The 143,605-nt window shown below is 39.9% G+C and overlaps 9 protein-coding genes, 6 non-coding genes and 1 pseudogene across 18 annotated transcripts in view; 12 read left to right on the top strand and 4 right to left on the bottom strand.

Moving 5' to 3' along the window:
• unc13bb (unc-13 homolog Bb (C. elegans)) overlaps positions 1–4,791 on the top strand; it is a 107,837-nt gene extending 103,046 nt beyond the window's left edge. For both annotated transcript variants that reach the window (XM_067398135.1, XM_067398134.1), the window contains 3 exons: positions 218–310; positions 398–557; positions 2,302–4,791. In XM_067398135.1, the coding sequence (XP_067254236.1) occupies positions 218–310; positions 398–557; positions 2,302–2,587 (539 nt within the window). In that variant the 3' untranslated portion in view covers positions 2,588–4,791. The remainder of the gene's footprint in view (positions 1–217; positions 311–397; positions 558–2,301) is intronic.
• A 3,876-nt stretch (positions 4,792–8,667) lies between these two features.
• LOC137028838 (phospholipid-transporting ATPase ID-like) lies at positions 8,668–27,898 on the top strand. 2 transcript variants are annotated; one of them, XM_067398131.1, is made up of 29 exons: positions 8,753–8,773; positions 10,107–10,168; positions 11,249–11,326; positions 11,424–11,479; positions 12,732–12,845; positions 12,970–13,068; positions 13,171–13,232; positions 13,343–13,415; positions 14,454–14,524; positions 14,620–14,702; positions 14,958–15,116; positions 18,590–18,678; positions 18,766–18,959; positions 19,658–19,866; positions 19,952–19,995; positions 20,145–20,310; positions 22,428–22,616; positions 22,712–22,827; positions 22,905–23,069; positions 23,218–23,329; positions 23,470–23,575; positions 23,772–23,913; positions 24,040–24,223; positions 24,423–24,646; positions 25,209–25,292; positions 25,386–25,631; positions 26,066–26,204; positions 26,293–26,423; positions 27,014–27,898. In XM_067398131.1, exons 3-29 carry the CDS (start codon positions 11,272–11,274, stop codon positions 27,266–27,268), a joined length of 3,567 nt encoding a protein of 1,188 aa, XP_067254232.1. In that variant the 5' UTR covers positions 8,753–8,773; positions 10,107–10,168; positions 11,249–11,271; the 3' UTR covers positions 27,269–27,898. The 2 variants fall into 2 exon arrangements, with proteins under 2 accessions (XP_067254231.1, XP_067254232.1); XM_067398130.1 differs by lacking the exon at positions 10,107–10,168 and having other exon boundaries at positions 8,668–8,773.
• Positions 27,899–29,994: 2,096 nt separating this feature from the next.
• Positions 29,995–35,253, top strand: LOC137028397 (AP-4 complex accessory subunit RUSC2-like; annotated as a pseudogene).
• Positions 35,254–37,339: 2,086 nt separating this feature from the next.
• Positions 37,340–43,010, bottom strand: LOC137028839 (ciliary microtubule inner protein 2B-like). Its single transcript, XM_067398132.1, has 6 exons — positions 42,946–43,010; positions 38,304–38,527; positions 38,065–38,219; positions 37,840–37,972; positions 37,542–37,754; positions 37,340–37,443 (listed from the first exon to the last, which is right to left on the bottom strand). Exons 1-6 carry the CDS (start codon positions 43,008–43,010, stop codon positions 37,340–37,342), a joined length of 894 nt encoding a protein of 297 aa, XP_067254233.1.
• A 14,976-nt stretch (positions 43,011–57,986) lies between these two features.
• On the top strand, positions 57,987–59,908 carry LOC137028396 (phospholipid-transporting ATPase ID-like). The gene is made up of 3 exons (XM_067397153.1): positions 57,987–58,019; positions 59,015–59,174; positions 59,517–59,908. The coding sequence occupies exons 1-3, from the start codon at positions 57,987–57,989 to the stop codon at positions 59,837–59,839; spliced, it is 516 nt and encodes a 171-aa protein (XP_067253254.1). The 3' UTR covers positions 59,840–59,908.
• A 3,973-nt stretch (positions 59,909–63,881) lies between these two features.
• Positions 63,882–70,909, top strand: LOC137028395 (AP-4 complex accessory subunit RUSC2-like). Its single transcript, XM_067397152.1, has 10 exons — positions 63,882–65,373; positions 65,613–66,051; positions 66,145–66,335; positions 66,654–66,885; positions 67,160–67,282; positions 68,053–68,129; positions 68,356–68,530; positions 68,634–68,736; positions 68,813–68,859; positions 70,207–70,909. Exons 1-10 carry the CDS (start codon positions 64,186–64,188, stop codon positions 70,899–70,901), a joined length of 3,270 nt encoding a protein of 1,089 aa, XP_067253253.1. The 5' UTR covers positions 63,882–64,185; the 3' UTR covers positions 70,902–70,909.
• A 1,183-nt stretch (positions 70,910–72,092) lies between these two features.
• Positions 72,093–73,666, bottom strand: cimip2b (ciliary microtubule inner protein 2B). The gene is made up of 5 exons (XM_067397151.1): positions 73,429–73,666; positions 73,190–73,344; positions 72,619–72,751; positions 72,316–72,528; positions 72,093–72,228 (listed from the first exon to the last, which is right to left on the bottom strand). Exons 1-5 carry the CDS (start codon positions 73,664–73,666, stop codon positions 72,125–72,127), a joined length of 843 nt encoding a protein of 280 aa, XP_067253252.1. The 3' UTR covers positions 72,093–72,124.
• Positions 73,667–86,929: 13,263 nt separating this feature from the next.
• si:dkey-106l3.7 (uncharacterized) lies at positions 86,930–90,540 on the top strand. 2 transcript variants are annotated; one of them, XM_067395630.1, is made up of 6 exons: positions 86,930–86,980; positions 87,184–87,345; positions 87,546–87,705; positions 87,824–87,894; positions 88,413–88,513; positions 88,652–90,540. In XM_067395630.1, the coding sequence occupies exons 2-6, from the start codon at positions 87,256–87,258 to the stop codon at positions 88,719–88,721; spliced, it is 492 nt and encodes a 163-aa protein (XP_067251731.1). In that variant the 5' UTR covers positions 86,930–86,980; positions 87,184–87,255; the 3' UTR covers positions 88,722–90,540. The 2 variants fall into 2 exon arrangements, with proteins under 2 accessions (XP_067251731.1, XP_067251730.1); XM_067395629.1 differs by having other exon boundaries at positions 86,948–86,980; positions 87,181–87,345.
• A 200-nt stretch (positions 90,541–90,740) lies between these two features.
• Positions 90,741–115,507, bottom strand: rnf208 (ring finger protein 208). The gene is made up of 2 exons (XM_067395628.1): positions 114,880–115,507; positions 90,741–92,982 (listed from the first exon to the last, which is right to left on the bottom strand). Exon 2 carries the CDS (start codon positions 91,951–91,953, stop codon positions 91,168–91,170), a length of 786 nt encoding a protein of 261 aa, XP_067251729.1. The 5' UTR covers positions 91,954–92,982; positions 114,880–115,507; the 3' UTR covers positions 90,741–91,167.
• On the top strand, positions 109,313–109,445 carry LOC137029772 (U8 small nucleolar RNA). The gene has a single exon (XR_010896335.1). It is a non-coding gene; the product is annotated as a U8 small nucleolar RNA (small nucleolar RNA).
• On the top strand, positions 109,814–109,946 carry LOC137029767 (U8 small nucleolar RNA). The gene has a single exon (XR_010896331.1). It is a non-coding gene; the product is annotated as a U8 small nucleolar RNA (small nucleolar RNA).
• On the top strand, positions 110,324–110,456 carry LOC137029771 (U8 small nucleolar RNA). The gene has a single exon (XR_010896334.1). It is a non-coding gene; the product is annotated as a U8 small nucleolar RNA (small nucleolar RNA).
• On the top strand, positions 110,986–111,118 carry LOC137029766 (U8 small nucleolar RNA). Its single transcript, XR_010896330.1, has one exon. It is a non-coding gene; the product is annotated as a U8 small nucleolar RNA (small nucleolar RNA).
• Positions 111,778–111,910, top strand: LOC137029768 (U8 small nucleolar RNA). The gene has a single exon (XR_010896332.1). It is a non-coding gene; the product is annotated as a U8 small nucleolar RNA (small nucleolar RNA).
• Positions 112,322–112,441, top strand: LOC137029773 (U8 small nucleolar RNA). Its single transcript, XR_010896336.1, has one exon. It is a non-coding gene; the product is annotated as a U8 small nucleolar RNA (small nucleolar RNA).
• A 9,338-nt stretch (positions 115,508–124,845) lies between the features above and the next one.
• slc5a1 (solute carrier family 5 member 1) lies at positions 124,846–138,137 on the bottom strand. The gene is made up of 15 exons (XM_067398129.1): positions 137,883–138,137; positions 137,087–137,158; positions 136,184–136,288; positions 135,378–135,437; positions 135,141–135,245; positions 134,357–134,462; positions 131,380–131,460; positions 131,075–131,286; positions 129,003–129,138; positions 128,199–128,306; positions 127,944–128,094; positions 127,673–127,841; positions 127,283–127,498; positions 126,110–126,215; positions 124,846–125,813 (listed from the first exon to the last, which is right to left on the bottom strand). The coding sequence occupies exons 1-15, from the start codon at positions 138,015–138,017 to the stop codon at positions 125,599–125,601; spliced, it is 1,977 nt and encodes a 658-aa protein (XP_067254230.1). The 5' UTR covers positions 138,018–138,137; the 3' UTR covers positions 124,846–125,598.
• Positions 138,138–143,605: the final 5,468 nt, after the last annotated feature.

The following is a 143,605-nucleotide window of genomic DNA, read 5'->3' as shown; positions in this document are numbered from 1 at the left end:
AGTGAGCTAAACCTGACAACATCTCCTTTTGGGGACATTCGAGGGCTTCCTCATTTGTAAAAACAATGTAAATAAAGTTTTATTATTATTATTATGAAATTGCAGAAAGCTTGCTTTCTTTCTTTCTGGTTAGGTTATAGTATTTATAACTTGCTCAATTTAAAAACAAGTCTATTGATTGTCCCCATTTAGATTAAGTAAATATATCTGTGTTTAGGCTCAGGAGTTGATAAACCAGTAGGGGAAGTATCCATACAGATTGACCTCTTCACTCACCCGGGCACAGGAGAGCATAAAGTTACAGTTAAAGGTATGTCTTACTGCATTTGTATTGCTTTTAAGTGAGCTTTGTCTATTCCACAAGTGTATTTTCTGAGTTGCATTTCTCTTTATCTAGTTGTGGCTGCAAACGATCTGAAGTGGCAGACATCTGGGATGTTTCGGCCGTTTGTGGAGGTCACCATGATTGGTCCTCACCTCAGCGACAAGAAGCGCAGGTTCACCACCAAATCAAAGAACAACAGCTGGGCGCCCAAATTTAACGAGACCTTCCATTTGTGAGTGCAATACCTAGTCATTCAGGACAAATTAGATTAATGAACAACAGTACATTAAACGATGCATGAGGAATCAGATGAGATTACAAAATGGATGCATCTCTCTCTTTCACAATTATTGAAAGAGAGAAAATGATGATGGTATACACAAAATTGCCAAAGCATCAATACAATAAAACTCCTGATGGTTGAAAAGGCCTGACAGATAGATGTTACTAAGTGGTGGATGGATGGATGGATGGATGGATGGGCAGATGGATTTCTAGATAGAAGGATATTTAGATATATGATTCCTAGATAGATGGATTTCTAGAGGATAGATGGATTTCTGGATAGAAGGATATCTAGATAGATGGATTTCTAGAGGATGGATGGGTGGATAGATGGATTCCTAGATAGATGGATTTCTAGAGGATTGATGGATGGATGGATGGATGGATGGATGGATGGGTGGATAAAAGGATATCTACATAGATGGATTTCTAGAGGATGGATGGAAGGATTTCTGTATAGATGGATTTCTGGATAGATGGATTTTTAGAGGATAGATGGATGGATGGGTGGATGGGTGGATGGTGGATAGAAGGATAGAAGGATATCTACATAGATGGATTTCTAGAGGATAGATGGATTTCTGGATAGATGGATTCCTAGATAGATGGATTTCTAGAGGATGGATGTGTGGATGGATGGGTGGATAGAAGGATATCTACATAGATGGATTTCTAGAGGATGGATGGATGGATGGGTGGATGGTGGATAGATGGATAGAAGGATATCTACATAGATGGATTTCTAGAGGATAGATGGATTTCTGGATAGATGGATTCCTAGATAGATGGATTTCTAGAGGATGGATGTGTGGATGGATGGGTGGATAGAAGGATATCTACATAGATGGATTTCTAGAGGATGGATGGATGGATGGGTGGATGGTGGATAGATGGATAGAAGGATATCTACATAGATGGATTTCTAGAGGATAGATGGATTTCTGGATAGATGGATTCCTAGATAGATGGATTTCTAGAGGATGGATGTGTGGATGGATGGGTGGATAGAAGGATATCTACATAGATGGATTTCTAGAGGATGGATGGATGGATGGATGGGTGGATAGATGGATTTCTAGAGGATGGATGGATGGATGGATGGATGGATGGATAGAAGGATATCTACATAGATGGATGGATGGGTGGATGGATGGATGGATGGGTGGATAGATGGATTTATGGATTTCTAGAGGATAGATGGATAGATGGATGGATGGATGGATGGGTGGATAGTTGGATTTCTGGATAGATGGATTCCTAGATAGATGGATTTCTAGAGGATGGATGGATGGATGGATGGATGGATAGAAGGATATCTAGATAGATGGATTTCTAGAGGATGGGTGGGTGGGTGGGTGGGTGGATGGATGGATGGATGGGTGGATAGAAGGATATCTAGATAGATGGATTTCTAGAGGATGGGTGGGTGGGTGGGTGGGTGGATGGATGGATGGATGGGTGGATAGAAGGATATCTAGATAGATGGATTTCTAGAGGATGGGTGGGTGGGTGGATAGATGGATTCCTAGATGGATTGATTTCTGATAGATAGATGGATGGATGGATAGATAGAAAATGGATGGATGGGTGTATAGATAGACAGATAGGTAGATTAGATGAATGGATGGATATATACAGATAGATGGGTAGTTGTCAGTACTAGTAAATAAAGAATCCCCCTCTCTTTGCAGTATTCTCGGAAACGAGGATGGCCCGGAGTGTTACGAGCTGCAGGTTTGTGTGAAGGACTACTGCTTTGGCCGTGCGGACCGCGTGGTCGGTATCGCCGTCATACAGTTGCGTGATGTCGCACCGAGGGCCAGCTGCGCCTGCTGGTGTCCACTGGGCCCACGGATACACATTGATGACACGGGCCTCACTGTCATGCGCATCCTCTCCCAGCGCTCAGGTGACGAGGTGGCCAAAGAGTTTGTGAAACTCAAGTCCGAGACCCGCTCGGCCGAAGAGGGGAGGTGAGGACGTTCTGACAGCCAAAGGCAATCTGAAACTCTTTTAGTTGTTGAATGGATAAACAAAGGCTGGATTCAACACTGTCACCTTTCTGTGTCCACACCAATGTTTTTGCTGCCCACTGACACCCACTTCTGTCCAAAAGAGAAGGGCTTTCAGCAGCCATGTGACATTTTATAAAGAGCACCGTTAGTCTAAAAATGAATGTGGAGTCATCCTGATAAAAACAATCAACAATTATTTTTTTTCATATGTTAATATACAATGAAACACACTCACACACCAAGCCACTGACAAACTAGCAAAGGACTATTCAGGGTAGGTGCCATATTTTATAAATAACGAGACTGTGATGGATAGACGTACAGGACTGGGTTGTATTGTGCCTCAGTTTTGCCTAATTAGGTGTTTTTTTGCATTCGATATTTTTTAGAAATATGTTTTTGGGTGAATCTCATAAAAACAGACCACATTTCCTTGAAATATACAATTAAATATAATATAAAAATAAGAAAATGCTAAATAATTTCACTGCTTTTGGGTGATGCTTTCACTTTATGATTCAGCCATTTTCAATGTTTCATTAACTCAATAACAGTAAACCGTACACAACAGTAAAACCAGGCATGTCTCCCTCGAAAACATTTTGTTTGCAAGAAAAAATATTGCATCTATCCCTGACTTAAAGTCCTATGAGCATTCAGAATGTTTGAATCTGAGATTTGACCTCCGACCATTAGATGGCGCTGTGAGTGTGTCGGGTCATCAGTTTGTAAAATTCAGAGATTCCACATCTATTCATGCACTTTTTCTCTGTAACCCCTTTTTGCCATGTGTTTATTGCCTTATTTTGTTAATGCTGTGAATGTGTCAGGTTGAAATGTAATGATTATGATTGTTATGAATGTTGTGGCTCCTGAGACAGAGTGTGTTACTTTCCTAGGGGCCAGATCTCATTCACTTGGTGTTGTGGCGTGGTTCGTTGCATGAATAAGAATAAGTAATCAGAACTGACAAGTCCAAAAAAAAGTGTTTGTAGAGAGACACCATGTACATTTCACATCATTTCCAAGTCAGCTCGCACGTGACACGTCCGTCAGCCGAAAGTGTGCCTTTCTTACAGGCTTTGCGGCCGCTCAGAAGATGGATGACCTGTTTGCACCTCAGCCCACAAGTCTTCTGCCTCTTATGGTCACCATTCATTTCAAAGTGAGCGGTACTTCAGCCATTGTCTATGACCAGTACGTGGCAGCAATAATCAAGTTCACATTTACACATTATTATTATTTATTTATTTTATTTTTTTGTCCATCGAAGGACAATGCAGCATAATCGGACAGTATTGAAGCTTAAATGTGTGAATGCTTTAATGGGGTGTCGTGTAATACTTTTCAATACTTTATATTTATATAGTGGAATGAGAGAGAGGGAAAGTCAACAAATATCAGATCAAGCTCAAATATGATCACTGATCAATTAAAGATAATAGTGAGTTTTGTTTGTTTTAATTTCAAAGCGGCCTTACTTTATTTGTTATGATATTTTCTATTTAAATGATTTTAACTTCTGTTTTTTTTTTCCTTTTAAGTAAAGATGATTCTTTTCTTCTGTGAAGTCTTGTTGTTACTCCGTTTCTTTGTTTTGTTTGATTTGTTTTCTTTATTTGTTCATTTGAGGAATTTTGTACTGTGTTGTGCTTTGTTTTTCCAGAAATGACTCAAACTGCAAAAACAAACAGGAAAAAGATAGTAACACTAAATGTGTCCCTTCGTTTGTTGCCTGTGCAAAAAGTCTCACCTTGTTAATCCAAATTTCAATGTAAAAATTATTGTATTTTTCACAAGCACTGCCAATATGTAAAATGTATGTTAATGTTAATATTGCCAATCATTATTGTGACTGTTTAACCTGTTACTTATTTCTGTACATTTCTCACTTCTAACTCTGTGTCACTTTATATACTGTTACTGTTTAGGCCAGCAGTGTTTGGACTGCATTTTAGAAGAGAACTGTCACTCTTTGTAATATACACATTCCTTGTGCCAACTTGTGGAAGTTCTCACCTTTTTTTAAACTCTTGAAACAATACTGACAATTATCACTGACATGTTTGGGACATAATGAGTTTACTCACATTTTTGAAGTTCTATAGGTATTGTACACAGTCACTGACAAGGAAAAATGTGTTATTAAAATGTTTGTGTGCACACTCCAACAAATGACTTTATGTATAAAGTATCTTAAACTAATATTTGCTTGATGTCATTTATGTAAAGGAAAAAATTGTGTGATGAGCCGTTTATTTATTTGCTTAGTTAAATGATTATTCACTGAAAATTGTCATTCGCTTTCACTCTCAAATTTGAGTATGTGGAAGTTAGACCTGCACAATATTGAAATTTTTTTTACGTTGCGACATTTTATTCTGTGAGATATATATATATATATAAAATTGTGATTTGAAAACCATTTCACCAGATGACTTTAATAGCTCTATTTGGAAAGAATTAATCATTCTAGAATGATGGGTGATTTTGTAGGGCAATTAATCTGCATAGACAATAATAGACAAATTACAAGCATAGGAAAAAAAAAAAAAAAAAAAACATACAAATTAAATAAATGGTGCTTTTTGTTTTTCAAGTCTTAAGGTACAGAAATTAAATAATCAAATGTAAAATAACTTAACTGTATAGCCTTCACTGTATAAATTATATAAATATAATTGATCTTTGTTACAAAAGATTTTGATTTTCTCTTTGTATTTTGTTTATTGACATTAATGACACAGCAGGAATATTAGGCTGCTGTCACTTTAAGACCAAATACATCCAATATAAGTGAAAGTGATGTGTAGCCAAGTATGGTGTCCCATGCTCGGAATTTGAGCTTCATCCATCCAAGTGCACACATATACACACACACCCCCCCACAAAAACCGTCAACACACCCGGAGCAGTGGGTAGCCATTTTTTGCTGCGGCTCCCAGGGAGTGATTGGGGGTTTGGTGCCTTGCTCGAGGGCACCTCAGTTGTGGGTAATAAGAGTGAAAAAGATCACTGTTCATTCAGTCCCCCCACCTACATTTCCTGCTGGTACTGAGACTCGAATCCGTGACCTTTGGGTTACAAGTCTGATTCTAACCATTAAGCCACAACTGCCCCCTAAACAATATATACATATATATGACATGTATCCATTTTCTTTATCAATTGTTTACATTCACATAAGCCATAAGCAAATGTGTTTATAAGGATACTCACCGAGATGGGCGCTATGACATAATTTTGCGCGTATGTGTCCGTTCAAGCACAAATAGACGGGGAAGAGAATGGAATTCGTTGATGGCGTGCTGTCTGTGCTGCTCTTTGTGCGCGCACAGAAAACAGCACTTGAGTTCTGAATTGAGTTCTCTTTTATGTTGTCTTGTGCTCGAATGGTTTAAAATCGCTTGAATATTTATACTTGACGGCACATCCTGCGATGTGACAATCACGGATGCGCACATTGCAATATCAGTGCTAAAACAATATATTGTACAGCCCTAGTGGAAATGCAATCAGAACTACTGCAAAAACAAAAAAATTAAAATGACTGTCACCCAGACATGTCAAATGACTTAAGAAGACTTACAATATAGTGAACAAATACTAATGAACTTTTATGTTGTTTTTTTTCTCCCTTTTTGTCCCCATTTCCCTTTATTATGGAAAAGAACAGCATGAACATCCTGCCTAACTGAGTGAACTATTCCTTTCAGTCTCAAACTATATAGGTTGAAGCTGTGCCCTAGTGGTTTGCGCACATGCCGACGCATTGAGCAATAGTGCTCATGTAGAAAATTTGTGTTTTAATCCGGCTTGCAACATTTCCTGTTCCTCTGCCCTGTCTTTGTAATCTGTATCAATAAAAGAGGTCAGCCCTTTCTTGCATATCTTCAGCTGACATTTGATATAGTATGCCATAAACATGAGGATGATCTGTTTTGTAGTGTTTTGATAATCTCTACCAATAGGAAAGAGATCTATGTAATGTACAGTGGGTACAGAAAGTATTCAGACCCCCTTAAATTTTTCACTCTTTGTTATATTCCAGCCATTTGCTAAAATCATTTAAGTTCATTTTTTTCCCTCATTAATGTACACACAGCACCCCATATTGACAGAAAAACACAGAATTGTTGACATTTTTGCAGATTTATTAAAAAAGAAAAACTGAAATATCACATGGTCCTAAGTATTCAGACCCTTTGCTGTGACACACATATATTTAACTCAGGTGCTGTCCATTTCTTCTGATCATCCTTGAGATGGTTCTACACCTTCATTTGAGTCCAGCTGTGTTTGATTATACTGATTGTACTTGATTAGGAAAGCCACACACCTGTCTATATAAGACCTTACAGCTCACAGTGCATGTCAGAGCAAATGAGAATCATGAGGTCAAAGGAACAAGGCACAGATCTGGCCAAGGTTACAAAAAAAATTCTGCTGCACTTAAGGTTCCTAAGAGCACAGTGACCTCCACAATCCTTAAATGGAAGACGTTTGGGATGACCAGAACCCTACCTAGAGCTGGCCGTCCGGCCAAACTGAGCTATCGGGGGAGAAGAGCCTTGGTGAGAGAGGTAAAGAAGAACCCAAAGATCACTGTGGCTGAGCTCCAGAGATGCAGTCAGGAGATGGGAGAAAGTTGTAGAAAGTCAACCATCACTGCAGCCCTCCACCAGTCGGGGCTTTATGGCAGAGTGGCCCGACGGAAGCCTCTCCACAGTGCAAGACACATGAAAGCCCACATGGAGTTTGCCAAGATGGTGAGAAATAAGATTCTCTGGTCTGATGAGACCAAGATAGAACTTTTTGGTCTTAATTCTAAGCGGTATGTGTGGAGAAAACCAGGCACTGCTCATCACCTGTCCAATATAGTCCCAACAGTGAAGCATGGTGGTGGCAGCATCATGCTGTGGGGGTGTTATTCAGCTGCAGGGACAGGACGACTGGTTGCAATCGAGGGAAAGATGAATGCGGCCAAGTACAGGGATATCCTGGATGAAAACCTTCTCCAGAGTGCTCAGGACCTCAGACTGGGCCGGAGGTTTACCTTCCAACAAGACAAAGACCCTAAGCACACAGCTAAAATAACGAAGAGTGGCTTCACAACAACTCTGTGACTGTTCTTGAATGGCCCAGCCAGAGCCCTGACTTAAACCCAACTGAGCATCTCTGGAGAGACCTAAAAATGGCTGTCCACCAATGTTTACCATCCAACCTGACAGAACTGGAGAGGATCTGCAAGGAGGAATGGCAGAGGATCCCCAAATCCAGGTGTGAAAAACTTGTTGCATCTTTCCCAAAAAGACTCATGGCTGTATTAGATCAAAAGGGTGCTTCTACTAAATACTGAGCAAAGGGTCTGAATACTTAGGACCATGTGATATTTCAGTTTTTCTTTTATAATAAATTTGCAAGAATGTCAACAATTCTGTGTTTTTCTGTCAATATGGGGTGCTGTGTGTACATTAATGAGGAAAAAAAATGAACTTAAATGATTTTAGCAAATGGCTGCAATATAACAAAGAGTGAAAAATTTAAGGGGGTCTGAATACTTTCTGTACCCACTGTATGTCAGTTGTTTGTATTTTACAGCAATTCGATTAAATAGAACAATTGTCTTCTCTTGAGCAATACAATTAGTTTCTTCTAGGTACGCCTGCCCAATTTTGAGCTAAACTACGTAAATAAGATTGGAAGGTTTTTCATTATATGACGCTAGACGGTTTAGTGACTAGCCCACGTCTCTCCCTCATCCAGCTGTTTTACCAGCTTCCCTCTTCCAGCCTAGCAGAGTCCAAAGATCATCCACTGTTTGCTTTCCGTCTGTCCCTGGACATGCTATGCTGTAAAATCCCTCTGTTTCCTTCAAGCATGCGCAATCGACCAATCATTAACCCTTTCCATAGGACACAACTGCAGCCGTTGGCTCCATCCAGCCCTAGCTGGAAACCTCTTCCTGACGTCAGGTTACACCCTTAACTTTCACCTGTACTCTAAGTAGGAACCTGATTTGCAGTTGCATTATGGGAACTGTAGTGAGGTTCTGCATGTCCTTTTCCACGCATGTTTATGGGGTGGTGGTTTACTCTGAAACTTTGCTGTTTCTCTAGGGATCCTGGATGGCAGACGTGTGACTCAGGTATGACACCTTCAGCTGGTGCAGCTTTATCATTTTATACATGTTTAGTGAGTTTTTGAGGGGGTATGTTGATCTTGTAAGGTTTTTTTTTTTTTTAAAGCGGAAGGTTTTTCACTCATAAAGAACAGTAAGTTACTTATTTACAATAGCTAAAGGCAATTGCAGTGCAGTGTGCTTTGTTTAAAAATACTGAACATTATAACAAGTATGTGACAAACAGAATATATCTGTGTCAGTATATATACATAGAGAAGAATGTAGATTTGTCAAAAGCGAAGAGATAAGGTGGTGAGTTTTAAGTTGTGCGTTTAAGGGTGTGTAATTTTCCTTGTTGACTCTTGAATATAGATGGTGACGGGTCGAGTGTTTTCCTGGTGTCGAGGGGAAACCGGTCTCTAGACCGACGCCATTTACCGCCAACATTAGTTATGGTCATTGAACTTTTACTTGTCAATGTCTCACTCGTGTCACACTGATAGAATATAACTATTATGTTGTTTTAGATGTTGTTTTAGATGATTTAGAACCTAAAAAAGGCCTTCAAAAAGTCCTTTTTTAACTTAGTAATTTAATAATGTAGCCTTCAAATGTATCATTAGGGTGGATATTATATATCAAAATATTAAGCAAATGATTTTATCTCAAGTCTGTTGGTTTATTAACATATCACAAATGATACAGGCTCACATACCCTCCATAATGCCAGAAACATCAACACTTTTTATGTTAATGTTATAGCAGCCACAGCTTCAAGTTTTTAATAATAAATGTAACAACATAATAATAATAATAATGTAATAATGGGGAACTTTATATTGCAGTGTCATTATTTTCTAATGTTAGCATTTAATTTGATCATATGCATTAGGAAAGTTGACATTTTTGAGAACTTGTGTTTGAAAAGACTGATGCTATTATGTTAATATTAATATTATAATATATATATTAATGCTGTTAATATATTTTGCCTGGAAATAAGTGATTTCACTTTTAAACACAGCGATTCTTTACGTGGGTGTTGGCAATGTGTTGACTTTTGAGCGATCCCAGCTTAAGATGGGCCATGATAAAATTAGATTAGATAAAGAGTGAGATGAAGGTATGAGAGTTTGGTCTAATGTTCAGGGTTGTGAGTGGCCGTATACAACACTTTTCGCTGGTTTCACAAGGGTCAGTTTTATTGTGGATGGTGAAAGAACTCATTTTAGATACAATATAGCCTTTTTAAGATACAGTATTTTCATGTAATTTCTTATTTTTGACATGTAGATAAAAATATGATCATCTAGAGGCATCTAATAGTAATTACAATAATTATTTTTCCTTATTTAAGATCGAGCTGAATGTCTCAGTGTTATATGAGCAAATGCTTACATCTATGGAAATGGCTGTCAGGTAAATAATATGAGATCAGGAAGCACGGCTACATGTGTGTGTAAATACATGCTCCTATCATCAATAACCTGTGCTGATAAGACAAGAGCTGTAAAATACAATGAACTTTCTGCCAGTTTATCATTAACCACACTATCAGAAAGATATCATAATGCATTACAATGAGACTCTATCCAACCTGCCGTTTGTCGGATTTTAATGTAGGTTTTGTTGGAAGAGCTGTAATGTAAAATGGCCTCAACTGAACTGTAAGACTAATGAACCTGAATTATTACAGAAAACTCCTATAGACTGTTACATGTAAATATGGTCGCATTTATTTAGTTTCAGGGGATTTATCTTTTTACTTGAATGAGGGATTTTTTTTTTTTTTTTTTTGTCTTTAAATCATATAAAATTGTAATTTATCAGTGACAAATCATTTATAATATCCATCCGTGACCCTACATACCAAGCAGTTGGATAGATGGATCATTTTTAATAATAACAATAAATTAAATAATTCAAATAATTTCTCAATTCAAACAATTATCAGACTGTTACCTATTAAATCAAATGGTGGCACTTTACAATAAGGTACCATTAGTTAATGCATTAACTAACAATAAACAATACATTTGTTACCATATTTATTAATGTTAGTTCATTTTTCATTGTTAGTTCATGTTAGCTCCGGTCCATTAAAGAATATTAACAGACACAACTTTTGGTTTTAATTTGTAAACGCTGAAATTAACTAAGATTAATAAATGCTTCAGTCGTATTTTTAATTGTTAGTTCATGTTAAATAGAACCTTACTGCAAAATGTTACCAATCAAATTCAACAAAATCAAAGATCATAACACAATAGATCATAGTACAGTACAGTACAGTACTATGCATTGTACACAACTGACCGGCCCCTATTTGAGATTATACAGCTCTTTATTCTATACTAGAAGATCCTGAAGCAATTTCAAGTTTTTTAGTTTTTCTCGTGTTTAATGTTTTTAAGAACTATTTAATTTAATTTAATTTAGTTTTGTTTTATTACTTTATTTTTTGATATGTGTTTTCATGGTTTGTTTCCTCTTTATCAGCGTGATGATTTGATCACAGAAACATGGGCTCCCTGCTGTCTGCTTGTGGAATTAACGTGAAGAAAAAGAAAGTAGAAGGTATAACAGCTACACTGCACACACAATTTGAAGCTTGAAACAAAACTTTCTAGTTCCATGATGTTTTAAATAATGCTTCTTTTTTTTTTTCCCTCAGAGGAGAGGCATTTGCGAGCTAATGACAGGGAATTCAATCTGTCTTTTAAGTATGCGGTGAGTAGGAATGTATTTGCTTGTTTTAATGTGCCCTTATTATGCTATTTTAAAGGTTCGTATTTTTTCCTACAATAGGTTTACATGTATCCAAGGTAAAAAAAAAAAAATGTTGAATGGTCAATGCACAATTGAATGGTCAGATGGCTATGTCTGTTGTGAATGGTCTACTCTGCTTTGATTGGGAAGATGGCCCAGTCTATTCTGATTGGTCTACTCTGCTCTGATTGGTCAGTTGACCCAGGTTGCATTCAGCCCCGACAAAACGTTGCAAAACATTTTTTAAACAGAAACAGTATTGATATTTTTTGATATTGCAGTGCAATAGTTGCAACTAAGGTCATTCTTTTTGTTCTTTTTGAAGAATTTTCAGAGCCTGGTATAATACTGCAAAATACATTCAATGTTACAGTCACTGACCTTACCGTCCAGAATAAAAGAGAAAAAATATAAACAACTTCATCATCATGTTGATATGCTATATTTTTACTATAAAACTCTTACGACAAACATGTCTTATAAGATCTTCAATTGTTGCGTATACTGAGCTGCAGCGGACACATTTGTAAACGACTTTACTTGGACCCATTGTGCGAGCTGTCTCTTTAATACAGCGTTGTTCATATACATGTTGCTGCTGATTAGGCTGACAACTTATCTCAAACATCATTAAACACCGTTTCCAGGAAACATGTCGTTCAATTTGGAAACCTTATAACGTTGCGCACCGGTTTGAGCTTGAACGTGCCCCCAGTCTGCTATAATTGCTCCACTCTGCTCTGATTGGTCAGTTGGCTCAGTCTGTTGTGATTGGTCTACCGCTTACAACCTTTATCTTTTATGCTGCATTCATGCCACCTGATATATACTGGAATCTTGAGATGACAACACATGAAGTTATATTCGTTGAATATACTGTTCATGTCCTTTGACTGGGCATTATGCATTTCTATGGTACCACTATCAACGGCTAAATGAATCTACAGCGGTCAGGTGGTACAGTGGACGCTTTCAGAAAACTCCCAGCTTACAAGCTGTAATTACGAACTCTATGAGGACATGGACACTTTTTACGAGCCAGAATCTCGTAGTTTGGAATTACGATATGGCGTGAACGCACCTTTACATTCACAAACATCTATATTGCACACTACATGAAAGCTAATAACTGAAAAAAAAAAATAATAGGAGCACTTTAAAAACATTTCAATTTTTGAAGCCTTGTGAGCAGTTCTTATGTGTGTCCTTACAGAACAATGCCATCAAGACCTCCAAGTACAACGTCTTCACCTTCCTCCCTCTCAATCTGTTTGAGCAGTTTCAGAGACTGGCCAATGCCTACTTTGTTTTTCTTCTCATCTTACAGGTAACTAGATTACCATATTATTATCTTAAAACTGTGCTCTGAAAACACAAAAGCATTTAAAAAAAAAAAAGTTCTATGAAATGAGAGGAATTCTAACAGACTTCATCATGTTTGTGTTGTACAGCTGATTCCTCAAATCTCGTCACTGTCCTGGTTCACTACTGTAGTTCCTCTGCTGCTGGTGCTGTCTATAACTCTAGCCAAAGATCTCTCTGATGACATTGTAAGTCTACTTCCTGCCCGTGCCCAATACAGACAATAATGTGACTGTCCCTTCATATGGTCTCTCTGTTACCTTGTGTTTTATGTTCACCCTACAACACAGACCAGACACAAGAACGACAATCATGTGAACAACAGAAAAGTGGAAGTGCTTATTGATGGAGAGTAAGTGTTCAACCTCTGTGTATATGATGTTAATTTTATCATAGTTTTTTCCCAAATGTTTTTTTCCAAAATTAATTTGGAAGTGAATTAACTGTCATGTTCTCAAACAGGTTGAAAAGTGAAAAATGGATGAATGTTCAAGTGGGCGACATTGTCAAGTTGGAAAACAATGAGTTTGTCACGGTAAGTTTATAGTTTGGTAACACTTTATTTTACAGGGGCGTAGTTACATGTTACTACATGTACTTACTATAGTAATAACAGTAAATGATGCATAATTATAAGTAACTAACCCTAAACCAAACTCTAACCCTAACTGTAACTCTATAGTAAGTACATATAGTTAATTAATAGTAATCAGTACTTATTTGAATAATTACAATGTAACTACGGCACTGTAAAATAAAATGTAAACTCTAGTTTTGACATTAAAAGCTACAATTTATTTATTTTAATACATAATACACAACTAGCTGGTGATGTAGCCAAAACAGTGTTGTTATTGTTAACTATACAACTATTAAAAGCGTTTTCTTTGAAATAAACCTGAAACAAAATAAAATATGTACTGCAATATTAGATGAAAAACTTAAAGGTTAAACTTAAAAAACTAAAACAAAATTGGGAAATATTCCTTTGGCAGCTAACAAGTTAAATTCAATTTCTAAAACTATAAATAAAAATGACAAAAGCACAGCGGGAAACCCTTGAAGTGCCTTTTTGTACTAACAACAGTTAGGGTAAAAGATAAAATTCAGTATACATCTTATTAATGATGCATGCTTATAGGTGCACAGATGAGCCCAGAATATGAACGCAATGCACTAAATGGTTCAGCTTTTTCTAATGGTTTTCTATGGAAAAACACTTAATGTGAATCTATGTTGTGTTTATATTATGGGTTCATCTATTTGCCTGTACGTAGTATAGATCATCAATTATGTGTATATTGAATTTGGTCTTTAAATATCATTTAAATATTTAAATGTCTTTCAACATTAGTACTTAGTACAAACCTAGTAAAAATGACTGGCAGGCAATGGAGGAAAGCCTTGTTTTGCCCTCCAGGTGGGTGTTTCTATAAAGTTGTGATGTCACATGAAAACTATGAATTGCCAACATTTGTCCAGTGCAAAAGAAAATGATTAATTATTTTATAAGTCATTACAACTTTAAAAAAAAATGAACTGTATTTATTTTTATTTTTTTTCTGTGTTCTAGGCTGATCTGTTGTTGCTCTCTAGTAGTGAACCTCTCAACCTCATCTACATTGAGACGGCTGAGCTGGACGGGTCAGTAACTGAGCATGTGCATGTAAACATGGACTTCATCTGTAATAACTGTGTACCAGAGCCATCATCAGTCTCTCTTTTCTTATGCCTCACAGAGAGACAAACCTGAAGGTGAAACAAGCTTTGACAATCACAGGAGACCTGGGCAATGACATCCAGAGACTAGCAGCATTCAATGGTGTGTGACACATGCTCATAATGTAACTGCATGATATCAGCTTGCTAGGCATTGCTAAATTGTTTCTAAGGTGTTCTGAGTGGTTGCTAGGACATTGTTAAAATTGAATTGTAAAAAAGCATGCCTACTGTTTAGAATAAAATTTGTGTTTATAAATTCAGAGCTCTACATTTGTATTCAGGATAACTTACTATATTTAGACAAAATTTGTCCCTGTTTGGTGTCTGTATATTAATTTTATACTGTATGTCTCAGGTGAGGTGCGCTGTGAGCCTCCAAACAACCGTCTGGATAAGTTCACAGGAACTCTGACGGTGGGAGGAGAGACGTTATCTCTGGATAATGACAGGATTCTGCTCAGAGGATGTACTCTCAGAAACACAGAGTGGTGCTTCGGCCTGGTGGTGTTTGGAGGTGCGGAATCATACTGAAAATGGGCATATTAGGGCCAGTTCACAAAGAATGCGTTTTTGCTGTTAATAACATGAGACGCAGGTCAGTGGAATGAAAAAAAACGCAAGGTCTAGAAACGCGTTTTTAAAAATTTTAACTCATTTTAAAGGGTTAGTTCACCCAAAAATGAAAATTCTGTCATTTATCACTTACCTTCATGCCGTTCCACATGCGTAAGACCTTCGTTAATCTTCAGAACACAAATTAAGATATTTTAGTTGAAATCCGATGTCTCCGTGAGGCCTGCATAGGGAGCAATGACATTTCCTCTCTCAAGATCCATAAAGGTACTAAAAACATATTTAAATCAGTTCATGTGAGTACAATGGTTCAATATTAATATTATAAATCGACGAGAATGTTTTTGGTGCGCCAAAAAAACAAAATAACGATTATTTAGTGATGGCCGATTTCAAAACACTGCTTCAGGAAGATTCGGAGCGTTATGAATCAGCATATCGAATCATGATTCGGATCGCGTGTCAAACTGCCAACGGCTGAAATCATATGACTTTGGCACTCCGAACAGCTGATTCTACACGCTGATTCATTATGCTCCAATGCTTCCTGAAGCAGTGTTTTGATATCGGCCATCACTATATAAGCCAGTATTTTGTTTTTTTTGCCGCACCAAAAATATTCTCGTCGCTTTATAATATTAATATTGAATATTCAAACGGCTGAAATCATATGACTTTGGCACTCCGAACAGCTGATTCTACACGCTGATTCATTATGCTCCAATGCTTCCTGAAGCAGTGTTTTGATATCGGCCATCACTATATAAGCCAGTATTTTGCTTTTTTTGCCGCACCAAAAATATTCTCGTCGCTTTATAATATTAATATTGAATATTCAAACGGCTGAAATCACGTGACTTTGGCACTCCGAACAGCTGATTCGACACGCTGATTCATTATGCTCCAATGCTTCCTGAAGCAGTGTTTTGATATCGCCCATCACTATATAAGCCATTATTTTTTTATTTTTTTATTTTTTTTGGCGCACCAAAAATATTCTCGTCGCTTTATAATATTAAAGGGGGGGTTACATGTTTTTTTTTCTAGGCTTGATTGTGTTTTGGGGGCACAGTTTAACATGTCTTAATGCTTTGTTTTTTTTAAAATGCTGTATTTTTCATATATTTTATCTTAATTCTACACCTCTGTTTCCACTGTCATATGAACGGCTCGTTTGACTTCCTGCTTCTATGAAGCCACTCCCTCCGACATACGCAATGTGCTCAGATTGGTTAGCAGATTGGTAACTGGCCCAGTCTGTCGTGATTCGCTGAAGCGTCCGGAGACGCCACGCCCCTTACCATTCGTAGTTACGCTTAGGTGGAAAGTAAATAATAGCGCCTATATTGCTGTATCAAATTGAGCCGAATCAGACCCAGATGAAGAGGAAAAAGTAGAACCTCTGCAATCGCGGCTTTTGAAGGATGTTTATGAATGGTATTTCATTTAGTATTTGTGTCAAAGTGTTTAGATAAGCTGTCACTGCTGTTTGTTAGCTTTCAATATAACTTACAGTTTTATCCTGATTAAAGCTTTCCTGTAGTAAATACATGCCTGAGTAGTCGCATTTTTGTAAAGGTAGCGTTTAATTTATAGCATGAACAACTGTTTGTCTATGAACATAGAAGTTTGTTGGTGTTTGTTGCACTAGAATTTAGCTAACTGGCTAGCAGAAATGAGTTGCTCTTTGTATATGACCTAGATGCATTAAAAATAGCAACAGAACTATAACATTACATTTAAAAGACAAACAATAAAACGTACTTACAGTTTGGGGCTGATAAACAGCAGCTTCTGCTTTTAAAGTGGGAACTGCTTCATCTTTCAGTAAAAGTCTTTGTGTAAATCCAGCATTAAACTCGTGTAGATTCAGGACGCTGTCTTCAGCGCCGCATCCAGTGTAGAAAATATCACAGATTATAATGGGTTCTATATCTTTTGACGCGTCGCGTCGCGGAGCTCGCGTTCGGTGTAAACAACTCTTCCGCTTTCATTATGCTGCGCCACATGGCCTCGCCCACTTTGTTGCGTGTTCCCGGGGGCAGTGTTTATGTTAATAGCAAGGGTTTATGATGTCACCAACCCAGGAAGAAGCTCGTTGTAGTCCAAACCGCCCGTTTTTGTAGGCATTAAACTGCCATAACTTTAAAAGACAATATCTCCGTGTGCATTTTACTTTCAGCGCTGTAACTTTGCAGATACTGTTTATGCACAAGCAGCAACATTACACACTAACTAAAGTTAAAAAAGTGAAATCGCATGCACCCCTTTAATATTGAACCACTGTACTCACATGAACTGATTTAGATTTGTTTTTAGTACCTTTATGGATCTTGAGAGAGGAAATGTCATTGCTCCCTATGCAGGCCTCACGGAGCCATCGTATTTCAACTAAAATATCTTAATTTGTGTTCCAAAGATTAACGAAGGTCTCACGGGTGTGGAACGGCATGAGGGGAAGTAATAAATGACAGAATTTTCATTTTTTGGTGAACTAACCCTTTAAATTGAGCGCCACATTTTTAGAATGTATTCTTATATTCAAAGGGCCAGTTTTACTAAACAGTGCAAATTAGCATGAGTAAATGACCACAATCCCATAAAAGTGCAGATGGGAGTGGAAAGTTCTGCGGGTGATCTATAGAAAATGCACAAATTTAAGAACACAGACGCAGAAGCTCATTTCCATTATGACCAATGCAATCTACTAAAAGCAACGATAATGTCTTCCTCTAGCATTCCAAATAAATGTTCTCCCTTGTGCTCCCTTGTCCTACCATGTGCTGCTCTCTCTAAAAAAAAATGCTGGGTTAAAAACAACCTGAGTTGGGTTGAAAATGGATAAATGGGTTCATTTTAAGCCAGCCATATAGGAATTTTTAAACAATAGTTGGGTTAAATAAAACTGCCCAGCACAATGGGCAAACATTTAACCCAACTACTAGGTCAAAACAACCCAATCGCTGGGTTTGTACATTTTCAACCCAACCTGGTTTGTTTTTGACCTAGCATTTTTTAGAGTGTGTTCTGTTCTCTGCACTGCCTCCTCCTACAGCAACTATCATAGCATTCCAAGCACAAAATGGTTGAAGATATGCTTTTTTGGGGGTTTTAAATAATGGTGCAAATACCAGTAATTGACTATGCAAACCTTAAATCACGTTGCGAGATTTATTTAAATACTCTCCTCCTAAGAAATCTGCATCTAAAAAGGAAACTCCTGCAAATCCATTAAGGTCAGCCACATGTCCGTGCCTTTTCATTTCTAAATTTTCACCACGTGTCTTTAGTAAATCCCGACTGTAGTTTTTAAACACCAAAACTGGGTTTGCACTGGAGCAAGCTGTTAGTAAATCTGGCTCAAAATTTCTCGGATTATAATATAGTTTAACAGCTCTGTCCAAATCTGGCTAGGTCCTGACACTAAACTCATGCAGAACTCTGGCAAATCCATCTTCAAGAGAACCAGCATTGATCACCTCATGAATGTCCTGGTGATATTTGTGAGTAGATTTGTGTAAATATCTTTAGAAATATTTTGTTTTGTGTTTGTGATGTTTCATTTCAAATCCTGTCCATTTGTTTGTTAGATTTTTGGTTTTCTGGCCTTCATGTGCACCATCTTGTCCATTGGGAATGCCATTTGGGAATACCAGGAAGGGAATTCCTTCATTGCCTTCCTTCCCAGGGCTGATGGGGCGAATGCATCTCTCTCAGCCTTTCTCACCTTCTGGTCCTACGTCATCATCCTCAACACTGTAGTGCCCATCTCTCTCTATGTCAGGTCAGAAGTTATATTAACTTATATTAAACCAGATCTTATATTAAATCAGATCTGGTTATTTGCATGCATATTACATATCTTCAATACATAGAGTTTAAAACATCTGCATATATTATGTTATAATGCATTTCATTATAATGACAGACAGTGAGGTCAAAACGTCTGAGACAAACCTGGGATTTTATTATTGTTATTTTTTATATGTATTTTTGCTAAGTTTTAAACAATTTTAACAAAACAAGTTATGATGCAAAATGAAGAAATACCAAATTCATCAATAAAATGATAAAAATTCAGGTAAATATTTTAGTTAAACCTTAATTATGCTGATAATATATTTTATAATGAAAGAAAATTGTTTGAAATTCTAAAAAATGCAAGTCACTTTATATTAGGTCACCTTAACTACTCTGTACTTAACCATTTGATACAATATACTTATCATGTACTTACATGTTGGTGCATTTATACTTTCATTTAAAGTACTTGCATTTAGTTATCATTTATAGTTACACTGTTAACTTTATCCCCTATAATCCTAACCCTAACCTTACTTCTAAACCTAACCATATCTTATACTTGTTAGGAGTGAATGTGGGAATTTTCCTGTTAGTATTTAATGTTAGTACATAATAGTTAAGGTCACCTTATATGAAGTGTGATCAGAATGCTATTGATCTTTTTTCCCTTGTCAATAGTGTCGAGATCCTTCGTCTAGGCAACAGCTATTTCATTGATTGGGACCGTAAAATGTACCATGTCAAGAGTGACACACCAGCCCAGGCCAGGACAACCACTCTCAATGAGGAGCTGGGTCAGATCAAATATATCTTCTCTGATAAGACAGGAACCTTGACCCAGAACATCATGACCTTCAACAGGTGCTCCATCAATGGAAAATCATATGGTAAGAGCTCAAAGAGCTGTCACATTGAATGTAACAATTTTAACTACAAGGTATACACTAATTCACCTGTTTTTACGTTCCTCAGGTGAGGTTGTGGACTTTGCCGGGCAGAGGGTTGAAGTCACTGAGGTTAGTGGTTACAAAATTGACAATATATTTCTCATAAATATTCACTTGAGTAAAAATTTATTTTATTGACTCCCCTAAGAATTACTTAAAAAAAGAAAAACAACACTTTTTTCCTTACTCATTGTTTCCATATTCTTCCCCATTTATAGAAGACAGAGAAGGTCGATTTCTCCTGGAACTCTCTTGCCGACCCTAAGTTCTCTTTCCATGACCATAAGCTGGTGGAAGCGGTGAAGTTGGGCTCTCCAGGGGTCCAATCCTTCTTCCGTCTGCTGGCGCTCTGCCATACTGTCATGCCTGAGGAAAAAACAGAAGGTGAGTGCCACCTAGTGCATGCTCTACAACACTGTTAGCTATTCACAATGGATTCTCAACACATCTATACACAGATTGCACTCTATCTATCTATCTATCTATCTATCTATCTATCTATCTATCTATCTATCTATCTATCTATCTATCTATCTATCTATCTATCTATCTATCTATCTATCTATCTATCTATCTATCTATCTATCTATCTATCTATCTATCTATCTATCTATCTATCTTCATAGAACAAAATTATAAACGCAACACACTTGTTTTTACCCCCATTTTTCATTACTGAACTCAAAGATCTAAGACTTTTTCTATGTACACAAAAGGCCTATTTCTCTCAAATATTGTTCTCAAATCTGTCTAAATCTGTTAGTCTCCATTGCTGAGATAATCCATCCACCTCACAGGTGTGGCATATCAAAATGCTGATTATTGCACAGGTGTGCCTTAGGTGTGCCACAATAAAAGGCCACTCTAAAATGTGCAGTTTTATCACACAGCACAATGCCACAGATGTTGCAAGTTTTGAAGGAGCGTGCAATTGGCATGCTGACTGCAGGAATGTCCACCAGAGCTGTTGCCCATGAATTGAATGTTCATTTCTGTACCATAAGCCATCTCCAAAGGCGTTTCAGAGAATTTGGCAGTACATCCAACCGGCTGCACAACCACAGACCACGTGTAACCACACCAGTCCAGGACCTCCACATCCAGCATCTTCACCTCCAAGATCGTCTGAGACCAGCCACCTGGACAGCTGCTGCAACAATCGGTTTGCATAACCAAAGACTTTCTGCACAAACTGTCAGAAATCGTCTCAGGGAAGCTCATCTGCATTGTCGTTGTCCTCATCAGGGTCTTGACCTGACTGCAGTTCATCATCGTAACCGACCTGAGTGGGCAAATGCTCACATTCGATGCCGTCTGGCACTTTGTATAGGTGTTGTCTTCATGGATGAATCCCGGTTTTCACTGTACAGGGCCTATGGCAGACAGTGTGTATGGCGTTGTGTGGGTGCGCGGTTTACTGATGTCAACATTGTGGATTGAGTGGCCCGTGGTGGTGGTGGTGGGGTTATGGTATGGGAAGGTGTATGTTATGGACAACGAACACAGGTGCATTTTATTGATGGCATTTTGAATGCACAGAGATACCATGACGAGATCCTGAGGCCCATTGTTGTGCCATTCATCCATGACCATCACCTCTTGTTGCAACATGATAATGCACGGCCCCATGTTGCAAGGATCTGTACAGAATTCCTGGAAGACATGTCACCCATTAAACATGTTTGGGATGCTCTGGATCAGTGTATACAACAGCGTGTTCCAATTCCTGCCAATATCCAGCAACTTCGCACAGCCATTGATGAGGAGTGGCCACAATCAACAACCTGATCAACTCTATGCGAAGGAGATGTGTTGCACTGTGTGAGGCACATGGTGGTCACACCAGATACTGACCGGAACCCCCCAATACAGTAAAATTTTATAGTGGCCTTTTATTGTGGCCAACTTAAGGCAAACCTGTGCAATAATCATGCTGTCTAATCAGCATCTTGATATGCCACACCTGTGAGGTGGATGGATTATCTCAGCAAAGAAGTGCTCACTTACACAGATTTAGACAGACTCTATCTATCTATCTATCTATCTATCTATCTATCTATCTATCTATCTATCTATCTATCTATCTATCTATCTATCTATCTATCTATCTATCTATCTATCTATCTATCTATCTATCTATCTATCTATCTATCTATCTATCTATCTATCTATCTATCTATCTATCTCTCTCTCTCTCTCTCTCTCAAATTGAGACCAGAATGTACACTTTAGTTTAGGATCCATTTCTCACTATTAAAGTTTCTTATTAGCATAAAACATATTACAGGGATATATGCTGTTTATTAGTACTTACAAAGCAAATATGAATGCCTTATTCTGCATGACCATATTCTACATCTTTTAATCCTACCCAGTTCCTAAACTTAACTACCTTACTAACTTACTAAGCAGTTTATTGAGGCAAAAGTCATAGTTATTAGTCAGAAATGGACCCTATTCGAATCTATATAAAGACATCTGAACACTATCTTTCTCCACAGGAGAGCTATTTTACCAGGCTCAGTCTCCAGATGAGGGGGCTCTGGTCACTGCAGCAAGGAATTTTGGCTTTGTATTTCGTTCTCGTACCCCAGAGACCATCTCTGTGGTGGAGATGGGAGTTCCCACCACCTACAAGCTACTGGCAGTGCTGGATTTCAACAACGTCCGCAAGAGGATGTCTGTTATTGGTGAGACCATAAGCTGAATTAAGCAGTACAGTAAAAAATTCTGAATTACAACAATCTCCAGTACAATATTGTCAAGTATATGTGCGTTCCTTCAGTTCGTAATCCAGAGGGCAAACTGACACTTTACTGTAAGGGAGCTGACACAATTATCTTCGAGAGGCTGCATCCATCGTCTACCAAACTCATGGAGGTCACCACAGAACACCTTAACGTGAGTTACCTTTGTGTTTCCATGAGACTGTGTCAATGTCTGTGTGAGTTTCTCATGTTTGACTAACACAATCCCAGGAATATGCTGGAGAGGGTCTGAGGACACTGGCTTTGGCCTATAAGGACTTAGATGAAGACAAGTTTGAGGAATGGAGAGAGCGACATCATGAGGCCAGCACAGCACTGGATGACCGCGAGGCGAAACTGGATGCTATTTATGAAGAGATCGAGAAGGATTTACTGGTAAAATCATCAATCCATCACACAGAATGCTAAAGCGTTGCTATGGTGTTTGCTTCTCTAGATGTTCCTCATTCAATGTAAGCCATTGGGATTTCTCTTATTTCCGAGTATTTATTTTTATGTAAAGTTTGTTTATGTGTGCGTTCAGCTCCTTGGTGCTTCTGCAGTTGAGGATAAACTTCAAGATGGAGTGCCTCAGACCATTGAGCAACTTGCCAAAGCTGACATCAAAATCTGGGTGTTGACAGGAGACAAACAGGGTGAGTTCACTCATTCATTTACCACAAATTGAGCTTTTAATGAACTTTCTCAAAAGACCAGCTTATGCCATGCTGGTTTGATGCTGGTCTAGTTGATATTTCCAGCCACTCATTATGCAAATCATTACAATGTCCCACAGAGACGGCTGAGAACATTGGTTACTCTTGTAATATGCTTCGAGAGGATATGAAAGAGATCTTCATAGTGGCTGCCAACACAGCAGAGGAAGTGCGAGAGGAGCTTGTGTAAGTTTCTCTATCTCTAAACCAGGGATCTCCAGTCTTGCTCCTGGAGGGCCACTGTCATACAAAGTTTGTTGAGGCGAGTCTGAGCTAAGCTCTGCAGGACAGTGGTTCTTCACGACCAAGTTTGGACACCCTTGCTCTGAACCACTTCAAATGGATCACATTTGAAATTAAGTGATCCATACTCTGTGTTCAGGAATGCCAGGAAAAAGATGTCACCAGAATCAGGAGATGATCCACCCATTCAGAAGAGTAGACTTCTGGGTAGAAAATCTCAGGTGGTGGAAGACGAGAAGGTCGATGGGGAATATGGACTGGTAATTAATGGCCACAGTCTGGTAAGAGAAATCTAACCTTGGTTTATTAATCGAAAAGAGGATCCATTCCTCATAAGCTCTTCAATAAAACGCAACAATTGTAGGAAACTCTTTTAATCATTGTGTCTCCCAATATTCTGTGCCCAGGCATTTGCTCTGCAGAAGGACATGCAGTTGGAACTCTTGAGGACTGCATGTATGTGCCAAGCGGTCATCTGTTGCAGGGTCACTCCTCTTCAGAAAGCTCAAGTGGTGGAACTTGTCAAGAAGAACAAGAAAGCAGTGACGCTAGCTATTGGAGATGGAGCCAATGACGTCAGCATGATCAAAAGTGAGTGTTTCTCGCAAAGAGAGATCTGGGAAGAGATCTGGGAAGAGTAAGATTATATGCACTTATAAGAACCAACGGATCAGTGACAAAACTGGGAAATTTACGACATAAACAGTATATGTGTAAACTTAAGACAAGTATGCTAAATCACTTACAATCACTTACTTGTCTGTTTAAAAACTCCTCATGACTTCTATAGCTGCCCATATTGGCGTTGGCATTAGTGGGCAAGAAGGCATGCAGGCGGTTCTCTCCAGTGACTTCTCCTTCGCCCAGTTCCGTTACCTCCAGCGCCTCCTGTTGGTACACGGCCGCTGGTCCTATCTGCGCATGTGTAAGTTCCTGTGCTACTTCTTCTACAAGAACTTCACTTTCACCTTCGTTCACTTCTGGTATGGCTTCTTCTGCGGCTTCTCTGCACAGGTGAGATGGAAATATCTGAAATCATATTTGTCATATGTCATAATAACTGTGCCGAAATGTACACCTATCTACCATTAGTTCCAAAATTTACTGATTTTTAGTGAATGTTGAGTTTAATTTCAGTTCAGCAATTCTGTGTACTGTATTTGATATCATTAATTATATACTGTACAGTCCAAGTGGAATGCTTATATTTACATTTACATTCTAATTTAAAACAAATTTAATTAAATTTTAAATTAAATTACATTAACATTTATTTTAAATTTACATTTTTAAAACTTTTTTTTTGTTTAGTAATTGTTCATTTAAAAATGTTTTAAAAATAATTATAAATTATACATTATCATATTACATATTTATAAAATTATTCATATAATAATTATATATTTTTAAGAATTAATTATAATATAAATGAAAAATTTTAATTATCAGCAAAACAATTTGAGTGAAAATGTGAATAAAAAAAATAATTCCATGAATTTCAGAATGTTTTAGCATAAACTCTACAAATTACCCAGCAGTTTGTTCCTAATTTCTGTGTGTTCTGCTCTCTCTACAGACTGTGTACGATGAGTGGTTCATTACGATCTACAACCTGATGTATACGGCTTTACCTGTTATTGGACTCAGTCTCTTTGATCAAGTATGTCATCATATATCAATATGGATTACCCTGGATTAGCATGCTACAGTGTTATGAAAGTAAATTCATTCATGAATATGTGTGCATGTGCAGGACGTAAATGACCGCTGGAGTTTCCAGTACCCCCAGCTGTACGCTCCGGGACAGCTGAACCAGTATTTCAGTAAGATGGCCTTTGCGAGGATCCTGCTGCACAGCTGCTACAGCTCACTCATCCTCTTCTTCGTCCCTTGGGCAGCCATGTGCGACACTGTCAGAGATGATGGCAAAGACATTGCAGATTATCAGTCATTTGCCCTGCTGGCGCAGACCTGCCTGCTCATTGCTGTCAGTGTGCAGGTAAATTCTCATTCAACACTATACTAAATAAATAAATAAATTGCACAACAGTTATTAACGCATATTCATGTCTTATACTCCAAAAATTCAGTTCATATTGGATACGTACTGTATAGTGACCACAAAATTATTTGGACATATTTGGCAACCTAATACTTACTTTTTGTAAAATGTTTTATTAGAAAAATGTGTTTTGTATTTCATACATTTATTACTGTAGCTTGAGTGTCAAATAGTGTTTAGGTCACTGTACTGTATACACTACTGTCAAAAGTTTTGGGTCGATATGATTTTTAAATGTTTTTGAAAGAGTTCTCCATTGCTTAACCAGGTTTAATTTTTTAAAATTAAAAATAAAATAAAAATTTGTGAAATAAGAATAATGTAAAATAATGTACTCATGCACACAAACACCATGTTTATGTGTGTTTAAGCTGGGTTTGGACACCTACTATTGGACAGCAGTGAATCAGTTCTTCCTGTGGGGCAGTCTGTCTGTGTATTTTGCCGTCACCTTTACCATGTACAGCAACGGCATGTACTTGATCTTCACATCCTCTTTTCCTTTCATTGGTGAGTGTCCATCCATTCCTAACCACATCTGCTCATTCTGCTATTTATGTGTGTTTTAAACGGCTCCAAATGACTCCATCTTTCTCAGGCACTGCAAGAAACTCCCTAAACCAGCCGAACGTATGGCTGACCATCTTACTGACCACCATATTGTGCTCATTGCCTGTGGTGGCGAAACGGTTCCTCTTCATCCAACTCAAACCCACTATCAACGACAAGGTGGGTGATTCAACCAGTTCCTTCAGTAATACAATTTCTTTCAGTAATAAAATTTATCAGTGTTGTTGTACTCGATACCATAGTGTGAGACCATATTTTCATGGGCTCTGAAACATTTAGACCCTCCTCTGGTCTCGGTCTTGACAACAACATTGCAATATATGAACCTAAGAGACACAAAATTGAATTGGTTTTTCCATAAGAATATCGTGTGATGGCCCTTGATTGGCATCACTCACTCCTTTTACTACTTTTACTGTTTAAAGTAGTTCTGTTCCAAAAGCACATTCAAAATCTCTCAGGCAATGCGTCAGTACTGAACAGGATGACAATGTGAGATCTTCCTGCCTTTTATGAGTAGAACGCATGTGTAGAATGAGTCAGAGCTGTGGGATGCAGTGCCGCGGCTGCTTCACGCTGAGGTGTAATGTGAAGGTTATTTCTGGAATCCATGATCGGTGGGGTCATAATCTAATGAGCAGGAATCATTCATAAACATCATTTGAGTCTCATTCTTTTTCCTTCTTCCTGCTTCTTCATCCACTCACTGTTTACTGTATATTTTCTTATATCTTTCTTCCATTCTACAGGTGCGACATAAAGTCAGACAGGCCAAAGCTGTCCCTCTGCCACCTCCTCGCAAATTCCCCCGGAGACGAATCAGCACACGGCGATCCGGTTATGCTTTCTCTCATGCCCGTGGTTATGGAGACCTTGTCACCTCTGGACGCTTCTTGCGTATTCCAGTTAAGACCAGACCACCTCTTTTCCCCCACAGTGAGACGCCGGTGGCTGACAGTACACCCCAGACATATCGAATATTCGAGGAGGCTCAGAGCCCCTAAAGGCCCTTATTCTATTGTATATTCACTTGTGAGGACTTACTGTCAAGCTTCAGCATTGGTAATATTGCGTAATAAAGTATTCTTAGCTGGGCTTAAAAATATTTCACATAGAAATAAGTGAGATGAAGTGAGCCTGTGAAGCTTTGAATAAGTAAGATGCTGTTTTTAGCTGTGATTAGTAGCTGAAAATCATGTCATAGAACTTGAAGTTTCTTAACGTTGTATTAACAACACATACGCACACATAAACACTTCAAATTGCCCACATGGTTCCTATTAAGACCAGAGGACATAAAATATTAATTTTAGGACATTAGAACTGTGCACACATAAAGAGGCCAAGAGATTATTCAAGAAGTGCTTTTAATTGTGTATGACAATTTTGTGTTGTATGTTTTGTATGTTTCTTTTTTGTTGTTTTTTTTTTTTGTCAATTAATATTTGAAATGGTCTCCAAAATGCATTGATTTAATATTCTACTTTATCATGTTTTGTACAAAGATGCAAATGTGCCTTGATTAGTGATATACAATAAACTTAAAAAAAAAAAAAATCCTTTTGTATTTTAATGTATTTGTCTGATTTTGCCCTTTGTTTTATTTACCAAGAAACAGTTAAAATCTATTTTATATTGTAGTAATAAATGTACAGTACTGAGCTCAATGCATTTGTGGAACAGAATATTTTAAGCAATTCATTAAAATTCATTGATCATTCTCCTTAAAATTAAGTTTTTAACTACTATGTAATAACATTGCATCATTACATAAAATGTGCTTATTGTGTACATACATGTTTTTACATTGAACTAAATGCATGTATAATTACAGCTATAATTAATGTCTTTAATTACATCTATACTTAAACTGCTGACACTTCCCTTACACCTTAACCCACCCCAAACCTACTCATACCACTAAACCTGTCCTAAACTTATATCCCACCTCAATAGCAGCAAAAGTGTTTTTGTTGTTCGTTGTATTTTCTTATAACGAAAAATGTGTCTATTTTTTTGAACAAATATGAGCTTTTCCCCAATGTGTTGTCATCAAAGGCAAGAGTCTTTCAACTCATTACTAGAGGGACGTAGGGGTGGATGAGATCAACCAAAAACAGATGATTATTGTAGCAGCCAATTTTTCCTGTAATAGTTCAAAGATCCTGTATAATACAGCTCCTTCATGTTAAAGATTATTAAAAGACAAAATTATTAAGATTATAAAATATTAAAAGATTGGTTCACCCGAAATTAATGTTTCAAGATTCATAACTCCGGTCGCAGAAGATAACAGCTCAATGGATAGGAAGATTATCAATAAATAATGACCTGTTCCTCAAATTTGCTCCTTCATTTTATTTATTTATTAATAAATAAATGACAGAATTTCTTTTCTAGAAATATTCCTTTAAGCTTCTCGAAAGAAATGGACTTTCTAACATTATATTTTCTATATGAGAGATCTGATTAATTTCATTCAGGATCTCAATTTTCTGTTCCAAGTCTTCTATGAGTCAGTGTTCAATATACTGAGTATACAAAAGTAGCACGTTAGCAAAATGACATTTTTTTTTTTTTGTCCTAATTTGAAAAAAAAAATAAAAGAAATCATGAATCAAGTTAATTAATGCTGTTTTTTTTAAATCTTAACAGGCTATTTTAAGGGTTAGTCAGTATGATTCATAATGAGAAATGTATATACTATGTCTTCATTTAGTGTTTAATGTATGTTTGTGTTCGGATTTAACATAATTGTGGGGTCTAGCCAAGGTTCCTGTGAGGAAACCATATAAACATAATAAATAATGTTTTAATTACATCTCAAAATTTCTGTGATGATAAGATTTGGAGTTAGGGGATAGAAAATAAAAGGAGCATAAAAACAACTGAACTTAATAGATTGTCCTTACAAAAACACAATAAACAAACATGCACATGTTTTTGCATTTGTGTTTCTGACTGCTCTGGGATATTTTATAATAATGAAGTTACCATAATTACAAGTAGTCTCATTTCAAGACTTCTATGGTTAATGAGAAGCACCCATCAAATGTGTGTGATTTATTGGTTTATACTGAAAAGTGGATTTAAGCTTGGTAAAGTATGGAATCATGATTTATGTGAAAGAATTATTATAGCTAATCCACTAAATGCTTATTTTATCCTTTAGATTTTTGCTTGAAAGCACTGAAAATGCAGACATCTGAGGTTACAAGAGATTCCTCTGAGCTTTGCATTCACTCTGTTTGTCACTTAACCAGCCTGCTATGCAAAGACTGATGCTTTAAAGTGCTGGTGCTTAGAAAATGGATGTCTCCCCAAAGTCAGGAGAAACTCTGATTATGAGCCACATCCATGGCCACTGTTGTGGCAAAAATCAACTCCGACTCTACTGCATAAGAGACAAACACGTCCAATTGTCTTTAAAGCTTTTATTTCTTGCAAGAAAGGTCAGACAGGTCATACAGAAACACAAGTAGCTGCAGAGTGTAAGACCAAGAACGAAAGCTTCTCCTCACTTTTATATCTCTAACCTCCAAGGCCAAAGCCTCTGTCCTTTTACCATATTTGGAACATCCCTTAGTGGCTGTAACTTTCCACACATTGTTAGCACAGACATGTTTTAAACATACATCTTGCAGTTCCCCATACCATATCTTGCTCTTTCTATTTCCAACATCTATGTTAACACTATGTTAAACATTACCACTTAAGGCAACATCATATCATGTTCCATAAGCATCATATTTCACAAGAATACAGGTAAAAAGCATATGAAAATTTAAAATTTCCACAACACCACTCTGTTGGGTGGTACCTATATAACCCGGTACAGACATCTAGGCAGCCACGCTCTCAGAATTTAACCCACAGTATATCCCTATCTGAGAGAGGAGATCTGCCGAGGGAAGCACTTGACTATGGCAGTCTAAGCCAGACAAGGAAGTCAAGTTCAACAGAAACAGCAGAAAAGAAGGTGACTGAAAATTCTAGAGGATATGAATCGTTCCCAGTGCTTTGTGTTTTGTCAGAGAACTCTCCATTATCCAGTCCTCAACTGAATGAAGAGCCATCCCATTGCAGAGGTAATCCCAGATGGCAAAATCTTTTCATCCCTGAATCAGAAGTGAATGAGGATGAAGAGGATGAGGACTCGGATGGAGACAACTTGCATAAGTACCATGAGGGGTCATCCCTTCAACTACAAGGAAATGTGACTCAGTGTAATATGAATCCTTTTAGCCAAGCCAAAGAAAACAAAGAACAAGGGAGGGAGCATGAAACATGTTGCAGGGATTGTGGCGATAGCAAAGGAACCCCTGTTTTAATGGAATGTGATGAACAGGATTGGGGTGATGAGGAAGAGTTTAGTAAGCAAACTCTTGAGGAACCTGGAAGCTGGGCTCCAACTGAAAATCTTATTGAATCCTTTACTCAAAACCAAACAGACTATATCACTGACTCTTCCTGTAATAGCTCAGATGGAGTACTAGTTAACTTCAGTGCCATATACATCAAAACCAACAATGCAATTCCTGCAACTCCACTTAGCTTAGATAGTCCTATTCATGGATCAGGTGCAATGTTACAAGACACTTCAAACCCTTTGCCTTGCTGGTCATCTCACAACATTGATCCAAACTGCAACATCTATCCATCCAACTCTGATGGCTTCCCATCAATGGAAATCTCTGACCTCACCATGTGTCTGCAGAGTCAGGCACAGTTAGCAGGTTCCACCCAGAATTACTATAAACTAGTGACATGAGACCTATCTTCCCAGTCTTCACTCAGTCCAGCCTGGTCCTCTTTGACCAGTTTCTCTGAGACTCAAAGCCAGGGAATCTGTTCTCCACCTTCAGAATATTTCCTTTTTGGACATTCAGTGGGAGATGAAAGGAGGAAGTCAAAGGTTGACCAAAGTGAACACCAGGTATTTAAGCCATTATTTTACCATACCTATTGTAATTCCTAGATTCAGGGTTTTGATTAAGGGATTAATGTGTAACATATGTGTAACACATGTGTAACACTGTCCTTGAATAACCAAATGATTTGATCTTTATAATAAGTCTACTGAGCAATATCCACAATAGTAAAACCACATATTTTCCAACTTTTTCAGGGTGTTGAAGGGAAGAATAATAGACGAGCCGCTAAGGACCAATCTAAGGGAACAAAAGAGACAATGGCACACTTAAAAACTTGTCAGTCTGCTTCAAGAGAACATGGTAGTTGTAATTATACCAAGACTACTCAGTCTCAAAGCTGGACTGACAGCCAGAAATGTTCTACCTTATTGAAGCTGGGAGCCCTACAAAACAGCTGTCCCAGCAATTTAGACACAAACTTATCTTCACCTCTATATAGGCAACATGCCACCTCTTTTTTAGAAATTGTCCGAAGAAGGGAAATGGAGAATCATCTAAGAGCATAGAGGATCCATCAGGCTCACACTTTATCCATAATCTCTCCTCCATCCAGAAACAGGATGATTCAGAGAGGGCAGCAGTCTCACAGAGTGTTGACAACAGTAGTCAGTACAATCCAGAAGGTAAGAAACCTAGAAAATCCTTAATATTTAGAATTCAGTTCTTTGTTGTAATAACCACAATGGTTTTCCACAACTTTTTCTTGTGCTTACAGGTGCATTTGCTTCATCCCCAGAAGTTGTGCGATACACAAAAGCACAAAGGCCCACCTTTCTCCCCATCCAGCCCTTTGTGCATCAGGCACCCTCAGGAAAACAGAGCAAGACTCTTGGTTCTCTTCTCAATCAGTACATCAGCCACAAGTACAGCAAGCCTGGTCCATCCAAAGCTACTTGCAAAAGCAAGGTACATCCACTCCATATGCAACCCTCACCTCTTGGGAGTTCTTCTAACATTCACCTGGAGGCAGCAACCAGTTCAGACAGTTGTTCCACCTGCACATCAAGTCCTATTTTGCCCCATTGTACCTAGACCATGAATAGGACTATCTAAGCTAAGTGGAGTTGCAGGAATTGCATTGTTGGTTTTGATGTATATGGCACTGAAGTTAACTAGTACTCCATCTGAGCTATTACAGGAAGAGTCAGTGATATAGTCTGTTTGGTTTTGAGTAAAGGATTCAATAAGATTTTCAGTTGGAGCCCAGCTTCCAGGTTCCTCAAGAGTTTGCTTGCTAAACTCTTCCTCATCACCCCAATCCTGTTGATCACATTCCATTAAAACAGGGGTTCCTTTGCTATTCCCACAATCCCTGCAACATGTTTCATGCTCCCTCCCTTGTTCTTTGTTTTCTTTGGCTTGGCTAAAAGGATTCATATTACACTGAGTCACATTTCCTTGTAGTTGAAGGGATGACCCCTCATGGTACTTATGCAAGTTGTCTCCATCCGAGTCCTCATCCTCTTCATCCTCATTCACTTCTGATTCAGGGATGAAAAGATTTTGCCATCTGGGATTACCTCTGCAATGGGATGGCACCTGCACATCAAGTCCTATTTTGCCCCATTGTACCTAGCCCAGCACAATGTTAGGGCTCATTCACCAGGACTTGATGAACAGAAATCCACATATGAGTCCAAATATGAGATCAAGAAACCCTCAAAGCCCAGAGCAAACAGACAGGAGTCCAAAGGCCTGCCCAAGTCAAAGTCAAAAACAATCTAGGTCTGGAAAACAAGCTTCTCAGATTTGTCTTCCTGAGCAGGTTCCCCTTGTTCAGGAGACCACAGGTCCTCTGGATGCATCCCACCCTTTACATCAAAGCTCCTCTCCTGCCGTTACATCAGTCACCTCCTTGACTTCTATCTCCTCCCTCATCTCTCTACCCAGCAATGGACAGAAATCCCTCTGGCCTTTTGAAACAGCATCACAGGTCTGCACGAATGAAGAACCCAAGACCAACGCTCACTTCATCTTTGGGCCAAGGAGATCACCTTGTAAGTGTCACTGGTCATGTTTTTGTTTCGATTTATTGTACTTACTGTACTGATGTGGATGTTTGTGTGTTAAAAGACTAAATATTTTATTTTCTGATATGATGTATATATACCCCTCTATCTGGGATAGAGTGGGCAGTACAGTGTAACTGTAAGACAAATTGTGTATGTTTTGTGAATCTGGTAGAAGTTATGTATTTAGGTCAAATTTTATGTATGCTTCCTCAACTCTGCAGGTGTTATGAGGGAACGTAAACACAGTGACTCATTCTCCATGACTGACAGACCCCCTGAGGAGTTTTGGATTTCCCCAGAAGCCCCTTCAGATATTCTTTCAATTGATCTTCTGCATAAGTCAGATGATAAATAATCCTATTCTGCATATATTTATTCATTACTAAAAACTCACATATTTCCGTACATTTTTACATGATTATTATTATCAATTGACAATATATGATGTTGTTTTTGTGATTCAGTATAGCAATGTGCCCATAATATGTATGGAGACCTATGTTAATATGAACATTTCTACAGTAGCATTTATCACATAGAAATTCCAAATGCAGAACACACTTCAGAAAATCAGAGTACAATTCTGTCTCAGACTGCCATTGAAGGCAAAAATTCCTTCTGCAACAGAAAGATACAGAGTGGATCTCTGCAGCATTGCCTCCTTTTCCCTGAAGTGAAAAATTTGACCTACTTTTAAGTCACTACATTGAATTGGCTAACACACACGGCATGTTTATATGTGTGTTTCTATGTGAGCACAAATGTGTGTACTACTGTATGTTCCTTTTTTTGTAGGTTTCATGTATCTTAATTTACAATTGTTCATGTACTTTAGAGGGATTGATAGAAATTACCTAAAAGTACAGCATTTCAAATTTGCTTCATGTAAATATTTTACAGAATTAATTTAAATCTCTAACTCACTCCCATCCCTACCATTTTTTCTGCTTTTCTGCAGGTATGTTGAAAGCTGTGAGTTTGGCAGTGGATATAATAACAGTTCATTTCAACTCAAGACAAGACCCAGGGGAAAAGGTAGTATCAGGAGTCAAAGGAATAAAAAATAAAAAATACGGAAAGTGGGGCAAAATATCTTGGATAGATGTTGAATACAACATAAATGTCAAATATTACCCATGTGTTCTAATTATACTGCCAGGCAAAATTGTTTTGTATATAGTTTCATGTACAGACAGAGTCCTTTTACTTGTAGCAGACTGAGAAGTCTCAATCTGATCTCTTAAAATGTTTTATTTTGTTTTCAGATCAGACTGGGAAACAGTTCACTGTGCACCACAATCAGCCACCTTGTCCTTAAACAGCTCTACCCCACAATCCAGAACATTCTTCAAGATGGTTTGAAAGCATATAAACTGGATTTGATTATTGGACAGCGACGCAAAAAACTATGGAACATCGTAGAGGCCACAGCACAACCAGGTCTGTGGGAGCCAGTCAGATGAAAATCAAATGAAACACCTTCATTCTCAAGTGCCCTCAAAATCTGTTTTTTTTTTATGAGTGCCAGTGTTTCTTTCTTCATAGGCTCATCTACCCGACTGCCTGACAGCTTGGTATCTGTGGTAAAAAAAATTTCCCAGTTACCAAGTCGCATGCGGCTCAGTGCCTTCATCATAGATCTGCTAAAGTAGGTCAAATGCTGAATACATCTGTTAAAAAGTAATGCCCCAGTACAGTTAGCTAATGAACATATTCCTCTTTAGCTTCCGTGCTTTGGAATTCTGGATCCATCATTTATACACTTGTGTAGGTGAGTATGATGTTTACTGACAACTGTAAAGGAATGTATTGTCTGTTATCACAATACTTAATTCCTTACTACATTTTATACCTTTAAAATTTACTCAATTTCTACTCAATTCTTTCCAAATTATTGTGATGGAACACTATCACCAATGGGGTTTCTTGGCTCTGGCCCAGGGGCCAATTTATAGACCACTGTTCCAAGAGCTGCTTCTTCTGCTGCAGCCACTCTCCCTGGTGCCCTTTGATCTCCATCTGCCACCTAAACCTAACCTTTAAAGAATGGAAACGCAAAAGCACAGTACACCTCTGCCTCATTGGCTACTTGCCCAGTCAGCTCAGTTTCTTCAGATGAGCTCTATCCAGATGAACAGCAGAAGTTCAGCAAGTCACAGTGATGTTAGTAAAAGGGTAACTGATGGATTTGGAATCAATCAGACACCCAACTCAAAGAGTGGAACACAGAAGAAAGAAGATGAAGGAACTGAAATGGAAAACACTGAGATGCCACTATCTTCAACAAGTTCTCTGGAAGACAAACACTTCAGTGAGCTACGTTGGGCCAGACTCTTTGGCTCTGGAGTTAGAACCCCAGTTGGGCCACAGAAGGTGCAAAAGAGCATTAGTGGATCTCTGAGAAGTAGGTCAGTAGCTGTCGTTCCTCAAAATAAATTCACTTTGTTAACTTCGGTTGTCTTTATATCAGAACATTTGCCTTCTTCTAGGCGGCCCTCAGAATGGCTTAATGGGTTAGTTCACCCAAAAATGAAAATTATGTCATTAATGACTCCACCCTCATGTCGTTCCAAACCCGTAAGACCTCGTTCATCTTCGGAACACAGTTTAAGATATTTTAGATTTAGTCCGAGAGCTTTCTGTCCCTCCATTGAAAATGTATGTACGGTATACTGTCCATGTCCAGAAAGGTAATAAAAACATCATCAAAGTAGTCCATGTGACATCAGTGGGTTAGTTAGAAGTTTTTGAAGCATCTAAAATACATTTTGGTCCAAAAATAACAAAAACTATGACTTTATTCAGCATTGTCTTCTCTTCCGGGTCTGTTGTATGTATCCGCTTTCACTCCACAGTGACGCTGCTGCTTCTTCTTTCCTGTTTATGGTGGTTGGCATCCAGCTTATTGGTGCATTACTGCCCCCTTCTGCTCCGGACAGTGACGTGATTAGGACATCCATGACATGCACACCTACGCACCATTTAAAAAAATAACTCTTAAGAACCCACAAGGAGTCTGATTGCAGCTAGACAGAGTAGAAGCACAATTAATCCAAAATAAAAAATCAACCCAGTGCAAAGACACCATATCTGTTCCTGGACAGAATGTTGCCATAGTGATTTACCAATCAGGAAAATTTGTATTATTACTTGATCTTTAAAAGGTATCAAAATATTCAGTAATTTTAATCCATGATGTTATAAAGGTTTTTCAGACTGAATTTCTAACACAATCAAAGTATTGTACAGAGTATATAACATGGACGTGTATTGTCTGTCAGCAATCAAGCACAAAACTGGAACTGAGGTCCCCAGAAGTATTTTCCAACCAATCCCTGAACTTATCCCTGTCTCAGGTCTTTAGCTGTCATGTCATCTAGTCATATCATTTCTGCTGTTGTTCAACTATGTGGCTTTATAAAAAGTACATTTCCTCATGGTCAATTCGAAATAGTTTCTATTACTTAGCGGTTTCCATGCATGATAGCATAAATGTATACACATGACAAACTAATACTGTAGTTTTCCTTTTTCGTATTCAGCGAATTACAACTGCTGGTTTTATTGCATTTTTGTGCACAATGAAATCTATTTAAAAATAGCTATTTTCTTTGATAAATACACATGATGAGTAGCTTTATATTTCTTATGTATTACTTAACGGCAGAACTAGTTAAGTAGCGATATTTATTTATGATCACATTTGCCCAAGCGTGACCCCTGATGTAAGGGATGCAAAGATGGACAAGAGCTCATTAAGAGGACGGTTTGATTATGAGTGAGTTTTAAAAGCAGCATTTTTTTCTATTTCCCGATATTAAAGTTGTGCCTGCTTGGAACTTTGTGATAATAAAGATTTGTTGCGTCATTAATGTTTGTATTGTGTGCTTTTTTTGTATGTGCACCAGAAGAAGGTAGGAAGAACAGTATTTGTAAAATGCATCACATGATTTTGTATATTAATACTAAAGCATACCAATTCCACCACTATAAAGTTATTATGGTGAATCTCATTAAATATGACAACATTAAATCCACAGCTACATGTTGTTTGTTAGATGGCCCACATGACTTTAATTGTCCTTGGATGAGTTACGGCGATCACTGATTTCAGCTGCATGGTTGGTCTTCAGCTCAGTCTGTTTCCCCCTGTGTTCTTCCTCTGTGTACCAGTGTGACTCAGAGCATTATGGGTGAGCTGCCCAAATGTATGGCCATATTGAAATCTGTATCCTGTTGACAAATTAACAACTTTCCATTGCTCTTCTACTGGAAAAGAAAGCATAATTTCTGGAAATACATACAGTACAGTAATTACTATCTTCACATGCCTGGTATGTGGCCTGTGTAGGAGGGCAGGAGACCTGTTTTGGAGGGGTATATTGTGGGTATCAGAGGCAAGCTGGTGGACAATTCCTCTTGCAGGTTGAGGGAGGTCTGACCTGACTTCATTTCCTTGCCAAACTGGATCAGTGCCTTGTGGGTGATGATGGGATATCCAGTACCAAAGAGGAACCGGGCTTTGGGGACATAGCCAGTAAAACCTGCCAAAATGACAATTGTTACACATTGGTGCAAAATTCATTAAAACACTGTAAATTGCTTCTTGGTAACCCATCTCTGGCTAACCTGAGATGAAATACTTTTGTGGGCTGCTATCCTCCATGAGGTACGGGGAGCCTTGTGGCTTCCAGAGGTCAGGGGCCTTGTAGGGGGCAGGATCTTTAGATATTGCTATCAGAGGGCTGTTCGGTCTTCTGGGCTGCAACAAAGGACAACCATTAGATTCAACTTTGATTTTAAAATTAAATATTGCAAGCTGAAAAAGGTAGCAAACTGACTGTGACAGCTTACTTTGAAGTCTGGGACGCTGTTGCCGACAGCAAAAGACAGGTCAGGAGAAGCTATACGAAGTCTCTTCTTTTGTTCCTGTTTGAACTCCGATAGTGCATCTCGACAGGTTTCTGCATATGTTTTGCAGAAGTAATTTTGGCGCAATGGAACAAAACCTTGGAGCAGAGACAGATATGGTGCATGTTAACAGATCTGCAAACTAGACACAAAGTATTGCAAGCCCCCAAGCTGCTCATAACCTGTGTATCCCGGTATCATTGTCACTAGGGTCCTGCTGCTCCCATGCCAGCTCCTCCAGATCTCATCGTGGGGCTCTGTGTCCTTCTCTATGGATGAGAGGCGTCCAGTATGGAGCACAAGTCTCTGTGAGTGAGATACCTCCGGGGAAGACAGGAGCTTTGCTGTTAACTGACCATAAGTCTGGCCCACATGATACTTCAGCTGAGGACAGTAGCCTGCATACCTACACACAACCATCAGTAGATGTTGGGAATAATATATGTAATGGATATATAATGATTTGTCAAACATTTTGTTTTAGAAATTCAAATTCAAGTGGACATACATAGTGGAAATACATGCATACTGTCAAACACATTTTTCATCACAATGTCATTTCCAATGTCCAATCAAAACCCATGACGCGTGATGCAAGCATATTGTGAAACTCAAGTGAGAAGTGACTCCATGTGAGCTTCAGAATGTACTTATGTCACGCTTCACAACATGCTTTGACGTTTATTGCTTCACAACTCATGAACCCATGTATGAATATATATTAAAAAGCGATGGTTTACTGTTTTAAAAAAAAGTTTAAAATATTAGTATTTCTCTTACACACACATATCATTTTTCTTCAGAAGACATTTATTCATCAACTGAGGTCATATGGATTACCATTGTTTGTTTTGCATGGTTTATGAAGTGTCAGCTTTTTAAGTCCCATAAACTTGCATAACATGACAGAGATGGATTGTTTTCTAAAGATCTTCATTGGTGTTCATCTAAAGAAAGGAACTAAAATACATCTGATCCAAGATGGCGCCGTGCATGTGGCAGCCTGTTGCAGCAGCGCTGAATGTTTTTAATGTTTTTAATGTTCTTAACTTTTTGTTTGTTTTGTGTTTCTTAAATTAACTTTATCAATGCCTGAGGACTACGTTTGTGAGCAGTTTTAGATATGAGAGCATCAGGAAGCACTGGACTGTGATTGTTTTTATTTTGGCACTTATAATTGGATCTTCAGGTGCTAGTTTTAGAGCAGCCAATTCTGACTCCATAATTTACTCAAGAGAACAACATTTGGATCTTCAGTACTTGACAAAGGTACTGATACCTGAAATGAAGATCCCGCTTGACTTAAGGAGGAGGCGAAGGGGATGTAGAGCTGGAGTGAAAAGCCGACTAAAGAAAAACGATACAAGCCATCACTACCAGCCATCATAATGGGAAATGTTCGATCACTTGGGAACAAGATGGAGGAGCTAACGGCACTTACAAGGTCTCAATGGGAATATCGTGAGTGCAGTTTTATGAGTTTTACAGAGACCTGGTTGAATGAGAGAACACCGGATACAGTTGTTACGCTGGATTGTTTTCATCTGGTACGTGCGGACAGGTGTGCTGTGGAGTCTGGTAAGAGCAAGGGTGGTGGATTGGCCCTGTTTGTTAATGAACATTGGTGCTGCCGAAAACACATTACAGTAAAAGAAAAACTGTGTAACAAGGACATTGAATTAATGGCTGTAGGAATGAGGCCTTACTATTTGCCAAGATAATTTTCTTATGTCATCTCTATCACGGTGTATATCCGCCCTCTGCAAATGTGAGACATGCAAGTGAGCATGTAAATACTGTCACAGCTAGAATGCAGACAAAATATCCACAATCACTCATCATTATCTCTGGTGATTTTAATCAAGCTTCTTTACATAATACCCTCCCTACGTTTACACAATATGTGGACTGTGAGATGGTAAAATTCTGGATTTGTTATACGCAAATGTGAAAAATGCTTATTGTTCTCTACCACTGCCTCCATTGGGACGATCAGACCATAATATTGTTTCTGTTAGATCTGTCTATGTTCCGGCTGTGAGAAAGCATCCGCCAACAATAAGAACAGTTAAAGTGTGGTCTGAATCAGTTTATGAGGCATTAATGGACTGTTTTGAAACTACGGATTGGGAGGTTTTACGTAAATCGCATGATGAGGACATTGATAGCCTAACGGACTGTGTTACAGACTACATACATTTTTGTGTTGAAAAAACAGTACCCACCAAAAAGGTAAAATGTTACTCAAACAACAAACCATGGGTTACCCCGGAGATAAAGTCATTACTAAATGAAAAAAAAAGAGGGCGTTTTTAACTGGAGACAGAGAGGAACTGAAGCGAGTCCAGAAATTATTAAAAGTTAAAATTAAGGAGGGGAAGGAATGTTATAAGTCAAAAATGGAACAAAAACTCCAACAAAACAATGTGAGAGAGGTATGGAGTGACCTAAACATGATGTCATGGGAATAGAGTACATGGATCTCCTGCCTCTGGTGGACAGGCATGGACAGATTAAATTAATAGATTTTTTAATAGATTTGATGGTATTGACCCCAAATTTTCCTCAACGAATGGTCTGAGGGGGAGCTTTCGTTTAGACCTCTAAATTCACCACACTCTATCACCTGTGAGTCTGTTCCTGTGTTTACTACCTATGGAACAAGTAAGAAGTGGTTTAAAGAGAATTAAAATGAGGAAATCTGCAGGCCCTGATGGTATAAGTCCTAGAGTTCTTAAAGTTTGTTCTGATCAACTTTGTTGGGTGACACACTATATTTTTAATTTAAGTCTGCGTCTGGAAAGGATACCTGTGTTATGGAAGACATCATGTATTGTACCAGTTCCTAAGAAAACTAACCCTACTGAATTTGCACATTACAGGCCGATAGTCCTAATGGCCCAGTTGATGAAGGTGTTTGAGAGATTGGTTTTAAACTATATTAAGCAGTTACTATGTGCTTTTGATGATAAATTGCAATTTGCTTATAAAACTGCCATTGGTGTTGATGATGCAATTATCTATCTTTTAAACAGATCATTTAGAGACCTCCGGTAATGTTGTCAGAATTGCATTTTTTGACTTCTCTAGTGCTTTCAACACTATTCAACCTGCTTTACTTAGGAATAAGTTAGAAAATGCCGGATTACACCATAGTCACCACCATGGTCAGCTGGCTAACTGACTATCTCTTAAACAGACCACAGTATGTAAGGGAAAAAAAACTGTGTGTCTCAAGTAGTTAAGTGTAGCACTGGTGTACCTCAAGGAACGGTTTTGGCACCATTTTTATTTACTATTTATACATCTGATTTTCAATATAATTCCAAGAATTGCCATCTTCAAACATTTTCTGATGATTCTGTAATTGTGGGTTGTATAAAAGATAATGATGAGAGTGAATACAGGGAACTCCTAAAGAACTTTGCAGATTGGTGTGAGATAAATTCTCTTAGGCTAAATGTTAGCAAGACCAAGGAAATTGTGGTTGACTTTGGCAGACATCCGTATCACACTATGCCATGTGAATTTATACGAGTCAGATATTGAGATTGTCACATCATATAAGTACTTGGGTGTATATCTGAACAATAAGCTTGACTGGTCTGACAACACAACACAAATCTATAAAAAGGGTCAGAGTCGTATTCATTTATTAAGGAGACTTAGATCCTTTGGTGTATGTCAAGCATTGTTGAAGACTTTCTATGCCTCTATTGTGTCATCTGTGAATTTGTATGGCGTTACCTGCTGGGGAGGAGGACTTGTGGAGAGGGAGAAAAACAAACTTAATAAGCTAATTAAGAAAGCAGGTTTGGTTGTGGGGTGTGTGTTTCCCACTATAGATGACATAGCTCAGGTTAGAATGACTGACAAACTGATTAACATGATGAATCATGAATGCCATCCTCTTTATGATTTAGTTCATGCTTGCGAGAGTTCTTTTAGTTCAAGATTAATTCAACCTAGGTGTTATAAGGAACGTTACAGAAGGTCTTTTTTACCAACAGCCATTAGATTTTACAACCAGTGCTATACAAGATAATTGTTAGAAATCTGATTGTGTATTGATGTGGAATGTGTATTTTATATGCTCAAAACTAAACCAATGTGGATAATGTAGTTGCTCAGGTTATTGTACACAATCTGTTGTAATTGTTTGTAATTTTATTTATTTTTTTGTATTTCTATTCTATTTATTATTCTCTGTGTTGAGCTTGCTGTGGCATGTGAATTTCCCTTCGGGGATTAATAAAGTTAATCTAATCTAATCTAGGATTGCATTTTTATGGTGAATTTTATTGGTTTGAGATTGAAAATCTAGTCAAGAGTCAAGTCAAGAGTAAATTAATAAAACACAAACAATACATTAAAAATGCATTTGGGAAAAAATCTATATGAATGATGGAGATTGAAATCCCCTGGGGGATTTAAGATGGGACAAAAAAAAAAAAAAAAAAAAAGTTAGTGAAGTTGGAGAAAATGCAATATTGTCATTTCCAGTGATATTGAATAATTGATCGATCAATTCATTTAGACAGGCAGACAGATAGAGGTAAGAATGGCCACCAATGGACTTCTTCAGTGTTACAGTGAGAAATGCTGGCAGTTAAAATGCTTAAGTTGACTTCGCCTCGTTTGAAGGTACATTTAGAAAGGTTTGAAGGTTTTATTTTTTATTTTGTTTTACATTAACTATCATTGAAGATAAAGAAAGTGCACGTTTTAAAAATCATTAAAAAAACAAACCTCATAAAAAAGCTGCTAACTTTTGGAACAAAATAAGAAACAAATAATTTAAAAACAATTGAACTGAGAACTCACCCTGGGATGTATTGCGGGTCAGGTGTCACCAGCACTTTACTAAATTTTGGAGGAAACTGCTCCATATTTTTAAACCTGCAGCAGTTGTGAATGTTATTGTGTACGGTTGCTAGTGAGGGAGTCAAGGTGAGCGTCCACGTGCCATTATTGTGTCAGAGACCGCGTAATTACGTGACGTAGTGTCCTCTAGTCATCATGAAGAACGAAAGGACTCGCTAAAGTGTGCAGCCACCTAAATTAAATAAAATAATTATTTAATAAACGAACAGAAAATAAGTTTCTTATACCTAAGTTCAATTAAATTGTTTGAAGATAAACTCTGCTGTATCAGCAGTTGTTCTAAACGTCGATACTGAACATTGACATGTTTAAAATCGCATGGCTGGTACTGTAAGCAGGGTTGCCAGGTTTTCACAACAAAAACCTCCCAATTTCCTCTCTAAACTAGTCCAAAACTAGCCCAGTCGCATTTCAGGGGGGTCTCATGGTTAAAATCGCGTGCAGCCTCTTGTGTGTAGAAGGAGAAATGCACCAGGATATTCAGCCACAAAAAGGAATAGGCCTATGGATCTAATGAAAAATGTTAATCATTATCCATACATAAAATGATTTAATAGACCCAAGAGAGGACGAAACCTAGCCTATTTACTGATTTGTTTTAGACATGATATTAAAGGATAGTTCTCCCAAAAAGAAACTAATGTCATTATTCCAATCACGTGGTTCTGGGGACGCGCGAAATTCCGGTGGAGGGCAAGCAGAGCAAATTAGAATGGAAGAGATGAAGAAAAGTCCTTTCTCTGCTGGTTTAGAAAGGTAAACAGAAAATATGTTGGACGTGATCATTATGCCATGAAAAGGAGCGACTTTTCCACTGAATTGAAAGACTTTACTGCCATTGAGGAGGTAGATGGAGATGCCATGGAGAATGTGAAGCTGCTGTCACGCCGCATTCAGTTCTAGTCTGGGTTTGTTTATACCGCGCTGCCTTTCTGCTAGTGAAGTTAGGGCAGTTTTTTGATTTTCTGTCGTGATTGTGAAAAATGTCACCATTATAGGTCATTTATGCTATATCAAGAATTACAGGAGCTCACATCATTGTTCAAATAAAAAACTGGACGGTGTAATACAATTGCCTCTTCTACGTGTAAAAACACTATAAGGGAAGCAGGTTGAGGAGGTGATGGGGAGACACCGTATATCAAATCTAATAATGTCACTGATTGAACCCACTCCCTATCACTCAATAAAATAATCACATAGCTGAGTGTTTTTGAAAGTGTTGTCTTTGTTGAATCGACTTCTGTCAGCTTGTTAAACATTTATTTGGACATTTTCTACCATATGATGGCTGAAGCAGCAACGCGTGAGTCGTGACACTCTCATGGTAACCAGATCAACATTGTGAATGGATTATCATTCAATGGGATAAAATAGCTTCTCTTCCCTGCAAACAATACCATGAAGAATGTGGATATTTAACCAAGTCAAAAACAAAAAAGGTAAGCAGCTATCCATATTCATTTCAGTATCAGCAGACGCAAAACGCTATTAAAGGCAACAACTTTTAAAGGTAAAAAACAATATTTTTATAAAACAATATTTAGTTATAAAAAACGGTATAAGTTATGTAAACAAACACCTTCTGGGTTCTTAATTTTATCGATTTGAGCAACCATAAACAACACAAAACATACGAATTTTGAGTTTTTGATAGGATTCCTATATAGAACAATCATTCCCTGCCCTCCAGACTCATTTGCACTGCTGCTGTGACATCATGTGCAAACAACCTATTAAAAAACAATCAGTACCCTATAGACCCCTTAAAAGTAATTATGATTATGGCTAGCAATGTGGATTATTTTGAGACCATTCAAAGGATGGCACACATTTCTATCGCTGTATGTTTGTTTAACATTTAAGCTAGCTAGTGCGCTGAAAGTTGGCGACTTTTCACCTATAAAACAGAAACTTTTTGATTTGTACTAGATAAAACCAACACACCATTACATATGCATTGATTATTTTACCTGATATGAAGTGTGCACTGCAAACACGAGTATTATTTATGATCGTCTCCGTCCAGCCTGTACGCTGTATTGCATTCAACCACAATTATCTTTTTGATTTCTGTGAAGGAATGTCTGCCGGGATCTGGTAAAACTTTAGTTTTGAACCAAAAGTGCTGTTCCTTCTATTTTGGCAGCCAAAACACAACAAGACGACATTTTAAAGTCAAAACCTCAAACTTTTAGTGCCTGCTATGAGTTCTTATTTATGTTTTGCCTCCAGCTAGAGCGGTGACGTCACAGTGACGTATATGGGACCCTGATTTCCAAAGGAAATGCAAAATTTACTTTTATCAGAGAACATAACTGTCACATAAACGCCAGGCTCCAGCATCGGCCAATCACAACGCACTCTCTCTCCCGAGTACTGATCACTCACACCTGCACGCAATCACCACAGCAATCAGCCCGCACATAGAAGACACTCACTCACTGTCCGGTCTCATTCGTACCAAGGACTCTTCCTGAATGCTTACCTCAAGGACTCCTGTTGATACTTACCTGTCTCCAGTACTTCCCGATCTCCTAATGTGTCTCCATCATGTGTGTGAGTGTGTCCAGTCTCCTAACTCTCCTTTGCTCCAGCGATCTTCCACAGATAACCACCTGCAATCCATAAAGGACAGTATCAGTACTCATTCATCACTCAGTCACTTTAACAACGTCTGTTTCACTCACCTGTGTTTGATTCATCTGCTTGTGTCAAATAAATACCTTAACTGTGATCTTCTGTGTCTGAGCTTCTGTATTGTAACAGAAGACCGGACCAACACCGTAGATGCAAGCATGAGTCATCCCGATCCATTCCAGGACCTGGTCGATGCATTACGGCGAACACTCACCGTGCACCCTGCACCCACGCCGACTCCACCAGCCATCACTTCCGCAAACACCGCCGCCACTCCTTCAACGCTTCTGTACACCAGTCCCATGGCCAATCCGTCGCCCTACTCTGGTTCGGCGGTGGAATCCAACAGTTTCCTCTTACAATGCTCATTGGTCATGCAACTGCACATGTTTCCTACCCAACAATCCAAAGTGGCGTTCCTGATTACACAACTAAGCAGCAAAGCACTACTATGGGCTGATTCCATTTGGACCCAAAAACACCCAGCTATCCAGTCCTACTCCAGTTTCTTTGATCATTTCAAAGAAGTGTTTGGAAAACCTTCCTGGAATTCTGTTATCGGTGAGAAACTTTACAATCTTAAACAAGGATTAATGTCTGTTAACGAATATGCTCTTCAATTCAGAACACTGGCTGCCAAGAGTGGATGGAACGAACAAGCTCTACTCACGTCATATCGTCAAGGTCTGGATCCACAAGTGCAGTTGCATCTCACTGCATACGAGGATACCATCGGGCTTGAGAGGTTTATCCAACTATCCATCAGTTTCGCCACTCGTATGCAGTCGTGTCTCGAAGAGCACCAGGGCCAGTCGAAGCTCACCACCAAGTGGACTCTTCTCGTTTGACACCTGCTGAACAGCAGAGAAGGCTGACCCAGAACTTATGTCTATATTGCGGTGCTCCGGGACATATAATCTCTGCATGTCCCATTCGTCCTCCTCGTCCCATGGTGAGTGCCATCTTCCCTTCTACAAATAAGATGAAACCACTCACTACTGTTGTGAAGCTTACTGCTGCTGATATTACTCTTCCAGTTACCGCCCTCCTCGACTCTGGGTCAGCAGGCAATTTCATCTCCGGCGCCCTCTGCCATCAGCTCAAGCTCAAGACCACAGCTACGGCTACGACTACAACGTATCAGATCCAATCAATAACTGGAAAGCCTGTAAGCCGACGTCAAGTGAGTCAGAGTGTCGGTCCACTACTACTTCATGTGTCCTTCACGTGGAGAAGATTTCGTTACTGGTCCTGGAGGAATCCACCGCTGACATGATCCTAGGGCATCCGTGGTTGGAGCAGCACAATCCCATCCTCTCCTGGAAGACTGGCAAAGTCCTGAAGTGGGGCGACACCTGTTTTAAAGACTGTTTCTCTGCACTCCCTGTTCCAAGTTCTCCTAGTTCTGACCATCTTCCTGTTTGCGCTACATCCATCGAAAGTCCATTGGAGAAATGTTCTGTGGATATTCCATCTTGTTACACCCCCTCAGTGATGTTTTCTGCCCAACGAGAGCTTCCAAGCTGCCTCCTCACCAGCCATGGGACACTGCTATCGATCTGCTTCCGGGTGAGTCAGTGCCCAGGGGAAAGATTTATCCCTTGTCCATCCCAGAGGAGAAGGCCATGGAGGAATACATCGAGAAGGCCCTGGTTCATGGCTACATCTGTCCATCAACTTCCCCTGCTGCTTCTAGCTTCTTCTTTGTGGCAAAAAAGGACAGAGGCTTGCGGCCTTGAATAGATTACAGAGCTCTCAACAACATCACAGTCAAGTTCTGGTACCCCCTTCCTCTCATCCCAGCGGCCCTAGAACATCTCCGTGGTGCCACTGTCTTCACCAAGTTGGACCTCCGCAGCACGTACAACTTGATCCGGATACGCGAAGGGGACGAGTGGAAGACCGCCTTTGTCACGCCCACAGGTCATTATGAATGGTCATATATGGACTTGTTAACGCCCCATCCATATTCCAGGACTTCATCCACGAGGTGCTCCAGGAGTTACTCCAAGTTCATCTTGGTATACATCGATGACATCCTGATTTACTCCCGGAGCATGCTCGAACATCGCCACAACGTTGCTGGAATATCTTCGAGCTGCCAAAAGACTCAAGACTTCACCCGCTTCAATTTCACCATTTCCTACAGACCTGGATCTAAGAACACCAAGGCTGATGCTCTCTCACGACTCTACACTCCTGAGGAAAACAAAGAGGAACCTGAGTCCATCATCCCCGAAGAGCTTATTGTCAGTCCCATTACCTGGTCTGAAGAGACTCTTCCCTCTACCAATGCCTCCACCAACACTCCGCCGGGTTGCCCTCCAGGCTTGCAGTACATCACCAGAGCACGGCGCACCCCACTGATTCACTCCACCCATACATCACTTGGCACTGGCCACCCAGGGGTCAATGAAACCCTCTCGCTGCTAAAAGAGTGCTTCTGGTAGCCCAATATGGCATAGTATGTCAGAAGGTACGTGCAGGGATGTAGGGATTGCACCATCTCAAAGAGTCCACGCCACCGATCATCCAGCAAGCTCCTTCCTCTGCCCATTCCCAATCGCCCATGGTCACACCTAGGAGTTGACTTCATCATGGATCTTCCTCCTTCTAATGACTGTACATGTATATTTGTGGTAGTAGACAGATTTTCTAAATGTTGTCATCTGATTCCTTTGAAGGGACTACCGACTGCTATGGAAACTGCTGAACTGATGTTCAACCACATCTTCTGCTACTTTGGAATCCCTGAAGACATCTTCTCCGACCGAGGACCCCAGTTCAACTCAAGAGTATGGAAGGCGTTCTTCTCACTCCTAGGTGTGGCCATTAGCCTCTCATCTGGATACCACCCACAGACGAACGGGCAGACGGAACGGAAGATCGGGAACGGGAGATCGGCCACTACTTCTGTATCTTCTGTCATGGCCACCAGGACTCTTGGAACCAGTATCTGGGTTGGGCCGAGTACGCACAGAACTCCCTGCGTCAACCATCCACCGGTCTTACACCCTTCCAGTGTGTACTCGGTTACCAACCCCCACTGTTACCCTGGGATGGGGAACCATCGACTGCTTAAGTTAGGTCACAGTCGACTACTGGTTCCGAGAGAGCGAGAGGGTCTGGGACTCAGCACATCACCAGCTACAACGTTCCCTCCAGTGGCGCAGACTGACAGCTGACCTCCATCGCTCCGAAGCACCTGCCTATCTACCTGGACAGTTGGTTTGGCTGTCTACGAGGGACACCCGTCTGCGCCAGCCGTGCCATAAGCTGGGTCCCAGGTTCATTGGCCTATTCACCATCCTGGAGCAGATCAACCCGGTCACATACAAACTTCAGCTGCCAGCTGAGTATCCAAACACCCCACATTCCATGTGTCACTCCTTAAGCCTCACCATCCCTCTGTTTCTCCCTCCACAGAGCTTGGCGTGGACGCAGCTGAACCCACCCTTCCACTCCTACTGGACAAAGGTACTGCCTATGAGGTGAGAGAGATTCTGGATTCCTGGTGCTGTGGTGGTCAGCTCTAATACCTGGTAGACTGGGAAGGATATGGTCCTGAGGAACGTTCATGGGTACCACACAACAACATTTCGACCCCAACCTGCTGGAGACCTTTCACTCCGCTCATCCAAACAGACCTGCCCCTCACAACGCACTCCCTCTACCGAGTACTGATCACTCACACCTGCACGCAATCACCAAAGCAATTAGCCCGCACATAAAAGACACTTACACACACTCACTCACTGTCCGGTCTCGTTCGCACCAAGGATGTTTTCTGAATGCTTACCTCAAGGACTCCTGTTGATACTTACCTGTCTCCAGTGCTTCCCGATCTCCTAGTGTGTCTCCATCGTGTGTGTGAGTGTGTCCAGTCTCCTAACTCTCCTTTACTCCAGCGATCTTCCAGGGATAACCACCTGCAATTCATAACGGACAGTATCAGTACTCATTCATCACTCAGTCACTTTAACAATGTCTGTTTCACTCACCTGTGTTCAACGATTCATCTGCTTGTGTCAAATAAATACCTTAACTGTGATCTTCTGTCTGTGAGCCATCTGTATTGTAACAATAACTTTGGACCACTCAGCAGCAGTCCAGCCCTTTTTGTCTTTAGCCCAGGCGAGACGCTTCTGACGCTGTCTGTTGTTCAAGAGTGGCTTGACACAAGCAGTGTGACAGCTGAAACCCATGTCTTGCATACGTCTGTGCGTAGTGGTTCTTGAAGCACTGACTCCAGCTGCAGTTCACTCTTTGTGAATCTCCCCCACATTTTTTAATGGGTTTTCTTTCACAATCCTCTCCAGGGTGCGGTTATCCCTATTGCTTGTACACTTTTTTTTCTACCACATCTTTTCCTTCCCTTCACCTCTCTATTAATGTGCTTGGACACAGAGCTCTGTGAACAGCCAGCCTCTTTTGCAATGACCTTTTGTGTCTTGCCCTCCTTGTGCAAGGTGTCTATGGTCGTCTTTTGGACAACTGTCAAGTCTGTCGGCAGTCTTCCCCATGATTGTGTAGCCTACAGAACTAGACTGAGAGACCATTTAAAGGCCTTTGCAGGTGTTTTGAGTTAATTAGCTGATTAGAGTGTGGCACCAGGTGTCTTCAATATTGAACCTTTTCACAATATTCTAATTTTCTGAGATACTGAATTTGGTATTTTCCATAGTTGTCAGTTATAATCATCAAAATTAAAAGAAATAAACATTTGAAATATATCAGTCTGTGTGTAATGAATGAATATAATATACAATATACTTTTTGAATGGAATTGGTGAAATAAATAAACTTTTTGATGATATTCTATGATAAATGATCAGCACCTGTGTGTGTATGTATATAAAATGAGTACACCCCCTTTCAGCACCTGTGTGTGTATGTATATAAAATGAGTACACCCCCTTTGAAAAGTAACATTTTAAACAATATCTCAATGAACACAAAAACAATTTCTAAAATGTTGACAAGACTAAGTTTAATATAACATCTGTTACTTATAACTTATAACATAAAAGTAAGGTTAATAATATAACTTAGATTTTTCAGTTTTACTCAAATTAGGGTGATGCAAAAATGAGAACACCCCACAACAAAAACTACTACATCTAGTACTTTGTATGGCCTCAATGATTTTTAATGAAAGCACCAAGTCTTCTAGGCATGGAATGAACAAGTTGGCAACATTTTGCAGCATCTATCTATTTCCATTCTTCAAGAATGACCTCTATTAGAGACTAGATGCTGGATGAAAAGTGATGCTCAACTTGTCTCTTCAGAATTCCCCAGGTGTCCGATTGGGTTCATATCAGGAGCCATTGAATCACTTTCACCCTGTTTTTCTTCAGAAATCCAACAGTGGCCTTAGATGTGTGTTTAGGATCATTGTCATGTTGGAAAAGTGCACGACGACCAAGGGCACAGAGTGATGGTAGCATCTTCTCTTTCAGTATAGAGTAGTACATTTATGAATTCATGATGCCATCAATGAAATGCAGCTCCCCGACAACAGCAGCACTCATGCAGCCCCACATAAGGACACTGCCAACACCATGTTTAACTGTAGGCACCATGCATTTTTTCTTTGTATTCCACACCTTTGCAACGCCATACAGTTTTAAAGCCATCAGTTCCAAAAACATTTATCTTGGTCTCATCACTCCAGAGTATAGAGTGCCAGTAGACTTCATCTTTGTCAGCATGGGCCCTGGCAAACTTTAGGCAGGCTTTTTTGTACCTGGGCTCTAGGAGAGGCTTCTTTCGTGGACGGTACCCATGCATGCCATTCCTCTACAGTGTACACCGTATTGTGTCATGGGAAATAGTCACCCCAGTTTACTTCTTTAGATTACTGCAGTGAACTTGCATGTAAATAACAACTATTTAATTTTACTCTGCAGCAAAAACTGGCTTCAATAGGTTTCTGATATCAGATATCCAAAAAAATGTAAAAGATCACTGCCTCTTATTTACAAGTCAAGGACATCTATTTAATGTTCAGATACTCCTGTCCATTGAGGTGATAAGGAAGAAACTGTTGTAGAGTTTTGGTTTGTGTCAGAGGTTTTTTTTATTTTTTTATTTGTTTTTGCCTCTGCTGGATCACATATCTGGTGATGCTAAAAGCCTGACACCCAAGCAGTGTGCAGTCATGGACGTGGCCCTTGATACCATAAAGGTATAAATGATGTTTTCTTTAAAGCAGCTATAAAGTTCCATGTTGTTTCAAAATTAATCTTTGATTATTCTCTAACCTCTGCAGCAATACTTCCATGCTGGAGGAAATGGATTGAAGAAGGCCTTCCTGGAGAAAAGTCCTGAACTGTCCTCACTGAGACATGCATTGTCCCTCTATATCCAGACCACTGACACACTCATCAAGACGTTTGTTACTTCTCAGCATGCTCAAGGTGAACACACAGACAAGGACACACATCTACTGACACACCTACTTTATCTTCATACATATAACCTCATAATATCAATATTAAAGGAATAGTATGACAATTCATTCATTTACACTCATGTTGTTCCAAACCTGTAACTTACTTTCTTCCGTGGAACATAAAAGAAGATATTTTGAATAATGTTCACACCATTTTTTTTTCATATAATGATATAACTTCACTGATCACTCTCTCGTATCTTCAGTTCATATCTTTTGATACCTTAAAGATTAATTTAAGCAATGCTTCACTAGGTGTCAATATTGAGCTGTGGATTACTGTAGATGGACATCATCAAAAGCAAAGAATTAAAAACAAGAATAACAACAGAGAAACATGGACAGTAGCCACATTAAGCAATGAGAGACAGATAAAGTCCCAATACCCTCTCACAAATGATCACAGTCCCCTTCTCAAGATCCTTTCCTAAGGATCTTTTAAATAGTCTTAAATTAGGTCACAGCTATAGGTCCTGATATTTATCAGAGGCATGTGGTATTACTGGTATTATATTCATTATAGAAAGCATTTGATTGGACAAACACATCCCTAACCCATAAGTGCAGGATGAATAATCACTGGGTGCTTCTCTGTCTGCATCTCGGCTGCCACATCATCAAGCTTCATCAAAGTAAGTCTCAGTGTGAAGGATCCTTTGAAGGCAGCTTTCATTTTGCATCCTTCATTCAGCTTATTTTGAAGGATGGAACAAGTGTATGCTTCGTGTCCAATCACCAACAATTCACAAAAAAGAATTAGCAGTAAATGAACTGACATTGAGCTCATCTAGTTTCACTGTGTAATACAAGAAAATAAAAAAAATCTGTGTGGTGGAAGAGCACGCACGGACAGTGCTTGAGGGCACTGCTTGAGGGCACTGTCTGTGTGAATTGTGAGCATCTGCCTATGAAAATGCTCCACTCTCATTTGACCCTCTTCTCGAGGGGAGAGGAGCCGGCATCAATGCCTGGTGGTTCTGGCCCTGCACATGATGAGGCAGAGTGGCGGCTGAAATCATGGGTTCGCAGATGGAGCTCGCAGAGGAGTTTGAGAGAGGTGTAAATCTTTCTCAACCCTCTGTAGCTGATGAGGGTGAGCTGTTGGATGACGATGATGTCTTGTCATTGACATCGTCAGATCTAGTCGGATCTTTCTCTTCTGGCTGCAAGCCCAAAAGAGCAGGAGATGGCTGTTGAAGAGGAGCAGGTGTGCTGAAACTTCAAAGCCTCCCTGCCCAGCGTATGCGGACCTGCTGGAAGTTATGGAGCGTGCTTCTGGCATGCTGCAGCTGCGGGAGTGTGTTAAGAAAGGGGCCGTATGCAGCTCCTTCAGTGCACAATAACTTATTTCTTTGTACTCCCCTACTTCAGGGTTTAGAGTGTTGTTACTGTACATTGCCTGTTGGAATGTGTAGATTTAAGCTCAGGTTGAATTAAGCTAAGTAACCTCACTTTATTGTTTGGTTCTCAGATTAGGCTCCCTTAGAGCTTAGACAGATCCCACTAGCTGATGCCATGTGTCTTCTAGAGTCGCAGGCTCCGGTCTAGTCCTCCTCTAAGAACATGATGGCGCAGGCTTGTTATAGTTGTTGACACTGCCACTGGCACACGTCTGTGTCCCCTGGAGTAGTAGGCCCGGTCTGGGCCTCAATCAGAGCATGTTGGTGAAATTTTTTTGTACTCCTCTCGCCTTCAGAGTGTTAAGTGCTTTACTGAGTACATTGCCTGTTGGAATGTGTTGATTGGAATTAAGCCCAGGCTGAGCTATTAGTTAACCTCACTGAATAGTTTGGTCCTATATGTGGCTCCCTGAGAGCTTAGTAATTGCCACTAGAATCTGGCACCACATATCATTCTGGGTTGTAGGCCCCGTTTGGGTCTCCTTCAGAGCATGATGGCGTAGGTTTGTACTCCTCTTGCTCTAAGAGTAAAAATCAGTTTTTACTGAGTACATGACCTGGTGGTATGATGGCTCAAGTTGAGATAAACTAGTTAACCTCACTTGAGACCTGGTGGTATATTGGCTCAGGTTGAGTTAAACTAGTTAACCTCACTTGAGAAGCTTGGTTATTCTGTTTGTCTCCCTTAGAGCTTAGAACACTGCTGTGAGCTAATGCCACGTCTGGAAGTCGTAGGCCCTCTTTTGGACCTCATGCAGGGCATGTTGGCATATGCTGTACTCCTCTTGCTTTAAAGAGTAAAAAGTGTTTTTACTGAGTGCACTGCTCCTCGGATTGTGTTAGGTAGACTGTTATGTGGGCACTCTCAGTCAAATCTGCTGTATTTGCTTATCAGAAAGCAAACTGTTCAGGTGTGTGGCCTTCACAGGCCTTCCTCTAAGCTTCGCCCTCCCATTTCTGGGTGTTCTCTAAGCAGATTGGGATGAGCCCCCAGGCTGTTAAATGTACTCCCCTTGTTGGGTTAAAAAGGGTAAAAAAAGTGCTAAGCTGAGTCTTGTTCTCCGGGATGCCCATCTCTATGCTCTGGTCTGAGTTAGTCACTGCTGTTGGCCAAGACTAGGTTTCTGTAAAGTAGATCAGGTTGGCTTTGGCAATCAGAGTTGAGTACATTCCGCTGACAAGTGACAGGCTAGGGTTCCCTCAGGCCCCCTGGCCACATTCCCTTAGAGGTACCCTCTTTTCTTTGAAAAAAAGTGTGGTTCCAGAAGCCTTTGAGTGGCCTTGGTAGGCCTTCTGAGGAAGGCCCCTTTGATGCTTATAGCTTGGGCTGTTGGCCATAGGTAGAGGTCCCTTTTTGAAAGGGAACGTCTCAGGTTACGTATGTAACCATGGTTCCTTGAGAATAGGGAACGAGACACTGCGTTACCTGCCATGCATTGTGGCTGCCTGCTGAACAGTCCCTTCAGACGATAAGGTACTGACTGATTCTCTAGGCGCTCCTTTATACTTCCGGGTTGTGTCTTTAATGACGTCATAGACTAATAGGATTGGTAGGATTTGATAATTGCTTTCAGACACCGGCTCACGTGATGGCGTTCCCCATATGCGTTCATATGCGTATGGTTCTCAGGGAACCATGGTTACATACGTAACCTGAGACATTTCTAAGGTGTTCTGAGAGGTTGCTAGGACATTGTTAAAACTGAATTGTAAAAAAGCATGTCTACTGTTTAAAATCACATTCACGTTTATAAATTTAGAGCTCTAAATTTATATTCAGGATAACTTACTAAGACAAAATGTATCCCTGTTTGGTGTCTGCATTTTAATTTTATACTGTATGTCTCAGGTTATGTGTGCTGTGAGCCTCCAAACAACCATCTGGATAAGTTCACAGGAACTCTGATGGTGGGAGGAGAGACATTATCTCTGGATAATAACAGGATTCTGCTCAGAGGATGTACTCTCAGAAACACAGAGTGGTGCTTCTGCCTGGTAGTGTTTGGAGGTGTGGAATCATACTATTAGGGACGGAGACACAGGTATAACGTTAATGATCTTTTATTGAACAACCAGATGTGATAGCAGAGTGCAGGTAAGTGAATACAGGTAAAGTTCATGGCAGATGATATTCTTGTAACTGATACTTGTCTTGTTTACCCAGGGAATGTGGATGGCAGGCAGACGTGGAGCAGATGAGACACAGAGACACTCACAGAAGACGAGGAGAACACTAGGGATCTTTGTGAACGCTGGAGACAGGTAAGTAGTCGTTAGAGGAGTCCTTGAGGTAAGCATAGCAGGTAGGTATGCGTTAACGAGACCGGACCGTGACTGAATGCCTGTGAGTGTCTTTGTTAGTGCAGCTGATGAGGAAGGTGATGAGTGTCAGGTGTGCGTGGTTAGTATTCTGGTGAGGGAGTGCATCGTGAGTGGGTGAGAGCAGAGCCTGGCGTGTCTGTGACACACGTCTTATACTCAAAAAATGTGATGATTGAAAAACTTTTTGGTTACCCATGTAACCTTAGTTGCCTAAGTAGGGAACAAGACGCTGTGTCGAAATGCTGCGGGAACGCCTCTGCGTGATTGCTTCATGAAGCACGTATGAAATCAGTCCAATGGAGTGACGGAACGTCATAGGCGGGTGACGTCACTGACCAGGAAACTATAAAGCCTACCTGAAAACCCATTCATTCAGCTTCTGGAAAACTGAAGCAAGTCACTTACGGGCATGCTGTCTCATTCCCTACTCAGGGAACTAGTTACATGTGTAACCGAGACGTTCCCTTTCAAGGGAAATCGAGCTGCGTCGAAACACTGCGGGAACACTAATACCCACGTTGCCATATGAGCAAGTGACCGTCTGTGTGAAATCTTTGCACACACTAAGACGATAGCATCTGCGCCCCTGGAGCGGAGCCGAGGTCCAGTTCATAAAACTTCACAAAGTTATGCGGCAAGGACCAGCCTTCCACATCACAAACTTCCTGGAGAGAAACTCCTGACAGTAGCGCTTTGGAAGTGGCCATACTCCTGGTCGAGTGAGCTCGAACAGCTGAAGGTGAAGGCTGACCAGCCGACTCTTAAGCAAGTGAGATGGTCTCAACCACCCACTTGCTCTTCCTCTGCTTAGATGCAGGGTGACCTTTCCTAGGTGACCCGAAACAAACTGTTCAGATTTTCTCCACAGGGCAGCTCTGTGGACGTAAGCGTCTAATGCCCTCACAGGGCAAAGCAGATTCAGTTTCTCCTGATCTGACGTCCGTTCTGTCCACATTGGCTCGACCAAAGTTGTCCCATAGGAGCTTCACCACCTTGGGGTGAAGTCTCCATTCCCCGGGCCTCAGCCCCTGTCTCAAAAGGATATCTGCTCCCAGATTGAGGTACCCTGGTATATAAACTGCCTTGATTGAGAGCAGCTTCCCCTGGGTCCACAGGAGGATCTGATGAGCCAGTCTGTATAACGGGTGCGGTCTGGAAGGAAGTGTTTCAGAGCCTGAAATACTGCCAACATCTCAGCAATGCTCTGCTTCTGCTGTGCCCAGTGTGAGGAGCTCGTACTCAGCTTGGGCTAAGAGAGCTAAGTCGGCTGACTGACGCAACTCCTGGATGACATCCACCCCCACTTCTTCACTTTCCCCCAGGTTTCTTAGCAGATCGGCTAGATAGACATTGTATGCAGGCACGCCGCAGCCTGACCCGAGGCCAAGTACACTTTGCCCACCAGCGCGGATGTAGCTTTAAGTGGCTTGGTGGGCAGTGTCGGGGCTTTAGGCAGACTGAGGGGAGAGATGACTCGCAAGCGTCTCTTCCACCTTTGACATCGCACCATAACTGTGCCTTCTCATACCTAATACATTGCTGTATGTAGAGGTCTGTGGTGTGTGAACACGGTATGAGACAGGCTTCTTCCATGACCTCGACACCTCGGTGTGGGGGTCGGGAAAAAACTGTAAGCCCCGAAGTGGAGGTTGAGCTGATCTAGATGGAAGATAGCGTTCATCTAGCTTGCTTTTTACTTGCAGCTCTTGTTTCTCAGCCGGCCACTCAATGTTTAACTTGGCCACGGATCGAGTCAAAACCTCCATGAGCTCCTCACTAGCAGGAGACTGAAGTGGCGAGTCTTCAGTATCTCCTGTAGCTACACTAACCATATCCAATTCCTCAGAACTGGATACCATCAGTGCAGCTGCCTCAACCGGAGCGGAAGAACCTGCAGCGTGTGCTTCCTGACAATGAATTGAGACACTAGATCTGGCAGGTGAGGACTGAGATAGGGCAGCGCCCATCTCTAACCCCTCTGTCAGATCCATCTGCGAACCCTACAACATCAGACAACACTATGCCTCAGCAGAAGCAGAACCTGAGCTGCAAGGAACGCGAGCCGAGCCACCCTCCTCAAAGAGGGCTCAGCGGAAGCACAGCGTTCTCAGGGGAAGAAGATCACAATGCTCGCAAGTAGCTCCCTTGAGAGCTGCTTAGGCATGCTACACTCCCAAACAAACAATGCACATTTGGTATGTATTCCCACCCGTAATGAAACAAGGGCAGGGATGAACAGTTCACTTCCTGAACTGTTGTTCGCTCGCCATCATAAATGTGTGATATAATGCTTGTACTGAGACCGACAACGTTCCGTCACTCCATTGGACTGATTTCATACAAGCTTCACAACACAATCACGCAGAGGCGTTCCTGCAGCGTTTCGATGCAGCTCGAGTTCCCTTGAAAGGGAATTGAATCATTACACATTTTAGCAATGCATTGCATCACCCAATTTATATTAGACACATACTGTATAGTGACCCCAAAATTATTTGGACATTTTTGGCAACCTAACAACTACTTTTTGTGAAATGTTTTACTAGAAAAATGTGTTTGTATTGTATTTCATACATTTTTACTGTCCAAATAGATTTTAGGTCACTGTACTATATATACTACCGTTAAAAGTTATGATTTGATTAAAGTTATGATAATCTATGATTTTTAAATGTTTTGTAAGAGTTCTCTATTGCTAAACCAGGTTTAATTTTTTTATTAAAAATACAATAAAAATTTGTGAAATATTATTGCAATTTATAATAACTGTTTTTATAATAACTATTTTAATATATTTTAAAAAGTAATATTTTCTTGTGATCAAAGCTGAATTTTCAGCATCATTACTCCAGTCTTCAGTGTCACATGATCCTTCAAAAATCATTCTAATAAGCTGATTTGATGCTCAAGAAACATTTATTATCATGTTGAAAACAGTTAATATTTTTGTGGAAACCAACCATGATACATTTGTAGAAAAGTAGAAAAGTTTTGAATTAGAAAGTTTTGAAATAGAAATCTTTTGTAAAATTAAAAACATTTTTTACTGTTGTTTTTGATCAATTTAATGCATCCTTGCTGAATAAAAGTATTAATTTCTTAAAAAAAAAAATAAAATACTGACCCCAGACATTTGAATGGTAGTGTACATGTACTCATGCACATAACACCATGTTTATGTGTGTTTAAGCTGGGTTTGGACACCTACTATTGGACAGCAGTGAATCAGTTCTTCCTGTGGGGCAGTCTGTCTGTGTATTTTGTCATTACCTTCACCATGTACAGCACCGGCATGTACTTGATGTTATCATCCTCTCCTTTCATTGGTGAGTGTCCATCCATCCCTAATGACATCTGCTCATTTTGCTATTTATGTGTGTTTTAAACAGCTCCAAATGACTCCATCTTTCTCAGTACTACTTTTACTGTTTAAAGTAGTTCTGTTCCAAAAGCACATTCAAAATCTCTCAGGCAATGCGTCAGTACTGAACAGGATGACAATGTGAGATCTTCCTGCCTTTTATGAGTAGAACGCATGTGTAGAATGAGTCAGAGCTGTGGGATGCAGTGGCGCGGCTGCTTCACGCTGAGGTGTAATGTCAAGGTTATTTCTGGAATCCATGATCGGTGGGGTCATAATCTAATGAGCAGGAATCATTCATAAACATCATTTGAGTCTCATTCTTTTTTCTTCTTCCTGCTTCTTCATCCACTCACTGTTTACTGTATATTTTCTTATATCTTTCTTATACCTTTCTTCTTGCGACATAAAGTCAGACAGGCCAAAGCTGTCCCTCTGCCACCTCCTCACATATTCCCCCGGAGACGAATCAGCACACGGCGATCCGGTTATGCTTTCTCTCATGCCCGTGGTTTTGGAGAACTTGTCACCTCTGGACGCTTCCTGCGTATTCCAGTTAAGACCAGACCACCTCTTTACCCCATCAGTGAGACGCCGGTGGCTGACAGTACACCCCAGACATATCGAATATTCGAGGAGGCTCAGAGCCCCTAAAGGCCCTTATTCTATTGTATATTCACTTGTGAGGACTTACTGTCAAGCTTCAGCATTGGTAATATAGCATAATAAAGGAGCATTTGTAGAAGTATTCTTAGCTGGACTAAAAAAAAAAAAAAAATCACATAGGAATAACTGTGATGAAGTGAACCTGTGAAGCTTTGAATAAGTAAGATGCTGTTTTTAGCTGTGATTAGTAGCTGAGAATCATGTCATAAAACTTGAAGTTTCTTAACGTTGTATTAACAACACATACGTACACATAAACACTTCAAATTGCCCACATGGTTCCTATTAAGACCAGAGGACATAATAATATATATTTTATTACTTTTAGGACATTAGAACTGTGCACACATAAAGAGGCCAAGACATTATTCAAGAAGAGCTTCATGCAAGCAGATTTCAAGTGCTTTTAATTGTGTATGTCAATTTTGTACATGTTTCTACAAATGTTTCTTTTTTGTTGTTTTTTATCAATTAATATTTGAAATGGTCTCCAAAATGCATTGATTTATTCTACTTTATCTTTTTTGTTAACAACTGTTTATTGAGTTTTTTTCTTTTCTTTTCTTTTTTTTTAATAGTAAAGAAATTCAAGAATACAATTATACAAATCTAGAACCCACCCCGGTAGACTTCAAGAAAATAGAAATATAATACAAACACAGAAGGAAGACAAAATAAATAAATAAATAAAATGAAAAAATATATATATATAAGCAGCATGCCATAAATTCACAGTTGAACACTGAATCCATGCATACGAGAAGTTGAGAGTTCCATTGAAATAATGTCCAAGAAAGACACTCTCCATGTTCGTCTGTCCATTGTGTGAGGATTCCAACGGTTGATTAACATTTTTTTTTTCGCCACTGTGAGAGCAGCTAACAGTAAATATCTTTGTTGAGTGGATAATGCAAGGTCCCCAAAATCATTTACAAAAAAAGAGGTGTGGAGTCAAACATATATCAGTGCCCAACAGATATGATAAGTCCTGTGAGAGCTGGGTCCAAAAAGATGAGAGAGAGGGGCAATCCCGAAAGAAGTGAAAGTATGTGCCTGGAGATCCTTGAAAACAGAGATTACACTTAGGCGAGGAGGATAGATTCATGTAGAAACGTTTCATAGGAGTCAAGTAAACCCTATGTAGCAATTTCCAGTGATAATTTGATGATTGGGGTTCTTTAAGTTTAAACATCCCCCATACCTTATCTGAAAATAAAACATGCACATCTCATTAATATTCTACTTTATCATGTTTTGTACAAAGATGCAAATGTGCCTTGATTAGTGATTTACAATAAAGAAAATCATTTTGTATTTTATTGTATTTGTCTGATAGTTTTATTGTAGTAATAAATGTACAGTACTGAGCTCAATGCATTTGTGGAACAGAATATTTTAAGCAATTAATTCAAATTCATTAATCATTCTCCTTAAAATGAAGTCTTTAACTACTATGTAATAACATTTCATCATTAGATACAATTCGCTTATTGTGTACATACATGTTTTTACATTGAACTAAATGCATGTATAATTACAGCTATAATTAATGTCTGTAATTACATCTATACTTAAACTGCTGATGCTTCCCTTACACCTTAACCCACCCCTAAACCTACTCATACCACCAAACCTGTCCTAAACTTATATCCCACCTCAATAGCAGAAAAAGTGTTTTTGTTGTTCTTTGTATTTTCTTATAACGAACACGTTAACAAGAACAACGTGTCTCTTTTGTAAACTGCATCTGTAAAAACACTTTTGAGCTTTCTTCCAATATGCTCAAAGACTGACAATCATTGAAATTTGATTGAGCCCAGTGCTCCGATTATCATCATGTTGTGTTCATGTCCATATCTAAACGAAATGACTACAAGACTTCCCCTGGAAAAACAAGGCTCTTTTTGTCATTATTTTCTGCTTGAGTGCACTGGTTGAGCTTGATGAAAATGTACAGGAGGTTTGAGTGACAGGCTACTTGTCCTAATGAAGCTTTGAATGATGTGTACTCATATGCAAAACATTACATGCAAACAATTATATTTATTGTAGAGTTATTATACTACTCGGTAAACAAGGGTTAAAATACAATTTTCCTTTAGCATATATTAGCTTATATAATGGGACAGATACATTTTCATATATGCATCATTTAGTATAAGCTATCTACAGCTGTTCTTGATTTGAAACAGTGGCATAAAAATATTTTTGAGACATTTTATAGTTATGCTGATTTAGGTCAGTAGATTAACAGAAAAGCCAGTGAGCTTTTTTGATATATAATCTGATGAGCTTGTTGTTGTTTACCATGTGTAGGGTGGATACAAATATGAGCTTTTCCCCAATGGGTTGTTGAACTGAAAGACAGAGGCAGTCAGGCGAAAGGATTTAGCCACCTTTCCTAGCAGTGCCTACACCAGATGTTTGTGAGATTATCCATATCCATGCGTCATCAAAGGCAAGAGTCTTTCAACTCATTACTAGAGGGATGTAGGGGTGGATGAGATCAACCAAAAACAGATGATTATTGTGGCAGCCAATTTTTCCTGTAATAGCTCAAAGATCTTATATATCCTGTATATAAACCATTATTAAAAGGCATAATTGGTTCACCCAAATTAAAAAATTAATGTTTCAAGATTCATAAATAACTCCGGTCGCAGAAGTTAACTGCTCAATGGATAGGAAGATTATCAATAATGACTTGTTCCTCAAATTTGCTCTTTATTTTATTTATTTATTTATTTATTTATTTATTTATTTATTTTATTTTTTTTGAAGATTATATAGTGCCTGCATCATAAGGACCACTTTCTTAATGGTTTTGTGTCTCTTTTTGAGGCTTGTAATTGCATGGAAAAGAACAACCAGCACAGTCTTCAAAACATCTTCTCTTGAGTTCCACAGAAGAATGTAAGCCATAGTGGTTTGGAATGACATGAAGGTGAGTAAATGACAGAATTTCCTTTCTAGAAATATTCCTTTAAGCTTCTCTAAAGAAATGTGCTTTCTACCATTATATTTTCTATGTGAGAGATCTGATTAATTTTAAAACATTAGTTTTTCATTTAGGATCTCAATTTTCTGTTCCAAGTCTTCTATGAGTCAGTGCCCCCCCCATGCCCATGCTGAGAGCAGAGGCAAATCTGCCATCCCCTCAAATATGATCCCTCAACAACAAACCACTGAGCATGCTCAGTGGGGTCTGTGATGCTGTTGCTATAGGACTGTGGCGCTCAGAACCACTGTACAGAGGGAGGAGGGAAGGTATGAGGAACAGATGAGCTGTGAGAAGTGCAGAGCAGAAAGAAGTGTGACTAAAGCGGAACTGCAAGAGGGACGTTACCCATTTCCTATCTTTGCATTTTTTATTTTTCTTTCCTTAATCTCTGCTGAGTGGATGTAGAGCATTAGGTTGTGATCATGCGGTGTGTTTGCTCTAGTTACTGTACAGACAGAATAAGAGTGACTATGTGCTGGCTCTCGGATTGATGGAGCTTTACGGCTGGGTGAGTTGATGCTGTTGCCAGTGCTAACAGCCCGACCACAGGGTCTTAGTTTATTGTTAACTACACCGAATTTTAGGGCTGGAATTTGAAGAAAGAGGTCAAATAATTTAACTTAACTAATATACTAAAATGACAAATAAATTGTTCAGTATCTTTTAAATAACAATGTTTGTTTTACTAAGCTATAGTTTGGGGTCAAAATTATCACCAGAAGTTAGCAAAATATGACATTTTTCTTTTTGAGACATTCTGACGTCCTCATTTGGAAAAATTATTCATAAATCAAGTTAAATAATGCTATTTTTTAAAATTCTCAATAGTTTTTTTAAGGGTTAGTCAGTGATTCATAATGAGAAATGTATATACTATGTCTTCATTTAGATAGCTTTAAGTAAATGTGTGTATGTGTTCAGATTTAACATACATTGTGGGGTCTAGCCAATGTTCCAGTGAGGAAACTAGATAAATAAACATAATGTTTTAATTAACATCTCAAAATTTCTGTGATCATAAAATTTGGAGTTAGGGTCTTGAGTTTTTGCAATTGTGTTTCTGACTGCTCTGGGTTATATTATAATAACAAAGTTATTATTACAAGTATTCTCATTTCAAAACTTCTATGGTTAATGGGAAGCACCCATCAAATGTGTGTGATTTATTGGTTTATACTGAAAAGTGGATTTAAGCTTGGTAAAGTATGGAATCATGATTTATGTGAAAGCATTATTATAGCTAATCCACTGAATGTTTTTTTTTTTTTTTTTTTTGTCACTTAACCAGCCTGGGATAAAAAGACTGATGCTTTGAAGTGCTGGTGCCTATAAAATGGACGTCTCCCCAAAGTCAGGAGAAACTCTGATTGTGTGCCACATCCATGGCCACTCTGTTGGGTGGCATTTATATAACTCAGTACAGACATCTAGGCAGCCACGCTCTCAGAATTTAACCCACAGTATATCCCTACCTGAGAGAGGAGATCTGCCGAGGGAAGCACTTGACTATGGCAGTCTAAGCCAGACAAGGAAGTCAAGTTCAACAGAAACAGCAGAAAAGAAGGTGACTGAAAATTCTAGAGGATATGAATCGTTCCCAGTGCTTTGTGTTTTGTCAGAGAACTCTCCATTATCCAGTCCTCAACTAAATGAAGAGCCATCCCATTGCAGAGGTAATCCCAGATGGCAAAACCTTTTCATCCCTGAATCAGAAGTGAATGAGGATGAAGAGGATGAGGACTCGGATGGAGACAACTTGCATAAGTACCATGAGGGGTCATCCCTTCAACTACAAGGAAATGTGACTCAGTGTAATATGAATCCTTTTAGCCAAGCCAAAGAAAACAAAGAACAAGGGAGGGAGCATGAAACATGTTGCAGGGATTGTGGGGATAGCAAAGGAACCCCTGTTTTAATGGAATGTGATGAACAGGATTGGGGTGATGAGGAAGAGTTTAGCAAGCAAACTCTTGAGGAACCTGGAAGCTGGGCTCCAACTGAAAATCTTATTGAATCCTTTACTCAAAACCAAACAGACTATATCACTGACTCTTCCTGTAATAGCTCAGATGGAGTACTAGTTAACTTCAGTGCCATATACAACAAAACCAACAATGCAGTTCCTGCAACTCCACTTAGCCTAGATAGTCCTGTTCATGGATCAGGTGCAATGTTACAAGACACTTCAAACCCTTTGCCTAGCTGGTCATCTCACAGCACTGATCCAAACTGCAACATCTATCCATCCAACTCTGATGGCTTCCCATTAATGGAAATCTCTGACTTCACCATGTGTCTGCAGAGTCAGGCACGGTTAGCAGGTTCCACCCAGAATTACTATAAACTAGTGACATGTGACCTATCTTCCCAGTCTTCACTCAGTCCACCCTGGTCCTCATTGACCAGTTTCTCTGAGACTCAAAGCCAGGGAAGCTGTTCTCCACCTTCAGAATATTTCCTTTTTGGACATTCAGCGGGAGATGAAAGGAGGAAGTCAAAGGTTGACCAAAGTGAACACCAGGTATTTAAGCCATTATTTTACCATACCTATTGTAATTCCTAGATTCAGGGTTTTTATGAAGGGATTAATATGTAACATATATATATATATATATATATATATATATATATATATATATATATATATATATGTGTGTGTAACATATACTGTCCTTGAATTATCAAATAATTTGATCTTTATAATAAGTCTACTGAGCAATATCCACAATAGTGAAACCACATATTTTCCAACTTTTTCAGGGTGATGAAGGGAAGAATAATAGACAAGCCACTAAGGACCAATCTAAGGGAACAAAAGAGACAATGGCACACATAAAGACTTGTCAGTCTGCTTCAAGAGAACATGGTAGTTGTAATTATACCAAGACTACTCAGTCTCAAAGCTGGACTGACAGCCAGAAATGTTCTACCTTATTGAAGCTGGGAGCCCTACAAAACAGCTGTCCCAGCAATTTAGACACAAACTTATCTTCACCTCTATATAGGCAACATGCCACCTCTTTTGTAGAAATTGTCCGAAGTAAGAAGGGAAATGGAGAATCATCTATGAAAAAGATCATAGAGGATCCATCAGGCTCACACTTCATCCATAATCTCTCCTCCATCCAGAAACAAGATGATTCAGAGATGGCAGCAGAATCACTGAGTGCTGACAGGAGTAGTCAGTACAATCCAGAAGGTAAGAAACCTAGAAAACCCTTAATATTTTTAAATTCAGTTCTTTGTTGTAATAACATCAATGGTTTATCACAACTTTTTCTTGTGTCTACAGGTGCATGTGCTTCATCCCCAGAAGTTGTGCGATACACAAAAGCACAAAGGCCCACCTTTCTCCCCATCCAGCCCTTTGTGCTTCAGGCACCCTCAGGAAAACAGAGCAAGACTCTTGGTTCTCTTCTCAATCAGTACATCAGCCACAAGTACAGCAAGCCTGGTCCATCCAAAGCTACTTGCAAAAGCAAGGTACATCCACTCCACATACAACCCTCACCTCTTGGGAGTTCTTCTAACATTCACCTGGAAGCAGGAACCAGTTCAGACAGTTGTTCCACCTGCACATCAAGTCCTATTTTGCCCCATAACCGCCCCCATTGTACCCAACCCAGCACAATGTTAGGGCTCTTTCACCAGGACTTGATCAGAAATCCACATATGAGTCCAAATATGAGATCAAGAAACCCTCAAAGCCCAGAGCAAACAGACGGGAGTCTAAAGTCAAGTCAAAGTCAAAAACAATCTTGGTCTGGAAAACAAGCTTCTCAGATTTGTTTTCCTGAGCAGGTTCCCCTTGTTCAGGAGACCACAGGTCCTTTGGATGCATCCCACCCTTTACATCAAAGCTCCTCCCCTGCCATTACCTCAGTCACCTCCTTGACCTCTATCTCCTCCCTCATCTCTCTACCCGGCACTGGACAGAAATCCCTCTGGCCTTTTGAAACAGCATCACAGGTCTGCACAAATGAAGAACCCAAGACCAATGCTGACTACATCTTTGGGCCAAGGAGATCACCTTGTAAGTGTCACTGATCATGTTTTTGTTTCCATTTATTGTACTAACTGTACTGATGTGGATGTTTGTGTGTTGAATGTGCATCTTTACACTTATACTAAATATTTTCTTTTCTGATATAATGTATATATACCCCTCTATCTGAGATAGGGTGGGCACTGCAAGCACACGTTCCCTCTTTTAGATTACAGTGTAAGACAAATTGTGTATGTTTTGTGAATCTGGTAGAAGTTATGTATTTAGGTCAAATTTTATGTATGCTTCCTCAACTCTGCAGGTGTTATGAGGGAACGTAAACACAGTGACTCATTCTCCATGACTGACAGACCCCCTGAGGAGTTCTGCCTTTCCCCAGAAGCCCCTTCAGATATTCTTTCAATTGATCTTCTGCACAAGAGAAGTAAGATGATAAATAATCCTATTCTGCATATATTTTTTTACTACTAAAAACTCAAGATATTTCCGTACATTTTGACATGATTATTATTATCAATTGCCAATAAATTATGTTGCTTTTGTGATTCAGTATAGCAATGTGCTCATGATATGTATGGAGACCTATGTTAATATGAACATTTCTACAGTAGCATTTATCACATAGAAATTCCAAATGCAGAACACACTTCAGAAAATCAGAGTACAATTCTGTCTCAGACTGCCATTGAAGGCAAAAATCCCTTCTGCTACAGAAAGATACAGAGTGGATCTCTGCAGCATTGCCTCTGCTTCCCTGAAGGGGGAAATGTGACCTACTTTTAACTCTCACTGCCTTGGATTGGCTAACACAATTGGCCTGTTTATATGTGTGTTTCTATGTGAGCACAAATGTGTGTACTACTGTATATTCCTTTTTTTGTAGGTTTCATGTATCTTCTTTTACAGTTGTTCATGTACTTTAGAGGGATTGATAGAAATTACCTAACATTACAGCATTTTATTTTATACCTAACATTAAGCATTTATAATTTGCAATGTAAATGTAAATGTAAATATTTATTGTCTTATATTCCTTTTCAAAGCATCAGGTCTAATGTTGAGGGATCAGAAACACTGCTGATAAGCAGAATGTGTGTGTGTGTTTTTTGTTTTTTTTGTTTGTTTTTTTTACAGAATTAATTTAAATCTCTAACTCACTCCCATCCCTACCATTTTTTTTCTGCTTCTCTGCAGGTATGTTGAAAGCTGTGAGTTTGGCAGTGGATATAATAACAGCTCATTTCAACTCAAGACAAGACCCAGGGGAAAAGGTAGTATCAGGAGTCAAAGTTATATTATGGAAAGTGGGGCAAAATATCTTGGATAGATGTATCATTGAATATAACAGAAATGTCAAATATTACCCATGGGTTCTAATTATACTGCCAGGCAAAATTGTTTTGTATATAGTTTTATGTACAGACAGAGAGTCATTTTACTTGTAGCAGACTGAGAAGTCTCAATCTGATCTCTTCAAATGTTTTATTTTGTTTTCAGATCAGACTGGGAAACAGTTCACTGTGCACCACAATCAGCCACCTTGTCCTTAAACAGCTCTACCCCACAATCCAGAACATTCTTCAAGATGGTTTGAAAGCATATAAACTGGATTTGATTATTGGACAGCGACGCAAAAAACTATGGAACATCGTAGAGGCCACAGCACAACCAGGTCTGTGGGAGCCAGTCAGATGAAAATCAAACGAAACACCTTCATTCTCAAGTGCCCTCAAAATGTTTTTTTTTAATGAGTGCCAGTGTTTCTTTCTTCATAGGCTCATCTACCCGACTGCCTGACAGCTTGGTATCTGTGGTAAAAAAATGTTCCCAGTTACCAAGCCGCATGCGGCTCAGTGCCTTCATCATAGATCTGCTAAAGTAGGTCAAATGCTGAATACATCTGTTAAAAAGTAATGCCCCAGTACAGTTAGCTAATGAACATATTCCTCTTTAGCTTCCGTGCTTTGGAATTCTGGATCCATCATTTATACACTTGTGTAGGTGAGTATGATGTTTACCGAAAACTGTAAAAGAATGTATTGTCTGTTATCACAATACTTAAAGGAATAGTCCACTTTTAAATAAAATTTTCCTGATAATTTACTCTCCCCCATGTCATCCAAGATGTTCATTTCTTTATTTCATCAGTCGAAAAGAAATTAAGGTTTTTGATGAAAACATTCCAGGATTATTGTCCTAAAGCCCTGGGTATACTTCACTTTCCGCGCCCGGACGCGTCACGCGCGCAGTCACATCCGCGAGTCTTTCAAAGTATACTACACCACGAATGCGCGCGGATGACCGCGTTCGTCACATGCACAGTACAGTTTTTTTCTATGCATACCAGACATCGGAGAGCAGCACTGAGTCGTGTCATCAACGTGACATTCACTGGACATGATCGGAGAAGAAAAGAAGTGCATCCTTTCCCATATTTTACTTATCCCCCTCCATGAATTTGCCGCCCTAAACACGTCTTTGTACACTTTCAAACATGAATTGTACAAATGTGGTTACTTTCTAATCTCTTCGCACAAACGCTGGTCAAGTTCGCTGTGTTTTTCTCTTTTTTCAAGTATGTTGTTAAACCGGTCTTTTCACACTCTTCTTTGACGGCTGAACACTGTGCTCAATACTGTGCGTATCTCCACCTAGTGGACTCTTCTATACTGCTTGCACATGCGCTATTGCACGCGGACTGTCCACGCGGCCTCAAAATTTGGCCTGCACGCGGCCAGGGTGTGCGGCCGGCCACGAGCCTTCCGCATGACCAAAATTACGTCATATACCCGGGGCTTTATAGTGGACTTCAATGGACTCCAGACGGTTGAAGGTCAAAATTACAGTTTCAGTGCAGCTTCAAAGGCTTTAAACGATACCAGATGAGGAATAAGGGTCTTATCTACCGAAACGAGCGGTCATTTTCGAAAAAAAAAAAAAAATACAACTGTGTATGCTTTAAAAACACAAATTAGCGCATTGCACGCGCTTTCACTTTCCGTATTCTCCAAAACGCTTACGGTGTATGTCCTACGCCTCCCCCTTCTACTTACGGAAAAGAAAAAAAAAACTGGCGCCGTGTTCGTTCAGTAAGTAGAATAGGGAAAGCGTAGGACATACAGCGTAAGCATTTTGGAGAATACTGAAAGCCCACAATAAGGTGAATAATCCTGGAATGTTTTCATCAAAAACCTTAATTTATTTTCGATTGACGAAAGAAAAACATGAACATCTTGGATAACGTGGGGGTGAGTAAATTATCAGGAATTTTTTATTTAAAAGTGGACAAATCCTTTAATTCCTTACTGCATTTTATATTTTTAAAATTTATACTGAATTCTTTCCAAGATGTTGTGACGGAACACTATCACCAATGGGGTTTCTTGGCTCTGGCCCAGGGGCCAATTTATGGACCACTGTTCCAAGAGCTGCTTCTTCTGCTGCAGCCACTCTCCCTGGTGCCCTTTGACCTCCATCTGCCACCTGAACCTAACCTTCAAAGAATGGAAACGCAAAAGCACAGTACACCTCTGCCTCATCGGCTACTTGCCCAGTCAGCTCAGTTTCTTCAGATGAGCTCTATCCAGATGAACAGCAGAAGTTCAGCAAGTCACAGTGATGTCAGTAAAAGGGTAATTGATGGATTTGGAATCAATCAGACACCCAACTCAAAGAGTGGAACACAGAAGAAAGAAGATGAAGGAACTGAAATGGAAAACACTGAGATGCCACTATCTTCAACAAGTTCTCTGGAAGACAAACACTTCAGTGAGCTACGTTGGGCCAGACTCTTTGGCTCTGGAGTTAGAACCCCAGTTGGGCCACAGAAGGTGCAAAAGAGCATTAGTGGATCTCTAAGAAGTAGGTCAGTAGCTGTCGTTCCTCAAAATAAATTCACTTTGTTAACTTCGGTTGTCTTTATATCAGAACATTTGTCTTCCTCTAGGCGGCCCTCAGAATGGCTTAAGCTTGGTGCATCAAAAGTGGATCTGCTAGCACAGTCAGTGTGGACAAGGAAATGGCCAGAGGCTCATCTACAGTAAGTGGTAACCATGACAGAAAACAGCAAATAAAGATGAAATATTAACTCTTAAGAACCCACAAGGAGTCTGATTGCAGCTAGACAGAGTTGAAGCACAATTAATCCAAAATAAAAAAATCACCTGAATGACATTTTAACCTTACACAGTGAACTGACGCACCCTGTACAACCCAGTGCAAAGACACCATATCTGTTCCTGGACAGAATGTTGCCGTAATGATTTACCAATCAGGAGAATTTGTATTATTACTTGATCTTTAAAAGGTATCAAAATATTCAGCAATTTTAATCCATGATGTTATAAAGTTTTTTTAGACTAAATTTCGAACACAATCAAAGTATTGTACAGAGTATATAACATGGATGTGTATTGTCTGTCAGCAATCAAGCACAAAACTGGAACTTAGGTCCCCAGAAGTCTTTTCCAACCAATTCCTGCACTTTATCCCTGTCTCAGGTCTTTAGCTGTCATGTCATCTAGTCATATCATTTCTGCTGTTGTTCAACTATGTGGCTTTATAAAAAGTACATTTCCTCATGGTCTATTCGAAATAGTTTCTATTACTTAGCGATTTCCATGCATGATAGCATAAATGTATACACATGACAAACTAATACTGTAGTTTTCCTTTTTCGTATTCAGCGAATTACAACTGCTGGTTTTATTGCATTTTGTGCATGATGAAATCTATTTAATATAGCTATTTTCTTTGATAAATATGCATGCTGAGTAGCTTTATATTTCTTATGTATTACTTAACGGCAGGACTAGTTAAGTAGCGATATTTATTTATGATCACATATGCCCGAGCGTGACCCCTGATGTAAGGGATGCAAAGATGGACAAGAGCTCATTAAGAGGACGGTTTGATTATGAGTGAGTTTTAAAAGCAGCATTTTTTTCTATTTCCCGATATTAAAGTTGTGCCTGCTTGGAACTTTGTGATAATAAAGATTTGTTGCGTCATTAATGTTTGTATTGTGTGCTTTTTTTGTATGTGCACCAGAAGAAGGTAGGAAGTATTTGTAAAATGCATCACATGATTTTGTATATTAATACTAAAGCATACCAATTCCACCACTATAAAGTTATTATGGTGAATCTCATTAAATATGACAACATTAAATCCACAGCTACATGTTGTTTGTTAGATGGCCCACATGACTTTAATTGTCCTTGGATGAGTTACGGCGATCACTGATTTCAGCTGCATGGTTGGGTCTTCAGCTCAGTCTGTTTCCCCCCGTGTTCTTCCTCTGTGTACCAGTGTGACTCAGAGCATTATGGGTGAGCTGCCCAAATGTATGGCCATATTGAAATCTGTACCCTGTTGACAAATTGACAACTTTCCATTGCTCTTCTACTGGAAAAGACATAAAGTACATACAGTACAGTAATTACTATCTTCACATACCTGGTATGTGGCCTGTGTAGGAGGGCAGGAGACCTGTTTTGGAGGGGTATATTGTGGGTATCAGAGGCAAGCTGGTGGACAATTCCTCTTGCAGGTTGAGGGAGGTCTGACCTGACTTCATTTCCTTGCCAAACTGGATCAGTGCCTTGTTGGTGATGATGGGATATCCAGTACCAAAGAGGAACCGGGCTTTGGGGACATAGCCAGTAAAACCTTTCAAAATGACAGACCAATGTTACACATTGGTGCAAAATTCATTAAAACACTGTAAATTGCTTCTTGGTAAGCCCATCTCTGGCTAACCTGAGATGAAATACTTTTGTGGGCTGCTATCCTCCATGAGGTACGGGGAGCCTTGTGGCTTCCAGAGGTCAGGGGCCTTGTAGGGGGCAGGATCTTTAGATATTGCTATCAGAGGGCTGTTCGGTCTTCTGGGCTGCAACAAAGGACAACCATTAGATTCAACTTTGATTTTAAAATTAAATATTGCAAGCTGGAAAAGGTAGCTGTTTATCTATCTATCTGTCTATCTATCTATCTATCTATCTATCTATCTATCTATCTATCTATCTATCTATCTATCTATCTATCTATCTATCTATCTATCTATCTATCTATCTATCTATCTATCTATCTATCTATCTAATCAGGGGAGGGAACTTTCACAGCTTGTTTCATCACAATGAGGTGATAATTGCCTGAAATCATGTGGTGTCCTGATTGGAGAGCTTGTTTAGTAACAGTACTTCCTTTCATTTATAGGCATGTGACACTCAACCTGCTTTGATACTGGATATTTAGCATGTATAATTAAGCAGGCTGACCCTACACAGGGGAGCTGTAAAAGAGAAGCAAACCGATTGTGACAGCTTACTTTGAAGTCTGGGACGCTGTTGCCGACAGCAAAAGACAGGTCAGCAGAAGCTATACGAAGTCTCTTCTTTTGTTCCTGTTTGAACTCCGATAGTGCATCTCGACAGGTTTCTGCATATGTTTTGCAGAAGTAATTTTGGCGCAATGGAACAAAACCTTGGAGCAGAGACAGATATGGTGCATGTTAACAGATCTGCAAACTAGACACCAAGTATTGAGAACCCCCAAGCTGCTCATAACCTGTGTATCCCGGTATCATTGTCTCCAGGTTCCTGCTGCTTCCATTCCAGCTCCGCCAGATCTCATCGTGGGGCTCTGTGTCCTTCTCTATGGATGGGAGGCGTCCAGTGTGGAGCACAAGTCTCTGTGAGTGAGATACCTCCGGGGAAGACAGGAGCTTTGCTGTTAACTGACCATAAGTCTGGCCCACATGATACTTCAGCTGAGGACAGTAGCCTGCATACCTACACACAACCATCAGTAGATGTTGGGAATAATATATGTAACGGATATATAATGATTTGTCAACCATTTCGTTTTAGAAATTCAAGTGGACATACATAGTGGAAAATACATACACATTTTTCATCACAATGTCATTTCCACAATATCTCGAATAATGTATTTTGAAAAGCATTCGGTGACAAAAAAGACATTTTAAACATTTTTTTTTTGGGGGGGGGGGGGGGGGGGTCATTTTGATGCGTGATGTACTGTAAGTGTATTGTGAAACTCAAGTGAGAAGTGACTCCACATGAGCTTCAGAATGTACTTACATCACGCTTCACAACATGCTTTGACGTTTAGTGCTTCACAACTCTCTCATGAAACCATGTATAATAGTTGGTCAAAAGCGATGGTTTACTGTTTAAAAAAAGTTAGTATTTCTCTTACACACACCTATAATTTTTCTTCAGAAGACATTTATTCATCAACTGAGGTCATATGGATTACCATTGTTTGTTTTGCATGGTTTATGAAGTGTCAGCTTTTTAAGTCCCATAAACTTGCATTACATGACATAGATGGATTGTTTTCTAAAAATCTTCATTGGTGTTCATCTAAAGAAAGGAACTCAAATACATCTAAGATGGCATTTTTATGGTGAATTTTAATGGTTTAAGGCTGAAAATCTGAGTCAAGAGTAACGTTAAATTAATAAACACAAACAATACATTAAAAATGCATTTGGGGGAAAAGCTATATGAATGATGGAGATTGAAATCCCCTGAGGGATTTAAGATGGGACAAAAAAAAAAAAAAAGTTAGTTAAGTTGGAGAAACACCCATTGATGCAACATTGTCGAATATCACTGGAATGACAATTTGTCATTCCAGTGATATTGAATAATTGATCGATCGATTCATTTAGGCAGACAGACAGAGGTAACAATGGCCACCAATGGACTTCTTCAGTGTAACTTTGAGAAATGCTGGCTGTAGAAATGCTTCAGTTCCCTTTCGATACTTCACTCGTACTGCGTATGGGGAAAGGTCTCCCTTTTTCCCCGCTGCTGAAGCCTTTTTCAATAACGCAGTGTAACTGCACCGTCATTGGTTCACTCATAGACAAGTTGTTGAACCAATGGCGGCGCGGCATAGCTGCGCGGCCTATGGCGACAAAGCGCGCGAATATTCCCGCCGAAATGGGCGGGGTATAGGGCTATATAAGCAGGCGTTTCGCCATAGGATTTCAGTGTTTTCTCCTTCAGCGACGACATCTACTTCTCTTCGCTGATCTCCGCCTGAAGCCGAAGAAGCTCGCCGCCTTCTGCTCTCGCCGCCGTCTGAAGAGGCTCCCGCAGCGGACTCGCCTGGACTCGCCGGTGGAAGAAAGCGCCGGCGCCCTCGCGGACTGCAGCTTCTAGCGCCGTCGCCGAGCCGCCGCCTCCCGCTTCCCGCTTCCGGCCGCTTCCTGTGCGTCCCCTGCCGCCATCCCGGCGCGCCGCCTGAGAGCTTCATCCGCGGCTTAAACGCCGCTCTAAAAGAGCGATTTCCAGCGGTTTTCACCGCTTTAAGAGCTTCCGCGGCCCTCGCCGCTCTAAAAGAGCCACCCAATTGCCGTTTTCACGGCAGCGGCGTCTCACGATGCCCCGCCACTCATGTGGTACTTGCAGGGCCCCCTGCACGACGACGATGGACACAGCGAGTGTGTCGCTTGCCTGGGCAAGCCCCACGCAGACGGCGCGCTCGCTGGAGACTCATGCCCGCACTGCGAGTGTATGAGTCTCGCTTCCCTGCGCTCGCGGGTCGCCTTCTTCACTGAGGGCGATCTCGCCGCTCGCGCCCTCCCGTCTCCTTCCTCCCGCGGTCCGGCGAGGAAAAGACAGCGGGGTAGAGCGACTCAGCGCCAGGAGTTGAGCGAGCTCACGCCGGCCCAGCCCCCGCGTGCCTCGCCCTCTCCTCCCAGGGAACTCTCTCCAGTTCTGTTCTCTCGCCCTGAGCAGCGTCCCTCCGCAGAAGCGAGTGACCTCGTCTCATTCGGGGGAACAGACGACGAACAAGACGACTCCATGTCTCTTGCGGCTTCCGAAGCGGAAGGATGGGCTGGCGAGCCGGAAGACCCCGCTCCACCGCCTCCCCTTGGAACCCATCGAGCATGGCCAGGGCATGGATGCCGAGCTCTTCCGCATCCTGTCTAGAGCCGTTGAAGAGCTGGACCTCGAGTGGGCCCCTCCAGAGGAGCCGTCTCGCAGCCGCCTGGACGAATGGTTTCTGCCAGGCCGCCGCCAAGCACCTCGCCAGCGTTCAGCGCCCTTCTTTCCTGAGGTCCACGAAGAGCTGACGAAGTCGTGGCGCGCTCCTTACTCTGCCCGCCTCCACACTACGCACCGCTCCGCCCTCACCGCCGTCGGCGGCGCCGAGGAGAAGGGATACGAGCGCTTGCCACCCCTAGATGAAGCGGTGGCTGCTCACCTCTGTCCTCCCGCGGCTGTGGGTTGGAAGACGAAGAGGGCCCTTCCTTCCAAGCCCTGTCGGACCACCTCTACTCTGGCTGGACGGGCTTACACCTCGGCGGGCCAAGCTGCCTCTGCGCTCCACACCATGGCCATATTTCAAGCATTCCAGGCCAAACTCCTCCGCTCTCTGGATGAGTCTGGAATCGACGCGCCAGCCTTCAAAGATCTCCGCAGCGCCACGGATCTTGCCCTGCGAGCTACGAAGGCTACGGCCCAGGCCATCGGTCGTTCCATGGCCAGCCTGGTCGTGTTGGAGCGCCACCTGTGGCTCAACCTAACGGAGATCAAAGACCCAGACAACACGGCCTTCTTAGACGCCCCGGTCTCGCCTTCTGGTCTCTTCGGGCCTGCAGTGGATGGCTTCACTGAGCGCTTTACTGCCGCGCAGAAATCGTCTCAGGCTATGAGGCATTTCTTGCCTAAGCGCTCCAGCTCCGCTTCTGCGTCTAGCCGCCCCAGGACTGCGCCGGCTCAGCAGAACAAACCAGCCCCACCTGCAACACAGGCAGCGCCGCCCCAGGAGCATCGCCAGCGCTCGCGCCCTGCGAAGCGCCCTCCCTTCCCGAGGCGCCAGGGACCCCGGCCCAGGATTGTGCTGGACCCGGTGCCTCCGAAGTCGTCCTGATTCGTCGGACAGGAAGAGGATGGGGGACCGTCCCGTTACGACCGGACCACCCCAAAAGCTCCCACGGGTAATTTCCCCTCCGCCTCGTTTATTTCCGGGCGTGGGAAACATACTCCAAGTGACAGCTGGGCCCACACCTGTTGCGCCCACTCCAAACGCCGTTTTCACGGCGGACAAATTTTTACCTCATCACAAAAAGAGCAAATTTCCTCTTCCACCCCTCGCGGTGTACGACCCTCTCAACGGCGGTCTGTCACCCAACATTATTCAACCCCTAGCCACTCGGGCCGAGGCCTGGCAGGCCATCCCCGATGTGTCAGAATGGGTCATGGGGATCGTAAACCAGGGCTACTCGCTCCAGTTTGCACGACGGCCCCCCGCTTCGCCGGGGTGCTTCAAACATCGGTCAATCCGGACGACGCTCATGTCCTCCGGGCCGAAGTCATGTCGTTGCTGGAAAAAGGAGCTGTGGAAATGGTTCCTCCGTCAGAGAGCGAGACAGGCTTTTACAGCCGCTACTTTCTGGTCCCCAAAAAGGATGGCGGTCTCAGACCCATCCTAGACCTCAGGCTTTTGAATCACTCCCTCACGAGACGGAAGTTCAAAATGCTGACGCTGAAGCAGATCCTCGCGCACATTTGCCCCGAGGACTGGTTCTGCTCGCTGGACCTGAAGGATGCGTATTTTCACATCCAGATAGCCCCCGTCACAGACGATTCTTGAGATTCGCATACGAAGGGGTGGCATACCAATATACGGTCCTGCCCTTCGGGCTGTCTCTGGCTCCCCGCACTTTCACCAAGTGCATGGACGCGGCGCTTTCCCCTCTGAGACAGATGGGAATCCGGGTTCTGAATTATCTCGACGACTGGCTCATCTTAGCCCGTTCACGAGACGAGCTGGAACGCCACAGATCCGTGCTCCTCAGCCATCTACAATGCCTGGGTCTCAGGGTCAACTTAGCCAAGAGCTCGCTATGCCCCACTCAACGAATCTCGTTTCTGGGAGCAGTTTTCGACTCGGTCCGTATGACGGCAGTAGTCTCGCCAGAGCGCGCCCTGGCAATTCAGCAGCTCACGGCATCTGTCACGAACAAAGCCTATCTCCCTCTGAAGTTTTTCCAGAGGCTGCTAGGGCTGATGGCTTCCGCCTCCCCGGTGCTGCAGCTAGGCCTTCTTCGGATGCGGCCTCTTCAGTACTGGTTGAAGTTCCGGGTTCCTCCCAGCGCATGGCGGCACGGCCGCCTATGTCTCAAGGTCAATCGGGCCTGTCTTCTAGCCCTGAAACCTTGGATGGATCCAGTATGGTTCCAACGCGGAGTCCCCTTACAGGCGGTCTCACGGAGGACGGTGCTCTCAACAGACGCCTCCAACTTGGGCTGGGGCGCTGTGTGCGAGGGCAGACCGGCCTTCGGCTCGTGGAGCCACGAGGAAAGCCATTTACACATCAACTGTCTAGAGATGCTAGCAGTGATGAAAGCCCTTCAGTTCTTTCAGGCTTACTTGACGGGACGTCATGTTCTAGTTCGGTCAGACAGTATGACGGTGGTGTCATACCTGAACCACCAAGGCGGTCTTTCGTCCAGCCGCTTATGCGCTCTGGCGAAACGTCTGCTGGAATGGGCTCTTCCGAGGCTTCAGTCGCTCAGAGCGACTCATGTTCCTGGCAGGAACAATCTGGGTGCGGACATGTTGTCACGGAGCAACATCCCCTCCGACGAGTGGATGCTCTACCCCCAAGTGGTCCTCACGATCTGGGAGTTCTTCGGGAAGGCAGAGGTAGACCTCTTCGCCTCAGAAGACAACTCTCATTGCCCAACATTTTCTCGAAGGAAGTAGATGCTCTGGCCCACACATGGCCCAGCACGCTCCTTTATGCTTTCCCTCCGATCGCACTGATCCCCCAGGTCATCAGGCGTATCAGAGAAGACCAGCACAGAGTCCTTCTGGTGGCCCCGCTCTGGAGGAACCAGGTTTGGTCCTCAGAGCTATTCAGGCTCTCTCTAAGAGCCCCGTGGCCGATTCCCCTGAGACGGGACCTCCTCTCTCAGGCAAACAGAACAATCTGGCACCCACAGCCGCAGCTCTGGGCTCTGCACCTCTGGTCCCTCGATGGGAGCCGACTAGCCTCCCCGAGGACGTCCTAAATACCATTTCTCAGGCTAGAGCCCCATCTACGAGGCGCCTCTACGACCAGAAGTGGTCAGTCTTTGTTGATTGGTGTTCAACACGCAACATAGACCCTGTGGAGAGTGACGTATCTTCCATACTGTCTTTTCCTACAAGAACGCTTGGAAATGGGGCGCTCCCCTTCCACGCTTAAGGTTTACGTAGCAGCCATTGCAGCGTTCCACGCTCCTATTGCTGGCCAATCGGTGGGACGAAACGGGCTCGTGATCCGTTTTTTGAGAGGTGCTAGGCGTTTGAATCCTCCTCGCCCTCTCACTATTCCCTCCTGGGACCTCTCGTTGGTCCTCAGGGCCTTGAAAGGAGCCCCATTTGAACCAATGGGTTCAGCCGACCTCAGGCCCCTAACGCTAAAAACCGCTCTGCTACTAGCACTAGCATCGGTAAAGCGTGTTGGCGATTTGCAGGCCCTCTCCGTGAACCCTGCGTGCCTCGAATTCGGGCCTGGTGACTCTAAGGTCGTTCTGAAACCTAGGCATGGCTACGTCCCTAAAGTGCTCTCAACTCCGTTTAGAGCTCAGGTCATCTCGCTCTCTGCTCTTCCTCCCTCGGCGGACGAACCAGAGCTGCAGCTACTCTGCCCAGTCAGGGCATTGAGGACCTACATAGACCGATCACAGTCTTTCAGACAGTCAGATCAGCTCTTTGTTTGTTTTGGCGGCCGCACCAAAGGGTCTCCGGTCTCGAAACAACGCATTTCCCGTTGGATAGTGGATGCTATTAACCTGTGCTACTCCTCACTGGGCACTAATTGCCCCATAGGAGTCAGGGCCCACTCCACTAGAGGAATGGCTTCCTCGTGGGCTTGGTCCAACGGAGTTTCCATCCAAGACATCTGTGAGGCGGCCGGCTGGTCTTCGCCGTCCACCTTTGTCAGGTTCTATCACCTCGATGTCCCGACCTTACAAGCTCGGGTCCTGTCGGTGTGATTAGCGGCTTCCAACAGGTCCCGCTTCACGCCACCATAGGAAGTATCTTCCTTCAGTGTAACCATGGGTTCGGTTAGGCTTTGCCTCCGCTTGTCCTTTTTGCCCCCCTCTGGGTGGCCAAATGCAAGCTATATCGTTCCCAGCCGTGGCACGGCGTGGTTGAATTCGTTCCCCATACGCAGTACGAGTGAAGTATCGAAAGGGAACGTACTCGGTTACTAACGTAACCTCGGTTCCCTGAGATACGGAACGAGTACTGCGTCACTTGCCGTGCCACGAGGCTGCGGCTCAGGGTCGTCGCTTCAGTCGATTGACACTGAAATCCTATGGCGAAACGCCTGCTTATATAGCCCTATACCCCGCCCATTTCGGCGGGAATATTCGCGCGCTTTGTCGCCATAGGCCGCGCAGCTATGCCGCGCCGCCATTGGTTCAACAACTTGTCTATGAGTGAACCAATGACGGTGCAGTTACACTGCGTTATTGAAAAAGGCTTCAGCAGCGGGGAAAAAGGGAGACCTTTCCCCATACGCAGTACTCGTTCCGTATCTCAGGGAACCGAGGTTACGTTAGTAACCGAGTACGTTACTGCGCCTCGTTTGAAGGTACATTTAGAAAGGTTTGTAAGTTTTATTTCAACATGAACTCGTATATTAACTATCGTTGAAAATAAAGTGCACGTTTTCAAACTCATAAAAAAACAACCGCTGCTAACTTTTGGAACAAAATAAGAAACAAATAATTTAAAAACAATTGAACTGAGAACTCACCCTGGGATGTATTGCGGGTCAGGTGTCACCAGCACTTTACTAAATTTTGGAGGAAACTGCTCCATATTTTTAAACCTGCAGCAGTTGTGAATGTTATTGTGTACGGTTGCTAGTGAGGGAGTCAAGGTGAGCGTCCACGTGCCATTATTGTGTCAGAGACCGCGTAATTACGTGACGTAGTGTCCTCTAGTCATCATGAAGAATGAAAGGACTCGCTAAAGTGTGCAGCCACCTAAATTAAATAAAATAATTATTTAATAAACGAACAGAAAATAAGTTTCTTATACCTAAGTTCAATTGAATTGTTTGAAAATAAACTCTGCTATATCAGCAGCTGTTCTGAACGTCGATACTGAACACTGACATGTTTAAAATCGCATGGCTGATACTGTATGTTGATCTGGTAAAGATAGCGTTACATGACCAGTCAGTTAGTTGTGATGCTGCAGCCTCTTGTGGGTAGAAGGAGAAATGCACCCAGATATTCAGCCACAAAAAGGAGTAGGCCTATAATGGCTCTAATGAAAAATGTTAATCGTTATCCATAAATAAAATAATTTAACAGACCCAAGAGAGGACAAAACCTAGCCTATTTACTGATATATGTTTTTAGATATATGTTTTGTTCTGTCAAAACACAGAAGGAGATTTCTTAACGCTGCCCTTTTCAAAAGTGACAACGCATTCAAATATTAGTTCACGTTAGTACGGGAAAAAAAAATCTGGGCATTGCACAGAGCTTGTCGTCGCGTTCATGAGCGGAAAAGCATCGCCAATGCAACTTAATAACGTTTTTACAATGTTGACTATGTATTTATCTTATAATCGCAATAAATAGCTTAGGCCTACTATCTGTTCCCAAATTCGGAAGCTTGAAATATAGTGCACAGACTTCTTCTTCTTCTTTATTTCTTTTAGCTTTACATGTTGATCCAAATGTTCTATCAGATCCCAAAAGCAAACAACAAATGGTTCTAATCTGCATTGTTTCTCCATAAATCAAATTTTTATGAATCGTTAATATATTGATGTCCAAGATGTCATGAGCCCAGAGATGGTAATGTACACAGTGATTTAAAAAAAAAAAAAAAAAAATCTTAAATATGTGATATGTTGATTACCTGTTGGGTAGCCCTTTCTATGAAGCCTGAAGTTATTATGCATTATAAGGGTATTCTTAATACATTATAATACATGCATAATGATTTATAAACAACATTATAATATTGTATCATCTTTTATAAAACGGTTAGTTCCTGTCCTTGAGATTATAACACTTACCTATTTGTGGTTATAACCTTTACGAGTACAATGCATTGTAACGCCAGATTAATAATGCATCATAAGGGTGTTCTTAATGCATTATAATACAAGCATAATGCCTTATAAACAACCTTATAATGTGTTGTGTCATCTCATGTATAATCATAACAACAGTAATAATACTTACTTATTTGTGGTTATAGACTTTGTTTTTGTCACTTTACTTTAAGCAGCAAAAGACCACTCATAAGACGTAGTATGAGACTGTGCAGATTTTAAACAATATCAAGATATGAGACTTGGGAAAGTAAAATACATAAAACTATGTGATATGTAATCCATTATAACTTAAGTGGATAAAAATATATTCATTGTGTAAAAAATCATCATACTCTTAATAGTTTTAATAGTTAATAGTATAACCACAAATAGGTAATTATTACTGTTGTTATGATTATTCATGAGATGGTAAAACATTATAATGTTGTTCATAGGGCATAATGTTTGAATTATATAATGCATTAAGAATACCCTTATGATGCATTTAAATGCAGGCTTCATCTGGTGTTATATGCATCGTACTCTTAAGTTATAACCACAAATAGGCAAGTGTTATAATGTGTTGTAACTGTTGTTACGATTATTTATAAGATGATACAACATATATTATAATGTTGTTTATAAGGCATTATGCATGTACTATTATGCATTAAGAATACCCTTATAATACATTATAAATAAAGGCTTCATAGAAAGTGTTACCAACCATTGTTTTCAGTGCAGGAGGCCTGAAGTCTGGATCCCCTTAAAGGGTCAATGGACATCAATGCAAAGAAATGTGTTGACCTTGCTGTGGCCAGTTTCTTCTTGACACCTTAACATGTGCAGTTAAATAGGCCTATACAGTATAACTTTAATTGAAGTCCAGTTTAATTATATGCAATCATAATACCATAATATAATAAAGTTAATAACACAGATTATTGTCATAATATAAACATAGGATTGCGCCATCCATTTGCTTTGCATGTTTCATTATTAGTGTTTAACAGTTTGACATTTTTTCTCTGAAGTTGCATATTTTCATTTTTCCTACACAGAGAGGAATGCTGATGTTATCGTTGGAAAGGAATGTCTATTCCGCTACTCCTGCATAGCTGTGAAATGAATGAAACTCTATGGTCCTAGTTTCAGTTTCATTCTTTTTTTTTACATATATAAATTATATCCAATGTGGAAAAAATGGCTGAGAAAAAAATGAAAGTACTATTTCTCCAAACTTGAGTTGGAGAAATTGTTGACCAGTTTTGACGGTTACCAAATGAATAATGCTTAACATTAGATTGTTACAAATACACTTTATTAAATTCTCTTGTGTACTGTATAATTATGAATTTGCAAAGTGCCACCATATTATGTTGGGTCAAGAGCATAACCATGTCTTGAACATTGGGGGACCAAACTCATTTTTGGGCACTTGTTCTCCATAATGTCTATGGTGGCCTTGTGTTGGATAAATTGTGATCTTTTCAATGCTATGGAGACCTTTGCTTATTCGTCTCAGGATACCAGCAGTTTCTTTGTTTAAGGGCTTTGTGAAAGTTTCAACACCCACACAACATGTCTTGACAGATCTGCCAATGAACATGAGCACAGGATTTTAGGAACGGCACCAGAAGTGGAGCAGTTGTCAGAAGCTGATTGAGAAGCATAGGAGTCGGAATGTGGGCGGCCCTTGAAAGGTGTTTTTAGTTCAATGTGACAAAAACCAACCTGCAAGTTTCTAGTCAGTTGTGAGACAAGGTGCTGCGAGGAAGTTCACGTGTTCTGATTGACTACGAGAGCCTGGGGAGAGAAACTGAGTACCTGAAGAGAGAAATTCATTATCAATGAACCTATATAGGAATTTTGGGAATCTCCTTGAGAGTTGGGTGAATGAAGGCTACTCGGATTTACACTTTCAGTCAGGAGCTGGTGTGGACAGATTAGAATCAGTGTCTAGGAACTCCGTCCCACTATCCAATGTAAAATCAGAATCCGAGGACTCAGGATTTGAGACGGTTAGTACAACTAGTCCCTGTCATTCTCATCAGTGTAGTGCACTGACATCTGAAGAATCACACCCAGTTTCTGGCTCTACAGTGGATGATTTTCAACCTTCATCCCCGTCTCCTTCTATTTGCTCCTCCTCATCCTCATGTGTCTCTCTCGATTCTGTGGCTCCAAAAACAACATGTCTGAAGGTGGAGCAATCCTTGAGAAGAACAGAACCACCTTCATGGAGAGAACCTTTACATCAGACGGAAAGGGGGCCCACTGGCCCACGGTATCGCTGTAACACAGCCTCTTTTCTGACCAACTGTCGCCCAACCAGCTCCAGACCACATCATCAGTTTGCTCGCCCAAGGAGAACGCATTCACAACCTTCAGATCCCATAAAAGCAGAGCTGTACAGAAAACGTATTAAATACGACCAACATTGCCAACCATTAGACAACCAGTTGGAGGTAAGCAGTCAGTATCTACTTCCTTTAAAGATGTTTGTTTTTAATAGAATAGAAAGTGACTTCAAATCTAAAATACAAAAATTGTATCACTTTTATGACTAATCATGCTGTTCCACCTGTAAACACGTGCTTTGCTACCTCATTGTGAGCTACTTCAGTTGCACTTGACACAAACATGACATATAGTGCTCATTTGTCACTTGACATCAGACACTCCTCACGTTCCTCACACTCTAACATTACTTACCTGGTATTTGCACACATTTTTGTCATATGCATAATAGACTTCCTGCATTCACTGTATTTGGACAATTGGTTCACTTGGACAAAATGGCAAACAAAAAGGCCAAACAGATCATTGTTCAATTTGTGTATTTTTTAAGATTAAATTTTAAAATGAATATCAATTCATGATAAAATGTGAATCAGTTACATGATGTGGCAGTTAACAATTTAATAATAATATCAAATAATTTACAGTTAAAATTAAACTGACAGCCCTAATGTTTAGGAATATATATATATATATATATATATATATATATATATATATATATATATATATATATATATATATATATATATATATGTGTGTGTGTGTGTGTGTGTGTGTGTGTGTGCGTGTTGATCGAATATAATGCATAATTTTTCCTTTAAAAAAATTACATAGTAATCTCACTGGTATCAATAGCTGAAATGTTAGATGTCAAAGTTGTTACGTGAAATGTTAGACGTTTGCCCATGTCACCTGAGTCTTCATGGTCAAGAAATGACAACAGTCCTCAAGTTGCATAACCTTTTATGATTAGCTCATGTACATAGGCCTAATGCATTATAATATAGTACATAATGAGCAGGTTACCCCTTACATATTTATTCACGCTGAAACGCGTTTGACTCACACAATGTACATGCACAGTCTAGACATCCTTTCTATGTCTGGTGTGAATCTGTATCATGAGAGGTTAAACAAGCGCTTTAAGACTGTGAACCGGTCGGTTCAGGTGAGAGAGGAATGACTGGAATGGTGCCAGGAATGATAAAGATCTGTGCGGGACATGTCTGAACGTTATCGCTTCGATGGGAACAGTGCGGGGAAGAAAAACTTATAGGCTAGAACCATAACCAAAACCTCAATCTAATTACTTAGGCTATTATTAGACACATACGTTTTCAAAAATAAACATAACTGCTTCAAAATTTGTGTTTCCGGTATGGGTGTGTGCAGTTTATGTTGTAGAACAAAACTTCAAAGTATCGTCAAGTTATGTTTACCACAGGCTTTATTTTACTCATAAATTTAAAAAAAAAAAAAAAAAAAAATATTATAAAACACCATATGGAAATCTTGAGGGGACCAGTGGCAAATTAGTCTTCCAGGTTTTGACGTACTGCAAACTGTTATTGTTGACGTACTGTTATTTCAGTAACTGTAAGGTTTTGAGTCAAACTTTTTTTGTGTGTGTGTATCTGAAACCAATTCAACCTTTCAAACTTTAAGACTACTTTAAGCTTCAAACTGAAAACCTTCAAACTTCAAGCTTTTAAAACTTTTTCAAAATTTGTCATCAAACTTTACTATCTACACTGTAAAAAAAGAATTGTTGGTTTAACTTTAAAAAGTAAGTTATCTGGTTGCCTTAAAATTTTGAGTTCATTGAAATTAAAAATTTGAGTTAATACAATGATGGTGATTGGTTTAAAAAACAGAAACTCAAAATGTTATGTTATCTGAACCACATTCATTATTTAAGTTGATTTGACAAAAGAAAAAACTTTGTGATGAAAAAATATGAAAATATTTTTTACAGTGTGTATTCAGATATAAATATTCATTGCATAATTTGCATACTGCTCTTTCTTAAAGGTGAATTATGTTTTTATGTTAAAATAGTACTTTTTTCTTTCTCAGCTTAATATGCAGAGTCAATAACAATCCATTTGTCAGTTGATTTCTCTGTAAAGTTTCAACAATGTGGCACTATCAAAACATTACTCTGTTTGAGCAGCAATTACATTAGTTTGGGGGTGGGACTATCTCTTTATTCGAGCCCAATCACACGAAAATGCGTATAAATAGTACGAGTGTGTAATCTCGTAGAATATATATGCCAAAATGAGTTTTGGCGTGCTTATGGTATGCAGTTTTTCGCGTGCATATGATACGCACTTTATGGCCCCTACCCCCATCCTACCCAAGAGCGTGTCATATACACGCTATAAAGTGCGTATCATATGCACGCGAAAAACTGCATACCATAAGCACGCCAAAACTAATTTTGGCATATATATTCTACGAGATTACACACTCGTACTATTTATACGCATTTTCATGTGATCGTGTTGCTTTATTCAACCACTATCTGAGAGGGGGAGTTTTCAGAAAACCTGATTAAAAACAGTCAGTCATTATTTTAGTGAATCCATTTGATGATGTGAGTAATACAGAAATCACGCACTTCTGCTTTAACATTTTTTTATTTGCATTCACTTCCTTTAAAGGGACTTCAGAAGCTCAGCTTGTTCAAACAGCTCAGAGCAGCTCCGAATAAGTACATAACTATAATTCGTAAACTATTTAGTACTAAGATCAGAGAAATCTGAATCTAGAACAGGGATCATGTTTTTCATTTTATACAAATAGTGTTCTTTGATTAGCTTTTGCCTTTATATCCCACCAAATTAGATGATATAAGCTGTAAACTGTTCCTAACACTAGGAATCTTAATGAATCTGGATCTCTCTGTCTCAGCAGTTTGCAGACGGTGATCAATACAGGCTGGACAAGCTCTCTCCAGGGTTGCTGTACCTGGAGCAGGTGTGCAGGATGCTGGAGAACATCGCAAAGCTACAGCAGCAAAACCACAGCCTGCAGAAGGAGGTGGAGATCCTGAAGAGTCAGCATGCTGAAATAGAGGTTAGAGACACTGATATATTATAGAAAAGTTGCTCATTTAGGTCTTATAACTCTCTCAAGACTGTTCTATTTTGTTACCAAGCTCAAGTCGGTTTGTCAAAAGTGGTGTCATGTGTCAAAATGACTTCTTATTGTTTCCTGTAAACTGAAACCTCATATTTCACATTCAGCACATTAACTCTCTAACTGAATGTTTTCAGTGTGTACGCTTGCACAAGGAGGAAATAAGCTATCCTGACAGTCAAAGTTTACAGATTCTGGGTCATGAAGATCCAACCAGTGGATCGTCACGCCTAAAGGAACCCATGGGGTTTCGGCACAGATCAGTATCTGACACTCAGGCAGCCGTCGGCCATCACAGTGAGTCTTAACCGTTTTTGACAGATTAACTCAGTGCTAGTTTAAATCCATATATATGTTAAAAAAAGACATTCTGGCTTTAGTGGATGTCTGTTAAAAATAGATGTCTGTCCTACAGGGAGAGCAAGGTTTGCTCGAGGCGATCCTATTGCAGATGTCTTAGTCGAGGAGCCTGATGGTAAAGATCCTGTAAGTGAACACTGAGTGGAACAAAACATTATATATATTAAAGGAATAAGCTGACCTAAAATGAAAACTAATTTACTCACACTGATGTTTTTCGCAAACTTATATTAAGAAAGGAGTTATTTATAAAAGACTGTTTAAAAAAAAAATAGTTGGAATGGTAACCACAACAGATATTTTTATTGAATAATGACTTTAATTTCTGTCTTTTCCTCATAGAAAAGTTATTGTTTAGCTTCAGAAGATGTATATATAGTGCAATTATAATGATTTATAAAGTCATATGGACTTACAGTGATTTTCAGGCCCCTGGTTCTCATCCACATTCAGACATTCTGCTAAACCTTTTATTTTGTGCTTTGTGTTGCACTGAAAAAAAGAAATTCATACAAGTTTGGAATAACATAAGGGCTGTAAATAATGACTGGATTTCATTTTGGGGTGAACTATCCCTTAGTAGCATGAAAATGTGGATGTTGAAAGTTATTACAATAACACTGTTCCTCTCTTTGTTTAACCAGCAACCAGAAAATGAACACAAAAAGCTAAGTAAAATCCAAAAGCTGAAATTTACATCATTTCGAAGGCAGGGAACACAACAGTCTGACAAAGAAAGTAAAAGGTAAGAACTCAAATAAATCAAAGTCTGATTTTTATATGATCCCTGTTTTATTGATTGTGTATCTTTTTTCATTTTTTTTTTTTTCATTTGTTAATGTTGATTTATTAAGTGTATCTTCATAAATGTCTTTCCTCAAAGCATTCAGCCTAAGAAGAAAACAAAACTGCCAGACATTTTCAGGAGCAGAAGGATGACCACACGTCTCTGACATTCAGGTCACAGTGATGGTGTTTCAAAGCAGTCATACACACCATTCATTTACCTGAGGATTATGGCACTATTATGTGTAATTTTTCCCCGGTTTCACAGATAAGGTTTAAGCTAGCCCTAGACTAAAATGCATGTTTGAGCTGTTTTAACTGAAAGTAACTTGTACTGACATATTGTAACTTAAAATATGTCACTGACATTATTTTGTCTCAAGATGGTGTCTCACACCAATAATGTTTTTTCTAAGGTATGTTTATAAAAGCTACTTAAATGTCCTAATTGAACTATGACCTAATCCTGGCTTAATCTGTGAAACCAGGCCTATGTGTTTTAGTCAAGTACTTTGCACTTAAATAAAGTACTAGTACTAGTATTAGTACTAGTAGTACTATTAATCTTCATGTACTTCATGTCAATGCACTTATTATTTGTTGCAATTGTTTCATTTTCACTGCTGGATCTTTATTTTTTATTTTTTATTTTTTTTAGTATATTAACATTTATCATGGTCGATCTCAGTACGTCAACCTTTGCTGCTAAAACAACTTTTCTTTGACCTTATTTCGTAGTGTAAAGTGTTTTAATACAAAATAATGTAATAAAATATACAATATACAGATGTGTTTGCAAGTTTACATCCTGTCATATACAGTAAGTTTACATTCACCTAGCAGAATCTGATATTTAGCAGTTTTTAAAAAAAGAGATACAGTTTTTAATATATTCCACAATACAAAATAATTTATCCACAATATGCACAATATGAATTTATACACAACTATCACAAAAGGCTGCAAACAGTCATTGATGTTTGAGGAGGCAACACATGATATTAAGAACTTTAGTATGTAATCTTTTGAACAGGATCATTTGTTTTGGCTTGTGGAATATATGTAAATATGTGTATATGTAAATATTTGTAATGTCAGTTATCTCTTCAGGTCAGTGATTTTTTTTTTTCTTTTCAGATCTGTCTTTAAAAAAAAAATACATTTTTTAAAAATGATTTTTGGGTTTTCTGACATTGGGTTAGCTGGCATGAGGAGGGTGTGGTTTTGGATAAGTGTATGGTTGTAGGAATGGGTGCAGCCTAATTCAGTAACTAAGGCTGCATCTGAAATTGCATACTTCTCTACTATAGTAGGTGAAAAACAGTACGTGAAAAGAGTAGAATGTCTAAATTCACAGTATGTATAATAGTCGAAAAGTTCCCGGATGACCTGCTGCTACTGAGATTCTGAAGTGCACATCCAATGGACACTTTACTGAAGCCTAAATCCGTATTCGGAAATACATAGAAAATTAGTAATGCATTCTACGGAGCCCCTAAAGGGACATGGTTAGGCTTGCTGTGATAGTTGGTTACATTACAGTACATCAGATTTCACTTATCACATGAAGAGAGTAAGGAGAGATGACTGACAGGAAGATGGCGCGGGATTTGGTGGGCAACAGATCCTGAGCGTCATTGACAAATATCTTGTAAAATGTGTGATCAGTACCACCGCTATTGACAGAATATGCATGATCACGCATTTGGAGCGTGAAAGTGAAAAGCAAGCACTTTCGAAGGTGATTTCAATCCCCTGCATATTGATAGCAGCTCCCTGATACCCACAAATTATATACAATATAATTACCCAACTATATAATTGCGAGAGAACACAAAAGCATTGAAAATGAAATATATTTTTACCTCCCATCTCATATTTTTCTCCATGTCATTTTAGGGGCTCTGTAGAATGAGTCATTTCCTTTCTGAACATAGTATTTGGCTTCGGACACATCCCTACACTTTACTATCCCATGACTTTACTACTTTACTATCCCAACATGTCTATATTAAATTTATACTAAACACATTTTATATATATATATATATATATATATATATATATATATATATATATATATATATATATATATATATATATATATATATATATATATATATTGCAAGAAATTACTTATTGAAAAGTAGTATCTACTCAGAGAGTATGTGATTTTGGATGCAGCACAGGTTTAGAAAATGTTTGCAAAATAGCTGAATTGCTTACAGCATCTAAATGAGCTACTAAAAGTTTAGACCAAACAAAAAGTTTGACTTTAAATTCTTTATTGGTCTTTATTATACCCAGTATGGGGGGAGATAGACTTCCCTTGGCATTCCCATGTAAAGAGATGTCAATGACGAACACATCCAAACAAGAGATCGAGGGCTATAGGGAAATCAGTTCATACATAAAATACATTTACTCTGATATTTCATATCTCTGTCTTTGCACACAAGTGTCCTTTTCACTTCAAGTCCACATAGCATCCTGTGCTATTAAATATACAGATACATCTGTGACCCTTTGGAGAAGGTGAATGTGTGTGACTCAAGGTTTTCAGATGTGGATAGCTTTTGGGATGAGTTGTGCCGGTCATCAGCCCCCTCCGGTCTACATGATGCCACAGGAGGAAAGAGGGTTGGCAATGTGGCAAGTGCAAGCCGACTGACAGTACTGGCGGACCGTCTGATAGCAGCTGCGGTCACCGTCGCTGCCCCACTGCACGGTCCCCGCCGGATCAGGCGGCAGCCGGCTGAGGATGCTGGTGTTGATGGCCAGCGCGGCTAGCCCGTAGTCGGTGAAGAGCACGGTCTCGCGGCGGCAAGTAGGGCAGGAGATGAACTTGTACTTGGGACAGGACTCATACAAGATCTGCAGGCATTCCTCACACACCGAGTGCAAACAGGACAGGATACGTGGTCGCTTGCCAGCAAAGTTATAGGTGTGTCCACACGTGGGGCAGTCCAGTGGTTCGCATGGCATTACTGGGCCTGAGGAGGTGGAGGAGGAGGAAGAAGAAGTGGAGGAAGAACGGAGCACGTACTGGTTGACGATTACGTCGTCCATCTTGTAGTGGAACTGATGGTAGCAGATGTCGGAAGTGCTGGCCTTGCGCTGGGCAAGATAACTGGCTTCACGGCGGAGGATGGGGGCAGGAGGAGACACTAGGGGTCTGGGTGGGACCACAGTGTTCCCATTGACCTCCATGGACAGGTCCCCACATGCCTGGTTAACAATAACCTCGCCCTCGCCTCCTCCATCCCAGGCCACACGGGGAGGTGGTGCGTAGCGAGGCTGGGTCACAGGGACCGGACACTCCCGAGGGAACTTCTCCGACTGGATGATCTTGACGGTGTCCATAGGGATGGTCACAGGTTGGCGCCGCAGGCAGGACATTCACTCCTAGGTGTGGTGTTCTTGGCTAGAGGAACTGGGTGTAGTGTACGGTCCTGCAGAGAACGTCTTCAGTGCACTGGGGGAGGACATTCAGCCATTGCAGGGGACATGAGGACGGATGGGTTTGTCCATTGCTGTCTCAAAGTCCCTCCTTGGTCACAGGCTGCGTCACCCTGAGTCTTTATGTGGCACAGATGGACAAAGACTTCCAGCCAGTGCACAGTATAAAAAGACCTGAAGGACAACAGACAACTGTGTCTTGCTTCAGATGTCACAAGAAGTTGCAGCTTGTGGCTCCAGTGGTTTACAAAGTTTTGAGGCAATGACTTACACCCTGTTCACTGATATTGCACAATTGAGAGTTCAATGTAATAGGATATTCAATGATATTATTTCTTACAAATAAATGGCTAAACACTAAAAGTGCATCACACTCAAGATCAGAAGATATGTTGGCAATTGTTTCAGTGTTTTCACTGTTACAGCACATTTATTTGGACAAAAATACAATAAGGACCTAAACACAGAGTACCTTGAAGAGAATCTTAGGATCTTACTAAGAAATTCTGTTGTTTAATACTGTTAGCCAAACGTCCGTAGACTTTTCTCATGGGTTGCTTTATGAGTTTCAGAAAGGAACTGATGCAACCAGCCAAAAACAGAAGCTACACCCACTCCAATGTCACAATCTTCTTCCTGTTTCAGGTCCCCGTTGTGGTATGACCATGCCCTGATCTTGCTTCTTCTGGTGATTGACTGCACTTACACCTCCCTGACCTTTGTTCTGATAAGTCTTTTCAGGGAGGTGCTCGTGTGGCATAGGAAAGATCTGGAAGGTGTTCTCCCAGTCCTTAAAAGACCAGAATTCCTTAAGGGGTCTGTGTTGAGCTTGACAGATTGTGCGTCCACTTTTTGGTGACGTGACAGGTCTGAGAGTGTCTCAGGAGTCTTGCCAGACCTTACTTGCTTCCAGCACTTTTCCCAGGGTGGTACAGATATGCAGACTCATAGGTAGTGGTGTTTCTTTTCCTGGAGGAAAAAAATAAAGCAATTCAGGTGATGCTAATGCAAGGACACAGCTCAGCCTTTTCCAGGCCATTTGCCTGTGTTCTTGGGAACACTGTCTAAAAAAATGTCCTGTCATCCACAGCTAAAAAACAGCAATGGGCAAATTTGGAGGAAGAAAATTTAAAAGCTGATTCTGTGCAAAAGACTGTAATCTGCGCAACATGTCCATTCACAGCAGTTATCTGGAACCCTGCAGCATCTTTTCCAGTCTAAAAAACTCCCTTGCTCTATCTGCCAGCTGCCATCTGGGGCCCTGTGGGGCATGGGCACTGTGGAGGAAGAGACTGAGGACCTGACCACAGAACAATCTGTCCTACAGCTATAAACCTATACATGCACTACAACACAACACTACAGAATCCCACTACTCTAAAATGGCTGCCAGTGCTTATTTAAAGTCAATGAGAATAGCTGTTCGCAGCCCATTTTACTTCCAGAATGTGACATATTTCCGAATGAAACAGGATATTCAACAAGAAATAATGTAGGGCGGGACATGATTTAATTTAGCATAAATTGATTGTATGGTGAAAAGTGGGTGTGACATATCAGAACAAAGATTATGAAGAGAAACATTTAGGCTGCCAGTAAATTGTTTATAATAAGACAGTAATTTGCATTCATTAAGTAAAAAATGTTACATGTTTTGATTTCACGTTGACTTAAAGCAATAAGGTATGAAACACTGTGCTATATTTACATTTATTAGACTTTATATCCAGAGTGACATTTGTATTGTGAATCTAACAAAGGACCAGAACAATACATTTTAGTTGTGTCATATTTGTATGTAAACATGAGAAAGGGTGTAACAATTTAAAGAATTATCATCTGAGAAAAAAGATAAAAAAATGTTGCAGTTAAGTGTGGTTTGTGGATGTGTGTGTGCTTTATTAACAATGGTGAGCACATTGACACATCTGTAATAGTTCTCTGCATTCTGTGCATGATGTGATGATAGAGAATGTAATAGAGAGAGAAAAAAGAGAGGGAGGGAGAAAGAAGCAGAGAGAGGAAGCTGACCTACATGCAGCACAAAAGGTAGAGAGAGAACATGCTTCCTTTTACTCCACATCCACACTGTGCTAGCCATCTTATGTGATAAAATAGAATGCTTCCATTAAATTAACAAAGCTGCTTACACTGCAAGCGCGTGACAGCACTTTAATGATTATCACAGGAGCATAATTTGTCGCATCACAGTGCTCTGCTGGCTCGAAGAGGGGAATAGTATGTTCATGTCATGTTGGAATTACCATAATTACCATTTTTTATGATTAGTAAAAAACGTACTCGGTTACTAACGTAACCTCGGTTCCCTGAGATACGGAACGAGTACTGCGTATGGGGAAAGGTCTCCCTTTTTCCCCGCTGCTGAAGCCTTTTTCAATAACGCAGTGTAACTGCACCGTCATTGGTTCACTCATAGACAAGTTGTTGAACCAATGGCGGCGCGGCATAGCTGCGCGGCCTATGGCGACAAAGCGCGCGAATATTCCCGCCGAAATGGGCGGGGTATAGGGCTATATAAGCAGGCGTTTCGCCATAGGATTTCAGTGTCAATCGACTGAAGCGACGACCCTGAGCCGCAGCCTCGTGGCACGGCAAGTGACGCAGTACTCGTTCCGTATCTCAGGGAACCGAGGTTACGTTAGTAACCGAGTACGTTCCCTTTCGATACTTCACTCGTACTGCGTATGGGGAACGAATTCAACCACGCCGTGCCACGGCTGGGAACGATATAGCTTGCATTTGGCCACCCAGAGGGGGGCAAAAAGGACAAGCGGAGGCAAAGCCTAACCGAACCCATGGTTACACTGAAGGAAGATACTTCCTATGGTGGCGTGAAGCGGGACCTGTTGGAAGCCGCCAATCACACCGACAGGACCCGAGCTTGTAAGGTCGGGACATCGAGGTGATAGAACCTGACAAAGGTGGACGGCGAAGACCAGCCGGCCGCCTCACAGATGTCTTGGATGGAAACTCCGTTGGACCAAGCCCACGAGGAAGCCATTCCTCTAGTGGAGTGGGCCCTGACTCCTATGGGGCAATTAGTGCCCAGTGAGGAGTAGCACAGGTTAATAGCATCCACTATCCAACGGGAAATGCGTTGTTTCGAGACCGGAGACCCTTTGGTGCGGCCGCCAAAACAAACAAAGAGCTGATCCGACAGTCTGAAAGACTGTGATCGGTCTATGTAGGTCCTCAATGCCCTGACTGGGCAGAGTAGCTGCAGCTCTGGTTCGTCCGCCGAGGGAGGAAGAGCAGAGAGCGAGATGACCTGAGCTCTAAACGGAGTTGAGAGCACTTTAGGGACGTAGCCATGCCTAGGTTTCAGAACGACCTTAGAGTCACCAGGCCCGAATTCGAGGCATGCAGGGTTCACAGAGAGGGCCTGCAAATCGCCAACACGCTTTACCGATGCTAGTGCTAGTAGCAGAGCGGCTTTTAGTGTTAGGGGCCTGAGGTCGGCTGAACCCATTGGTTCAAATGGGGCTCCTTTCAAGGCCCTGAGGACCAACGAGAGGTCCCAGGAGGGAATAGTGAGAGGGCGAGGAGGATTCAAACGCCTAGCACCTCTCAAAAACGGATCACGAGCCCGTTTCGTCCCACCGATTGGCCAGCAATAGGAGCGTGGAACGCTGCAATGGCTGCTACGTACACCTTAAGCGTGGAAGGGGAGCGCCCCCATTTCCAAGCGTTCTTGGAGGAAAGACAGTATGGAAGATACGTCACTCTCCACAGGGTCTATGTTGCGTGTTGAACACCAATCAACAAAGACTGACCACTTCTGGTCGTAGAGGCGCCTCGTAGATGGGGCTCTAGCCTGAGAAATGGTATTTAGGACGTCCTCGGGGAGGCTAGTCGGCTCCCATCGAGGGACCAGAGGTGCAGAGCCCAGAGCTGCGGCTGTGGGTGCCAGATTGTTCTGTTTGCCTGAGAGAGGAGGTCCCGTCTCAGGGGAATCGGCCACGGGGCTCTTAGAGAGAGCCTGAATAGCTCTGAGGACCAAACCTGGTTCCTCCAGAGCGGGGCCACCAGAAGGACTCTGTGCTGGTCTTCTCTGATACGCCTGATGACCTGGGGGATCAGTGCGATCGGAGGGAAAGCATAAAGGAGCGTGCTGGGCCATGTGTGGGCCAGAGCATCTACTTCCTTCGAGAAAATGTTGGGCAATGAGAGTTGTCTTCTGAGGCGAAGAGGTCTACCTCTGCCTTCCCGAAGAACTCCCAGATCGTGAGGACCACTTGGGGGTGGAGCATCCACTCGTCGGAGGGGATGTTGCTCCGTGACAACATGTCCGCACCCAGATTGTTCCTGCCAGGAACATGAGTCGCTCTGAGCGACTGAAGCCTCGGAAGAGCCCATTCCAGCAGTCGTTTCGCCAGAGCGCATAAGCGGCTGGACGAAAGACCGCCTTGGTGGTTCAGGTATGACACCACCGTCATACTGTCTGACCGAACTAGAACATGACGTCCCGTCAAGTAAGCCTGAAAGAACTGAAGGGCTTTCATCACTGCTAGCATCTCTAGACAGTTGATGTGTAGATGGCTTTCCTCGTGGCTCCACGAGCCGAAGGCCGGTCTGCCCTCGCACACAGCGCCCCAGCCCAAGTTGGAGGCGTCTGTTGAGAGCACCGTCCTCCGTGAGACCGCCTGTAAGGGGACTCCGCGTTGGAACCATACTGGATCCATCCAAGGTTTCAGGGCTAGAAGACAGGCCCGATTGACCTTGAGACATAGGCGGCCGTGCCGCCATGCGCTGGGAGGAACCCGGAACTTCAACCAGTACTGAAGAGGCCGCATCCGAAGAAGGCCTAGCTGCAGCACCGGGGAGGCGGAAGCCATCAGCCCTAGCAGCCTCTGGAAAAACTTCAGAGGGAGATAGGCTTTGTTCGTGACAGATGCCGTGAGCTGCTGAATTGCCAGGGCGCGCTCTGGCGAGACTACTGCCGTCATACGGACCGAGTCGAAAACTGCTCCCAGAAACGAAATTCGTTGAGTGGGGCATAGCGAGCTCTTGGCTAAGTTGACCCTGAGACCCAGGCATTGTAGATGGCTGAGGAGCACGGATCTGTGGCGTTCCAGCTCGTCTCGCGAACGGGCTAAGATGAGCCAGTCGTCGAGGTAATTCAGAACCCGGATTCCCATCTGTCTCAGAGGGGAAAGCGCCGCGTCCATGCACTTGGTGAAAGTGCGGGGAGCCAGAGACAGCCCGAAGGGCAGGACCGTATATTGGTATGCCACCCCTTCGTATGCGAATCTCAAGAATCGTCTGTGACGGGGGGCTATCTGGATGTGAAAATACGCATCCTTCAGGTCCAGCGAGCAGAACCAGTCCTCGGGGCAAATGTGCGCGAGGATCTGCTTCAGCGTCAGCATTTTGAACTTCCGTCTCATGAGGGAGTGATTCAAAAGCCTGAGGTCTAGGATGGGTCTGAGACCGCCATCCTTTTTGGGGACCAGAAAGTAGCGGCTGTAAAAGCCTGTCTCGCTCTCTGACGGAGGAACCATTTCCACAGCTCCTTTTTCCAGCAACGACATGACTTCGGCCCGGAGGACATGAGCGTCGTCCGGATTGACCGATGTTTGAAGCACCCCGGCGAAGCGGGGGGCCGTCGTGCAAACTGGAGCGAGTAGCCCTGGTTTACGATCCCCATGACCCATTCTGACACATCGGGGATGGCCTGCCAGGCCTCGGCCCGAGTGGCTAGGGGTTGAATAATGTTGGGTGACAGACCGCCGTTGAGAGGGTCGTACACCGCGAGGGGTGGAAGAGGAAATTTGCTCTTTTTGTGATGAGGTAAAAATTTGTCCGCCGTGAAAACGGCGTTTGGAGTGGGCGCAACAGGTGTGGGCCCAGCTGTCACTTGGAGTATGTTTCCCACGCCCGGAAATAAACGAGGCGGAGGGGAAATTACCCGTGGGAGCTTTTGGGGTGGTCCGGTCGTAACGGGACGGTCCCCCATCCTCTTCCTGTCCGACGAATCAGGACGACTTCGGAGGCACCGGGTCCAGCACAATCCTGGGCCGGGGTCCCTGGCGCCTCGGGAAGGGAGGGCGCTTCGCAGGGCGCGAGCGCTGGCGATGCTCCTGGGGCGGCGCTGCCTGTGTTGCAGGTGGGGCTGGTTTGTTCTGCTGAGCCGGCGCAGTCCTGGGGCGGCTAGACGCAGAAGCGGAGCTGGAGCGCTTAGGCAAGAAATGCCTCATAGCCTGAGACGATTTCTGCGCGGCAGTAAAGCGCTCAGTGAAGCCATCCACTGCAGGCCCGAAGAGACCAGAAGGCGAGACCGGGGCGTCTAAGAAGGCCGTCTTGTCTAGGTCTTTGATCTCCGTTAGGTTGAGCCACAGGTGGCGCTCCAACACGACCAGGCTGGCCATGGAACGACCGATGGCCTGGGCCGTAGCCTTCGTAGCTCGCAGGGCAAGATCCGTGGCGCTGCGGAGATCTTTGAAGGCTGGCGCGTCGATTCCAGACTCATCCAGAGAGCGGAGGAGTTTGGCCTGGAATGCTTGAAATATGGCCATGGTGTGGAGCGCAGAGGCAGCTTGGCCCGCCGAGGTGTAAGCCCGTCCAGCCAGAGTAGAGGTGGTCCGACAGGGCTTGGAAGGAAGGGCCCTCTTCGTCTTCCAACCCACAGCCGCGGGAGGACAGAGGTGAGCAGCCACCGCTTCATCTAGGGGTGGCAAGCGCTCGTATCCCTTCTCCTCGGCGCCGTCGACGGCGGTGAGGGCGGAGCGGTGCGTAGTGTGGAGGCGGGCAGAGTAAGGAGCGCGCCACGACTTCGTCAGCTCTTCGTGGACCTCAGGAAAGAAGGGCGCTGAACGCTGGCGAGGTGCTTGGCGGCGGCCTGGCAGAAACCATTCGTCCAGGCGGCTGCGAGACGGCTCCTCTGGAGGGGCCCACTCGAGGTCCAGCTCTTCAACGGCTCTAGACAGGATGCGGAAGAGCTCGGCATCCATGCCCTGGCCATGCTCGATGGGTTCCAAGGGAGGCGGTGGAGCGGGGTCTTCCGGCTCGCCAGCCCATCCTTCCGCTTCGGAAGCCGCAAGAGACATGGAGTCGTCTTGTTCGTCGTCTGTTCCCCCGAATGAGACGAGGTCACTCGCTTCTGCGGAGGGACGCTGCTCAGGGCGAGAGAACAGAACTGGAGAGAGTTCCCTGGGAGGAGAGGGCGAGGCACGCGGGGGCTGGGCCGGCGTGAGCTCGCTCAACTCCTGGCGCTGAGTCGCTCTACCCCGCTGTCTTTTCCTCGCCGGACCGCGGGAGGAAGGAGACGGGAGGGCGCGAGCGGCGAGATCGCCCTCAGTGAAGAAGGCGACCCGCGAGCGCAGGGAAGCGAGACTCATACACTCGCAGTGCGGGCATGAGTCTCCAGCGAGCGCGCCGTCTGCGTGGGGCTTGCCCAGGCAAGCGACACACTCGCTGTGTCCATCGTCGTCGTGCAGGGGGGCCCTGCAAGTACCACATGAGTGGCGGGGCATCGTGAGACGCCGCTGCCGTGAAAACGGCAATTGGGTGGCTCTTTTAGAGCGGCGAGGGCCGCGGAAGCTCTTAAAGCGGTGAAAACCGCTGGAAATCGCTCTTTTAGAGCGGCGTTTAAGCCGCGGATGAAGCTCTCAGGCGGCGCGCCGGATGGCGGCAGGGGACGCACAGGAAGCGGCCGGAAGCGGGAAGCGGGAGGCGGCGGCTCGGCGACGGCGCTAGAAGCTGCAGTCCGCGAGGGCGCCGGCGCTTTCTTCCACCGGCGAGTCCAGGCGAGTCCGCTGCGGGAGCCTCTTCAGACGGCGGCGAGAGCAGAAGGCGGCGAGCTTCTTCGGCTTCAGGCGGAGATCAGCGAAGAGAAGTAGATGTCGTCGCTGAAGGAGAAAACACTGAAATCCTATGGCGAAACGCCTGCTTATATAGCCCTATACCCCGCCCATTTCGGCGGGAATATTCGCGCGCTTTGTCGCCATAGGCCGCGCAGCTATGCCGCGCCGCCATTGGTTCAACAACTTGTCTATGAGTGAACCAATGACGGTGCAGTTACACTGCGTTATTGAAAAAGGCTTCAGCAGCGGGGAAAAAGGGAGACCTTTCCCCATACGCAGTACGAGTGAAGTATCGAAAGGGAACTGTCTTTGGTCTCGTAATTACACACTGGAAACTCGGAAATTAATGAAAGCCTGCTGTGACAACCAACATGGTAGTGACATCAACACTTAAAAGGATATTTAAACCAAAATGAAAGTTCATTCATCATTTATTGTTATTTACTGTCATTACTTATTATTTTTTTCTATGAAACAAAAGGAGAGTTTGAAGACCACTGATATTATAAGTGACAAAAAAAACACACACACACAAAGCACTATAAATGTACAGTATGCACGATTTTGCCACTCTACTGAAGCTATTTGATAACACTGTGTGATGAACAACACAAAATGTAAGTAATTATTAACTGGAAATCTCTCTGTATTCTAAAGGTTTGGAATGACATGAGTGTAAGTAAATAATGACAGTTTAATTTAATTTTATGGATGACATAGCCTATTCAGGGTAGTTACTACTACACATTTAGCCCACCATTTCTGTTATTTTCATGCAGTGCACTTTTGTTCACACTGTCAGACTGTATTAGAACTGACAACCACAAGTCTCAAAATGTCCCACTCACACAGCTGCTTACAGCAGTGGCTCGAATACTGTCTGTATGAAAGAACAAAAGAACCTTTTATTCTATCAATAATATCAGTAATATCAAGTGACTAAAGTAAATGTCAAAGATGGTGATTTAAATAACACTGAAAGTACTTATCACAGTTGATACAGCGCAAGTTTACCAGTCAAATCTTAATTAACAGACAGCAGCTTTTATATCAAAGTGGAGGGTGAAGCATTTGAGTCATGCGCAGACATACAGTATCTCACAGAAGTGAGTACACCCCTCACATTTTTGTAAATATTTTATTTTATCTTTTCATGTGACAACACTGAAGAAATTACACTTTGCTACAGTGGAAAGTAGTGAGTGTACAGCTTGTATAACAGTGTAAATTTGCTGTCCCCTCAAAATAACTCAACACACAGCCATTAATGTCTAAAACGCTGGCCACAAAAGTGGGTACACCCCTAAGTGAAAATGTCCAAATTAGGCCCAATTAGCCATTTTTTCTCCCCAGTGTCATGTGACTCGTTAGTGTTACAAGGTCTCGGGTGTGAATGGGGAGCAGGTGTGATATATATGTTGTTATCCCTCTCACTCTTTCATACTGGTCACTGGAAGTTCAACATGACACCTCATGGCAAAGAACTCTCTGAGGATCTGAAAAAAGAATTGTTGCTCTCCATAAGGATGGCTTAGGCTATAAGAAGATTGCCAAGACCCTGAAACTGAGCTGCAGCACGGTGGCCAAGATACATACAGCGGTTTAACAGGACAGGTTCCACTGAGAACAGGCCTCGCCATGGTCAACCAAAGAAGTTGAGTGCACGTGCTCAGTGTCATATAAAGAGGTTGTGTTTGGGAAATAGACATATGAGTGCTGCCAGCATTGCTGCAGAGGTTGAAGGGGTGGGGGGTCAGCCTGTCAGTGCTCAGACCATATTTCACACACTGCATCAAATTGGTCTGCATGGCTGTCGTCCCAGAAGGAAACCTCTTCTAAAGATGATGCACAAGAAATCCCGCAAACAGTTTGCTGAAGACAAGCAGACTAAGGACATGGATTACTGGAACCATGTCCTGTGGTCTGATGAGACCAAGATAAACTTATTTGGTTCAAATGGTGTCAAGCGTGTGTGGCGGCAAACAGCTGAGGAGTAAAAAGACAAGTATGTCTTGCCTACAGTTAAGCATGGTGGTGGGAGTGTCATGGTCTGGGGCTGCATGAGTGCTGCCAGCACTGGGGAGCTACAGTTCATTGAGGGAACCATGAATGAGCAGAGCATGGTCTCTTTCCTTCGGAGACTGGGCCGCAGGGCAGTATTCCAACATGATAACGACCCCAAACACACCAAGATGACCACTGCCTTGCTAAAGAAGCTGAGGGTAAAGGTAATGGACTGGCCAAGCATGTCTCCAGTGCCCGGTTGCATAAAGCACCTTAAGTGTAATTTTCCCTTAAGATCGCCCTTATGTTTCCCTTAAACTTAAGGGTGTTGCAGAAAATAACCGTTAAGTGTTACTTAAGGGTTTCTTTAGGGAAACGTCATAAACCCTTAAGAATTTCCCTTAAGTATTTATTTTTCACTTAAGTAATGCGTAAGTGTTGCATAAAGCCCCTTAACCTTCATTTCCCTAAGTATATCGTAAGGTTCGTAAAACTTCACCTTAAGTGTTACACAGAGTGAGCAGGTTCAATCCAAGTCGTATAACGTGCCACGATCGGCCGCTTAATGATAGACAAATTGTACTTTAGCGGTTTATTCACATAAACATTGATGAAATATAACATCTTATAACATATCTTATATGGTAAACGGAAGCGCAAACGTGCGTGCATCACACGCAAAAACAACCCTCATTGGTTCTTGCGCGCACATTTGAGCTTCCGACACAGCCGTAATCATATGGATGTCTTTCAATAAATGGACATAAATGATGAGAGAATATTAAAAATATCTTTATTTGTTGTCCAAAGATGAATGAAAGTCTTATGGGTTTGGAACGACATGAGGGTGTCAGGGTGAGTGAATGACGGCAGAAATCTCAATTTTGAGTAAACAATCAATTTGAGTTTCTCGTCTCTTTCATATTTGGTTTTCTTTTTTGTTTTCCTTATCCATATTATGTTGTTTTCTGTGAAAACTTACCACGATACGTATTAACAAATAACGTGTCCATGGCAACAGTAGAATTTTTTAACGGCAAAACCTGGGATGCTGTCGTTAAACACTTAACGGTTTCCCTTACCTAAGAGAACAGTTTAAGAGATTATATGCAACACCCTTAAGTCATTCCCTTAGTTAAGGGGAAATCACGCCTTAAGTGTCATACTTAAGGGAAAAACTTAAGGTGCTTTATGCAACCGGGCACAGACCTAAATCCTATTGAGCATCTGTGGGGCATCCACATATGGAAGGTGGAGGAGCGCAAGGTCTCTAACATCCACCAGCTCCGTGATGTTGTCATGGAGGAGTGGAAGAGGACTTCAGTGGCAACCTGTGAAGCTCTGGGGAACTCCATGCCCAAGAGAGTTAAGGCAGTGCTGGAAAATTTAAAAATGTTGGCCACACAAAATATTGACACTTCGGGCCCAATTTGGACATTTTCACTTAGGGGTGTACACCCTTTTGTGGTCAGTGGTTTAGACATTAATGGCTGTGTGTTGAGGTATTTTGAGGAGACGGCAAATTTACACTGTTATACAAGCTGTACACTCACTACTTTCCACTGTAGCAAAGTGTCATTTCTTCAGTGTTGTCACATGAAAAGATATAATAAAATATTTACAAAAATGTGAGGGGTATACTCACTTCTGTGAGATACTGTAGTTATAGAGTAGAATGTGGTTGTCACTCCCGAAACATAACCAAACTATGTATGTATAACCATATTAATCACTCAAATACAGAACTGACAGCCATATTCTGTTGCTGTGTGAACATGCATTATCTTCTCTTCAGTATTTTGTAAGACAATATAAGGGAATTAATGTAGCCTAATGTATAGTATTTTGTTATTATCAACAATGTGTCACTTACGGATCCATTCTGGTTATATGAGTAAGAGCCCTGTGTGCAAATATGTGTATTTAATGTGCAACATTTACCCAAAGTGTGGAATGTTGGACTTCATAGTCTGGTAGCCCTTCTCCTTCGCTATAGCTGTGATAGCTAAGTGCATGATGTTGAATGACAAAATAACCTAACACTAGATGGTAGAGTACATAGTGCATAGTAAGTGCATAGTGTACAGTGTGTGATTTGGGACACAACTTAAACTGTACTTTTTAACAATACACAAGTACATTATTTTCATTGTTGTTGTTACTACTACATCACAGGTCAGATAATATGCCTTTCTGGGTCAAAGGACAATGCCTGAATTGCAGATATATCACGGAATGTATTTATACTACACACCTAAAAATGTATTTTAGCAGTCAAGAATTAAGTAATTAATTGAATTTAGCACAGGAATCAAACGTGACATGACATGAATAAGCTAGATAATGGCGTCTCTCCACTATCTGCATTCTTCTTTCCTCCCCCAACCACCCGTTTCTGAAGATTCACACTCTTCTCCAACCACAAACGTGGACCTCCACTCACACACACACACACCCACACCCACACACACAGTGGAACATGCGCAGGCGAGCACACAAAAACACGTTTGTTTTGCACCAGCTTCTTGAAGCTGTTGTGACTAGTCAGACATAATAACTCCTCATCATAACCTGTGTTTATTCTATTTCCCATCTCTCTCATTGGTTTAGTTGTTTACAATGATTTAATTAGGATGTGAACACAGGATGTGGCTTAAAACTGTCCTCTATTTTCTGGAGGTCACAGAAGCACCAATCAGCCAGTAACTGTCAGTCACATTCATTCGAGTTGCCACGGCACCGCAGAGCTGTGAGGCAGAGCCAAAAATAACCATGCGCTCTCACTGGTTCACAGACATGCACACACACAAAGGTGTGAATAAGCTTTCTGACATCAGCATAGTCATCTGGTGCATGGGCGTTGGAAACTGTGAGATGCGATGGGTGATATGATTGTCAAGCCTTCAGACATTTCTGTTTAGAGATCCTTAAACATAGTATATAAATAACAGCCATTATGGCAAAAATAAACGCCAACAAAAAGAGAACTGTACATAATCCTACCATTATACTAAATATGTGAAATTTGGATTTTAGTTGGTTTTTGAGTTGGATTTGTCAACTGCTACCTGAATTATTATGCCACGTATTTACTGTCATGAATAAAGATGCATTTCTATTGTGTGAGAAAAATAATAATCGTGACATAGGAGATAAATACTTCTTTACTTTTTTCCTATATATGACCCTGCATAAGTCGCACAGGTATATTTGTAGCAAAAGCCAACAATACAGTGTATGGGTCAAAATTATAAATTTTTCTTTTATGCCAAAAAAAATTAGGATATTAAGTAAAGATCATGTTCCATGAAGATATTTTGTAAATTTCCTATTGTAAATATATCAAAAATGTATTTTTGTGAGTGGTTATGCATTGCTAAGGACTTCATTTGGACAACTTTAAAGGCGATTTTCTCATTTTTTTTTTTTTTTTTTTTTTTTTTTTTTGCACCCTCAAATTCCAGATATTCAAATAGTTGTATCTCGGCCAAATTGACCCTTATGTCTGGTTTTGTGGTCCAGGGTCACATATGCAGATTTGTTTTTTCTCCTTTCTTATGGTTACAAACTAGGGCTTTCAATAGAACACAATAAATTAAAAATTGCATTAAACATTGCATAAATTATTGCATTAAACATAATGAATTGTTGCAAAAAACACAAGTTATTGTTTTTTTTTGTTTTGTTTTTTTAAATTCCATTAAATTTTAAACAGTCCCTTGTGGCCCCCTGGGGGTCCCCTGGTCTAAAAATATCTAAAAGATATATAACGATATATAAAATTGATTTTTGTCATGGTTTATTCATGGTTTTGTTTTCCTTCAAGTACTGTACAATATAGTTATGGTATCAGTTTATAATGCTATATACCATTTGATTAACATATTCATCATAAAATTATTTACATGGAATCCCAAAAGTACCATAGTCTAAGTATTACATTGTAAAAATGACTCCCTTGGTACTTTTTTGTTAGTGTTAAAAAGATTTTGTTGTAATGTGACTTGAGTCTAGTGCTCTCCAGTGTGCTTGTATATTCTACGATTTCAGTCAATATAGTGTCCAAAACACTTTAGCCCTGCAAATCGATTAACTGCTATTAATTTTTTTGTTTGTCAGGAGCAAACTCAGTTCAGCCTTTCCGCTACCATTGCACACAGGATTTCATATTTGATAAGACAAGCTCCTCCGTTATGTAAGAGGCTCATGAGAGAGACAGAGAGCAGATAACATATTAAAGCAGGCCAACTGTTTGCTGCTCAGCACAGCACTGCTGTGCTTAATGAAATCATGTGTGTGTTCGACCCTGTCAGCACAAAACATGATGGAGAGAGAAAATGATGAAGAGACAGTGAATAACTGAGATGAGCTGGGCTCCATTTCCCAAAAGCATTGTTTGCCAATGGTATCTATGATCTACTTACAAGGAGAGTGATGGTAGATATCAGATTGTTATACTATTTTTGACATCATAAATCATTACTATATTCTCATACACAGGTATTTACATGGTACCATGTTCGGTGACATTTTGTTGGCCACTTGATTTATATTCCTGCAGTGTTGCACTGTAGATGAGTGAAATCTAATTGCTTCTTCACATATTAATAATGTTGAGTTAATATTACTTTGTAATGTTCATTAATGATACTCCATATGCTTACTCAATAACTGAATGCATTGAGCATTGAGTAACTGTCAACAACATTCCTGAGTTTATCCACTACCTCATCACATTGTCAAGACATCACATTCCAGTACATTCTGGCACCACCATGATGACACAAATACACAAGTAATTTGCCTTACTGTGTTTTTTTCCAAGGTTCTAGGCTATAATACTTTCTTCTTCTATCCTAGTTTAATATGCAAGAGACAACTATAAGTAAAGCATTGTAAGGTGATTTTTTTTTTCTGGAAAATTCAAACTATCAAAATAAAAATTGCTCTGTTTGTTTGAGAATCAGCCTAACACAGCAACAGCTCAACCAATAGCATTTAGGGGTGGGCCACCTGTTTGGGTGACCAATGACAGAAAAGGGGGAGTGTTTGAAAAAGTCATTCATTTTACAATTCTGGTTGTTGACTATGGGTGTAAATGAAACACTTCACATCTAAAGTGAACATGAAATCAACGGAGACCATATTTAGGCAGATGGACAAAATTATATGATGGTTTTAGCAAACTTGCATTCATTCTGGCTTAATTCTGGTAAATAACCTGCTTTTCATGAATGCTTTTCTTATTGAATACCCTGTTTTACTAAAAAATGTCACCTTAGAGAAGTAAAAATCACTAGAAATCTCCACTAGCTTCCATCATGAACAGAATGCAATATACAACACTGAAAGCAAGCAAACAGATGGATGCACAGTCATCAAAATATCTGGAACATTCCAGTCCTCATACCCTGCTCACTCCCACAAATACACACACACATACAACACACAACGAAAATACACACAGGTACCACCCTGCACATTCCACAAGCACGTCTCTCCCTACCGCCCGTCTCTCTCTCTCTCTCTGGATACATTCCACCTGTGCAGTGGGACTTTCAGCAAGAGGGCATCATGTCCTGTGCCAGCGATGCTATCAGCTGTTCAACTCTGTCTCTTAAATCCTGTCCTGAGCCCTGTCCTTACAGCCAAAGCAAATCTCACACATACAGTCACAGGGCAATTTCATTCATGTTTATACATAAAGTGTATGTTTTTGAAACACAATATCAACAACTGATCTTAAATGCAAACCCACTTATGCATTTGTCAGTAAAAAAATAGTCATAAAGATCTTTTTAAAGGCCTTATAATTTCTTTGTATAAATCATGACATTTAATGTTGTAAACATGTCAATTCAGTTTTTAATGTTTACATTAATTTATACATTGAATATAACATGATAAGTGATGCTATATAGGAAATTTGCTTGATTGTTTATATCACCGCAAAATGTAAAAAAATATTATCATCCAGCTCTAATCTGCTAAATGTGACTATAAGGCCTGAAGTTATTAAGATATTATAAAGATTAACACCATGATTTTCTGTAAATATGCTTTGAATGTGTATTGTGAAAATTGGACATTACAAATGTGTGTGTGTGTATATATATATATATATATTATAAATAAAAGTAAAGTAATTTACACTTTACATGTATTTATCATCAAACCTATGAAATCTAAGTCAAACACTGTCAATGTTATGATATATACTATCTGCTTTTTAGTAATTTACTGATTTAGGTGTGTATTGTTATGAATATTATTATGAATATTATTATAAATATTTTCACATCATGTAATGGAATTGAACTGCTGCTTCATAGACACTTCAGAAAGTTTGTTACTGATAATTTCGCCAAGAAACTTTCGTATAAGCATTTGTAGAATGGTAATTTAAGTGGAATTCAACTTGAACTGTTAATCATTTCAATTTGATAAATACTGTATGTGTTATTAAAGTCTGCATTAAATGGAAAATCTATTACAGTTTTTTTCAACTGCTTACACACATTTTCAAAACGTTGCCTCTTTTTTTTTTTCAAAACTTTACACACAAATCCAAGAATTGCACACACAAAATGCAAAATGCCTCACATCTCTTGCAAAATGAAGCACTGCATTTAAAAATATCACAAGCATCTCCAAAGCAAACATTTGTCTTACTTTGCAAATACATTTGCCATAATATTCTATTTTTTGGATATATCATATACACAGTTACTCAAAACCTAAAGATTTTCTTTCATGAGCTCCTATGTACATTTCTGTACAAGACTGAAAGTAAATGGCAGATAGATGTTGAAAAGTTCACGGTAAACACGAAAGCAAGATTGAAACCAAACTTTATTTTTTACTGTAAGCATTTGTGGTTGTGAATATAGTTTTACACAGAACAAATGAAAAGAAATACATCAACCATGTGTAGTTGGACAGAAACAATGGTTGTGTTTGAAAAAGGAAATCAAGATACTTCCTGTTAGATTTTTGTGTTACATAGAGAATTGTGTGTTGTGTTTTGCAAAAAAAAGAGTCGAAGGCCGAGAATTAGTGTATGGGTTTGCAGATTTGGTGTGTGGTTCTGATGTTTGAGTGTCAGGTTTCAGAAATTGTGTGACAAGTAAGGATTTTGTCTGTAAGCAGTTGAAAAAAAAAAAAAAAAACTATAAACACATTTTATTGATATTGTGAATTATTTATACATGCATATGTTTTATGTTCAAAAAAAATGTTTTGACCTCATAATTTTTAAACAAAATTTTACAGCTTGATTTTCCTGTGAAACATCGGACCTCTAATATTATTTTGTCCTCATAAACCCCACCCCTTTCTTGAGATCTGCCTCCATCAACTGAACAATAGCTCCATGTCTCCGCCCTACATTTTTCCTTTTTTCCCCTTTTTTCAGTCTTTTTTTGAAAATGCAAGAAAGGTTTATAAAAGTCTCCTGAGACCATTTCAAAGTCACATCAGTAAGGTTTATTCTTACATGTTATCTTAAAAATAAGATTACAGAATATGATGAATGGATTCTATGAATATGCAATTATATTCCATATTTGTTTAGGGCTTGCAACTCCTTTATGAATCCTGGCTGATCTTGAGCTTCTACAGCTGTTAAAAAATACTTGTTGTTTTGTAATTGGTGAGACTACTTTTTTTTTTTTTTTTTTTTTTACAAATAATGTTATACATGAATAAATAACAAGAATACCCTTGGTTTTAAAATCCACCAATGGGATCGCAGGAACCACCAATATGCTAATATGAGAGCTGAAAAAACTGAATTCAAACTCTCTCTAGCTTACTTTTAGAAAAAACACACAAATGTTTGTCTGGTCCTAGTCATTAAATTTATCGCTAAATACTTGGCTTGATATTTTAATACTTCAAATGAGTTAGAAACACAACCATGATTGAAAATACAAGCACAGATTACAAAAGCTTTCTGAGACCATTTCAAAGTCATATCAGTGAGGTTTATTCTTACCTGTTATCTTAGAAATAAGATTACAGAATATGATGATTGGGTTCTATGAATATGTGATTACATTCCATATTTGTTTAGGGCTTGCAACCCCTTTATGAATCCTGTCTGATTTTGAGCTTCTACAGCGGTTAAAAATTACTTGTTGTTTTGTAATTGGTGAGACTACTTTTTTTTTTTTTTTACAACTGTGTAATATTTTTTGTAGTTGTGTAATGTTATACATGTATAAATAACAAGAATACCCTTGGTTTTAAAATCCACCAATGGGATCGCAGGAACCACCAATATGCTAATATGAGAGCTGAAAAAACTGAATTACTCTAGCTTACTTAAAAAAAAAAACACAAATGTTTGTCTGGGCCTAGTCATTAAATGTATTGCTAAATACTTGGCTTGATATTTTAATACTTCAAATGAGTTAGAAACACAACCATGATTGAAAATGCAAGCACAGATTACAAAAGCTTTCTGAGACCATTTCAAATTCACATCAGTGAGGTTTATTCTTACCTGTTATCTTAGAAATAAGATTACAAAATATGATGATTGGGTTCTATGAATATGTGATTATATTCCATATTTGTTTAGGGCTTGCAACCCCTTTATGAATCCTGTCAGATCTTAAATTTGTACAGCTGTTGAAGAAACATGATTGTTTTTCTCACGGCAACATAGTGTTGGGCCAGATCCGGCCCATGTGTGGTCCACGTATAATTGTCATGTATCAGATGTGGGCTGGTTCTGGGCCACACTATGTTGCTGTCTGGGTTGTTGGTTTATAATTGTTGGGACCATGGCAATAGTTTTTTTATTTAATAATTTTTTTTTTTTACAAATGTGCAATGTTGTATTTTTATTTTGTAGTTGCACAATGTTATACATGAAACAATAAAATACCATTGATTTTAAAATCCACCAATGGGATCACAGGAACCACCAATATGCTAATATGAGAGCTGAAAAAACTGAATTCAAACTCTCTCTAGCTTACTTTTAAAAAAACACACAAATGTTTGTCTGGTTCTAGTCATTAAATTTATCGCTAAATACTTGGCTTGATATTTTAATACTTCAAATGAGTTAGAAACACAACCATGATTGAAAATACAAGCACAGATTACAAAAGCTTTCTGAGACCATTTCAAAGTCACATCAGTAAGGTTTATTCTTACCTGTTATCTTAGAAATAAGATTACAGAATATGATGATTGGGTTCTATGAATATGTGATTATATTCCATATTTGTTTAGGGCTTGCAACCCCTTTATGAATCCTGTCTGATCTTGAGCTTCTACAGCTGTTAAAAAATACAATTTGTTTGCTGTTTTGTAATTGGTGAGACTGAGATAATAGTTTCTTTGTTTGTTTTTTTAAACAAATGTGTAATTTTTTTTGTAGTTGTGTAAAGTTATACATGAATAAATAACAAGAATACCCTTGGTTTTAAAATCCATCAGTGGGATCGCAGGAACCACCAATTGCTAAAATAAGAGCTCTGACAGCAATATAGTGTTGGGGGAGATCCGGCCCATGTCTGGTCCACGTGTAATCGACATGTATCAGATGTGGGCCGGTTCTGGGCCACACCATGTTGCTGTCTGGGTGTTGGTTTATAATTGCAATGTTGTATTTTTATTTTGTAGTTGCACAATATTATACATGAAAAATTTAAAATACCATTGATTTTAAAATCCACCAATGGGATAGCAGGAACCACCAATATGCTAATATGAGAGCTGAAAAAACTGAATTCAAACTCTCTCTAGCTTACTTTAAAAAAAAAAAAAACACACACACACAAATGTTTGTCTGGTCCTAGTCATTAAATGTATCGCTAAATACTTGGCTTGATATATTAATACTTCAAATGAGTTAGAAACACAACCATGATTGAAAATGCAAGCACAGTTTACAAAAGCTTTCTGAGACCGTTTCAAAGTCACATCAGTGAGGTTTATTCTTACCTGTTATCTTAGAAATAAGATTACAAAATATGATGATTGGGTTCTATGAATATGTGATTATATTCCATATTTGTTTAGGGCTTGCAACCTCTTTATGAATCCTGTCTGATCTTTAGTTTATACAGCTGTTAAACAAAAGCGCAATTTATTTGTTGTTTTATAAATGCTGAAACTATGGTAGTATTTTTTATTATTTTTTTTACAAACATGCAGTGTTGTATTTTTATTTTGTAGTTGTGCAGTGTTATACATGGATAAATAAGAATACTATTGGTTTTAAAATCCACCAATGGGATCGCAGGAACCACCAATATTCTAATATGAGAGCTGAAAAAAACTGAATTACTCTAGCTTACTTTAAAAAAAAAAACACACACACAAATGTTTGTCTGGGCCTAGACATTAAATTTATTGCTAAATACTTGGCTTCAGATTTTAATACTTCAAATGAGTTAGAAACACAACCATGATTGAAAATGCAAGCACAGTTTACAAAAGCTTTCTGAGACCATTTCAAAGTCACATCAGTGAGGTTTATCTTTATCTGAAATCAGATTACAGAATATGATGGTTGGGTTGAATATGTGATTATGTTCCATTTTTGTTTGGGTTTTCTAATCTCTTGAGGAGTTCTGTCTGATCTTGAGTTTTTATAGTTGTTAGTTAAAACTGTGAGATGATTCTGGATGATGAAAATATGGATGGATGTTGTTTTTTTCTGGTGCTGTGTGATAAGTATAATCAAGTTTTTGTCAGACTATGTTTGCATCCTCAATGAAATGGCTGTTTTGTGTGTGCCGAGCAGCTGTAGAGAACGCAGGTCATGCTAGTTTTAGTGAGGAGGAAGCAGTTTAATAATTCAGTGGCTGTCATTCAGAGCAGGCGTCAGCCATTTTACCCACAGTTCATTCACGAGAGAGACTGTTTGTTCCCTTAGCCTCTGTTGACATAGATCACCTTGTCCGTTTCACTAGACATGTCGCAAATACCATTACTAACAATGTTGGAAACTGGCCGATTGTGAGGAAACAGCAAACACTACAACTAATTAGCTTCAAAAGGTTAGCATTAGCTGAGTGACAAGCAAGCTGTTAAGTGAATCTTAATCATCACAAAACATTGGCTAATGATTAAACTGAACTTTTCTTACCACTATAACATGGATTTTTCAACATAGCTATCCAAAATGATCAATGACCCCAACAAGTCTGTCAAAACACCCACAATGAATGCTAATGATTTCGATCATATTTTGTAAGCAATCCTAATGGGATGAAACTATAAGGACAGACTGGCTAGATTGCAACTGTGTCTTCAAGAATAAACTGGACAATGGAAATTTTACCAGTGTGTTTAGCAATAGAAGTTTTACCAGAGTGTATGTCTCCTTCCATCCAATTTCAGCTTCCATCCAAATCTTAATGGAATGTCAATGCAATTTCTATCATATCATATTTCTTATATAATGCAAAAGGAACACAATTGGAACACCAGCTAATTCCAAATATAATGAAAAAAATACCCTACTGGATACAGTGGAATTAAGAATGCCACTTCTTAAAGGAATCACAATGGAATTTATATCAGAAATTGTAATCAATCCTAACATCAATCATCTTCTAGTATTTGATTTTACCAATCAGGGGTAAACAATTTGCCATCATGCTACATGGTGACACCAACAAGAAGTACCAATAACATTAATCAATACAAAGTCATTATTTTCAGCTGATGTTAGCATGACCTCAGGTGAACAGACAGATATATCTGTTTTTCTCCTTTGAGATATTGACGGACAGTATCGATTGCTGAATCTTCATTGTGTCGGGGCTGAATCTACACTACAGGAAGCAGACAGGGACTTCTGGGTGTTTGGTCAAGTTTTTGGTGCTTATTAGTATTCTGGGAGTGTGTGCATCTGTGTTAGCAGTTTTTAGTGCAGTGTTGTGGGAGGGGTGCGCCAGCAGCGGCGGTTATGCAACCAGAGCAGCATACGCAGCACACTGACTGCAGCGCCTGTGCATGCAACACACACACACACACACACACACACACACAATAACACTCCCAAGCACAGGTCCTTCTCTGTCTTAACCACACATATTGGTTAGTATATGTGTCGGTGTATAGTAGCCCCATGTGATCAGATGCCCACTCGGATAATGTGAGTCATTGATGGAATCGGTGTTTATGTGTGCAATAGTGAATTGCAACCTGCCCTATTCCACAACACGGTCAATACGGCCACATAAGAGCTGAAGTGTAAGTCCTGCGTGAGGATGTGGGACCCAGAATTGCAGAAATATGACACACTACTGTTACACAAAAATGCACAGAGATGCACAAAACCACATGCTACAAAAAAATCACATTGACAAATTGACAAATAAAGAACAAAACTACTGAACACCTACACTTTCATAATCTTTGCACTCATATACATATAATGTTAAAAAAAAGTGTTCAGTATTTTTTATATTTAACAATGTGATTTTTAGATTAATATCAATTATTAGATTATGTATATGAATCTAAATATATATATATATATATATATATATATATATATATATATATATATATATATATATATATATATATGCACCTATTTTTAGGTTATGTATGTTACAATACAATATTTAAAATGTACATATTATGCATTTATTATAAAATATAATAATAAATATATTAACTAAAAATATAAATCAAATAGCATTAAATATGTATACTATAAAGTATATATAATGAAATTCAAGTAAAAATATTTATTGAAGATTATATATTTATTAAAATATGATAATATATACATAGTATAATATAGTATACATATATAGTATAATTAAATTCAAGTCAAAAATATATGTTAAGGATTTAACCTGAACGTATTAGGTTACACCAATATTATATTTTTATGTTGTTGAATTTTTAGATATTAGGTATTAGGTAGAAATACCTCAAGGAAAAACTGCACATTCTTGTTTTACCATATACAACATTCAAATAACATTTAAGATGCTCATGCAAAGGTTCAAATTCATTTGGGCATATTATAATAATACACCCTTTTAAGCATGCTTACCTGTATTTAGTTGTTTCTAGTGTGCATTTAGTGGTGAGTCTCTGGATTTGGAAGAGTGGTGTGGTCAATTCATAACATCTTAATGTCTTTCGCACATGGGGACACAAAGTTCCTGTGATTCTGCTGCTGTCTCAGGCTATCTCGTCCCTCTAAGCACAGCCAATCGCATCAAATGCTCCTGTTGCATGCGAGAGGATGGAGGAAAGACTTCACTGCCTGTCTCCAAGAAGGATGGATGGAAGGGTGTAAGACGGGAAAGATGGAGGATGAGATGTCAGATGCGTCACAAAGCACCATTCTGTTCTTCTTCTTGTCCACGATGGGCTCTTTTTGTCCAGTGATGGTCCTGGTCATTCACTCACTCATTCATTCATTCACCCAGTCAGTCAGTTGTGTAAGAGGATTCGTAGTTCTCTGCCTCCGCTCTCCTCTTTTTCAGTGTTCTCACGCTCTGTCCGTCCTCTTCTTACTGGGTATTCTTACTAGAATGTTATTTCTATGCAATATCTTTCAGTGAAGCCAAATGTCTTTCCCTGTCTTCCTCTCTCTCTCTCTCTCTCTCTCTTACAAACACTCATACACACCCGCACACACACTCTCTGACTCACAAGTGCATGCTTTGCCTCTGTTTCTGTGAGTATCTCGATTCTTCCTCCTTACAGACTCTCTCTCTTTCTCTATCTCTCTCTGCTGCAGTGCCTCTGCAGGCTGGATCACGTTTTCACCAGGAAAAAAATCTAGCCAATCAGAGACCCCAACTCATCCCCCCTCCCTTTGCAAGCTCTCTTTCTCTCAGTCTCCATCCATCTCTTTGTTTTACTCTGACTCTCTCTGCCTCGAACAGTGTACAGATGCAAACTACACACACACGGTCATAGAACATTTGTGTTTTGTCATTGTATTCGCTCTGGATCATTCTCACACTTTGAACCCAAAGCAAAGACGTTTTAAACAGCCAGGTGACAGGTTGAGAGATACAATGCAAAAACATACAATACAAATTATGTTGCTGAAAGGCTGACAGTTGAGGTTGTGATATTTAATTAAATGTGGTGCGCAAACGTACAGGTGTAAGATGTTTGAAGAGGGTAGTAGGTCTGCAGTAGTGCATTATTTATCTGTGCGGAGTGGGAACAACATGGGGGATGCTGGGACTGGGGGATTGTGTTATATAACGGACTGAGATTTTCATCAGTTTTAGCTTTACACATGTCCTTGCGCTGACCTACAGATAATCCACAGCTCTGAGAGGGGAATTGTGTATGTATGTGCATACACAAACAACATCAACAAGATTTTGTGTCTACAGAGCACAAACATGCTGCATTTATGTTGTAAGCGGTTGCTAGGGTGCTCTGGGTGGTCACTAGATGGTCACTTGGTTGTTCTGGGTCAAAATAGTCTCATCCCTGAGTCTCTGGTCTCTAGATATAACATGGGCCCTTTAGTGTAAGTCTATGGGATTTTTTTCCAGCCTTTTTTAGCATCCACAAGGTGAAACGTGAATACTCCCCTCATAAAGCTGCGCATTCAAGGTTTCATCCATATCTAATGAGTTTCACACAGAAATGTGTAGTTTAAGGGCATGTGTGTAGTTTCACTGAATAAAAACATCCTCTCATACAAGCTTTTTCTGGCAGCTGTATTCAAAGCAGATAGCAGCTCAAGCTAACCTTGCTCCCCCTACAGCACATCACTAGTCATGCAGTCCAACGTTTCTGCAGACCATTCAGCTTCACACACACACACACACACTCACACACACACACACACACACACACACACACACACACACACACACACACACACACACACACACACACACACACACACACACACACACACACACCATTCACAACAGTTTTCATATGCAGGAAGTGAGAGGAAAGACTTGTGCTTTATTTAGCATACAGGATACAGCTAACATTACCAAAAATGCTAGTTTTTACTAGTCTACTTAGAAAATTGATTTAATTGCTATTAACCTGAATGCTTGAAAGGCAACACCCTTGCAGTTGCTGTTTACATTGTGTTGCACACTATTATCATTATTCTGATTTGATTTTAATGGGGCGCATGAACTGAATTTTTTCCCTTTGAGGTCCACTTATAATGTTAGCAAGGTTTTTACATCAAAAAACATCCTAATTTAGTAGAAATCGTCTAGAAATTTTTATCCTGTTTTTGACCCTCTCACTCAAAAATATTTTTTGGCCTTTTCTATTGAAGGTGCGGAAAGGCTTATCTCGTTCTCAGTTGAAACATTTTCAAACTGTGAAAAATGTATGTGTATATGCTTTATAAGTCTTGATTGTGGCAAATAAAGTAAAATATATATATATTGTTGGTTTAACTTAAAAAATAACCTGGTTGCCTTAAAATTTGTCAACTTGTGGTATTTCGGTGGTTAACTTGCGGTGTTTGTAAACTGAATATATTTCAAACGATCTGTAACAGACAAAGCACTAGTGATACATGGTAAAATGTCTAGGTCTAGGTTACTAATGTAACCCTCTTCCCTGACATCATGGGGTCTCGCCTGGGAGTCCAATCAACTCCAAGTGGTAACAAAATGAGCCAATGAACACTGACCAGTAAGATTTGCATGCCGAGTCACACCAACCGAGTCTCATATACATCATACGGGTATAACTCTTTAAAACCTATAGCCCGCGTTCCCATTTGAGTGTCTCTGTTTAAGAGCTAATAGAAACTGAAACCAAATAGGTAGCATACAAAATCAGAGACATTACAGATTCAGATCAAGCTTTCAAGATGCTTCTGTTGCATTGTTTTCACCCTCTAATGAGTCTGCACAAATTGTGTAATAGGCGTTTACAACAAAAACAGTCCACAGGCTCTAACCAAAGAAAGTAGTCTACATGTACCTGTAATATGGAGTGTTACCTATAAATATGAAGATTGCAGCATTAGTATTTGTTCATGTTACATCAATGAAGGCTTGATCCCTCTTGAAGGACATCAAAATAAGATGTGTCAGCATTCACTGACTTATTTCTGAATGTAAACTCTAGCGAATACTCTCTTATCATTGTAAACAACATAATGTAAAAAAGATGCACGTAAGAGATTCTTGCAAGCATAATAAACTTCACAAGAATCGAAAATGCTACTTTCCCATAGACTGGAGTGAGATAGTGCTCTGTGGCGAGACAGATCGCTGTAGCACTTCAGTTCAAGCAGAGTGCACATGAACTTACCATCTCTTCCACTTTACTAGTTACAACATGAAATAAACATGAATGAACATCCTAAGGTATGTTGAAAGATACAGAACAACTTACCGAAATCCAACTTACCGAAATCCATATAATTTCCGGTCACATTTACCTCAGAAAAGCTGTTCAGTGTCCAAAAACTCATTAGTCAGCTACAAAAATTAACTTAGAGAGGAGCATTTTTCTAAATATATGCACTATTGCATATTCATTGTATTTGTACTTAATATGTGCTTCAATATTGAATGTATAAATCCATTTTATGATAGCCACCAATTAAATATTTAAGCCTATATAAAAAGCTAGTAGAAACATAATTATGTCATTACAATTGTATTATAACGTTATTATAAAAACTTCCTTATGTGTAATTTATATTTAAGTAGCTTACAATTCAATTAATGTTAACTTTTAATATTATTATAATGATGTACCCACTTTGGTTCCCTGTATAGTTTACAGCAGTGGCTCCCAACCACGTTCCTGGAGGATCTCTCTCTGTATCTCTCCTTTGTCTGACACACCCATTTCAGGTCTTGGAGTCTCTACTAATGAGCTCATGATCTAAATCAGGTGTGTAAAGGAGACATGGAAAACATGCAGGGTGCTTCTCAATTCTTATTTGTGCATCCTCGTTTCCTTTCCTTGTTTCCTTTCCTCGCGTCTTAGCTCCACCCCTCCAGGATGCCAGGGAAGGACGCAAGGAAAAGACGAGAGGACGGAGGAATTGAATCAAGTGAAATGATAAATCCTCGCTCCCTTTAGCGTCACTTCATAGCGTCATCAGCTGCGCTCGAGGGATCTACCCACATGTTGTTAAAGTTTGGTTATTTAAAAAAATATAATAAATATTAATAAAGCAAGATGCCTAGTTGAAATATATGAGATATAAAGTTTATTTAATCTGTAAAAGTAAAGCATACATTTAAATTATTGTGACAGATAAGAAGGGGGAGGAGAATTTATGCGTGCGTCACGTTTCTCAATGAGAAAGACTTCCGCAAAGGATGCACCTGTGTATCCTCGCTCATAACTCCTCTGGAAGCCTCCTCACTCCTCGATCCTCGCCTCCTCGCGGTGCGATTAGAGAATTGAGATTTCCTTCAAGATGGCTGAGCTCGATCATTTTCCGGGTCATAGGATGGAGGACGGAGGAGCGAGGAGACGAGGAGGGATATTGAGAAGCACCCACAGTGTTGGGGGGCCTCCAGGTATGTGGTTAGGAACCACTGGTTTACAGCATTAGTTGATATTTTTTTCTTTGAGGAAATGTGCCATATACTGTACCTGATAGGCCACAAATTAATCAATATTGAATCGAAGATAAATCGAAATCAAATTGCAAGCTTCTGAATCTAAATCAAAATTAAAATTGGCACAATTCAATTGTGAAATTTGTGTCAATTCCCAGCCCTAGTGTCAATAAATGTTTTTTTGTTTGTTTGTTTGTTTGTTTTTTACTAAAAGCAAATGCTACTTTTTTCCATTTATTTTCTTGTCAGAGTGCACTAGAATGTTTCATTTACAAGTTAAAATCACAACAATTTTATCAGATAGATCAGATATTTTTATCTGATCTCACGTATTTGCCGTGCTGTCCGAGGAGAGGGCTCCAATCTTGGTATTTGGCCCGAACCCAGAGTACTCCCCGATATCTTTGGAGAGTAACCAGGTGAGTGTGAGGAGACGGGGTGGTGTCATGATCACCTGCTGGAGTGCCCTGGTTAGCCACTAGTGGGCACCCCACCTCGGACTATTGTCTCACGATCACGGACTCCATCTCCCATAATCCTTTATTCCAGTCATCATTGTTCATTGCACACAGCTGTTATCACTCTTAGTAGTTAGTAGTGTCTGTCTATTTATACCCAGTGGTTTTCAGTCATCTTCACTGAGGTTTTGTGTTATTGTTACGTTGTATTTCTGAGCACTCTGCTGGTTTTGTTTTCTTGTTTTTTGTGGACTGTTTCTTGGATTTTGACCCTTTGCCTTGCATATGATTTTGATTCTGGATATCCCTAAATAAAGCTGCTATTGGATCTTACCCCATGTCTCAGAGCACCGTGACACATATATACTTTAACTTTTAGTTTAAGTTCTGAGAGATTTGTTGATAAATCACAGAACAACAATGACGATGATTCTGCGTGCAACTGTGCGTGCGAGCTGAGCATGGTGTGCCAGCTACAAGGAGCAGCGTGTTAGTTTTAGAACGGCAAATCACTTATACAGAAAAACTGTTCAAAATGTGTATTCCCCCAATCAAATTGAGTGTTACGATGACATAAACAGTGCTTGTGGTTTAGCAACTGGATTTGAGCTGTGCTTTTATGGGTTTGAGCCAATGGGGGTAGAGAGCGAGGGCTGGCCAGGACTGAATCTACGGCGTGGCTTGCTGAGGGCCTGCTGTGGTGGCCTAACACTGGAGGAAGGCCTGTTCCTAGTGGGAAGAGGGCGGCATTGCCTGATATGCAAGCTTGGTGCTCGACGGGCCTTATAGTCTCCCTATGGCAGGAATGATTGAGCGAGCTGAATGGAGAAAGATGCAGGGGAGGATTGCTGAAATTTCACCTCAGCTTGCTGGGACCCATTTGTTTTTGGGCTGATGCTTGCGAGATAACGTTGAGGGATCAGATGCGGTGTTAGGTGGAGGAGAATCACTCCATAGGCCATAGGATAGGGGCAAAGATTCCTTGAGGACGAAAGATTCTTCATTGGATGAGAAGAGCTTGATTTCTGAAATGTTGGGAATGAAGAGAGGGGCCAAATGATTCAGAACTCAATTCCCATCATTTTTGTGTCATGACCATAATGCTGGAGAAGCGTGCTCAATCCCAAATGGAGGAGAATGCTATAGAGACCACACACTGCCTGAAGAGAGGTAATGTGTGGAGGTACACATATAGACTGACCCAAGGGGCAGTGCTATATATGGAAGATCTCTGCAGTAGGTCCTGCCTAGCCAGGGAGGAGCTACTACTGGCACAGAGACAGGGCAGGTAAAGACACAGGTTTACCGTCAGGGAAACCGAATCGTGGACAATACACATATGGGATTATTGAGTGAGGAATCACATCATATTCAAGGGCTGATCAGCCTGGTATGCACACGATGTATACTGGGCCTGGCATCAGATGCATCCATCGCGTCTGACTGCCGAAGGATCCTGGAGGAACTCAATTCACGGTTCACCAAGTTGAGAACACACCTGAAGAGCAAGTAGGTGCTCGTATCCCCCTGTTAAAGGGGAATAGCGCTGCAAGCGAGACACCATGCCAGACTTTCCGCACAATACCTGTTTGAATCCCAACACAAGGGAACAAACCTGCTCCACTTGGAGATAATGGAATTTTGCGAATGTGTTTGCGAAGGTATCGTCCAGCCTGCAGCTCAGCAGATGTCTGCCAGAGAGGCGCCATGTGCCAACACGCAGGAGGAGGCAACACCAGGAGTGGAGTGAGCCCTCACTCCGAGGGGACACGGCTCGCCTTGGGCCTGGTACACCAAGGTGATGACATCTACTATCCAGTGGGCTAACCTCTGTTTGGAGACAACCTCCAAAGCAGAGAAAGAGCTGCTCTGAGCTGCTGAAGCTCTGCGTGCATGCCATGACCTGCATTCAAACAGCATCATGATGTGCTACGATGGCGGCGACATACACCTTCAAGGTGGAGGGAGACAGACTCTGCTCCAAGCCCTCTTGAATGAAGGAAAGCACATAGCCAACCAGGCATTTCTAGGGGTCTTCCCATTAGGAAGAGCACTGCTCTTTGTCTGCAGACTCCACTTCAAATCATAAGCAGTGCTAGCTGTGTGCCAGTGTATCCGTACTGAGGGTCACGTCAGTCAGGGAATAGAACAACAGCGCATCGGCAAGCACAGACCATCTTGACAGTTGATGTATGCTACGGTCGATGTGTTGTCCATCCAGGCCAGTACATGCTTGCCGTGCAGCTACGGTCGGAATCGGAGCAGTGCAAAGAGTACTGCTAGCAACTCAAGGCACTTAATATGCCACTGCAGTTGAGGTCCTGTCCAGTAGGCCCAGGGAGCATGCTAGTTGCATATCGCACCCTAGCCAATGGTGGAGGCATCTGTTGTGACAACAATATGCCTGGGCACTTGTTCTAAGGGGGAAACCGGCCCATAGAAAGGCAATGTCTGACCAAAGGCTGAAAGTCTGGCAACAGCTCGGTGTGATGGCCACTTGGAGCATGCCATGGTGCCATGCCCATCTTGGGACTCGGCTATGTAGCCACTGCTGAAGCAACCTCATATGCATCAGTCCAAGTGGCATGACCATGGCTGCAGATGCCATATGCCCAAGAAGCCTCTGAAATTGCTTCAGTGCAACCGCTGTCTTCTGCCTGATCGTATTCAGGCAGTTCAGCACCAACTGATCAGAATCCTCAAAACGCGGACTCTCCACCCATGGCGAAAGAGGGTATGACTGAGAGTGAGGAAGTGGAGCATTGCTCACTGTCAGAACAGACCCAGTATGGCCCAGAGGTTTTTGGAAACAGCTATTTTATTGAGAATGTGACAGAACAGAACTGCTAGGCAAAGTCCTCAACAGTGTCGCTGAAGAGGCAAGCCTGGGAGATGGGGGTGTCGAGAAAGCGAGAGGACTTGTGCCTCAGTATTAAAGAAGGAGAGTCGCGACCACAATGCAAACATGGACATGCTCTCACAGTAAGAGCATATAGCATCCATGAACGCTCTCTCAGCATGCTGTCTGCCCAACGTGTGAGACAGCGATTGTGGCTGTTAGATGAAGTTAGTAAACAACCACATCCAGAGTCACACGAGCTAAAACACATATTGAAAAAGATGCTGATCGACCGTGCTTGCTCTTTTAAGGAAACTACTTGGAACGGCGAAGCACCGAGGTGTGAAGCGCTGCACTTTCCGTGCACAGCAAGCTGGATTGCGCAACACTCTGACGTCACACCGGCGGAGAGATCCCTCGATGAGCTGCAAGCAAAACGAAGCAATTAAAATAGCTGTTTTCGGAGATGTACTCCTGTTTAGCAATAAAATTGCTGTTGGCTCTTTCTGCTCAGAAATGTTCTCTTCTTTGTTGAAGGTGAATGGAATGAGCGATTGCTTTCACAACCACTTGGCTCCGAAGCAAATTATGAATGAAGTGAGTAACACCTGTCTTATTTATATCCATATGTCCGGGTAGGTGTGACTCGGCATGCAAATCTCACTGGCCAGGGTTTATTGGCTCCAGTGTTTATTTGTCACCACTTTGGGCTCCCAGGCGAGACCCCATGACGTCAGTCTGACGTAACCTGACAGACTGAATGGGAAGCACTGTTACTGATACTTGTGTTGCGACATTACTGCTGGTTCCAATATAGTGGGCACTGCTTTGTTTTATTGTAAGTCCCTATGAAAAGCATGCATCGAACTATGTATGGTTTAAAAATGAATCCACAGTAAAATGAGGTGAACAAATGAATAGACATGATCTGACTGGAACGTTCATCCACGCTTTCTCAATGTTAGGATCACAAATGCAAAGACTGTGTTTTTACACAACTTGGCACTTCAAAATGTCTCAGGCATGTCTATCATTTTAGTTGCTCGAGTAATCCTGTGTTTGCGTCTATCATGACGTAGAGTAGTTTAACGCCCAGAAAACAAGCCATTGCAAATGTAAAATAGATGTAGATAGGTATTGAATGTGTGTCAATAATATAAAAACAAGTTGATCAATTAAAAATGAACAGCAACAAATGATCAATTAAAAATAAAAAACTACATGGAAATAAAATACACATATAAATTACATATCAAATTAGTCGAGAACTGTATAAAATGCAAATGTGAGTGCAAGTGCTGGATGTTTTAAATCAATCAGGTTGTCATACTGTAGTTGCATTTACTGTTACAGTTAAAATTTTCATATGAGAAGGACTTTATTTTCTTAATATGTAAAATAAAAAAACTATTTTATATATACAATCAATACAATGAGCAATACATTTTTAACAGTATTTATTTTTATTAGTTTATTAATCTTTGTTAATGTTAAAGTTAATAAATATACTACTATATATACTACTATGTACTATTCATTGTTAGTTCATGTTAGGTCAATTCCATTAAATATTAACAGAATACAACTTTTAATTTTAATAATGTATACGCAAATATTGATATGAACATTTAAGATTAATAAAGGCTTTAGAAGTGTGTTAGTTCATGTTAACTAACAAATAAATTCAGTTATAACTATGTAGTCAAATTTACATTTATATTTTCAGACTTATAACTATGTAGTAATATTTACATTTATATATTCAGTGTTATGACTACATTTTCAGATGTATTGAAATGGTGAACAGATTGCATGAATTATTCTACAGAATTGACTACATGTCTAAAATGTGAAATGCATCCACCAAATGAAAGTTTCCCTTGTCTTCTTCAGGGAAATTCATCACTGAATCACACTAATAGATCACTGATTGTGTCTTGAGTTGCTGAAGGAAACAACAATGGTCCTGGACTTTGATTTCAGATGTATCAATAGAATATTCATGCAAAATTAAATATTAACTTTCCTCCCATGCCTTTGAACGGGTCTGCTCACGTCACATTACACTTAGATTTTTATATTATTGTTTTCAGCAGCAATTTTAAACTTGATTCTGGCTTCTTACATGTGCATCTTAATAAACACATGAATACTAAAATTCATTCATTTTTATTACAATGAAGACAGAGAACATTAAATTAATATATTACAGAGGACATATGATATATACCATGGCAACAATATTAATATTATTAAATAAAATATCTTACCTTGTCCCAGATAAAAATATATATATTTTAACTTACAAGTAAATCAAATCTTACCAAATAGTAAGACCATATATAAAACTAATTTTTGGAGTTTGGTAGATAAGACACAGCTTAAAAATGGCACTGAAAAAGACTTTGCATTGATTTGATCATAATGCATCAGAAGACTTTACAGGAAACATACAACAAAGTGGACTGGATAATATGTCAAACATATAAAGGAAGAACGTGCAGTTTTGAAAAAGTAAACATTGTTGAATGTACAGTAAAAACTGCCAGGCATGTGTTAAATTTGATACTATACAGCAGTTAAGAACGATTTGACAAAAAATAAGGACATGATTATATGAATGATAAGTTTTGGTCTTGGGTTTACAAGTCAGTTTAGGTGCTAAAAACAATATAAATTAATTTAAAAGTACAGAAATAAAATATTGTATTGTACTTCCTGCCATCAATCAAAGTTCATTAGGCAGCTATAAGGAAGAAAAGGTTTTTGTTGAGGATATTATAAGGAAATATTAAGTGTCTCAAAAGGAACTTTGTAACCTTTTACAATCTGTAATCACATTTAGCTTGATGTTAATAAAAGATAACATTTCTGTCCACAAAATACAGGTCTAAGATTCTTAATCAAGTTAGATGATACTGATGTGATCTTTAACCAAAGAAACCATGGAAAAAGACACAGACGGTGAGGAGGATAATAGCATTAGCGTTGACCACATTTCTCCATAGAGGCTTCTCAGTGGTGTCAGTGAGCTTCAACTTCATCTCTGCCTCCTGTTCTTTAGTCAATTTCGGGGCATTGCCTTGATCAAAGCCACAGAACCAGTTGTAGGCCTTCTTACAAAAGCTTGGTTCCTCACGCACCTCTGCAGGGTCAAGAGACAAACGGAAACGGTTGTTATTGGTTATTAAAGCTAATATGTTACATGTGCAGTGTGATTTACACAAATAAGACATGTGCCTAGATCAACATCCTTTGATTTTCCTAGCACAAACTACAATCTAATCAAATAATCATGGCTATAACCAAGTCTCAGCATCAAACGGCACACACACAGATGTCCGCAGTCCGTTCACTGAGCCACGTGATGCTCGTTGCACACAAAAATGATGAGATGTTACTTATCAATGATTATGTATTTGGTGGCTTGTGCAAATGTACCATCTGTTTCCATAGAGTTGGAATCCTGGTCATCAGTCCAGTCATCTAACTCCAGATCTATCCTCTCCTCAGTGTTGTTCCTCAAACTCCAGCAGAGTCTGTACAGCTGCACAACAACAAGGGGCCACAGAATGAGGGGCCGTGATGGAGAAGTTGCTTTTTTATAGATATAAAAATCTATCTATCTATCTATCTATCTATCTATCTATCTATCTATCTATCTATCTATCTATCTATCTATCTATCTATCTATCTATCTATCTATCTATCTATCTATCTATCTATCTATCTATCTATCTATCTATTAGGGATTTGCAATGATTAATCATGATTAATCGTTTGCAAAATAAAAGTCTGTGTTTATGTAATATATGTTTGTGTTCTGTGTATGATAATTATGTATATATAAATACAGACACATACATGTATATATTTAAGAAAAATGTTAGATTTATATATAATATTTATATTTATATATAATATAAATTATATAAATAAATATATATACTTATTTAAACATGCATATATTTCTTAAATTTATACATGTATGTGTGTGTGTTTATATATGCATAATTATTATACACAGAACACAAACATATATTACATAAACACAGACTTCTATCTATCTATCTATCTATCTATCTATCTATCTATCTATCTATCTATCTATCTATCTATCTATCTATCTATCTATCTATCTATCTATCTATCTATCTATCTATCTATCTATCTGTCTGCCTGCTCAAGAAACATTTCTTCAGTATTCTTTTATGAATATATTTTGTAATATTATAAATTACTTCACTTTCGTCACTTTCGATCAACATGCATCCTTTCTGAATAAAAACACAAAATCATTTTAAGATATTTTGAAGAATGTTGGTTAACTAGACAGTTGAAGGTAGCCATTTTGACTTCCATAGTAGACAAAAACAAAAAAAAACAAAAAAAAATTCATTGTCTACCGTTAACTGTCTGGTTATCAACATTCTTCAAAATATCTTCTTTTGTGTTCAACAGAAGAAAGAAACTCATACAGGTTTGGAACAACATAAGGGTGAGTAAATGATGACAGAATTGGACAGAATCCCACTGACGGGATTTTTGTGTGAACTTTAAGAACAGTGTATAATACTGAAGAGTTGTAGTAGTTTTGTTATAATAAGAGCTTACATGTTTGTCGTCAATGGGTTTGGTCATGAGGGAGATGACCAGTATCAATATACAGGACAGAGTGTAGAGGATGAGTGCAAAATAGAGGTAGTGCACACCGCAGATGATCGTGGGACAGTTACTGGGACTCACGCAGCTGCCCGTGCCATAGGCAAACTCGGTTATCATACGCGCCAGACCCACCAACAGACCAATACACAACCCATAGAAAGCGCCCTGTGAGGGGATATCAACATTATGTTTCAATAGATGACAAATGAACAGCAAGATTTTGATTTTCTGGAAAATCTTAACTGTTTTTGAGGGGGGAAAAAAGTTTTTTTCAAGCTGAATTTAACAAACAAAATGGCAACAAAATATATCAAACTAAAATGTTTAGAATTGACTCACTGGTTCATTGACTCGCTTGCAGAAAATGGCGAGGGTGAAGACAGCGGCAATGGGCGGAGCCAGATAACTGGTGATGGACTGAATGTAGTCGAAGAGCTGGCCGCTCTGAGCCGTCTGAACGATGGGGATCCATGCGATACTCACACCGATCAGAAACAGCATGAACACCCTGCATGCATGAACAGGCATCTCAGAGCCTATTCACATAATTTTCTGCTCACAAGGTCAGAAAATCAATATCCAACACATACAAACAGACACGAGAACGCACCTGCCAGCAATCATGAGCTCCTTTTCTGTGGCTTTGGGACGGATCTTGGTGTAGATGTCCATGGTGAAGAGTGTGCTGGCGCTGTTAAAGATGGAAGTGAGTGAACTCATCAGAGAGGCCAGCATGACGGACAACATCAAGCCTCTGAGACCTTCAGAAACACACACAGCAGTTTAGACCCATAACACCAGACATATCTATCAAAGCAGCCTATTAAAAATGAAAGAGACCGAAATAGAAATATCAGGATATTACCGTTTGGCATCAGGTCCACCACAAGTTTAGGATAAGCAATATTACTGCAGCCCACACTGGTTCCACAATAGTAGTTACACTCTTTTGGATCTACACATGCAATCTCATCTAACACAAACAAGAGAATACACACAAACATTAGTTTCACTAATAGTCTTTGATTGTTCACTGTTCTTCTGATGCACATTGCATACAAAAATGTCACAAAAATGGGTGCACATTACTTTTGGATTGACAGAATTTCTTATCACAAAGTCCACATACAATTTCCACTAAATGGATTTGTTGTGGAATCACGAATTTCAGATTTACCCTTCCTGAAGTGTCACATCAAACAATGCTATTTGTATTCATATATTCATATTTTAAATTAACTTTTATTATATATTGTCAGTTTTCATTTTAATTTTAGTTTAAGCTTCAGTCATTATGTTATGTTTGTCTGAAATGCAGAACTGATTTTTTAATTATTATTACATGTATGCTTTTCAACAGAATTAAAACAAAATTATAATTTTTTATTAGAAGGATAAAAACATACTATGCATTATTATTAAGGTATGGTGTAAATGATTGAATTACCTTTATTTGTCATTTTAATTTTAGTTAAAATTTTAGTCTTTTTGTTATGAGCTTTTGTCATTTTTATTATTTTATATTTCTATTTAGCTTTTTTTAAAAAAAAATCATTTTAGTTTTAGCAAACTAAAAAGTCGTGACTAGCTAGTTGATTTATTCAACGATGCATCATACTGTGGTAGTTGTATGGGAAACACACCCCAGGATGGTGCCAATCTTTCTCACCTGTGTACAGCACTCTGCTGATCATGCCAGGGAAAACCATGAGGAACATGGGCAGAAGTTTGAGATAACCACACAGGATGCAGCCAGCTTTCACGTGAGACAGACTTTTGGCAGACAGACAGCGCTGCACAATCACCTAAAACAAGACAGAGTGTTTGTGTGAATAACCCAGAGGAACATTTTAGTGCTTGGCATTGTTTGGTCCAGTTAATGGCTGTTTGAATGCCTGTTTAAATAGTTTACAAGGGTTTAAACATTTAGGGCCCTATTTTAACGATCTAAACGCAAAGTGTAAAGCGCACGGCGCAGGTGCACTCAGGGCTTGTCCAAATCCACTTTTGCTATTTTAACGACGGAAAAACGGTCCGTGCGCCAGGGCGCATTTTTGAAATGGGTTGTCCCTATTCTCTTAATGAGTAATGGGCGTAACGGCCATGGCGGATTGCTATTTACATGGCGGAATTTGTTGGCGGAAAAGCTGAACGCTTTTCAAGCGAAGAAACCGATCTGCTCGTGCGCGAAGTTAAAGCGGGCTTGCAAATGCAGGCTTTCAAATAGCTCCGCGTGATGAGTTAGTTAATATATATGTGTGTGTATTGGCACGATTGTTGAATTAATTAGCCAATTTCGTTCATCATTATAAGTAGTAATAGGCTGAATTGAAAATAGGTAGCCTAATTCTAATACACGCAATGACTATTCATTACATTTTTATATTTATGTAGCCTACGCAATAATATTCTTTTACACTGTAATCCTTTTGTTTTTAATATTTGGCATGTTTGTGTGATGCGCATCCCTGTGTGTAATAAGCAAAGTCGACGCGCACTGTGGACGCGCCCAGAGGCGCAGTTTCTACCAACGCGCTCTAACAAAAAAATATTGCGCCATTGACTTTAGACTTTAGACCAGGTTTGAGTTGGTCTATGGCGCAGTCTATTTTCAGCTCCTTAAAATAGCAATGCACCGGCAATGCGCCTGAACACACCTCTTTTTTAGACCAGCACGCCCATGGGTGCACTAACTGGCGCAAATGCATTTACTAATTAAAGGACGTGGCGCTGAACGGGAAAACGCGAACGGCGCCGGACGCAAACTAGCAAACACACTTGCGCTGCACCTTGCGTCGCATTGCGCCGGGTGTATTATAGGGCCCTTATAGTTTGTACTTTTATTTATGGTTGTTGTTCAATGTATACACTACTATATAAAGGTTAGAGTTCAGTAAGATTTTTTTTATGTTTTTGAAAGTAGAATTTTATTCTCACCAAGGCTGCATTTATTTGATCAAAAATACAGTAATATTGGGAAATATTATTACAGTTTACAATAACTGCTTTCTACTTTGAGTAGAATTCAGTGTATGTATGTGTAATGTACGTCATGAATTTATAATTAACTTTTATTGCTGTGTTTTTTCTCTATAGTGCCAGAGTACAAACAAAGACTATTGATTACTATTCGTGAAAACATAAACATCTGCCGATATGACTGATATGACTTTTTCGGAAAAACATTTCACTAAACGATAAAATACCCTCCGAGGAAGAACATCCCCATCACAATATATGTGACATCTGTTTATGTCTGTGTTTGCCTATAGACGGAACACATAATATGCACGACAGCACCATTTTCACAAGTTTGTGGTTTTGTAGTTTACATGGATATGATAATGGTATTGTTTCAAAAACTTGCACTTTGAATCCTGTTTTCAAACTTTAGCATTTTCAGGCCCCCAAACTCCCACTGCTGTGTAAATAAATGGCCAAACTGAACGGAAAACGTTTTGTGTTTAGTTGAAAATAGTTTTGTGTAAACAGCCCCTATATCTGCTTCTCTTTAGCTGTTTGTATATCTTATCTAATTTAGTGGGGACTAATCAGAGGTCTAACTAAAAGCATGTCTGTTTAAGCTTAGACTCATGCTGACTAAAATAAGAAACACTGTTCATGCTGAGAAACTCAAGATAAAAGTGCAGTTTGTCATTGAAAAGTGGACACAGAAGACATTTGTCAGTTGTATATGTGTGTTACTGCTAAAATAAGCAGCCTTGATAAATGGATCAGTACCTGGTCAGTGCACCAGTACCAGGCAGCCTGGATAGTAAGACCAAAGACCAGTCCAGGCCAGGGCAGGTCACCTGTAATGGGGTCTCTGAAAATGTGGAATGAGTCTGCACGAGGGGTGTAGCACGATTTACTGATGTTTACACCCACCACTGACGGGATTGCATTCATATAGCGTTCCTTGAAGTTCTCATAGCCTCCGACCTCAGTGAATGCTGAAAGAAAACGGTTGATGTTGAAGCAAGTTGTTTAGCAGACTTTTTTTTAATCCAAAATGTTTTAAGTACAAAAAATGTGAATGGACGTACCAAAGCCCATGAGAATGAATGATCCCACGACCATGATGATGGTCTGCAGGGTGTCTGTGTAGATGACTGCAGCTAAACCACCTGTAGAAGAAACCGTGAAGGTTTTTCAAGGAATTAAATAAACACTGAAGCAGTGTTAAAATTAATGAGATAATTAAGTGATTAATTGAGTGATGATTGAACATTATTAAAGACATCTGATGTTAACCATCAGAATCACCAAAGGTGAAAATCACAATTTTAAGTCAATATCATGGAGATCAGGGTTTGCTAGTTGGGCTTTTGACCCTTGACTTTTTAATATTAGATTATTATTTTTATTTTTTTTATCAGAACAACTTTTAAGAAATCATTTGGATTACATTGAAAAAGCTGGATCTTTTGCTGTAGAGTCACAGGGCTGCTGTAATTAATAAAGTAAATTGGGCTCTAAATGATTTTGATAATTCAGGTCAAATAATGATTATGTGAAAACATAACCAACTCCACCTTATCATCTTTTCTATTTGCTTGTCTGGATGTTACAACTCAGTTACAACAGCCTAAACACAATCTAATATTAAAAAGTCAAGGGTCAAGAGCCCAACCACAGACCCTGATCTCCATAATGGTGACTTAAATTGTGTTTTTCTCCTTTGGTGAGGTCTTCAATAATGGTCAATCATCACTCAATTAATCACTTAATTATCTCATTAACTTTAACAATCTTATTTTAAAACTTTAACACTTGAGGTTGGTTTCACATATACTCCTAGGAGAGTTAATTTAACTCTGGAGTTTTTGCTGTGCATGTAGTTACAAAGTTACTAATATATATATATGTTGCAGTGGCAGATAATATAAAATTAATGAATTAAAAATCCTCATACTGTAAAGAGAGTACATTTTCATGACTATGCTTCTTAACACTTTTAAAAAGTTCTCTATGCAATAATGTTGCATTAAAAGTTTGGTTACACTTTAAGGTGTCCTTGTTACAGTGTAATTATACAAATCATTTCTGAGTAATATTAAGTAACAACATGTAATTACTATAGGGTTGGAGGTTGGTTTATGGTTAGTTGCTTGTAATTATGCATGATTTACTGTTATTACTACATATGTGTAAAATGCAACAAGGACACTAAAATAAAGTGTTACTAAAAGTTTTACTTTAAAATACATTTTTAAATCATGTTTTAATAAGTGTTGACTTATTAGAACTTAAAGGTTCTCTAAGCAATCCTGAGCAGAGTAACTTCCTGTTGACATTCGAAGTGTTGTCAAACAAAACAGAGGCTAGGTAGACCCTCCCTCCTCCTCCTCCTCCTCCCCTCCATGCTTCCTGAAACAGTCATGAACGCGCATTTAAAATCATTCTTGTCGGTTATTGGCTGGAGCGTGTTTATTATGATTTGTGGTCCAGGCTGCACCAGTGTGATTTTGTTGCCCTTTTTGGCGCTTGTGGCGACTACAGAGACTGCGTTTTTTTACAGTGTGTTCAGGGGACAGGCAGCTAGCGGATAGTGAGGAGATGTTTGCTGTATGTGACAAAAAATGTTTTGGCCTAAAAACACATGACATCACTTAGAGCACCTTTAAGTATATTATTTTCACACTAAAGTATATTATTTCCATAATAAGTACTCTTTTTAAGTATGCTAAATAGTACTTCTTTTTCACAAGGGTGAACTAACCTTGCCTTGTCTTAAATACTTTAATAGACATATTGACCTTCAACCACAGTCATGAGGGTCTGCAGGGGTCCTCTATGATATAATTTCCTGTAGCCTATTGGTTTTTTTTTTTACATGTTGGTCAAACCACATGGCTTTGGTTTGGCGGATAAATGTTTCTCAAAAACTATCAAAATGAATTTTAATTCAGAAATTGTTTGCAAGGCAGTGATGTATTAATATTTCTTCACATTATGGTTCGGCCTCTAAAGCCTTAACAACAGCGAATAGCAGCCACAGTTGCTCATTTACAGCGTGTAGGATCATGTCTGATTTCTTACAGTTTATTGTTGGGCTGGTTTGTTCCTGAGATAAACCTTACACAACAGACCATGGGGTTGACAGAAGTTTAAAGTCACAATGCAGCTTGCCTTGCACAGGCTTATCATCTATTGTCAGAATGGACAATTACTCATAACACATACACATCACGCTACAATAAGCATCCCACTGCATGGTCCTACAACCCTGGACTTTACTCTCTGTTGTAGTATAAACTTTAGGGACCATATAAAAACAATTTAGCATCCCTGAAATGATTTTTAAAAGATGAGCAAAATGAGTCGCAATGAGCAAATTTTCAAAAATGAGCTGTTTTTATTCTAATATTTTCCATTAAAGAAACTTCAAAATGATGTATGATTTGTTGGAATCTAACAAAAAAAAATGACTGAGCTACACCTTTTTGAAGTCAATAGAGTCAGCAAAGTCAATTTTGAGAAAAATCGAGTTAAAGTTTTCTGAAAGTTCCAAAACAAAATCATCTTGCAACCATACCTTAAAATACCACCAAATTTGGCACAAACCAAGTAAAAACCCATATCTATTCATTCACAAAGTTGGAATGCTGTGCTTTACAACAATACCAAACTTGTGCCAGTCGTCGAGAAGCGAGCAGAGAAAAAAGGCATTTTTCACTATCAAAAATTTCACTATCACTATTTCCTACCTCTCAGGAAAAAAGTACAAATAAAGATACTTTTAGATATTTAATTGCTATTTGGAGCATTGGGATTGCTAGACAGGGGCTTAATTAACAAATTTTTGTGAAAACCTCAATTTCGATCAAAATGGATATTTTTCACTTGTTTTGCCTGTAGCTCGAAATTAGCCCATGCGCATTCCGACTCATTTTGCCAGCATGGGCGACATATATTTATATATATACAAAATAGAGTGGTCATATACAGTATATATGGTCATATGCTAGCTATACAGTGCAAAGTGTCAATGTAAAGTATGCAGTATTTACATCAACAGACCTGTTACTGTATAAAGAGCTGTAATCATCAGCAGAATAATCACGGCCAGGTAAATGTTCAGACCCAGAGCTTGGTTGATGAAAATGGCTCCTGCAAACATATCCGCCTGAGAGGTAGAAATGGAAGAACAATTTTTTAATGTGTGGTGCAATTGTTTGAACTGTCCATTTCAAAACAAGAACTTTATCTATATAATCTAAACCATTTAGTCTGACTTTCACATGGCAATAAAAGATATTTTGCACATGGAAATCACCGTTGTTTTAGACTACAACCTGAGTTAGTGAAGACTTTATGTAAAGATTATCAGCAAGCTAAATTCAGAGACTGGACAGACAGCAACATATTGTTCATAACTGATTTTTCAGTTAATCACTGTCAAAAGACAGTTAAGGGGGAAAATGCAAATGTAAGGTAAAACTTTATGTAAAAGCATAAGAGAAAAAGTAAATTTGGTCTTTTAACTGGTACACCAAGTGGTTACAATTTATTTTAAGCCTTCAGAAGTTTATTTCAAATGTTCATGTACTTGATGTGTTAAAAAAAGAACATATAGTCTCTCATAATTGGTCAAAAAAGCTGCTTTCATAATAATTAACAAAATAGCAAAATGCTGTTTGAAATCATTTTTGATTGAGTGTAGCATGTTACACTGCTGATAGTATGATAAAGTATCCCAAAAGTATTGCATGTCAACTACCTCTAAAAGTACCATTCTATTGCCATTTGATACCTGTACCTTTCTGTAAAGGCTCAGATTTTAAGACTGAGATTTTGAACTTACAGAGATTTTGGTGAAAACGTAAAGAAACAGGGACAGCACGGAGAGGTAGATACGGATACGCTGCCCACCAAAGCGTTTCTTCAGGTACTCCGGCATGGTCACAACCTGCAGATGACGTCAACAAAGAACCATAAAAATGATACCAGAGAGATAAAGCACACATTCATGGTGTAAGTAAGCAATATTTGGAAGATTTGTTCTGTAATGCTGGTTGGAGATAAAGAAATGTAAGCATACCCCAGCCTTTATGTAGATGGGCACGAAGAGCCATCCTAGAACAATCACAACAACAAGAGCCTGAGGGGGAAAAAAAATGAAAAAATGGTTTGATATTTTCTACACATAAAAGGACAACACTTTACAATAAGGTTTCATTAGTTAACATTTGTTAACTACATTAGTTAACATGAACTAAATTTGAACAATACTACTACAACATTAACCAGTTAACATTCAACATTTACTAATACATATTTAAAGTCAAAAGTTGTATCTGCTATCATTAGTTTTGCAATGTGAACTAACATTAATAATGTTATAAATATTGCCTTGGCAACTAACTGAAATAAACTAAGTTTAAATTAAAGTACTTAAATTACTAAAACTGAAATAAAAAATAAATTGTAGCTAAATAAGTATATTAAAACAAATAAAAAAATAATAAAAATGAAAAAAGCATACAATAAAATGACTAAAACTTAAAAATAAAATTAAAATGAAACCTGAAAATGTAAAAATAAAAGCTAATTAAAAAATAATAAATGCTGTAACATTATATAAATAATATTAAAATAGCACTGATTCCTGTTTAATAACTTCTTTAAATTGTTAATATCTTACCTTATTAATAATAATAATAATAATGCATAGTATGCTTTTATCCTTCTAATAAATAATTTTCTAATTGTGTTGAAAAGCAGACATAAAATAATAATTAAAAATCAGTTCTGCATATCTGACATTTTTATAATAATTAATTATTAATTATTAATAAATTATTATGTTAATTATTAGGCTTTTTTTTTGTTGTTTTTTAAACATACATTCCACTCAAATCCTCCAATGGCGATACCACTAGCTGCTCCGGTCCCTGCTATTCCCACAAAATGCCCACTTCCAATGTTACTTGCAAAGAGAGAGGCTCCAATCTGTAAAAAAAGTTTAAGAAACTTTAAAACAATCAACAAAGAGTTGTTTTCATATTATATTTACTAATAAACACACATTTGATATTCAATGTGAAGGTTTAATCTCAAAAGAAATACATATTTAAGTGATCTGCTACCTTTTTGAATGTCAGAATGGTTACAGAATCATTAGCATATAGGATTGTGGAACTCTATGTGAAGCGTTTTCAGAATATATTAACTCTGTCTACTGTTTGACTATCTGGCAATACTATCCCCATAATGATAAGCTATAAAAACTGCTTTTTGCACAACCCGAGGTGTAACTCGAACAATAACGATTGTAACAATGAACTTTGTAAAAACAAATAAAAAGCTTCAAACTTTTGTATAACTTTAGCATGGACCAAAGCATGACAGCTCCATAAAAACTGCATGAGCAAAGCATATCAGCTATAATGAATTGTGGGTCGCATCTGGCATCAGTGCATTATGGCCCCATAAAAGACTTCATTCACCCTATCATGATATCAAGGTTCTGAAATGGAGGGGCAGTTAGGGTCATTATCATGCCATATCTGTGATAAAGTGAAATCACTGGTCATGCTATTGATAGATACATAATCAGCTCCTACTTTTATGGCCGTTTCAGTCTTGCATAGCACATTAAGACAAAAATTTGCCTCATTTGGTGCAGTTATTAATCGCTCTTGATGTAATAAAAGATCAGGCAATGTAATTTTGTCTATGTCCATCACATTTGGAGAGCAAAACAAAATGCTTTTAAGCTTGGTCATCCACCAAAGTTCATTTCCTTACCGGCCACCACACCATACTTCTGCCAGCCAGGAAAAAGCCTCCTACTGTGGCTCGATTTGTCCGTACCATTGCCTTTGAACAGAAAGAGCCATTAAATTCAGCATATAAAGAGTTACAGACACTAAATGTTTTTACACAAAATTGCATTTGACTTTATATGGTGTCATACATGCAGACACATTTCACAACAACATATCACATTTGCAGTCTCAAAGTGTTCATGGATTGGCATTCAGTGGCCATGTTTGTTGTCTGATTAAATATGCTTGAATTTTCACAAGAGGTTTTAAAATTATATGGATTTCCAATGTGTAAATACAGGCGGAAAAATAAAGTGTTATCAAGAAATGCCATTAATATCAATTCCATCAGTTAAGATAGATTAAGACTGTACCAAAAATTCACGAGTTGATTTGAGAATAATTGTAATGTATGAAAAAATTGAAGTAATTCAGTAATAGTTTTTAAAAAAAAAATAGTTTTAGCATTAAATAGATAGAAGTGTCATTAATTTACCACATATTAAAAATTATAACAAAAAAGGGACCATTTTAACAGTTAATTTTCCTAAAAGATTTCAGCATTTTTGCAAAAACACACACCCTTGTTGCACTGGAATTATCATATTATCATATATCTCTAAACTTTGTGCAAAATCAGTCATAATCATAATTTTTTCTTCAGACTTCAGATCTCACACAGCCATTGTACATTTATTTGTTGACGCAAGGTTAACAATTCACAAGTCTGTCAATGTTAGAAAAATGTTGGTGGATAGAAACCCCTGGCCACTTACCCATACTCCCACAGCCAGAACCACCAGAAAATATATAACAATCACCGAGATGTCTGCTGGATTGTTAACATATATGGTGAAATTTCTTCTGTTCTCATTGCGGAGATAAGAGAATCCGAAATAATCTGCCCCCATTTTGATGCTGTTTGAGCAGGGCAAGTGGAGCACCACACTGTGTCCCTCTCTGACACGACAGTAAAGACACCTGGCTCAGACGTTCACCTGCAGGTGTGTGACCATGTGTGTGTGTGTGTATGCGCACGCTTTCACTTATATGTGTCCATCTACAGATGGGTGTGACTTCCTCAGAGTTAATTATAAAGTGTGTTTGTGCCTTAGAACTGTCAAAAATCTGAGATTGAGAAACATTAATGATCAACTTATATAGCAGAAAGTGTGAGACTGGGTTCCTGCAAAATGTAATAGAACATTTCATCCATCACATCACCTGGATCTTAATTAATTGGTTTCACTGATTCACCTAAAGAACAACTACTGCAATTTATGGTCAAGACATACTGTAACATTGGTTATAAGGACACCCTGAGGTGAAAAGTGGCATTGCAGCTTGAAGACAAAAGTAAGTGAAAATGGCTGATGAAACATTCAACTAAATTTTGCATACTAGGCTCCTATACTACAGATACCACATTTAATGGATATGAATCACTCTTCCATCCTGAAGCGAAACAATTGACAATATCTATTCTGTTCTACTGAGAAAGTTTTAATAGGCTACTCTGTTCCGTGCCTGATTAAAAATGACTGAAAACTGCTTTGAAGTGTATTTATTCTTAATCATGAAAATATGTGAATTAATGTCATGTAGAATTTATATAATCTAATTACATACCACATTAAATTACCAAAGCTAAAAATTGTAAATTTAAACATTTCCCTATATGTGTTTTCAGGTTCAGCTTAGCATGGCATTAAAGGGTTAGTTGACCCAAAAATCATATTTCTGTCATTAATTAATCACCCTCATGTCGTTCCAAACCTATAAGACCTTCATTCATCTTCGGAACACAAATTACAATATTTTTGCTGAAATTTGGGAGGTTTCTGACCCCCCTATAGACAGCAACGACATAACCAATTTCAAGGCCCAGAAAGGTAGTAAAGTCATTGTTAAAATAGTCCATGTGACTACAGTGGTTCAACCGTAATGTTATGAAGTGATGAGAATACATTTTGTGCGCAAAAATAAAAAAATAATATCTTCATCCAACAATTATCTTCCCTGTCAGTCCCCTACACTGTTCATGTTGTAAACACAAGCTGCGTTCCATTCGACAGGGTCCCTACGCAGTGTTCACCGCTCCCTAATCCCTGAGCACGGTATATCAGTTGAAGTGGACTTCGCTGACAATAATCGTTCATTTGGAACGCCCTGCAAACGTCATCAAAGAAAGTCGACTGTGTCGCGGAGATTGATGACATAAATAAATAAATAGATATTTTAATTTACTTTCGAATTTAAAATCGACTCTTAACAGATATGAAGCTGTAACTGTCGTGCCATATGAAAATAAATTCTCATTTGGTTAACTGTATAAACTGTTACGTAACAGTCGGGATCATTAATATGTATGACCCCAATATTTGCATAATGCCAGCCCATTCGACGCATTAGACAAGGAAAGGCAGTATTAATGTCTGGATCTGTGCACAGACAAGGTAAGCAAGCAAGAACAACAGTGAAAAATGGCAGATGGAGCAATAATAACTGACATGATCCATGATATCATGATATTTTTAGTGATATTTGTGAATTGTCTTTCTAAATGTTTCATTAGCATGTTGCTAATATACTGTTAAATGAGGTTAAAGTTACCATCGTTTCTTACTGTATTCACGGAGACAAGAGAACCGACGCTGTTTTCATTATATATGGTATGCATCGACGTCACTTTCCCGCCGAAAACGCGCTCCCTCAGGTGGACTGAGTGGCAAAAGAACCTGCTGCATGACTGGATTAATAGGAGAAACAGCGAAAACGCGAGTAAAACTAACGAATTACCCTAAAGGTTGGACTCGAAAGTGTTTCTTACAACTTGTCAAATAAACCTAGTCCATGGATATTGACATGCAGCCAGGAGTTGTGTTTCATGACATTTATATGTGCATGATTTTGACGCAGGGGAAATAAAGCAAATCTGGCTGTGAATATTTTATATAACTACAATATAGGTAGGTTTAAATCTGCTTAATCACTTATATCAATGTTATATTGTCCAGCCCTAAAACATATATAGTTTTATAGTATTTGTTTGACAGTGTTGTTTATTTAAAAACACCCAATTATGCATAATAAAAGATGGAAAATATTTAATTGATGAGTCGTCAACATAATATATAACAATACAATATATATGGTATGATTTTACCTCAAAATCCAACAATTTGACACAAAATGATAACTGCAAATCCATGTTTCTCTGCTGGAGTCCAGCTGTTTCTGTGAATTGCAGTGATTTGCTTCTTTTCCTGTTGCTTTCTCTAGTTTTTAAATATATACCTCAGGGTTTGTGTCAAATCTATTTGTACAGTCAGCAGCAAAGCTCTTTTCCGTTTTGAATGTGTTTTGTGTGTTTTTCGCGACATTCACGCTGAAAACCAATGCTGCTGCTCAGTCTTTTGCCACTCAGCGTGCGTGACCGCAGTCGACGGTGACGTCACATGCATACCCTCTATTGGCCGACGCTGTGTGAGCACTTTGAGCTGGCCAATAATGAGCTATTTCTGTTGGTCAATGTGTAAATCAGTGTGAAAAACAAAGTGAAATCTGCGTGGGGAAACCTTTCGCCCTTACTCAAAATTCTAAATCACATAAATTCTTATTGAAATGACTAGACTTCACTCACTAAGCAACAGTAAATGTGACGCACCACAATTGGTTAAAGGCACTGCAAGAACACTCAGAAGTCTCAAGACCTTCACTACCAACTACTGTTTTTACAAACTTCATTTTAATGTGTCCTTGTTACAGTGCAGTTATACAGGTTAAATATTATACTGAGCAGCACTAATTAACATCTGCCAGCCGAAGCTAAGGGGATCATGCTAATAAGCCAAAACTTGACCCCTTACATGCTCTTTTTTTTCAACTTTTGCAACACAACAAAGTGTAACTTTTATAAACCATTTGCATTTATGTAAGGATATGTAGGATAAGCTTAAAGGGTTGTTCCAAGTTGTTCCAAACCTGTATGAATTTCTTTCTTCTGCTACTTGAGAGTGAGTAAATTTTGACAGAATGTTCAATTTTGGGTGAACTATCCCTTTAAATGTAAGATTTACTAATGACTATATCAGAACAATAGCCACTGAGACTGTCGAAACGTCATTCTTGGGTGTATCAACAAGGAAACTGCATGATTTTTCCCACTATCTTTTAGTTTATTAGATAACCAATTTTCTTTAGAAACCTGCTTGAACACACTAACTGTGGCTAAAGGAATCAATCATTAACCAATGATGCCTTGAACATTTTCAGGTTCAGATAGTGGATGAATATATGTCTTGTTGGTTATATCACGATACCTGTTTGCTCTGGAAATCTAACAGGGAAATTCATAGTCTGCTCTCTTTTGGTCCAGACATTGACGGATTACCTTTAAAATTGCACAGATTTAAGTTAAAAACAGATCATTTGGCATAAGGTCTGGATGAGAAAGACATCATTGGCTTTATCAACTTCTCAACAATCCCTTTAAAACACCATCATATCTCATCACGGCCATGAACATTTATCTTTAAGAGGTTAGGTCTTATAGTTATAAATACTGACCTTCTACATAGCCTTCATCTTATTCACTTAATTATACTATTATAAATCAATCACGCAGTGTAAATCCTGCATATCACTCTTTATGGTCTGTTAAAGACATTTGTGCATGAATTTTTACACAATCAAAAAGAACAAGATTACACTGACCAAAGAGCTGGTGACTTAATGAGTTTCTCAGAATTGGCTCCGAAATTTAGGCATCTTCCATCAACATGCTCTACCCCAGAAACAACTTTCCTATGCAGATGATGTCATAAAAATGTAATGAGGTGCAATAATGTAAAAGTGACATTTTTGTCCTTACACCTTCTTGAGTGTACACATCTGAAAAAAGGTAAAAATTTACATTTTAACATATATTTTTCATTGTAATTTTTTTTAAACAAATATGAATTGTTAATTGATTAATATCATTAAAGGTAGATTTCAGAGAAGCTAGCAATAGCAAGCTAGCTTTGAAAGCATGTGAACAGAATGTGACAGTAATTACGATTACGACATGGTGTGAACGCAGCATAAGATCATTGTTTTGGTTTAGGAGAAACAGCAAATGATGACTGCTGTATGTTTATGGCCCGGCGACTGTCTACAACACGCTGATGATGTGGTGTCTGCCAAGCAGGGTGTGCAAAGATATGGAAATACATATGTTGACAGGCTGGAAGGACATTGTATCATTGCATTCAGACTGATTGGATGAACAGTTTTTGGTCATGAGACTTCCACAGAAGGTAAATGTACGTTTTAATATTCAAACCACTTCTATTACTGATATATCACAATGTGAAGAGAGTAAGCAGTATAACAAAAAGTGTTTATAAAACAAATTGCCTACCCTAACTTAGGTTTTGGGGAGTCACACCATATTACTTTTTACATCCTGAACTAACTTTGGCTTGTCATAAAAAAGGTCAAATGATCTGATATTTTAAAAGATGTATTGACCTTGACGTATAGTCATGAGGGTCCACAGAGGTCTTCTCAATGATGTAATTTCCTGTTTTTTCTTTTTTTTTCTGTATGTTGGCTGGACCACGAGACTTAGATTTTTCAGCAAGTTTTCAAATATTAATAAGTTTTGTTAAAATATTTTTATTTTAATAAATAGTAATAAAAGATTGTCAAATTACTTAGATTTTTTTCATCAAGGATTTCTTTCTTTTAATGAGGCTTATTTATTTATTATATCAGGACAATTGTATCACCCTGAAATTGTTGATTTCATTTAAAGGTGCCCTAGAATTAAAAATTGAATTTACCTTGGCATAGTTAAATAACAAAAGTTCAGTACATGGAAATGACATACAGTGAGTCTCAAACACCATTGTTTCCTCCTTCTGTAAATCTCATTTGTTTAAAAGACCTCTGAAGAACAGGCGAATCTCAACATAACACCGACTGTTACGTAACAGTCGGGATCAATATTTGCATATGCCAGCCCATGTTCCCAACATTATGAAAGGCATTACACAAGGGCAGGACGTCTGGATGTGCACAGGTGAATCATCAGACTAAGTAAGCAAGCAAGGACAATAGCGAAAAATGGCAGATGTAGCAATATTAACTGACGAGATCCATGATTACATGATATTTTTAGTGATATTTGTGAATTGTCTTTCTAAATGTTTCGTTAGCATGTTGCTAATGTACTGTTAAATGTGGTTACCATTATTTCTTACTGTATTCACGGAGACGAGACTGTCGTTATTTTCATTTTTAAACACTTGCAGTCTGTATAATTCATAAACACAACTTCATTCTTTATAAATCTCTCCAACAGTGTGTAATGTTAGCTTTAGCCACAGAGCACAGCCTCAAACTCATTCAGAATCAAATGTAAACATCCAAATAAATACCAAACTTACGCGATTAGACATGCTGCATGATGAACACTTTGTAAAGATGCATTTTGAGGGTTATATTAGCTGTG

Source organism: Chanodichthys erythropterus, chromosome 10 (assembly GCF_024489055.1).
Source record: "Chanodichthys erythropterus isolate Z2021 chromosome 10, ASM2448905v1, whole genome shotgun sequence".
Lineage (NCBI taxonomy): Eukaryota > Metazoa > Chordata > Actinopteri > Cypriniformes > Xenocyprididae > Chanodichthys > Chanodichthys erythropterus.
The sequence above is the reverse complement of the archived record's forward strand: the minus strand, read 5'-3'. Positions and strand labels throughout refer to the sequence as shown.

Excerpts from the sequence above, each read along its gene's own strand:
- LOC137028838 (XM_067398130.1), top strand. The coding sequence starts at position 11,272 with ATGGGCTCCCTGCTGTCTGCTTGTGGAATTAACGTGAAGAAAAAGAAA. Across the intron at positions 11,327-11,423 it reads GAAGAAAAAGAAAGTAGAAG|AGGAGAGGCATTTGCGAGCT; the intron begins GTATAACAGCTA and ends TTTTTCCCTCAG. Across the intron at positions 22,828-22,904 it reads TCACCACAGAACACCTTAAC|GAATATGCTGGAGAGGGTCT; the intron begins GTGAGTTACCTT and ends ACACAATCCCAG.
- LOC137028839 (XM_067398132.1), bottom strand. The coding sequence starts at position 43,010 with ATGGAGCAGTTTCCTCCAAAATTTAGTAAAGTGCTGGTGACACCTGAC. Across the intron at positions 38,528-42,945 it reads GACCCGCAATACATCCCAGG|GTATGCAGGCTACTGTCCTC; the intron begins GTGAGTTCTCAG and ends GGTTGTGTGTAG. Across the intron at positions 38,220-38,303 it reads AATGATACCGGGATACACAG|GTTTTGTTCCATTGCGCCAA; the intron begins GTTATGAGCAGC and ends CTCTGCTCCAAG.
- LOC137028396 (XM_067397153.1), top strand. The coding sequence starts at position 57,987 with ATGCTACACTCCCAAACAAACAATGCACATTTG. Across the intron at positions 58,020-59,014 it reads AAACAAACAATGCACATTTG|CTGGGTTTGGACACCTACTA; the intron begins GTATGTATTCCC and ends TGTGTGTTTAAG. Across the intron at positions 59,175-59,516 it reads GTGTCCATCCATCCCTAATG|TCTTCCTGCTTCTTCATCCA; the intron begins ACATCTGCTCAT and ends ATTCTTTTTTCT.
- LOC137028395 (XM_067397152.1), top strand. The coding sequence starts at position 64,186 with ATGGACGTCTCCCCAAAGTCAGGAGAAACTCTGATTGTGTGCCACATC. Across the intron at positions 68,531-68,633 it reads AGAGGCCACAGCACAACCAG|GCTCATCTACCCGACTGCCT; the intron begins GTCTGTGGGAGC and ends CTTTCTTCATAG. Across the intron at positions 68,737-68,812 it reads TTCATCATAGATCTGCTAAA|CTTCCGTGCTTTGGAATTCT; the intron begins GTAGGTCAAATG and ends ATTCCTCTTTAG.
- cimip2b (XM_067397151.1), bottom strand. The coding sequence starts at position 73,666 with ATGGTTGTGTGTAGGTATGCAGGCTACTGTCCTCAGCTGAAGTATCAT. Across the intron at positions 72,752-73,189 it reads ACAGCGTCCCAGACTTCAAA|CCCAGAAGACCGAACAGCCC; the intron begins GTAAGCTGTCAC and ends CCTTTGTTGCAG. Across the intron at positions 72,229-72,315 it reads CTACACAGGCCACATACCAG|GGTACAGATTTCAATATGGC; the intron begins GTATGTGAAGAT and ends ATTTGTCAACAG.
- si:dkey-106l3.7 (XM_067395630.1), top strand. The coding sequence starts at position 87,256 with ATGCTGGAGAACATCGCAAAGCTACAGCAGCAAAACCACAGCCTGCAG. Across the intron at positions 87,706-87,823 it reads GGCAGCCGTCGGCCATCACA|GGAGAGCAAGGTTTGCTCGA; the intron begins GTGAGTCTTAAC and ends TCTGTCCTACAG. Across the intron at positions 88,514-88,651 it reads TCTGACAAAGAAAGTAAAAG|CATTCAGCCTAAGAAGAAAA; the intron begins GTAAGAACTCAA and ends CTTTCCTCAAAG.
- rnf208 (XM_067395628.1), bottom strand. The coding sequence starts at position 91,953 with ATGTCCTGCCTGCGGCGCCAACCTGTGACCATCCCTATGGACACCGTC.
- slc5a1 (XM_067398129.1), bottom strand. The coding sequence starts at position 138,017 with ATGGGGGCAGATTATTTCGGATTCTCTTATCTCCGCAATGAGAACAGA. Across the intron at positions 127,499-127,672 it reads GCAAGCGAGTCAATGAACCA|GGCGCTTTCTATGGGTTGTG; the intron begins GTGAGTCAATTC and ends ATCCCCTCACAG. Across the intron at positions 125,814-126,109 it reads CAACTCTATGGAAACAGATG|AGGTGCGTGAGGAACCAAGC; the intron begins GTACATTTGCAC and ends TTGACCCTGCAG.